The sequence below is a fragment of the Fringilla coelebs genome (assembly GCF_963513975.1).
Source record: "Fringilla coelebs genome assembly, chromosome: 8".
NCBI lineage: Eukaryota > Metazoa > Chordata > Aves > Passeriformes > Fringillidae > Fringilla > Fringilla coelebs.
In genome coordinates, this window is record NC_140066.1 from 23,961,075 (window position 1) to 24,099,767 (window position 138,693).

A 138,693-nucleotide genomic window follows, 5' to 3' on the forward strand; every position below is an offset into this window, starting at 1 on the left:
CTGCAAACTGCAGCTGTGCTGGGTGCCCTGGCTCTCAGCAGGGCCACTGCAGCCTGACTGACAGGCCCTGAAGGGAATGCACAGGAAAACTGTGGGAGAAAAAGGATTTTGAAGTATTTAACCGGGGCACCTTGCATGGAAAGAAACTCCTCTTGCAAAGACACCAGCTCCCACCACAGAGCATTTCTCATATCCCTCAGCTGCCCACGCAGTTTGTTCCAGCCTGAAAGGACCCACTTGAACATCCCAGAAAGGACACAGCATTCCCAGCACCCCGAGTCACGTGTCCTGCTTGAGTCATGTTGACAGCTTGCAGCTTTGGCACTTAAAAAGGACTGCAGGACCACTGCAAAATTACAGCCTGCCTGGACATGGGACAGCATGGCTCTGGGCCAAAGGACTGCCAGCCCAGGGGCTCAGTGAGGGCTCTGGTCCCTTTGCCAGCTGGGTTAATCAGCAGAGCTGCACTATGGGGACAACCTGTACTTGAGTCTTTTCAGTAAACAAGCACTCATACAGGGTCTGCAGGGCCACCAGGCACCAGGTGTAGGTCCCTGCAGAGCCAGCTCCCAATCCCATCCATTTGAGCCATGCTCAGCATTCAGCATCAATACAAACTTGTTCACCTGCCCAGCTCCCCTCCCAGATCCTGGAGGATGCCAGATGGGGCACTGTGTGTTTGACCAGATGAAAAATACCCACCAACAGCTTTTGGTGGCTGTCAGCAGTTGACTTCTGCATGGAGACATTGCTGCTTGACTGCAACACCTAAGAAGATGTCCCCAGCCAGAGAGGAGTTAGCAGGGGATTGCATCTGCTCTCCTCATGGAAGGAGGTCCCACTGCCTCCTAATGCCATGGGTGGTTTGCTATGGGCAGCCATCAGCTGGGCCCTTAAATATGGCCAACCATCCCCATGGGGGCACAGGTGGTTTCACAGACACATCACAGTGCTCTCTGCTGGCTTAGCACCCCAAACTCTCTTCTGTCGTTTTTCCAATTGCCCCAAGTTTAGCTCTCTGCTGAAACAACCCATTCCTGTGTCCCTGGCTGGCCTTGTCCCTGCTCTTGCCTGCAAGTCTCCCTTCCAAGGAGCTGATCCAAGGCTCTTTAGACTCCCAATGCTGACCTGCCCCATCCACCCCTAAGGCTGGACCAGATAAGGTCTCTGCCCAGCACCGGGCCAGCACAGGGGTCTCCAGCCCGTAAGGATAGAACTCCTCTCTGGCAGCAGGGTTGTTACTCCCAAGCCTCAGACCAAGCAGGGAGCTGCCCAGCTCCCACCACAGCTAATCTGCTTACACCCCATTCCTAAGGAAGACCTTCAAAGAGAGCTCCTGGCCTTCATCCACTATGGGCTTTGCTGACTCAGCCCCAAAGACCTCCAGTTTGCAGCTGGCCCAGGGTGGAACAGTGGATCTGTGAACCTCCAGAGACTCATGGGGACTCTGAGTGACTGGGAGATGTCCTGGGCAGAGCGCCACATGCCTGGGATCGGTCACAGCCAGAAGGCTGGTGGGGAAGGGTAACACCACCACCACAGTCTGGAAAGAGAAGGAAACCTAGCCTGAATCTTCTCAGTATCCACCAGAAAATGCAATTGCAAAACTGCTAAAGCCTTCTAAGTTCATATCCAAGGACTTCCCGTTTGCACCTAGAGGTGCTGGGTGCATGAGGGAGAGAACGATGCTCTGCTTGAATGGAGCTATTTCTGCCAGGGAGGGAGGAGGAGAGAGCAAAGCACCACTACCCCCCACCCCCCAGCCCTTCCAAATAAACAGATCTGGGAAATAATAGTCAATGTGAAAGGAATTAAAAAGGCTTCAGCGTGTGTGCGTGTGTGCGAGTCCTGCCAGGTTAATACTGCTGCCTATTCGCCTGACAGCTCCAAGATTGATTACCTGCCTCAGCGCTCTTTATAACTTGATCAGTCGAATTAATCTCTGGCTGCGGGCCCATCTGATGCCAGGCATCACAAATTTAATTTGGAGGTGTACGGGATCTTTTATTCCTCCCTCCCTCCTTCCCCCGCCCCAATCCCTGTCCATGTCCCTTTCTTCTCAGCTCATCAGCACACATGATGTTCCTGCTGATGTAAGGATGACCTAGGCTGTCAAAGCTTCCTCAGGGCTGCAGGGAATAGCATCAGCAAGTAAACCCATGCTAATCATAGGAAAAAAAAACCCTTAAAAAAAAGAGAAACAAACAATCAAAAAAGGCAAAAAACAAAAAAAACCCCAACAAAACAAAACAAAAACCCCACACCCCAAAACAAACTAAAAAACCCCAAAAGCAACCACAAAACCAGAGGCTAAAGTAGACACTAAGTAAGACATATTAATGTACTAAAGACTTAATGAAGTTGGGGGATGTGTGGAGGGGAAAGTGCTTACTTTATTAGTTTATGGCCGATTAATGGGAACGGTCATTACAATGATGGAGATGGATTACTCCCATCAAAGCACCAGCAGCCCCTTTCGGAAGGTAGAAGGGTGCCGGTGGTAGTGCCTTGCTGCTCAGCCAGGGTTTGGCAGGTGGGGTGGTGGGCTCAGGGAGGGCAGGGTGCTGCAGAGGTGCCAGGGAGGTTTTGGAAGATGCCATGAGTGAGCTGGAGACTGAATGGATGAGGGGTTCAGGTGGTGGGACTGAGGGGTCAGTGCTTTGGAGAAGAAAACCTGCAGAAGAAAGGAAAGGGCCAAGTGAAGAGGCTAAGGAGCCCCCATGCCAATGAGCTGACTGGGGGTGATTTCAGGTCCCCAAAGCTTGGTTCACCTTCTAGGCTGAGAAGAGCACAGCATCTCAGATGCATTAATACCCAGCCCCCAGCCAAAGAGGGCATAGGATGGACAGACAGACTGGCCAGAGGCATGGGAGGTCAGCTCCATGGATGATTAGCAGCTTTTGCCCCTTTCTCCTCCAGCTGAGACCCCAAGTGTGTCTGCAGGACCAGGATGTGAGAACCAGTTTGGTTCACCCAGAACTTGGTTAAATACCTGCTCACAGCCCAGGTGTGCCAGAGGTCCCCAGATACCTCATGACAATCAGAATTACTAAATATCTCTCCAGTCACTAATTGGTAGTTACTCTTTAGTTCCCCGGGACAGGGCAGTAACTCCCATCCCCGCGAGCCATGGTTCAAGGACCATCTACTCTCACTGGGGATTAAAGGCTCCAGGAAAACACCCACACTTGCATTCACTCAACAGCCTTGGACTCCTCCATATTTTCAGCCCTTTCATTCACACCACACCAAAATTCACACCAGCTATGGAGGATAATTTACTTTTTTTGCCTTAAATGGCCAGAATATTCAAACTGATAACAGCTGTTGGGAATTGAAAGGGAAGATCTTTGCTATTTGTGCAAACTTTGCTGTTTGTCTGGAAAGCAAAGGTATTGAACTTCACATATGGGGGAAGAAACAGAGGGAAATACATGTCTTATCTTCTTCTTGGGTGCCAGGGTCCCAGAGCAGAGCCATGACCAGCTCTGGTAGCCTCCTGCCCTGTCTACCCAGGCACCACTGGCAGAGGTGTAAGTGCACCTGCCAGACCCTTGGAAGAAGCAAACGTGCACTCAAAGCAGATGCCTTCCCTGTGCAGCCTCACCAGTGGCTTTCCAGGTGGTGCTGTACCTGAGCCTGGAGGGATGGCCATTCCTTCACACACTCCCACAGCTCTGCTCTCACACACCATGGCCTTTCTCCAGCCTGGGTTGGGACCATCCTGTTAAACCCTCTGTTTTGTGGGCTCCCGGAGCACTGGGAGATGGGTCTGGTGGAGCACAGCAGGGCCACAAGTTTCCATCACTTCAGATCCTCCCCCGGCTCAGCTGCTCCTTGTCTGCATGCAACAACCTGTGCTTGAGCCAGTTTCCCACATGACTGCTGGACAAGCCTGAGATGACTTGATCCCCTGAGCCTGGTGTAGCAAGCCTGTCTTGCCATTTGTTGTGAAGGGATTGAGACCCCCCAGCAGCTCCCTTGCCATCCCCAGGCACAGTCAGGCTCAGCAGCAAGGAAGGAGCTCGTGGTCACACATCGAGCAGCGCTGCCTCTCTCAGCATCCACATGGACTCGCAGCCTTGCATGATTCCCGAGTGATGAATAACCACCCTAATGAATGGAGGGAAATTGGATTAGTGCTGAACACCCATGTGCTTGAGCTGAGCCTGATTAAACCCCCATCTGTGCAGGGAAAGGCCGAGACTTCCCGCTTCTCAAAAGCCAGGGAGCTGGCAGCACTTGGGCGCGGTCTCATCTGCAGCCTGTTGGGACATTTCAGGGGCTCAGGAGCATTTTCCCCCCCACCACTGGCAAACTAGGCCCTGAAGGCTGAGCTGGAAAACTCTGGGACTGGTTTTCTTCACTGTGCTGACCTGCTCCCAATGGATGCTTTTGCAGCTGGAAGAGGAAAGACTTACAAGACTCCTGAGGTGTCTCTGGGCTTGCTACCAGGTCCTTCCCTCAGCCAGGAAAGTCAGTCTCACCCTCCTCACCTCAGTTTCTTCATTTCCAACTGATACAAACATCTTCCTACATGCAAATGCTGTGTTTTCTTTACAGTAGAGTAGGAATTTGGCCCAAATGGCAGAAGCCACCTCTGTCTTTCTTGATGGCTTTGCATAGACCCCTTAGAAACAGTCTGGGGACACTGATGAGGCTGACGGTTTCTAAGACATGGGTGCCAGGACTCAGAGTAGGCAATCTGCCAGGACCAAGGCTGCAACCAGAAAATTCAAGGCTGGAAAAGATGCCAGGATCCTCTATAGTTGTCTCAGAAATGCTCAGGATGCATAATATCAACCTGTCTACAAACACTGACAGCTTAACTTGGGTTAACAAAGAATCCCTGTGACAAAAACACATGGCAAAGGACCCCAGTTTGCTCTGCAGATCCCAAGAACTGGCTAAACCACCTCTAACCTCAGTGGAAAGGCTTATTTCATCCCCTTTCACTGCTAAAACAAGTGAAAAAAAAAATGGATCTTATTTTTAAGTGGTTTTCTCTTCATTTGGGTCCCATTGACCCTCCAACCTAGCAGGCTCAAGTCCTTGGATGGCTGCACCTTTGCAGACCCTGGGAACAGTAGTGGGACCTGATACCAGGTTCCCACTGCTCCCAGTCCTGGAACAGCTTGGGAGTGTTTCTGGGGAGAAACAGCAGCTGCAACCCATCTCATGGGCGAATAGGACATGCCAGTGCTATCCCAAAGACACATCCCAAGGAGTTCTTTCAGGTCTCCTCCCCACACACAGGACCTTGCACGTCCAGGACATGGCAGAACACTGTACAACTGCACTTCCCACACCAGGATCTGGACCTATACCCAGCTGCCAGCTCTGGTCAGTGCTCTGCCCTCCTTCCCCAGCCTCTGCACATCCACATGAAGGACCAGGAGTTTAATACACCATCAGCCTGACCATGAACCACTTTGGATCAACACAAGTTGAGGTCTGACTGCCAAGTGCTTTTGGCCCTAATTTTTTCCTTGCTCTTGTGTAAGGTGAGGGTGCAACATCTGCTGAACAGGTACCAGCATGTTATGAAACAGTCACTGCTCCAACTGACAGCACAGCAATCCTGCAGAAGAACCAAGCCAGACACCAACCCATGGATGCTTTTCCTGATTTCCATGAAGGGTTAGGCTGTTTTTGTCCATGGGCTCCATTGGGTTTACAAGAACAACGGTTGTCTTTGAATCTCAGGGAGCTTGGGCACTGATGCTGCTTTAATTGCAGGGCCCCTTTGCTACCAGGCCTATTCAGGCCGGGGGGGGCTGACATTTGTCAGCTGTGCAGTGTCACTGCTGTCCCAGCATTGCCAGGAGGTGGCTGTGAGGCCACTTGACCCCAAGAATGCCAGGACAGGCACAAACACCCATGGCAGGAGGCTGCAGGGACCAGGGGGACATTCAGCACCAAGACGGCATTATGGTCCAAGGGGCTCCAAAAACCCCCAGCCCCTCTCCCCACCTCATGCCCCCATCAAGGAAACTTTCAGGTGTGGGACAAGGTTGACACCAGTGGTCTGTCACACTCTCCATAACGCCTGGGGTCCTGCCCTAGATGTCTGGCACCTCCTGGAGCTCACCTTGGGGCTGGAATGATACACCAGCTCTGCTTCTGCACACGTGTATTGCACCCACACAAAAAACATCTTCAACTTCCAAATCCAACACGCACCTTGTGCCCACCCCAAGGACTGAGCCATGGAAACCCCTGCTCAGCCTGCAAACCCCTCAAATGAGTTTTGCCCTCCAGCTTTGCCAGCAAGGGTCGTGGGGAGCCCTCACTAATGCACCCATAAAGAAGGGCTGCAGGTGCCAGCAGCTCTTCAACCATAATGAAAGTCTCAGGTATCCCAGCCCGGCCAAATCACCTCCTACAGACGCAGAACGGCGCTGGAGCAGCAATAAAAGTGTCAGGGATGTCTCCTCGTGCATCACCAGACTGCAGCATTTTGGGAATGGCCTGCACAGAGGTTAATTATTGCTTCCCTCTCTTCCCCTCTCGCTCCCAGTTTAAGATGGATCTGACTGTCAGGAGGGGTGACAGATGAAGACAAAGCACAGGTACGGCTCCCGTGAACTCTGCGCCTGCCTGTATCCTCCTAGAGCAGCCGGGAGCACCTGGGGCGGAGCTGCGGGGAGGGAGAGGAGGGGGCGAGGAGGAGGGAGAGTCGAGAAAGCAGCAGCCATACCAGTGCTGGAATGGATTTGCAGTGAGGGACGTGGGATTGCTGGACTGGGAGAAGGGAAATTACAGCTCCTTCTACCCCACTCTTGTGGAAGGAATTTATTTTCCTCCTCTCCTCTTCATACAGCTTCAAAATTTCACTCCAGTTTGGCAGAGACCTTTCCCCAAATATCACGGAAAGCATGAGAAAGAGCGCATGGTCAGCCGCCTTCTGCTCCACAGAGCTCCCATCACCGCAAACACAAACATGTATTTGAGCATCTCCCCTTTGAAAGTTAATTTAAGAAAATCTGGGATCAGGGTCCCAGCTCTGCCACAATCATGAGTCTCTGAAGTCCTGCTCCCTAAAGCAGCCCCTGGCTGGAACAACACTCAAGTCTTTTGGGTGGAAGAAGCATTGCAGATGCTGTTACAAGCAGTCCTCAGCAGACAGATATCTCTGAGCATCCCTTCTACATGTGCAACAAGAGGTGACTCGTCCTTCACTTTCCTTCCTGGTCAGTGGCTGTAGTGCTAGCACAGTCATTACCATTTAAACCTTGTTTTGGCCTCTGGAGGTTAAAGAAATGACCATGACCTTTCTGTTTCCCAGGACATGTGCCTCTTCCTCTCTACAGAGCAGCTGGCCTGTTTTGATCACCTCTGTCCTCCCAGTGACCAGACATGCTGCCCAGGGGGTACCAAGCCCTGCTGCCCCCAGCAGGGACAGGGCACAGCTGCTTTCAAAGTAGCTTCTTTCCAGCCAGCTGGGGAAAATCAGTTCCTATGCAGCAGACAGGAGAACATTGGTCTTTCCCAAGAAAAGCCAGCTGCTTTGCCTCCCAGTCAGTTTGGGGGTTTTTTGTTTGTTTGTTTGTTTTTGTTTTGGTTTTTGTAGTTAAGGGATGCTGTGACAGTGTAGGACATGCCCCACTGTTGCTGTTTTTCCCCTCTGCCCCCACACAGAAAATCCCCAGGCACTGGGAGCAGTGGCCTTCCTCTTCCACTCCAAGAGAGTTTGAAGGTATTCATCAGAAAGATGGATTCATGCCCCTTCCCCTTCTACTCCCTGCAATCTAGTTTAGCTCTCACCTGTGTTCTGGGGCTGCCAAAGCATCTTCAGGGAGGCTGCAGGTTGGAAACAGCAAGCCTGGGAGATGCACTGGCTCCTCAGGGCAGAGCAGCGCCCACATCTCCATCTTCTGCCTTCCTCTTGCTCAGGGGCACAGACACTGCAGCCACTTGAGAAGGATGGAGCCACCCCAGGCACCCAGGATGAGAAATTTTCCTGTTCCCAAAAGGATTTGGATTTTATCCCATGCTAGGAGCTGAGGGATGAGAAATGCCAGCATTGGCAGTTTTTATCCCTATGGGAAGGCCTTCAAGGCTGACTGTAATGGGAAGGTCTGCCACAAGCCATTCCCAAACAGTGCCTTCCCTTTCCAGGCTTTCCAGCCATTTCAGCCTGGCTTGATACCATTTAGCTGCAGATGCTGAAGGAAACATCACTTCAAATTAAACCAAAGGGGAGCACTTCGGCTGGACAGCTTTGAAGTAGGAGGCTTTGATAAAAGAATGTATTTCCTCCCCCTCTTGATCTTTCTTTCTTCCCCCTCTCCTCTCCAAATGGTGAGTTTTGGCATGGCTGCTCCTGCACAGCCACGGGAAAGGCTGTGACTCCCCCTCCAGGGGCATCTTCCATCACTCAGCCAAACAGCCTCTCCTCCAGGATGATGGACTCAGTACCAGCAGCTGAACCCAAGTTCAGTCTCTCCATATCACCCAGCAGATTTAAAGCAAAACCACCCAGAGCTCTGTCCTTCCTCCATGTGCACCCTGAACAGGCCAGTTCCCTGCTGCTGGGAGGGTGCAGAGCCCAGAAGATATTTCCAAGGACTTCAGTTCCTAGAGGAAAGGTGCAGCGCAACTATCCTAACCCACTGCCAGCCTGTCCCATGACTTGTACCCTGAGATTGTCACATTGAAACCACCGTAGGATGCCTCTTCAGAGCCAGAAGTGTTCTGTCATGGGAATAAGCAAGGAGATACTTTTAAGCTGTCATTTAGTTACCCTGTGTCTTCCAGGCAGCTCCCAGGGCCCCAGGAGGCTCCCATCTCTCCAGGCACTTTCCCGAGCCCTTTTGAACCCCAGTGCTCAGCCCTGAGTGGGCTGGGCTGTCAGAGCACCAAGCCAGCCCCCAGCGCTGACCTTGGATGAAGGCTCATCTCCCATGTACTCCTCACCAGCCCTCCTGGAGGGCAGCAGGAGCAGCCAGGATGCAGGCAGCACGTGTGCCTGCCGGGGAGGTTGGACAGTGAAGGCTGAAGGGCTCAGAGCACATCCCTCCCTGTGCGACAGCTAAACGAGCCGAGACAATTAAATGTGCCGTTTGATGGCTGCCTGGCAGAGCCACAGCCTCTCTCTCTTTTAATAAAAGGGCTCTTCCCCAGAATTGCTCAGGCTGCAGTGAGGGCTGCAGCTTGTGAAGTGTGAGAGCTCTTCACATTTAATTAAACAGCCCGTCCAAGCCTGCCTCGTGTCGGCAGAGCTCACAGGCTGCCAGAGATGCCCTGGCACCTTGCTCCCACTGGGTGAAACACCCCTGCCTCCTTCCATCTTCACCCCCAGCACGGACAGAACAGTGTCCCAGCTTGCCTGGACTGCCTGAGCCACCCCAAACTGCTGTGCCCCCAGACAGCAGTGCCCAGAGGGTATTTAACCCTTGCAGAGCTGATGACCCCCTTGATGCAAGCCAGGCCCTCCAGGGGGGCTGAGACCCAGCGGCTCACTGAGTGCGTGCTGCAGAAGTGGGGTGCTGCTGGAGTACCCAGGGTGTGAGATAGCCAGGGATAGGGAATCTGCCAATGGATCCAGTCCCATGGTGGACCACAGCACCCCTGCACATCTCTGCCCTGCAGCCACACAAGCCATCCCACAGCTGGGACACCACGGCCATGGCCTCCCCTGAGCCCTGCGCTCTCAGCCAGCTTCCGCCTGTCGCCAGCTCTGCTCCTCATCAGCCGAGCAGGGGAAATGCCCTGCTCTTGCCCAGGGCAGATAAGAGAGATGGATAAGGGTGGGGGCAGAGGGGAGGCCAGCATTTGGGTAGCCTGGCTGACTTTTCAGAGAGCACTTGTTTTGCTGAGCCCTGTGGCTTAACCCTTCCTTCCCCAAAGCCAGGGCAAGCTGGCAGTGGGAGAGACCTGGAGCTTTGGTCAACTCCTGATAAAACCATCCTCATGGGCTCAGTGCTGTTGGATCTTCTCCATGTTTAAAGCTCCCTGTTGAGCTGGCATCACTCATTTCTGGCTCCTCCATCCTTGGGCAGGGAAGGCAGCATCCTCCCTCCCAAAATGCTTGCAAGGGAACTGCCCCTCCCATCCTGCAACACAGCAGCCTGGTGGCTGATGGTTTGTTATCTACTGGCATGGAGGCCTTCAATCCATTGTCTGCAGCTGTACTTGCAGGACATGCCAGACCAGGTTCCCCTGGAAATTCTTGGTCCCCCTGACACCAGCTAAGTTGCAAACACAGTTTTTCTGCTTTATTCTTCCCATCTGAACTCTTCTGTGAGGGAAGGACGGCTCCAGCAGGTGTCCTGGAGAAACACCGAATAGCCGCCCCAGCCCTTCATCCACATGGGGCTGCAAAGTGGGAAAGGTGGATGGGGGGAATGGGATGTGCAAGTTGCAGCTTCTGCCTCTCCCCACAGCCATAACTGGGAGAGGGAGGTTATTAAAGGGGAGGGCTCAGGCTGTGCTTTCAATGTGGACATCCAGCCAGGTGAATATTTGGGGTTTTTACAAGTAGCCCAAAGTTGCTGTCCCCTGCTCCCCTCCCACATTCTCAAACCGGCAGAGCAGCTGGGGAAAGCTGCTGATGGGTATGAGCCCTTCCCAAGCTGCCAGAGCTCAGGGGCTGCTCTGCAGAGACCCCATCACTCACACTTTCAGGCCTGCCAAGCCAAAGGCACAGTAATTGCAAGCCAGATACCCCCCCCACTTCCGAAGCAGTGTGCTCTGGCAGGGACCAGGCACAGAGGCTCCCATTTCCGCCTGCCTCCAGCTGTTACGGAGCAGAGAAGTGACAGAGAGCAGCCCCGGGGCAGAAAGGGCTGCGAGGAGAGACAGCAACCAGCGCTGCGATAAGGCACCTCCCTGCTGAGCGCCGCCTCGCCTTTGAGATAACGCACCCCTGAGGGATACCTGTGCTCCCTGCAGGTTGTGCCCTCACATGGATTATTGCCTGCTCCAGCTCATCCCCCTCTCTCCGTGGAGTCAGACCCCAGTCCCAGATTCCATGGAGAGGGGAAAGCTCAGAGCATAGGGAGCAAACCCAGACATCAGATGAGCACCCAAGAGGAGATACAAACAGGACCGTCGCCACACACTACTAAGGATAGGTCTTCCCCCCACCTGATCACAGATGAAGGCCAAAAAGTCACCTGTGATGCAAGGAGAGTGTGGGGACTCTCCAGCCCCCCCGGGCTGGTGCTGCTCCTGTTGAATCTGCAGAGGGATCATCACCTCAAAGGGGCAGGCAAGACACTCTGTCCCTTCACTGGATCCAGATTCAACATCCCACTCAGCCTCAGTAATGGTCATGGATACGGTCACATCAGCAGCTCTTGGGCTTTTCAAGCCAGAGGAAGTGAAGCTTTCAACAGACACAGCTGAGGAAAAAAAAAGCAGTCTCAAGTTAAAACCTTTTACAGGCTCCAGCAGGCACCGGTGCTGGCAGAAGCAGAGGGTGTTACCCTGCCTCAATCCCAGCATAAAACCTCTGCTGTCAACACCAGCTAAAGAGTCCACAAAAGCTGCCCCATGCACAGCCCTGCCAGCACTTCAGCCAGGCTGGAGGACAGAGGCTGCTTCCATGGCTTTCATGGAAAGCCCTCCTTAAGATAGGAGGCTGCTTGCTCTGCTGGAAGGAGCTGCAGGAGCTTGGAGCTGGTTCAGCCCCAGAGAGTCATTTGGCTAGGCTGGGACAAAGCTCCCCATCTCCCACAGCCTTGATAGAGAAGGGACTATCTGTTGTCTGATATAACACAAGCAAAGCTTGGGTCAGGGGAACTGCTCCTCCTTGAGACCACTCCTCAAACCAGAGCACAGGGCAGTATACAAACCCCATTTTCATGGGGAAACAGTATCTCCCATCTCTTCCACCTGCCATGCTGTTCTCTGGAGGAGTGGGTACTGGGGTTGGCAGGATTATTCCCAAACAGAAAGGGCACAGCTAGGATGCAAGACCAAGAAGAGGAGGCAAAAAAAGCCGTAGGGGAGAAGTGCCAGCATTCAAGTGTCCAGGTAGGCCTACAGCAAGGACAGGGAGAAAGCAGCATCTGAATCCTGCTAAGTGATGAATATGGGATGGTGCAACACCCTTCAGCCCTCACCTGTACACAGAGGTGCCTCCAGACATAGCTGGACCTGTCGAGCCACCTCAGCTGAGCCACCTCCCTGACAAGCTCTTACTTTTCACCAGCCCTTAAACAAATCCATGTCTGGAGGGGCCACCCATGCAGCCCAGTGGACAGCACGCATACTTGCTGCAGCACCAGGCACCAGCTGCTCCCCGTGCCTCACATCATCTCACCTTGCACAGCCTCTCTGTCTCCAGGAGACGCAGCTTTCCCCTCTACCTCCTCTTGAAGGCAGCCCAGGGGTGGTAAGGGTGGAGCAGGTGGAGCTGACTTAGGAAGGGATGTGGGTGAGAAAGTTTTGCAGAGAGGGATTGAACCCAAGGCTTTAGTCTGACCTTGCAAGCAAGCTGTGATGCCGGGGCAGAGCTCTTCCCTGGATGGCTGGACAGCCGTACAGGGTGCAGCATTTCGCACCTTACCCCTGTCCTTGCAATAATCCCCATTTCCCCCAGTCTGGCTCACATCTCCATGCACTGCCCAGGATTCCTGCAGCGCCAGATTGAGGGGCACACAGCAAAGCAGACCCAGCTCTGCGTGTCCCTGCAGCCAGCTCGCCCAGCCTCCCCCCACAGCCAGCACCCCGCCACTTGCTGTGACTGATACAGGGAACCTGGTGCTTTTATTAAACTCTTTGCTTCCTGTTTTAAGCTTAATAATAAATTGCATGTCACATTACGGCTGTGTTTATTAAAACCCATTGGCGTGGGCTCTGCTCTGCAACAGCATTTGAATTATTGAAAGCAACCCCCCATGGAGACCTATTTGCTGCAAACGCAGGAGGATTTATTTCCATTTTGTTTATCGGGCAGTATAAGTGCTGGGTGGAGGCAGGGAAGCCGTCTTGCTGTTTTATTTTCTCTCTGAGCCACTACAGCAGGGGGAAGAGGTGCCATGCAGAAGACAGGGGAAAAATGCCACTTCCAACAGGGGTGGGGACAGGTTGGAGACAGAAACCCTGGGGGTAGCTCGTCACCCTGCCATGAAGGTCTCTCTGGCTCTGGTTGAGTTCTCCATGCATAGTTGCTTTGTGCCTCAGTTTACCTATTTGCAGAGCCAGGTTACAGTGCTGCTTCCATCCAGGCATGACCGGTGATCAGCTCAGGCTCAATGAGCCTCTGCCAAAGCCACTGATCTCCCACGGGAGATGGCCATGGCGTGTGGGGGTTGTCAGGGTGGCCATGAGGGGTTTCACCCTGTTGCAGCCCTAGCTCAGCGCAGACACCCAAAGATTGCAGCTGAACATCTCCAGGCTCTGCCTCGTCCCAGCTCTGCCTGCGGCAGCCACCCAAAGCCAGTGACAAGAGGATGCTCTGGCTCTGGGACCATCCGGAGGGACAATTCACCCCTCCCGGCAAGGCAGAGGTTCTGCCGCGGAGCAGGCATGGATGGGTTTGAGGGTCGGGGTGCTCCGGGGGTGCCCGGGGCGCGGCGCAGGCGGCGGGCGCGGCGGCCGGGCCGGCCCGGTGGCGGTGCCGGGAGGTGGCACTGTTCAGCGGCTGATCGCCGCCCTGGCCGGCCCGCACCGGGGGGAGGCGCGGGCGCACCGCGAGAAGCACGGCCCGCAGGTTGAGGGAGGTGATTCTGTCCCTCTACTCTGCTTTTGTGGGACCCTACCTGAGTGCCGTGTCCAGCTCTGGGGCTCCCAGCATTAGGAGGATGTGGACCTGCTGGAGCAAGTCCCGAGGAGGGCCGCGAAGATGCTCAGAGGGCTGAGAGAGTTGAGTCTGAGGAAGAGTAGGCTGAAGAAGAGAAGGCTCCAGGAGCACCTTAAAGCACGTTCCAGAACCTAAAGGGTCTATAGGAGAGCTGGAGAAGGACTTTTGACAAGGACATGTAGTGATAGAAAAAGGGTGAATGGCTTCAAACTGAAAGAGAGTAAGTTTAGGTCAGATATTAGAAAGAAATTCTTTTTGTGAGGATGGTGAGGAACCAGCATGGGTTGCCCAGAGAAGTTGTGGACTCCCCAGCCCTGGAAGTGTTCAAGACCAGGCTGGGTGGGGCCCTGAGCCACCTGGCCTAGTGGAAGGTGTCCCTGCCCATGGCAGGGGTGTTGAAACTGAATGACCTCTGAGGTCCCTTTTAATTGAAACAACTCTATGATTCCATGTGCCTCCTGCCCAGACCTAGACAGGGGCAGGTCCCAGCAAGGACAGGGAAGAACAGGGGTAGCATGTGTGTGTTACAGGAGTGTATTTACTTGCCAGACTTGGTGGGTTTTCCCTGCAGACTTCAAAACCCCGTGGCTGGCAGCTACTCAGAGGGTGCATCTCCAGGGTCTTTCAGGTCCTGGCAGGACAAGCCACCTCTCCTTTGTACCCAGGCTCACAGTGACCTCTGGTGCCCTGGGAAGTACCCACACCCTGCTCCTCCCAGGTGGCCAGGAGGTGTGGGTGCTGTGCCTGGCCATGCCAACAATTCCCAGTCCAGCTCTCCTGGTCCCTGACATCAGCCTGACCTCTGGGCTCACCTGATCATGTGCTCTGAGTGCAGCCAGCTGGGCTGGCAGGAGCTGTTCAGCTCCCTCTGTCCCAAGAAAGCAACTGTGCCAAATTTCAGCCAGCAAAGGAATTTGGTGCTGCATGCATTGCACACCCTCTGAACCCACAGGGGCACCAGGTTTGGTCAGGTCCCCGGGAGCCTCTTGGGTGCCTGGAGCTGAGAACTGGATCTGCAGAGCCTGGGGTGCCCCCTCCTTGGCTGGGGCTGCAGGAAACATCTGAGCAGCCAGCAACAGAGGTGACCAAATGTTTTGAGAGCCAACAAATAACCTCAATTAAGCTCTGTGGCAGTGACCGATTCCAGCTGTGCAGCAATATTGGCTTCTTTAATTTTTAAGTGACTGGAAATGGCAAGACTGGGAGCTGGGATGAGGAGACACCAGCCCTCTCTGTGCCCCTGGAGTCACCCTGCTGCCCTTCACCTCGGGGGGAGTGGAGATCAGCTACTGGCTGAGCTCCATCCTGCCACTCAGACAGTGGATCTGAGGAGTCTGGGACACACAGCCCTTGGTTTTGTTAATTTTAGCCAAGAGCTTTTGCTCAAATTCCCCCCTCTCTCAGTCACCACATCCCCACTGCTCTCCCTGCCAGGCAGGAGCCACCAGCATGCCCTGCCAGCTCCCTTCAGGGTATGAAGGCACTGGGTGTGAAGCAGAGGGGGGCAAGGGCTGAGACCCAATGCAGTTGCATTGGGACATTGTCCTGCAGAGCACAAGGAGAGCCAGGGATGGAGCGTGTGACGCATCCAACTCTCTCCAGCCAGACCAAAGCTGCACCCACACCGGCAGGACCTGGGTTTGTGCCAACACAGGCAGGGCACGCCTGGCCCTGAGGAGGGTTGGCATGGCAGCCCTGGCTGGGGGCCAGCCCCAGGCACCGGCAGGGAGCCCAGCCAGCAGCTCTTGCCTGCTGGAGCTCCAGGACGCTCTCGGATTTCCCCGTGGCAGCCTCAGCCTGAGTGTGGCCCAGTTCCACCAGCTCATTTGTGTGCAAAACAGGAAGGGGATGTGGATGGATAAAAAAGGGCCAGCTTCTCTGAAAGAATGTTTTGCACCCAAAAAAAGCAAAATAAAAGCCAATGGCACACTTCTGTCCCTGGTCCCTCCTGAACACCCATCGACTCTGATGGAGCAGCCCAGGAGGATTCTGTTATGCTCTTAGATGGAAGGAGACACTGAGGCATCAGTGGCTTTTGCATTTCCCTGGCTGAGAAGGGGTTTTCTGCCAGAAAGGGTAGGCACCCCAGCAGGCAGGGCAGCAGTGCCCCATCAAGCTGTGGTGCAGGGGGCCAGAACTGGCCCAGCCTCACCGTCTGCAGGAATTTTGCTCTGCTGCCAGTTCCAGACAAATCCCTTTTATTTGCTTGTTCAGGTTTCAGTGCCATAATTGTGTCATCTGAGCCAGCTCTCAAGAGAGAAAGGAAGAAAAGAAAAGAAAAGAAAAGAAAAGAAAAGAAAAGAAAAGAAAAGAAAAGAAAAGAAAAGAAAAGAAAAGAAAAGAAAAGAAAAGAAAAGAAAAGAAAAGAAAAGAAAAGAAAAGAAAAGAAAAGAAAAGAAAAGAAAAGAAAAGAAAAGAAAAGAAAAGAAAAGAAAAGAAAAGAAAAGAAAAGAAAAGAAAAGAAAAGAAAAGAAAAGAAAAGAAAAGAAAAGAAAAGACATGTGAAGGAGAGTAGCACGGGACCCGAGCCGCCAGCCTTATTGCATCCTACCTGCTCCTGCCTGGGGTCTGGCCAACTCCTTTCTCACGGGGTCTGGCTCTCTGCCGCAGCTCTGGACCTCCTCAGAGCTGGGACTCTGGGAGGGGTTTGGTCCTTATGGAGCTTTTGAGCACCAGAAGTCCTGTGAATGCTGCTGCTTTGGGGAATAAAGCACCCCTTGAATGTGAGCTCAGCCCAGAATGCCCAGAGGAAGGGTCCTGACAGCCCTCTCTGGGCAGTGAGCAGCACAGTGCAGTTCTGAGCTTCCTTCCTGTGCTCCCCCAAATGAAAGTTTGCTCTAAATCACCAGCTCTGGGAGGTAGGTGGGATTTTTTTTTTTTTTTAAATACAGTGTTTCCAGTGGAAACTGGGGCACCCCTTTACTTCACCAGCTAGTCACAGAGCTGCTTCACACTTGACAGAGCTGTGGTCACCTGGGTGGAGATCCCAGTATCACAGAATTTGGGACCCCAAGATGAAAATGGGCAGCAGTGGGATGGGATCCAAACACATGGGAGTAGAGTGATTGGAGCTGATGCATCACCACTGCACAGGAGATTGTCTGCTGGGCACCCCCATCCCCAGGTGGGGTGGGAAGGGCAGGACCCACACCAGGACCAGCTGTGAGCACTGAGATGGGCAGGAGAGCTCCTCAACTCAATGTACAAGGTAGCATCCACATCCCCATAATCATCCTTGTGGATGCAGGACAGTCAGCCAGCTTTGGCTTTGACCTACATGTATATTTAAATAACATCAACTGAAATGACAAAGGAAAGCATGAAGTCAGTCAAAGGCATGGAAGGGAAAAATTAAGTTAGTCAAAAAAAGGCCAAAGTGTTTCTGACCACAAGGGTGGTTCAGCTGGAGAAAAGACAACTCTGAAAGCCACAAGTGCCTGGTTTCCTCAAATCACTACTTTTCTGGAAAAAGACAAAACGTAAGAGACGGGTGTTTTGGCAGCAGGTTCCTCAGGTTCTGGGGAGAAGCTGGGATGCCTCTGTGCTTGGGGGATACAGAGCAGATGGAGGGGGCAGGGGGGTGTGACATGCTGGTTATCACAGTCAGGTCCCAGCTCTCTGCTCCAGCTTCCCAAAAAATTATTCATACAGGACATAATGCCCCTGCCCTGGCCTCCCTCTCCCAAAGGGGCTGTCTCCAGCACCAAGTCCTCATCACACACAGCACAGCTGTCCCCACCGTGTCCTATCTGCCATTGTGTCTCCACTCAGTGCCAGAGGACAGATCCACCCTGCTCCAGGCAGAGTTGTCCCTGGTCCCAGTCCTTGCCAACCAGCCAGTATCCCATCCCCCAGCACCTCAAAAGGTTGCGTCACCCTGTTCCCCACCCCCCAAAACAGGCTGTTGTGCCAGGATTGTTCAGAAAAGGAGTTTTGGGCTGGAGGATGCTTGTTCCAGAGATGTCCCCAAGCCCCAGGGAAGGGTTGCTGTGGGCAAGGCGATCTCTGCAGCTGAACATGCCATCTCTGGGCTAGTAGTAGTCCTCCTCACTCTCCCTGTAGTCCTCGGGTGTCGTGCGGGGCTTCAGCAGGGAGAAGTCTGTCAGGTTGAGTTGGTCTGAAATGGCAGCACGGGGACAGTGTGACATTGCCACCCTGCTGTGCCTGTCCCCTTCCCCAGCAGGACCAAAGCCAAACCATGCACAGCAGCTTTCAGGGGCATCCCCAGCACAGCCCCACGCTCCAGCAGCTCCTGCCATACTGGTGCACTGTGCCCAAACATCTCTCCCCACGTCCCCGTGAGAGCAGGGGGATAAGGACGTGGCTCACCCGGTGTGAAGACGGTCAGGCTGGCCAGTGCCACCACCTCCCCCAGCCTGTTCCTGGCGAAGCAGCGGTACGTGCCCTCATCCGTCACCCGCACGCCCTGGATCTGGAGCCAGCCTGTCACCTCGTATTTCTGGGGGCCACCTCTGAACTGCAAGAAGGGAGGATTTCTGTCAGCACTTGTGGTAGAAGCAAGAGGGAGTCTGTGCCACAGAGCCCCAGGTCCCCTCTCAGCACGCACAGAGGTCCCAGGATTGCTCTGGCAGCAGCCATGCTATTTTCTGTTTATCCCCAGGAATAAATAAGCTTTTCCTGACCCAGCTGGGCTGCAGCTGTGTTTGCAGGCTGCTATTATGCTGTGGTGGCCAGGGGTGGAGGACAGTAGAGCTTCCTCCAGCCAGGCAGGGTAGTCCTGCTTGGGGTGAAGATCCTCAGTCAGACCCTGTGACAAGCTGTGGGGAGGCTTGAAGGACAGAAAGATGGAAGAGGGCCATAGTGCAGGTTCCACCTGCTCCTCTGGCTCCCTCCATCCATCCCACCACAGTTTCTTCCTCATTGGTGCCTGGCTGAGATGCACGGCCCCTTTGCCTCTGCCCACACCCTCTAATAGCTAGGTACACCCAGCTGGGTGCTATATTTGGGGCTGGCCACAGGCAGGATGCTGACCCCTGGGCCTGCCAGCTCTAGGAGGGAAGCCCTGCCAATGGGAAAAAAGGGCAGGAACTGCCTGAGTGTGCTGGTAGGATCAGAGGACAACCCAGGCTGTAAGGCTCTAGGGAAGTCTTCTTTCCCTCTCTCTTTCCAGCCCTGCCAGCAAGACTGCAAGTGAAGCCAGCACGCACAGCACACTGAAGGCAGGCAAGTGGGAAACTCCCTGCTGCAAACTCTAAATAAGTTCAAAAATTACTAGAGGAAATCACAGAAGAGAGCTATGCTGATGGATCCTACCACTGAGACACCAGCCCTGGCTCAGTCAGTCCTCATGTTAGACAGCTTCCAGTCACTCCTTCTCATCCCCAGGCAGCCAGGCTTGGCCATTCCGAGTATGACCACTCTCTGGTCTGGTTGTCCAGGAGCCATGAGAAGCACTGGGTCACTCTGGGGTTGTCTTCAATGCCCTGGGCACACCCCTCACCTGGACAGAGATGTGGGGGTCATCTCCAGGCAGCAGCATCTCTGTGCCATCCTTCCTCCACTCAATGGATGCCATGGGGTAGGCGAAGACCTCGCAGCCAAAGATGACATCCTGCCCGGTGATGTTCCATGTGTCATAGGGAGGAGAGGTGATCTGAGGCTCTGGAAGGGGGGTAGAGGAGAGCAGGGCGGGCTCAGAAGAGGTCCCAGCCTTGGCAGATCCCACCGACTCTCTTGGGCTGGTCTCTGGAGCAGCAGCATTTGGTTCACATAGAGATGCTGGCACCCTTCCCATGTCTGTCTCCTCTCCCTCCCATGGCAGACCCCCACCTTTCCCAAGGACATGGTCCCTCCTCACAGCTGGGACTGGGAGCTCCCTCCCCTACCTCCCCCCCAGTCCATGGAGGGTTGCCATCCCTGCTGACCTCTGTTTCCCTGCCTGTGCAGTGATGCTCAAGCAACACACGCAGCAGGAAGAGTGCAATGACAGCAGTATTACAAAACAAAGCTCTCCTGAGCCATTGGAGCACGCTCCTCCTGCGGGAGAAAGGCCAAGGGGCACTCATCCAGCTTGAGGCTGGTGAGGATGGATGAGGTAGTTGAGCTTCCAGCCAAGTGAGGCCTCTGCTCTGACACAGGGCTCGTGCCAGCAATGAAGGGAGTCAGCAGGTCCCCATGTCCTGGATGGAGCCAGCAGCTCCAGGTTCCACATCCCTTCCCTGGAGGGACAGAGTGAGGACTGTCCTCCTCACACACACCTGCTCTATGATCTGGCCCATAGCATGAGCCAGAGTTCCAGGGAAGGTTTCCACCTCTAAATATACCTGGGAAAACAGATGATGATCTACAGAAAATAAGGTCAACCTTGACACCCCTCAGGCTGCAGTGACATCACTGCAGTGACACGCCTGTGCCAGGCTGGGCAGGATGGGGCATGGCCTTCCTGCTAGACTGTCCCCTCTCAACCCCCACCTGAGTTTTAAATGGGAGATGGAAATCCCACAGCCAAGCCAAACCAACCCTAGTTTCTATTTGCAGGAGGCAGGCACATTTCTCGGGAGCAACAGGCCAGTGTGAACCCAGCCCTGCCGCCAAGAATTCGCTAACAATTCCCTGGAACTTCCCCATCTGCTCCAGCAGGATTTGTTGCTTCCATAAACTCCACTCCCTCTTGGCAAAGCTGCTCCCATATTTCTCCAAGCACTGGATCTGCAAGGGGCTCCCCCAGAGCAGCAGGGTAGGGGCACTAGTGGGAACCTGGCACTGCAGAGAGCAGCCCCCAGCACAGTCCTGTCCCTGGTTTTGCTGCCAGGAGAAACAGTTAAACCAGACCCCCTTGCCTGGCTCTTCCCATAGTTCCAGGGCCACTACCTGACTCGCAGGGACCTTCATGGGCCACGGTGAGGTTGGCATCGGGGTGAGCATGGGCAGCCTCCAGGAACCTGCAGATCTGGGCGTAGGTTTTGCCGTCAGAGCCGCAGAGGGCCAGGTGGGAGAGACAGGCACACTGGGGCTCGGGCACCTCTCCGTGACGCAGGTCCCCGGCATCCAGCCGGCACTCCAGGTGCTCCCCACACTTGCCATAGAAGTGGTTGGTGTTGTCCAGGTCACAGATCTGTCCCTCCAGGTTGGCACATTCCCAGCAACAGTCACAGGCATCCCGCACCGTGCCTGCCAGGCACCCGCGTGGCGTCGGGCACTCCTCTGGCTGGCACTCAGTGCAGCCCTCCCCTTCCTCCAGCAGCCGCTGCCAGCCCCGCTGGAGGTAGTCAGAGGTGCTGGGAAAAGCCTGGCCCAGCTGGAGCAAAGCCCAGTGCAAGGAGAGCAAGGAAAGCATGAGGCAAAAGATGCTGAGGGACTTGGCTTCGGACATCGTCACGGCAGCTCCTCTATCCCAGTCCCACTGTCACTTGGATGGGGATTTCTGGCACCGCTCTGGTCTCCCTGTCTAGATCTGAGGAGCCATCCTGGCCTGTGAGGAGGGAGAAAGTGTGTTACTGGTGCAGGAAGTGTCTCCCACTCCTTTGTCTCCTGGCTGGCTTGCTCTGAGCAGTAGCACTTCATGATGTGTAGGGGAGGGTTGGTCCCAGCCCCTCTCACACCCAGCCCTGCAGTCATGGCCTTTGCACCCTGGAGCTCCCCAGCCAGCTCCTGCCCTGAGACACTGAGATCTTCTGGAGAGATAGTGCTGATGACCCCAGCCCACGAGGTTTCATCCTTGTTCCCTTGGCAGCCCAGCATGCAAAGTCCAGTCTCCTCTGACCCCAACATAGTGTGGGAAGCCACAGGGCTGGCAGGGCACTGGACAGGCTGTTCTACATTATGGTTCAGTTCGTTCATACCCTGCTCCTGGTCTCCTGTCAAAATGTTGCTCTCAAGTCCCTTTCCTTTCCCCACTGCTTTGCAAGAGTCACAAACCCTTTTTTCCTCCCTCACCATCTATACCAGCACAATGGAGTGACTGCAGACAAGGTACTCTTTCTGTACTGGAGGCAGCCAAGTCAGGAGGATGTTCCCAGTCATGCCTGGCTTTTGTTCTCCATCCCTCCCTGTGCTGTAACCCCTCCTTGTAGGCACCACCTACTTGAGCAGGGGAAAAAATGTCCACTCCCCAGAAGGTTTTGTGACCCCCCCAGTCATCACACAGGCAACTGAAGCTGAGCATGGAGGAGCCACAGGTGAGCAACCACCGGACTGACAGCAGACCCTGTGTGATCAGTGTGTACCAGCACAGCAGGGCCCCTGCCCTCAAACCTCAAGCCTGCATTACCTACTCAGGCAAGGAAGAAGCTGATCTACTCCGGGCTTCCCACCTCTCCCTGGGGGGTGGGGGTGGGGGGGGATGTGGTATCTCAGAGCCTGCCCCCAGAGAGGGTGACAATGAACCAAACCCCTTTATCCCTTTGCGAACATCCCTCCCTGCCCCCTGTTATACCCTGGCTGCCTTCCCTGAGGTGGGTGAATTTACGGTCCTCCGCCCGGGGCGACTCAGCGTAAGCGAGCGGGGCTGGGGAGGGGACCTAGGCATCCCCTCCCATCCCGCTGGGAACAGCACCGAAGGGCAAGCTGCAGCCCCCCCAGCTACACCCCCACTCTCTAACACAGCCCAGAGCTGGGGTGGGGAGGGCCCGGATATTGGGTTACACATATGCATCCCCCGGATAAAAAGCCGTGAAGATTTGACCCATTTACCAGACACTACCAGGCGCCCCAGGGGTGGAAAGGGGCAGAGGGTCCCAGCGCCGGAGCCCTTCCCCCGCCCACCCTACCCCAGTCTGTACGGAGTAAGGCTCCATCCCCCGATGGACGTGGGGGGCCAGAGAAAGGGTACGGGGGAATTGCAAAGTTGGTCTCTGGCTCCGCATGTCTGGGTTGCAGGCGCTGGGGGTGCTGGAAGGGGCACGACGTCCCTTGGGGTCCCCCAGGTGCCCCCCCGCCATAAGCCGCCACTTACCGGAGGCGCCGGTGCCGGGGGCCGCGGGTGCGCAGTGGCCGTGGCGGCGGGGCTGCTGGCCCCCAGGGCTGCTGGCCCCCGGCCGCTCCAGCACCGCCGTGATGTCAGCGAAACGTGAATCCCCCCGCCCCTCTCCGGGCCCGCGGCCCGTCCCTGGACCGGGACACGGGCTGGCTGGCACCCCTTCCCTGCCGGGGTCCCGCCACGCACCGCAGCCGGGCCCCGGGGCTCTGCCGCTCCGGCTCCCTGGCACCGGCACCTCCCGGCTGGAATCACCCCCAGTCGTGTGCGGCACCTGGGCTGATGCTCCGCCCCATGCATGGGGCAGGAAGGGACTGGGTTCCCTCCTTTGCAGTCCAAGCTGGCAGCAGTCCTTGGGGACAAGTGAACGGGAGAGGAGAGCACGGCTAAGGAAGTGGTCAAAAGCATCTCAGGCTGTAATTTGGTTAGGAAACATAGACTGAAAAGTTGAGCAGCTGCAGCAAGTAAATGGGGGCATAACTCCTGGGAATGTCTGCACTCGCCTCACAGCAGGAGCCACGCGTGAAGTGGGTATTGGGGTGTAAACCACGGCGCTCCCTTGGCTGGAGTGGAGCTATTGGGAGCAGTGGTGGGGCTGCTCCACACCACAGCAGTGCAAAACCCATGTGTACAGGGCTGGGGCTCCAGACCTTCCCAGTAAGCTGTCTTGCTGCTCCCTGCCTCAGTTTCCCTCTGGAACTGGCACTGAGGATTGGGGGAGCCAGCCTGCCTTTGCAGCACAAACACACACCGTGCATTTGCATCTTGCTCTGGATGCCATGCCAGGGCGGGGGATCACACAGCCTGCTCCTCTCCAGGCAAGGAATTTGTGGGATTTAGTTCCCCCATGAAGCTCAAGCAAAGCAGGACCCCTCTAAGGATCTGGTTTCCTTCACCATGCTGCAAAAATCTGCTTTTGCTTTCCAACACCCTCCTGCAAATTTGTTCTGGGTTCCAGGGCTTTTGCTCAGTCACATTGTGAGTCCAGCCATGTCTAACGAACGGAAAATGCAGCAGGCTTCAGCCCCCTTACATCTGCCTCCGCCAGCCAAAATCCCCTCCCCAGCCCCCTGCTGCAGAGGGGGGTTTCCTGCCAGCTCTGCCTTCAGCCTCACATCCCACTCCCCCTCTGTGGCCCCCAGCCCCTTGGCTCAGGGCTGCCTCCCCCCCGGCTCCCCTTGTCCAACCTATTGAGTTCCGTCCCCACATGCCACAAGTTTTCAGGTCCAGCATCCACGAGCTGCTGAGCAGCTGGGGCTGCAGCTGTTTTGGGAGCAGGGAAAAAGTCAGGAAGGGCTGAGGTTTTCCTACATGCTGGGTCAGAGCCTGAGCAGAGAGGAGACAGACTGTAGTGCTAAGCCTCAGCCCTGCCATACCACCCTTCCCGCTTTGGGATGAAGGACTGCCTGCATGTTCAGGCATTCCTGCACACCCTCACTCGCCCCTGCTCCACACAGGGGGCAAAGCAGTGAAGCGAGCCTGGCCCTGTATGCTACCTCCTGCTCTCAAAGCTCCTGGCCAGCACAGAAACAGAGCCAGCACTGAAATCTCTGGCACTGTGGAAAACCGACCATCAGTGTTTCGGGTTGTTTGTGTCTCTTGCCCTCGACAAGGGGGAACAGGCCCCATTGCTGCTGTCCTTTCCCACACATGGTTCCTTGTGCCATGGCCCAAATACTTGCTGTGTCTTATCTTCATGGGATTATCATGGCCTCTGGGTGGCTGAATTCACCTGAGCATCACAGCAGCATCAGCCACTAACTGGGGGGAACCCCTGGCCAAACATGAAATCCAAACATAGGTCTGAGCAGGAGCAGCTCCAGTTGTGGAGGAATACAACCCAGCCTCAGAAAGCCAAGGGCAGCTTAGCTCAGCTCAACAAGATGGAGCTCAAATGTGGCAGTTAATTAAACCTCCTGCTTAATGAGACTATTGAATGTGTTAATAGACAGTAGCAGCTATGAATGAGAGGTGGAAAATCTAACCTGTGCTTAACAAGGAGTTCTGTTCAATCACACCTGAAGTCAATCAACACAGCCGTGGCTGCAAATGGGGTTTGTGGCTTAGACTGCTTGACAGCTTTGTGGGGAAAAGGGTGATCACAGCCCTGCATAGCCTGGGCTTGGGTAAATTGCATTCCTGGCTCCCTACCAGTGCTGGCTGGTTATCTCTCTTTTCTCACTTTTCATGAGCCCAGTGAAGCTCCTGAAGCTGGGCTTTGAAGGCTGAGCCTAAAGTACCGAAGTCTCTTCCTCCCTTCCTGGTGGGTTGCTCCCCATCGCTGTTTTCTCATGTTGTGATGGTCCCATAGAAACCAGGAGTCCATGGGTGCTCCTGGCAGGCCCACATCCTTGGCATCCCTCCAGAGCTCTGCCATCACACCACATCCAGTCAGGGGTACCACACTACTCCTGGCTCCACTGAACCCCCCACAGCTTTGGGCTGATCCCCCAGAAACCCCATAGCAAACTGGGGTTTATGGCAGACGAAGCCAAGGGAAAAATCTACTCTGGAAAAAAAAGTCCTAGGCCAAGTGACTCAACATAAGTCATGTCAGGCAGGGCTGGCGAGCAGCATTGGGGCTGGGCTGGTGGGGTTGAGAATGTGGGTTATGTCAGAGCAGATGCACATGTCACCAGAGATACTGGGACAGAATGCTGCCAGCACACTGCCTGGGCGGGCCATGGGAGTCTCCTTCTGGTAATAAACCAAATCTCTCTCGTTTCACACCAAATACACTCTCTGCTTCCTGCTGTCTGACAGCCTGAAACAGCCCGGTTCTGGCCAGCCCAAGGCTGAGTGGTTCTCGAGGGGCCCCAGCCACATTCCAGAGTTCCACTGTGGGGACAAGGCACAGGCAGCAGGCAGGTCACCCCGCCTGCGTGCCAGGCCGGACCTGCTCTAGGAAGCAGCCAGGCTCAGGTTTCTCCAGGCTTTTCCAGACCAAATTCCTCTGAAGAACCAACCCGTCAGCAAATTCCTTGGGAAGCGGTTGCAGCTGTGCGCAGGGTCACCCGGCCCCGAGGCACGACGGCCGAGTGGTGTCCGGACTGCCCGGGGTCCCCGGCAAGAACCGCGGCTCATCTCCATCCCAGCAGGAATCCTGAGGTTTTCCCACCAGCACCATCCAAGCGCAAGTCTAATAACCCGGGGGCAGGAACCGAAAAGACGGCAGGGGCTGCATTCCCGGGATGTCCCCGCACTGGCACGGCCGTGCCAACTTTGACACTGCGGTGCCGGGTGAGAACGGGTTCCCCGGCCCCGTGACCCGCCGGCTCCTCCCACAGCCCGCCGCAAACAGGTCCTGCGTGTCCCGCAGGGTGCCCCGGCCCGGGGTGCGGGTCCGCGGCTGCGGGGACTCTGCTGCCACCTCCAGGGCACTGCTGGCCTCGTCCCCGGCCCCTTGCGGTGACGCTGACCCCGTACCTGGGGGCTGCAGAACCCGCAGTAATGCATGCGCACCTCAGCCCCACCACCCTTCTCTTCCTGCGCACTAAAAGCCCCGCTATCGGCCGAGCCCGGGAGCCCTCGCCGCGATGTAATGTCCTGAGGGGCTTGGGCACATCCTCCTGTGACAGTGGGATCCTCTGTTCAGCCTGCCCTGGTGCTCAGGGCTGCATGGCCCCCCCAGACGGGGTGGGTGCTCCCGAGGGCGCTGCCAGCCCAGTAGCACCGCGCCCGCTGTCGCCTTTGCCGCCCTCCCTTTCCCCAGCCTCCAGAAGCGCCAGCAGGGCTGGGACGCAGCCAGGGAAGGTGACCCGCTGCCAGCACCCCGGCACCCGCTGCCACTGGGGACGGCCACTGGGGAAGGGGAGCCTGCCCGCTCCCCCCTGCAAGAGGCTGCCCATTTCCAGGCGTCATTAAAGAGCAATTAGCTGGAAATTAAGCTGAGAACAAGTATTGATTAGCTCATTAAGGCTGGGGGAGCCGGCTGAGGCGGTAGGAATTGCTGCTGCTCGCCCTCATTATGGGCAAGGTTAAAGCGTGTGGTCGGGCAGCTCATTAAAAATGCCAGGGACCAATCGATGTCCCCAGCCCAGTGCCGCCCAGCACCCCCAGCACTCCTGGGGACATCCAGCTGCTCTCTTTCTGGGACTGGCCCTTGACCTCTGTGACGAGCCAGCTCAGGAAGGGACTGAGCATCCTTGCTCCCCTGCAGAGGCAGCAGTGTCCCTTTTGGGCTTGTCAACACCCCAAAACTCACTGGCGAAGTAAGATTTCTCTTTCCCACTTAGGGGAATCCCCAGTTCCCCCTAGTGCAGTGAAGTGGCTGAATCTGCACTGCTGCTGGCTCCAGCAGAGAACAGACACCGTGGCTGAGCAGCCCAGACCTGCAACGCTCCAGTACTGAGTCTGCCTAGTGGTGCCAGCATGTGCAGGTGTGAGCCAGATCAAAGGCGATCTCAGGGATGGAATGAAAACAGGTGACAGACGAAAGACACTCAGTGGCTCTGTGTGCCACACCACACTGCCCTGTATCCCAGGCTCATGGATCTTGGGGGTCTCTTGAGGTTAGCTCAGACTCAGCCTGGCAAGGCCCATGCGGCCGGGCCCAGCCACCCCAAGCATCTGTGTCTCTGGTCCCATGTCCCTCCCATTTCCATCTCTGCCTCTCGTGGCCACCGGCAGCTCAGGGCCAGAGCTCCCAGCCAGCACACGCAAGGAAGGTGTCCCTGCAAAGCCGGGTGGTGTGTGTGGGAGGAAGCAGGTGTCATCATTATTTTTGTTTTCTTTACACTGCTCTGGAAATATATTGTATTCTCAGATAATCCCGTTCAATTATACCACAATAAAACACATAATAAAAACGTAATTCATTTTTCCTGAGCGCTCCATCTCCCTGTGCCTTGGCAAGCTATTAAAAATTTGTCTTCATTTTTCTGGCAAGAGCCTTGTACCTTTTCATCTTTAATTTATGAGAGCAGAATAGCTACTGACAAGCCCTTATTGCACAGCAAGGGGCTGCATTATTTATAAGCTGCCAATGGCTGGCTCAGGGGAGATATTTGCAATATTCCAGGGCCGGGAGAAGGAGGGGGACAGATCCCTGATGTGCCTGTCCCAGTCCACTCCCTTCCCCACCCTGGGCAGATGCTGGGTGCAGGTGTTCTTCTGGCTGCCCCTTGAGGGGAGCAGCTCCAGCCTGGTCTCTGCCAGCCCCTGCTAGCTGTGGAAGCTGTGGCACAGGGTGGCTTTGGGCTGCCCAGCCCTTGTCTCGTCGCTGCTGTATCTGCCCATCTTGGCCTTTGGAGCAGTCTCACTCCATCCTTCAGCATGGGGCACTGCAGAGCACGGTTGCCTCCATCCCTCCTCTCCGTGACTGGACATTCATCGCTCCCTCCTGGCTGCCCTATCAGACAGAAAGCTGAGGGGGAGGCAGCTGCTGCCCGCAGGCTTGCCAGGGTTCTGCGACAGCAGTGATGTGCTCTGCAATGTGCTCTCTGATAGCTGTTCATAGAAAGTGGGATAAAAATAGTCCTGCAGGGAAGGCATAGGAGCAAGGCCAGAGCTGTCCTGTGAGCGGGCTGCAAGAGGGGGTGTGGGTGTGGGCAGAGCCAGGGTGACGCTCTGGCCTCTCCAAACCAGCAGCATCCAGGGCAGCAGCTTAGCAAAGCTCTCTGCGCAGCGGCGAGGTCCAAAGCCGACTGTACTAAAAAAAACCCTCCCGACAGCTGGATAAGCTTAAACACATGCCAGGCCAGCCAGAGCTGCTGCAAAGGCAGTGGGCTGGAAAGCAGAACCCAGCCCCAGGGGGTGCAGAGGCACCCCAAAAGCCAGCCTGCCCCTCTCTCCTGCTCCCATCCTCACCCCAATAGCAGACCCTTTCCACCATATACAAATTAGTGAGCAGCACACTTCTCTTTGCTGTTGGTTTTGTATAAACAATCTGCCTTTATTGTTTGGTATATATAGGTACATTATATGTATATCAAAAATATCTAGAGGAAACCACAGTGCACTTAAAGCTATTTGAGAAGGTCCACCTGAAAGCAAGCACTCCAGGAGGGGGTAGAGTAACCCCTCAGGGGAAGCCCAGCCCTGAATGCAGATGGCATTAAAATGAGAATAAAAACCAAGACTCTACTGAGATTAAAATGTGCCATTTGCTCTGGGGATGGAAGCAGCAGAAAGCCAGATTAAATCCCCAGAGCAGCCTGGAGGAGAGCAGAAGGTGAGCTGGGAGCACATGCCTGTGCTGGGAGAGCTCCCCACTCTGAGTTCCAGCCGCTACGTGCAATCTATCACTCACCCCCAGCTATTTTCAGTATGGGGAGTTTTCCTCTCCAAAAACTGCTCTACCATCCCCAGGCACCAGCTGCTGAACCGCTGGGCACTGTAGGGTGCCTGCAGAAGTACTCTACCTTCAATTGCTGATTCTCTGCTGCCTCCTAAAGCTGGGGAGCACCACTTTCTTCCTCATCTCACATTATTTTTCCCTCCACCACAGCTCACAAGGTCCCTGGTGTTGCTGCCCGCACCTCCCTGTGCACTGCACAGAGCCACAGGCGCACGCAGAGAGGAGTGCACCATGGTGCCAGCCAGGAGGTCCCCAGAGCAGGGCTGAGCCGGGCACGGGGACAGGGTTTGGTGTGGTGCTGCATGGCTGCAGGCACCCCGGGAAGCAGGGCTGAGCACCTGGGACCTATGGACACACAACGGCCAAGGGAAAGCGGCAGCAGCCCCAAGGGGATCCAAAGGGCAAAGCTCAGCAATGCGCTGGCCTGGCAGCTCCGTGGGACACATCTCGGCCACCCCAGGACCTGCTCAGAGCCCTTTGTTGAAGTAGACGGTCTCCAGCCATGGATCTTTCTTCCGGATCTGATCTTGGACTTCAGGCTCCAGGCTGCTCACCGGCATTGAGCTGTAGAGGACACGGATACAGAGGATGAAGGGGGATAGCCACCAGGGGCCTCAGGTTGGAAACTACCTGCTGCACCCCATGGGGAGGCTGTCCCCATGGCCCAGCACAGACCCTTGGGTCTGCACTGCTGCCTGTGCACAGAGCAGTGCGTGCACTGGTTTAAGCCCCTGACTGCTCAAAAAGCAAAATAATCTTTTCAGAGTCAGAGAGCACCCCCACCCCACACAGGAGCCACACGTGCAGGCAAAGTGCCTGTCTGTACCTTTTCTGTGGGAAGAGTGCACAGCACAACGGGGTGGCAAACACCAAACTGCGAAGGAAAGACATGGAAAGGTGAAGCTGGCTGCATAAATCACCCAAACCCACCCATCGCCTGATCCCAGCAATGAGGCAGGCCAGAGCTGTGCTGGGTGCTGAGCCGGGAAAGGGCTACAGAGATGTCCTCTCCAAGCTCCAGACTCTGCATTTGGCTCCTGAGGAGGGGCAAAGTCTGTCCCCCGATGATGTGGGGGAACAGCAATGCTGAGTAGGAGACCGTGGCAGGCTTGAGAGACACCAAGATGAAGCAAAACAACTCCTGGTGCCGGAACCTCATATCCCATCCCATCTGCCTGGGGTGCAAGTAGCCTGGCCAAGCTCTGGCATCTCCTCAGGAAACTTTGGGGCAGTTCTCTCCCCCCACTGCCAAGCAGGATTCCCAGCAGCACTGCCCCATACACCTGGGCTCAGTATCTGCCCAGGGCAGCAATGCCCATGGATGGAGGAGGACTTACCAGAGTCCCACCAGGCTGACCTGCAGGGGAGCATTCAGGTACGGGTACCGCTGCCAGGGACAGGGAGAGGATGTGTGTCAGTGCGGTGGACAGGTCAGGAAGGTGACTATTCCCCAAGAGGGTGCCAACAATGTGCCAAGCTTGGTGGGTGTCCCTACGCCCACCTGCCCATCCCAGGTTCACTGGTACCTTCAGGAAAGCTCTCTTCTCCAGCATGTTCATGATCACTGGCGGAATGGCTGAGGCAGGGAAGAAGGAGATGAGCTCCCAGTGCTCACAGTTCCCTGCCAGCAGTGGGACCCCATCCCATGCTGCCAGGGATCAGCTGCAATCTTCCAACACAGGTGGAGGAAGAGACACTCACCCATGGCCGGCGCTGCCATGCCAATGCGGGACACCACCACCTGGAAAATGGCCTTCTGGGCTGCTGCTGTGGATTCGCCCAGGCGGTTCCCATTCTCATCCGTGACAGGGATCCCCAGCTTGAGCTCTCTGCAGGGACACAGGGGGCCAGGGGGCCGCAGGGCACAATGGTGAAGGGATCAGGACAGGGACATGTCTCCAAGGGAGGCTGGCATCCTCCTGTACCCCATCCACTGGCTACACAATAAATCAGAGGGGTCTCAGCTGGAGGCACATTCACGTTTGGCAGCAGTCCTCAACAGGGCTGTACAGGGACCAATAACCCCCTAGGTTGCAACCAAGTGCTTGTACCCTCAAGCCATCCCCCCACGCTAACGATCAGCAAGGAAGTGCCTGCATTCCCCACCAGTGCCTACGAACTGGGGCAAGCCTGTCCCACCTCAGGGGCTCACCTCTGCCTCATCAGCGGGATGTTGATGCAGTTGGCAGCTGCCACGGCCGCAAAAGGCACGTACCGGCCGATGATGGCTGGCAAGTGCTGGGGGGAAAAGCAGGAGAACGTCACATAGAGGGTCTGGGGGCAGAGCTGGCTGTCCCTGAGTCTGCCTCCGTCTTCCTGCAAGACCTTGGGGTGTCCCAGCCCCACTGGAGGAAAAGAGTTCCCTCCTACCCTGCAACTCTCAGCTGGTAAAAGCTGCACAGACCAAAGGGTATGAGGGGACCCAGGTCCCCTGCCAAGCCTGGACACAGGCTGAGGGGTGAATAAAGCCTGGAAATACATCCAGAGCAAGGCTGGAGGGACAGGCCATCTCCACAGCCATCACTGCGGAGAGCAGTTGCCTTGTGTGGTCAACCTCAGCAAACCCCTTTTCTTCATTTTCTCCCCCACCCAAAAGGTGAATCCCCTCAGAGCTCAGGGAGATCCCATGGGGAGGGTCCACATCCCCCAGTTGCAATGGCCAAGGATCAGCTTACCTTGGTGAGGGATTTGAGTCCCAGGGCTGTGACAACTGCCCCCGTGGTTGCACTCACATAGGCTGTCCCCAGCTGGCTGAAAGAGCAGGAGGTGACACCAGTAATCCAGGTTGCCCCTCCAAAGGAAGGAACACCATGCCCTTCAAGAGCATCAGGACATCTGGGTTCCTCTCTCAGCTCTACCACTAACCCTGGCAGCCCCAATGGCATCTATCTCTGCCTTCACCAGGTCTCCATTGTCCCATCTTATAGTACCCTGCTATGCAAGGAACACCCTGGTGTTTTGGGGTGCCTTGAGGACCTGGTCAGAGAGACGCTTACCTGGGGGTGATGGGTGCATCTCCGCTGCGGTTGGTGTAGTTGACAATGGCATTGAAGGACTGGTTGACCCATTGCCAGAACAGCACGGCTGGTGTGGTCCTGCCAGAGAGAGGAGGGTGCTGGGGACACTGGGGGATGTTACCCATGCTCCTACAGCACAAGTACGAGTGGGGTACGGGACACGTGTCCCCTCCTCACCCCAGAGCCAGGAGGATCCTCCAGGCATCCTCTTGGTCCTGAGGTGAGGAGAGGACAGGTACCTGTAGAAGGTCAACATGCAACCAGTGATGGTCATGTTCATGGGGACCTGAGCAGACATGCGCCCCACAAGGATCATCTTCTCGCCCGTGTCAGGGTGGAAAGCCGAGTCATAGATGTACTTCGCCCGCCAAAGCTGGTCCTCTGTCAGTCCAGGGTGTACGGTGCCTGCCCTGCCAGGAAAGGGTAACACCTGTTGAAAGACCCTCTGCCAGCACACATGGCCAAACTGCTCCCCCACACCATTTGGGGCAGCTGGGAGATGCCTTAGGGACCAGCCAGGCAGTTTTGGGGGCTTTGGCCAGGGGCGCCAGCATCACTTCTATTCCCACTCCTGGGAATGGCTCCTGCCCAGGAGCAGTGCTGAGGGTACATCCACCCTCCCAGTGGGTACCTGTAGTCCTCCACCACCCGTCGGGCTTCCTCAAGTGTAGCCCCTGAGAGCAGCAGGTTGCGGGGGTCAGTCACCATGAAGAAGTGCTTGGCCCGGCCCTGAAAGGTGCTCTGGTCCCAACGGGGCTCTCGGATGTTGATGGTGGCAGGCAAGGACGGTGGCATCTTCTGTCAGGGCAGGGGATGAAAGGGTTATATGGAATGTGGTGCCTGCATGTCCCCCCCACATCCCTGCTGCAGCAGCTCTGTGCTCCCCAAGCCTGGGGGGACAAGGGGTGAACAGGAAGCCCCTTTGTAAAGGAGCTCAGCAGCGACTCCTGAGCCCTCCCGGCACTTGAAGCAGTTTGTGGGTGGTGCGACCTGTAATGGGACTGCACCTCGCAATTCGCCGAAGAGAAACCCCCGACCTCGCCCACACCAGCCACCACAAATCAGGGACCCGCACTCCAGCAGAGCACCCCGGCCACAGAGGAGGGGACAAGGACCCACCACTTGGGGCCACAGCTGCTGCCAGCACCGGGAGAGCGGAACGAGGAAGGGCACTGGAAGGAGGAATGTCCCTCCCGGCAAGGCACCGACACACCCGGCGCGGCTCTATTTCCACACCTGCCCTGCCCCGAGGGAAGCGGGGCTCTCCTCCCTTCCTTCCCGCGCCCAGCATCCCTCCCGCCACGCGTGACCCCCCCCGCACAGGGACCCGGCGCACTCCCCGCACTCACGGCTCCCGCGACAGCGCCCGCCGTGCCCGCGCCGCCGTCGCCGCCGCCACCGCCCCACTCCCGCCCCTGCACGCGCTGACGTGCGGCCTCGTCACGGGTGGGCGGCCCCGCGCCGGGCGGGCGGGGCGGGACGGGGAGGGCGGCGCGCGGGGGGCGGCGCGCGGAGGGCGGCGGGGACCACGCGTGACCGGGGCCGGCGGCGGGGGGAGCGGTACGTGCCGAGCCACACGCGGTGCCCGCGGCCCTCCCGCGCTTGTGTGGGCGTGCCCGTGGGCGTGCACGCGCCTGCCCATGACCGCGCGCTTGTGCCCGCACGTCGGCTCGGCTTCCGTTCGCTCGGGTGCTCGTGCGCGCGTGTGTTTGCACGTGGGTGTTCACGTGCGCGTTTCCGCGCGTCCCCGTGTCAGCCGCGCGCGTGTCCCCGGGGTCTCGATGCCCGCGCCACGCGCGCGCGCGTGTCCGTAGCGCCGCGCTCGCACGCGCCGCGCTGGCGGCCACGCGTGTCGCGGTTGTTGCGCCGGAGCGCGCGGGGACCGCGCCTCCGCGGGAGTGGGCGCCGGCTCGTGCGTGGGGCGGTGCGTGTTGGAACACGCGCGTGTGAGCGGGGCCACGTCCACGCGCGTGCGGCGCTCCGCGGGTGTCTGTGAGTGCGCGTAAGGGCACGGACACGCATGCCGTGGACGTGTGGGTGCATGGGGTGTGTGTGCATGTGGGTGCGTGTCCCCACGCCGGCCGTGCCCCCCCAACCCCTCACCCCAGCGTTGTCGGGGCGGCCCCCCCGCGGCGGCCCCCGCCCCCGCCGCCCGCCCGCAGCCCCCCCGCAGTCCCCGCGGCCGCCGCGCATCACCTGAAACCGCCGCGGTGTCGGGTTCGCGCTGGCGGCGTCGGGCCCCGCCGGGGGGTCACGGCCGGCCCGGGCTGGAGGCGATGCCCCCCGGGAAGGGGGACACGGGGGGATACCGGCTCGCATCACCGGAGTGAGCGAAGCGGAGGGACGCGACACCCCTCCTCCCCTGACCGTGCCTCAGTTTCCCCTGTGTGCCCCCGGGATGCTCTGCGCTAAGGGAGGAGGTCAGGGGGGACGCCACATCCCTTGCCACACGCAGCCTCGCAGGGGGTCGCGCCCCCGGACCCCCGCGCGGGGGACACCCACGGGACTGCCCCCCCCCCGCCAGCTGCAAGGCCAGCCCCGGCCGCTCTCGATTGACAGCTCCCGCGCCCGATGGCCTCTCCGGTCCCACAGGGAAAGCCAATCCCCGCGGCCGGGGGGGCAGGGGGCGGTGCTGCCCCCCGGCCTCGCCTTCCCCCCCGCGCTGCTGCCAGGTGTCTCTTTCGCAGGTGGCACCATGGGGACAGGTGAGGAGGGCACGGGGCGGGGGGGAGGGAGGGACGGCGGTAGGGGGTCCCCTGCGCCCCTTCGAGGAGGGGACACTCGCGTCTGATGCTGGCGGGGGGTAGTGGGTGGGCGCTGTGGGGGGCTGGCAGCGGCGGGGATACCGGCGTGTCTCCGCGGCCGGGGCCATCACTTATTTATTGAGGTCAGGCTGGGGCGAGCGGGGAATGAAGTGGGGGGGGCACCGTGGTGGCGTTTCACCCACGCCTGGAAAATCCCCGCGGGAACTGCCTTGGGGACTGGTGCGCCCATCTCCAGCCGCCTGACGTTGGGAATTCCGAGTGACTTCAGGGAGGATGGGAAATGGCTCTGTAGCATAAAGCTGATGTCCCCGTGCCCCCTCTCTGGAGCCTTTCCGGATTTGTGCTGTCAAGTAAAGCCCCTTTGCATCCCCTGTTCCAGATTTACGCTGCAAGGGAGAGCTCCTTTTCACCCCAGCGTCCTTACCCCAGGGCAGGGCAGCCTGTGCCCACACCCCCATGGTAGTACCCAGGAGCTATGTGACAGTTTGATCTTGGGACAGCGTAGGACGGGAAGGGATCAGGCTGGAGAGGGGATCACAAAGTTCCTTGTCCCTTCAGGCTGTGTTGCTGCGCCTGGGACCTGTCTTGCCACCGGCGAGTGCCCAGGCCAGCTGCCCCCAGCATTGCACTGCTAAAAAAGAGCGGTGCCCAAGCCCGGGCATGTGCTTCTGGACTATGCCATGTCCCCTGCTGGCTGACGGGCAGCCCTGGCCCTGTGAGGACGCAGCCAGCCCTGAGCCAGACGCCAGGACGCCGGCGTGCCCAGCGCCACCATGGCCCAGGACTGGGACGCGGTGCTGTCGCGGATGACGACAGGCAGCCGCTCACGGAGCTCCAGCAGCGAAGCCAGCCTGGCTCCCGGCTACCTCCTCAGCAAGCAGAGCCGCCTGCTCAATGGGACCCCGCGGAGCAGCCGTGCCGCCTCCCCCATGGGCCGTGTCATCCTCATCAATGCCCCCATCGAAGGTGTGTGGGGTGTCCCGGCCCCCTGCCCACCCCCATGGCCAGGAGGGCCCCAATGGCTGAATTCCCTGGGTCTAGGGGCAGGGAGGGCTGTCCTGGGCCGGGGGATGTTTCCAGGGAGAGAGACGCCCCTTGCCATTGCACACACAGCGTGTGTGACTCATCTGCTCCCCTGTCCCCACAGCCAGCAGCAATGAGAGTGATGTCATCAATGCCATCACAGTGGAGAAGAGCGTGGACGGCAAACTGGGCTTCAGCGTCCGTGGCGGCTCCGAGCATGGGTTGGGCATCTTTGTCAGCAAAGTGGAGGAGGGGAGCACTGCTGGTAAGAGGGTCAGGGTGAGGGACGTCAGGCACATGTCAGCAAGACCCTCTCAAGGAGCTCCCATTGACATGGGATCGCAGCAACAATGTCACCCTTCATGGTGGAAAGCCACCATTTGCTCCCTGCTGCCTTTGGCCATGAGATTTGCAGGCTGCCCAAAGTGAAGGGCAGGACATAGGGGTAGGCAGCCCTGTGCCAATGATTCTGAGCTCCATCCCCAAGCCACAGCAAGGTGACAAGCCACTCAGTGCAGTTGTCAGGTACCCCTGCCTCTGTTCCCAAGGGGTTCAGAGCAGGTGGAGGAGACATTGAGGGAGGGGATGTCAAACAAGGGTATCAGTACCAGGTCAGGTGCCCAGATGAGCCATGTGTCCCCTGTAGAGCAGGCCGGGCTGTGTGTTGGTGACAAGATCACAGAGGTGAACAGCGTGAGTCTGGAGAACATCACGATGAGCAGTGCTGTCAAGGTCCTCACCGGCAACAACCGCCTCCGCATGGTGGTCCGGCGGATGGGCCGTGTGCCAGGAATCAAATTCTCCAAGGAGAAGACGGCATGGTGAGCAGGGCATCTCCCATGCCAGCACCCCAAAACCCAACCCCATGGAGGGCATGCTGAGGGAGGTTGGTGACGGATTCTGGGCAACAGGGACGATCCCTAGGGGACCCCCAGGGTAGAGTGGCATCAGAAATCTCTGGCAAAGGTGGGGAGAGACCAGGGTGGGATACAGGATGGGACAGGAAGGTCTGGAGCAGGTAGGGTCGGTGCAAGTCCCATCCTAAACACTCCCCATCCCCATCACTCTCTACTGGGTGCCAGCAATAGTCCCATCCTGCTGGAGGACAAGAGCCAAATCCCTGAGACTACCTACACTGTACCCATGCTCCAGGGTGGATGTGGTGAACAGGCGCCTGGTAGTAGAGAAGAGCGGCTCAACACCATCGGAGAGTGGCTCCGAGGACGGGCTGCGGCGCATCGTCCACCTCTACACCACCTCTGATGACTATTGCCTGGGCTTCAACATCCGCGGTGGCAGAGAGTTTGGCCTCGGCATCTACGTCTCCAAGTACGGCTGCCCTGGGGCATGAAGGGGTTGTGACACCCCAATCTCTGCTGTGCCCATGCTGGGGCTCAGCCCCTCCTCTCTGGCTGAGCCCCCGCACTATCAGAACACTGTGGGCATTACCACCATGGGTGCTGAGCCACGGGGCAACCCAAGTGGAAGCATGGGGCAGGAGCAGGACTCCAGAAGAGCTTGGCCCCATCCTGCCCCCCTGCTTCCCTAGGGTGGACCCTGGAGGGCTGGCGGAGCAAAACGGCATTCGGGTGGGAGACCAAGTCCTTGCAGCCAATGGAGTCAAGTTTGAAGACATAAGCCATAGCAAGGCAGTGGAGGTGCTCAAGGGGCAGACCCACATCATGCTCACAATCAAGGTACCCACGTCCTGCCCCCTGGAGCCTCAGGTGAGGCAGGGGTTGGCATGTCCCTTCACTGGCACTGCCCCTGCTCAGCCCAGCGCCGGGGGCTGGTGCAGCTGCTGGCTGGTTGGGTTTCAGGTGGGTGGGAGGGGGGGATGCATTATTCATGGTTGGCACCAGATCAAGTTCGCCGGGGCAGCCAGCACTCACTGACCCCTTGTCCTCTCCCCCTGTGCCTAGGAGACAGGCCGGTTCCCTGCCTACAAGGAGTTGGTGGCCGAGTACTGCTGGCTCAGTCGCTGTAAGGGCGGTGCCGCGTGGGTACTGGCAGGGGCACTGGGCTGGGGCACGGTGGGGCTGGGACTCACACGTGTGTGATGTCTGACCACTGTAGGGAGGGAGAAGGTCTGCATACCATGGGGTCCCAAAGCCTTGGAGGGAGCAGGGAGCTCCCTGTGCCACTGTTAGCATACCCACAGGCCTGATAGACTTGCAAGGTCCCAGCTGTCCCCCATCCTTGGAGCAGGCATGAAGAGCCCTCTGCCATGGCCAGCAGCCTTGCAGTCCCTATGATCCCACAGCATCGTACATATCCACTTTATTGGAAAGGACATGATGATCCCTATGCAATGGCCAGTAGCAGCCCTGTGGGTTCCCCACATGTCCACTGTCTTTGGGAGGGACATGGAGCTCTAGGTGGCCCACAGTGTGTCACAGCATGTCCCTGCTCTGCCTTTGCAGTGACCAACGGGCAGCTGCAACAGCTGGCTCAGACCTCGGAAACCAGCTCCTCCATCTCCTCCTACTCCTCAGGACCAGCACCAGGGGCAGTGAATGGGCTGGGGGCAGCTGCCCCAGTGCCCCCAGCCCGCACCGTGGATGTGGCCATCTCCACAGAGGATGGGCCACGGCGGGGCTGGGTGCGGGAACGTGCTGAGCGGGCCATGCAGACCGAGCCAGCCACTGAGGGGCTGTCAGAGACACGGCGCACAGTGCGGCCCCCCGAGCTGCTGCGGGACACGGCCATCCGGGGCCAGGGCACCCGCGAGACCCCTGGCACCCACCCACGCCGCACCTTCACCCACTCACCCAAGACAGCGCTTCTGCTGGCGCTGAGCCGGCCACGGCAGCCCATTACACGCTCCCAGAGTGACCTCACTGTCGCTGGTACGCACTGGGGCACAGCCTCGCACACACAGGGACTGAACCCTGTCTGAAGTCACCTTCCAACCCTGCGCACCCAGCCCTGGGAGTCCCACAGCTCAGGCCCTGCCCCATTTGGAGAGCCTGTCTCTCCACATGACAGCATCCTATAGTCCCTGACATACATGGATACCTGCCCCCCACTCCTGGGCTTCCTATAGCAAACATCTAGGTCCCTACCCTGGCACCCTATAGCCCATATGGCCCCCTGGTCACCAGTCCTGGGTATCCTATAACCCCACATAGCGCCAACTCTGTCCCTGGGCTTTCCCAGGCACCCCAAAGCCCAGCCCCATAGCCCCTGGTGATCCACTGCACCCCACAGGACTCTTTTCCAGTCAGTGTCTCCCAGTAGCCCCTTCAATCCCCCAAAGTTCTGTGCCCCCAGACAAGATTTGGGGTAGCATCCCCTCACCTCTCCACTCCAACAGCCTCTTGTCTCTGTCCACAGAGGAGAAGCGGAAGAAGGAGAAGCCAGAGGGACAAGGGGCACGGGGGGCTGCCCCAGGATTGCACCGCTCCAAGACCCTTGTCAACCTCTTTTTCAAGGGGGGCCGTGCCACCAGCCAGAGCTGGGCCCCCCCCAGCCAGGAGGCCCCTGGCTCTGATCGCTGGGCACGCTCCAAGTCCCCAGGGCGCTCTGACGGGGACAGAGGTATCAGCCTGGGTGACAGGGCAGAGAGGGACTCGACCTGGGATTGTTCCCCTTTCTGTGGGCCTGTTGTGGCTTCCCTGGCAGGAAGGGAGCATAGGGAGGGGTTCCCCAAGCACGAAGTTTTGACAATGGGCAGTGATGCTGCTCTCTGCCCTGGGCACTCATCGCTCTCCATCTCCATTGCAGTAGGCGCTGTGCAGAAGTTTGTCATCCGGAGCCTGAGGCGGGGTAACAGGGGTGCCCGTGTGCCTGGGGGGTTGTGGAGCAGGCTCTGCATGTGCCTGGCCCTGCGCTGCTTGTGTCTGTCCTGCTCTGGTGTGGAGTGAGCTGCTGGGGTAGGGGGGGATGGGAAACTCTCTGGGCTGACTGGGGCAGTCTTTGCCCCGCTGGCCATCCCTCCTTGTTGTGCCTCCCCAGAGAAAAGCCGGCGTGCCAGCATCCTGGGCCCCATGGGCATCGCCACCCTGCAGCCCAACGGCAACGACCCTGAGGCCCGGCTCCCACGCATCCAGGACACTGCTGCACGTCTCCTCAGCCCCGATGAGGTGACAGCCGTGCTCCGCCACTGCTCCCGGGTACGCACCGAAGGCAGGGGGCAGGCAGGGCACAGGCAGGGCAACGCTGCCACCCTGGGCACATCCTGGAAAGTTCCTGCATCCCAGGGGCATGGTGAGCACTCTGTGCCCATGCTTAACTCTGGGAGGTAGACCAAGGAACACGTGAGGAGGCATCCACTGATCCCCCTCCTGTGCCCGCAGTACCTGCACGAGGGCAGCGTGGAGGATTTGGTGCGGCCACTGCTGGCCATCCTGGACCGGCCCGAGAAGGTCCTGCTGCTACGGGACGTGAGGCGAGTGCTGCTAGGAAATATCTGGGAATCCCAGTATTGCCCATCCTGAGGACCAGCACCAGGGGCGGTGAATGGGCTGGGGACAGCTGCCCCAGTGATTGAAGTGCAGCCTCACACATGCTCCTCAGCCCTGAGCACACTCCCCCCCAGAAGCTGCTACAACCTATCCCCACCTTTTTGCCTTGGCAGGAGCGTGGTGGCCCCCACAGACCTGGGCAGGTTTGATAGCATGGTGATGCCTCTGGAGCTGGAAGCCTTTGATGCCCTAAAGAGCCGCTCAGGTAGATCCCAGCCCCCCAGGGACCTTGACTGGGGGCAGGTAGTGATCAAGGGAGGGTGCAGCTCAGGAGGTGACTGGGGGTTCTCCCTGACTGCAGTGCGCTCACCTGCCCTCCGCCCAGCCCACCATGACTCCCCCCCCAAGAGACACCTCATCACACCAGTGCCTGGTAAGTGCCACCTGTAGGGTCTGCCTGGACACTGGGCTGCACAGTGGGGACAGGGTGGAGGGAGTTTGGGGGAGGAGAAAGGGGCTGGGATACCTGAGTGCAGGGGCTCCCAGTGAAGAAGGCATCTGGCATTCGTGGGTGTTGGGAAGCCTGGGAGCAGCACAATCTGTGGACCTTGGGTGCTGGCGTTCTTGGGGAGGGGACATGGAGTCCTCGCAGACAACTGGGGTGTCTAGGGGTCTCTAGATGAGGAGGGCCCTAGATGGCAAAGGACCCAGGGCTTTGGGGTACTCATGGGAGGCCAGCGTGGCAGGAGTCCCGGGGAGCAGGGCTGTGGGTCCCTGGGGAGATCCCTGAGCCCCTCTCATTGCAGACTATCGGGGCGGATTCCTGCTGAAGCCAGCAGGGACCCCAGAGCCGGAGGAAGCGGGGGAGCAGCAGGCGAGCCTAGCCCGTCCAAGAGCCTCCCCCAGCCCCCGCCGGCCTCACCCCCGCACCTACACCCCGCTCCCTGACGTGCCAGTGGATGCCTATGCCTCCACCAGCCGGCCCCTGCCCACCCTTGGCCCTCAGCCCCCGAACTGGCTGCTGGCTGAGCCCTCCCCTGGCAAGGGCCATGGGCACTCACGCAGCCCCCGGGCCACCTGGCGCAAGGAACCCCCCAGGACAGCGCCCAGCAGAGAAGCTGAAGTGCTGGGGAAGCCCCAGCGGGCACGGCCTCCTCTTGCCCCTCTCTTTGGGGGGCCAGGGGGTGAGGCAAGGGCTGGGGCAGCCAATGGCCCTGAAGATGCTGGCAGGGAGGAAGAAGAGGAGGAAGAGTATCATCTGCTCACCGTCACTCTCTCCAAGCTGAAGCACTCACTGGGTGGGTTGCACATGGGTGTGTGGCACATGGGTGGGACTCCAAGAGTGGGGTGAGGACCCTTCTGGCACCAGCATCAGTGGGATGGGTGGCACCCCCTTGGCAAGGGGCAAACACCAGAGCATTCCTCCAAAATGAGAATGGGAGGGAAGAGCCGTCCCTGCCCCAGTGCCTCACGTCTGTAGGACCTACCAAAATAGGGCAAGACAGAGGTGCAGCTCGCCAGGGAAATGTGGTGCCATGCTTGGGAGTGGGTGGGGGTCCCAGCCTACCCAGGTGTGAGGGTCTCATGGCTCCCTTGCAGGGATCAGCATCTCTGGTGGTATTGAGTCAAGGGCACAGCCAGTGGTGAAGATTGAGAAGATCTTCCCTGGTGGAGCTGCCTTCCTCAGTGGCATCCTCAAGGTATGGGGGTCGCAGCACATGTCAGGGGGTGGGCAGGTATCCAGACACTCCCATCCCCTGGTGCCACTGGGTTGCTGGCAGTCCTCTGGCAGTCCAAAAGTAGCTGCACTTCACCCTGCGGCCTTCCCTTCTGGGACCCAGGCCGGGCAGGAGCTGGTGTCGGTGGACGGGGAGAGCCTGCAGAATGTCACGCACCAGAGGGCTGTGGACATCATCCGCCAGGCCTACCGCAACAAAGCCAAGGAGCCCATGGAGCTGGTGGTGCGGGTGCCTGGACCACCGCCGGAGTGATGCTGCAGCCCCTATTCCGGGAGCCATGCTGTGTTCTAGAGGAGACAGATGGCTCATTCCTGCACTGAGCTGTGGCTGGCCTCAGTGCAGCCAGAGGGTGAGAGCCAGACCGGCCCCAAGGGCATGGAGCAGCTGCCCACTGCAGGACCCAAGGGAGGGCAGCACTGGCAACACAGGGGAAGGACAGGTGGTCCCTGACCCTGCTCTGGACATGCAGACAGAGTCCTGAAAAAAACACAGCCAGGGGCTTGTTTTTAATTGCTGTTTCTGGGTGGTACACTGATGAGCCAGGCTCTAGGAACGAGACGTGACTGAAATAAAGTACAAAAATCCCCCCCTGGAGCCAGGGGTGACCAAGCCACAGCTGGGCACATCCAGACTTTTCCTTTGGTTTGACCCCCCCGGGTGCCCAGCAGGGCCCCTCACCTCTGCCCATCCCCGGGGGTGTCCCCAGGGTGTCCCCAGCTGGCACATGGAGCACCACACCCCTCTCCCCTGGCAGGCTGGGCATCACAGAGGCATGGGCTTTTCTGGGGGGAAAACAGAGGGATGCTGGGGGGCAAGAGCATGGGAAAGGCACTGAGGGCAAGCTGCCCCGTGGCAGGGGTGAGGGGACACGGACTGGTGAAGTGTGAGCTGGAAGAGGGTGATATGTTTTGGTAGGTTCTATAAAAATAGAGTTATTTAAAATGGCACAGAAACGAATTCCCTGACAAACACACAAAGGGGCATGAGGGAGGCTGGCATGGGCAGAGACAGGGCACACGCCAAGTGACTGGATGACAGTGCCAGCAGGGATGAGAGGGAGGGGACAAGTCAGCCCTCCCTCTGCCCAAGGTGACCCTGGCTGAAGTCAGTGCTGCTAATCCCCAGGAGCTAAGAGGATCAGCAGAAACCAGTTCCGGGCGGCCCCAAGGCCAGGACTCAGCGCCCACCTGACCCCACATCTCACAGGCAGCCCTCAGTGTGGGCATCGATACATCCCCACCCCAAGACCTCAATGCTGAGGAGGGGCAGCGCCTGTGGTCTCCCTGCCCCTTCACAGTGGCTGCAGTTTGCAGAGCTGGGAGAGAGCAGGGTCCCCCCACAGCTCCCAAAATCACAGGGGCTGGAGGCCCCTTCAGCTCTCCACGCATGGGGCAAGGGCAGGCAGCATGTCAGATCTCGGTGGCTGCTATCTCCTCAAAGGGTGGGTCAGGTGGGTCACAGGGCTCGGGCAGGGGGTCCTCGCCCTGAAGCCGGAGATGCTGGAGCCGCTGCTCGAGCCGCCGGTTGCGCCGGTACATCTGGATGTAGCTGTATTGCAGCTGCTTCTGGTAGCGGATGACCCGCTCCTTCTCACCCTGCCACGTGCCGCGTTCCTGCTCGAAGGCATCTCGCTGCTCCTGCCCACGCCGCCGCTCCAGGGCCACTTCTGCCCGCAGCCGCTCCAGCTGCCGCCGCAGCCCCACACTGCCCCGGGACTCCTCGCTGGCTGGGGGGCATCCTTCCCCAGGTGGGGGGCACCCTTCACCAGTGCCTGGTGGGCATCGCCCGCGGGCAGCTTCCCGCAGCCCCACCACCTCCTGCTCGAGCCGGCCAGCTTTGGCACGGAAGAGGTCGGCCTCGCTCTTGCGGCGCTGCAGTTCATTGGCACAGACCTCCAGCTCCAGCGCCTTGAGGCGGGCGGCCTCCTGCAGCCCCTGTGCCCGCCGCTCACCCGCCTGCAGCTGCGCCCGTGCCTCCCGCAGCTGAGCTCGCAGCCCCAGCAGCTCGGCACCCCGCTGCGCCAGCTCTGCCTGCGCTTCTTTCAGCTGCTGCTTCAGCAGAGAGATCTCCCCCGACTTCTGGCACACCTGTGGGGATGATGGGGTTCAGGTGCCGGCCAGGACCTCCCAGCCACAGCCTGCGCCCCCTGACATGCCTGGTGCTGCTGGGTGACTCACCTCCCACTTGGTCTCCTCCAGCCGGGGTGCCAGCTCAGTGCGCTCCCTCTGGAAGGAGGCACAGCGACGCTCCAGCAGTTCGTGCTCCTGCAGCAGCTGGGTCAAGTCCTCCTGCAGCTGCTTCTTCTCCTGCTGCAACTGCAGCACCTGGAGCTGCAGGACCTGCTGCCCCCGATGTGCAGCGTGGGCCGCCTGCCGCGCCTGGGCCGCACAGCGCTGCCGCAGTCCCTCCAGCTCCTGCTCACACCGACGCTGCTTCTCCTCAAACACCTGGGCCAGGGGATGCACAGGTGCTGGGAGGGCAGCACAGCACTCTCCCACTTCACCTGCCATCTCCAAGATTGGCATCATAAGGAGGGGGCAGCACATCTCCCCCAAATGGAGGAAGGTTGGAGGAAGAGTGCAATGTGGCGGTACACACCTCTTTGCGCTCTCCTATCCTTCTGCATAGGCCCCCCATGTTAGCACCCCTAGAGCCTATAGGGCTTCTCCAGCTCCATCACAAGCACAGGTCCCAGGTTCATTCAAAAAAGGGCACTCCAAGATAAGGCACCCCAGTCTGTACAACTGGTCCCATGGGCCATACAAGGCTGCCCCATGGACTACATAGGACCACCCAAGAGGTGGGAAAAACCCACATACCCAAACCCACAGGAAAATGTATCCCTCTGCAAAAGTCTGTAACTGGTCCTCAAAGTGGGTCCCGACACCCAACCAGGGGTTATGTCGACACCTGTCTTCAGGGAAGGGGACAGGTACAGACCATGAGGACACCAGGGACATACCTGGCAGATGGCCACCTCGTTCTCATCCAGGCTGTCCCGCAGGAGCCGCAGCTCGGCCTCCCTCTCCCGCAGCTTGTCCTGCAGCTCCTGCACCAGCATGGCCTCCTCACCAGGCAGTGGAGAGCGCCCGCAGGAGCCACTCTCTGAGGAGGGCCGGCCCCGGCCGCTCAGCGAGCCCGTGCTCTTGCTGGAGGATGAGCGCCCGCTGTCCGAGTTGGAGGGGCGGCAGCCCCCCGGAGGGTCAAGGGGGCCATGGGGAGTGGTTGGCAGGGCACCCACCTCTGGGTGCTGGCTGCAGCCCGTGCTGTAAGTGGGCAGGCTGGAGAGAGAGTTGCGCCCCGAGTCCGAGAGTGTGCTGGCACGGCAGCTCAGAGAGCCAGGCTTCTCAGCACCCAGCAAGTGGGTGAGGCTCACCTGGCTCTCTGAGAGCCCTAGGCGTGTGCCTGGCTGGGCATTCCGAAGCTTGGATACCACTGGCTTGAAAGCCATAGGGCGGATTAGGGTCTTCTCCACATTCTGCCGGGAAAAGAGGGAAGAGTGAGGGGATGGGGAGGGCCAATTAGCCCTAAAAAGGGCTGCCTAGGAATGTTACAGTGGGTGCCCTCAGCCCTGATGCCTTCACACCCCAAAGGACACAGAGGCCAGTCACCACCCACTTCATCGCCTTTCCATGCGTGTTCAGGTGAGCTCCCCAGACACCCTTGGCACGATGGAGGGGACATTAAGAGCATAGGGATTGCCACTTTCCCAGGTACACCAGAAGTGTGGCCATATGACCCCATTTCATATATCTGAGCCAACAGTCCCAGTGTGGTACAGGGTGGAAAGTCAAGACTGCAGCACACACCCACCCACCCTGCTGCTGCTGCCCCCCCCCCACCTCTTCCAGCTTGCCAGAGACAGGAACAAGCTTGGGGGGCGGGCCCCGAAGGTGATCACTTGGTGCTTGGTCATCACGGAGATCATCTGAGTCGCTACAGGGGCTGGCAGGAGAGGAGGCATCAAGCCAGTCACCAGAGAAGCCCCCATTGGCGTAGGAGTGGGTCACACCGGGCACAGACACACGAGGCTCCTCAGGAGTGGCTCGCAGTAGCCCCTCCTGCTTGCAGAAGGAGGCGGTGGAGGGGTCCCCATCACTTGCACAGTCGTGGCGAGGCCGGACGGGCAGGAGACTGCCCACACTGCCCATGGCAGCAGTGGGTGAGCGGGTGGTGGCACAGAGCTGTGCGGCCCCCTCAGACACGGCCTCAAGGGGCACTGGCAGCGTCTGCACGATGGCCATGGCGGGGGGGCCCCTGGCAGGCAGGGGCACATGGGCAGCCTGCAGGCAAGGGAGACAGGACATCAGAGCCATGGACACTGACAACAGTGCCCTACCACCCTCCCAGGTGGGCACGGGGGCATCCCCAGGTCCCCAGTCACCATCCCCAATCTTACAAATGAAGGTTGGCCCAAGGGCAGGAGATACCAAGTGAATTAGAACAAAACCAGGATTAGCTGGGGGGAGTGGTACTAGGAACCCCCAAGTCAGCCTCAGCACCCAATGGAGCAGCCTGGGGCTGCCAGGGGCTCTGGGGTGCTGGTGACACAGTAGGGCAGTGGCAATGCAGTCCTGCCTCGTGCCGTGCCCTGGCGTGACCCTGCCACGGGAAGTGTGCCAGGATTGGAGGCGAATCCCGAGAGGCCTGCAGAAAGCTGGCTCACAGGCAGCCTGCCTGCCTGTCTGCCCCATGGGCATCATGGAGGGCAGGAGACAGCCCCACACACCAGGGTCATCCACTTCCTCTGCCTCACAGCCCCCACCTCTCATCAGCGACCCCACAGAGCCTGCTTTCCACCTCCAACCATCCACAGTGGGGCACAGGGTTCCTTGAGGAGAGCCACCAAGGGGGAAGCTGCCAGGTAGGCACCAGGCCCTTTCCCAGCCCCAACACACAGAGGCTTGTTCCCACCCCTCCAGCTGAGGGGGCTCTGCTGGTCTCTGCTGTGAGTCCCCCTACCCCAACCCACGCCATACGCCCGCGTGACGGGAGCCGGCCGACGGGCCGGATCCATCCCCTGCTGCCTCATCGCATCTCGCACATGGCTGCGGCTGGCACAGGGCGCGGGCGGGGGCGGGGGGGCGCTGCCCGCACGGTCTCGCCCGCCGAGCTGTCACCTGAAATCAATCCGCCTGCCAGCGCCCGGGGAGGGGCGAGCAGGGCAGAGATGCCGGCGAGCCAACCCCCCCGCCATCATCACCCCCACCGGCACGTGCCATCCCCAGGCACCGTGACCTCGCACCATGCTCGTGATACCCTCGGGTGGGCAGGTGGGTGACCCCCCCTCAACAGCTCCGCTCACCTCGCCAGCCGCTGCCCATCCGTCCGATCCTCTCGGGCCCCCGCACCGTGAACACGGCCCCGCCGGCCCCTGAAGCGGGGAGGAGGAAGAGGAGGGGGTCAGGGGACTGAACGGCAGCAGGGTCCCTAGTGCTCCCCGCTGCCCCCTCCCCCCGAAATGCCCCGGCCGGCAGGGCCAAGGCAGCTGGTGCCAGCGTGGCACTGAGGGTGGCACGGCAGCCCGGCGGCGGGTGCGCTGCTCCTGGCACCCAGGGTGGGCTGCGGTCAACCCGGGAAGTGTGGTGAGGACAAGAGCCCGCCACGGGGGACCTGCTGCTGCCAGAGGAACAAGAATCAGGGACCACGAACACCAAAGGGACATCTAATGGCACCCCAGCCAAGCCAGCGAAGGCACAGTACCCCACGCCAGTGAAACTCCCCCAGGATATGCAGGTCAAGGGGACGGACAGCCCTGGGGACAGGACAGCGGGTCCCTGCACTGCCTGGAGGGTACACGGTCACTTCTGGGGCCCCGCCAGGCAGGCGGTGGGAACAGACTTTACCTTCTCCCTCCCTCCAGCCCCCCGGCCTGCCGAGAGGGTCCCACCGCCGCCCGCGGAGGGAGGGAGTGCCCAGCCCGGCCTCCAACCACCCAGTAAAACCAGTCACCAACTGGGGGGGCGTCACCTCCAGCCCCTCCGGCCGGAGCACAGCGTTGCCGGATCCCACCGTTCCGACCCCTAAATGGCAAGGGAACAGTCAGTCCCTGCTCTGCCAGACCCCCACCCTGACCTGCTGTGGGGATTCGGGGCCCCCGGGGACCCCCGTGCCTCGACGACATCTCAGGGCCATCCCCGAGCAGGAGGAAAAAGGGTCAGCCCCCGTACCCCCCCCACATAGCCAGCACATGTGGGACGGACACCATCCATGCCCGGCTGTGCCCCTCTCCAGGTCCCGGCATCCTGAGGTTCCCTCAATGATGCTGCCCCCCTTGCCCGCCCAACGCCCCCCCTCCGCCCTCCCACCCACCTTCCACTGCCCCACTGAGCCCCAGAGCGCCGCGCCTGACCCGCGGTGCTTCCACCCATCCCAACCCCACAGCACCCTGAAATGCCCCATAGTGCCCGTGGGCCCCACTGCACTACAGCTCCTCCACACTGCCCTAAACCATCCCCAAAGTTCCCCGTGACACCCCTAAAATGCTTCACGGCCTTCCTGGGCCTCTGCTGCTCCACACCGCCCCTAAAGTGCTCCTAACCACCCCCAAAGTGCTCCAAAACACCCCCAAAGTGCCCAACGCCGCGCCTAGGCCTGCACTGCCCAACAGCTCGCCCCTGAAGCACCCCAAAAGTGCCCCGCGACCCCCTCAACTACCCCACCGAGCCCCTTGGCCTCTGCATTCGCAGGACCGTCCCGAAGTGACCCGAAACATCCCCAAAGCACCGCACGGAACTCCAGGGCCGCCGCTGCCCCCCCAGCCCCCGGACCCCCCCCAAATCGGCCCCAGGGGGCCCGGCCCCACAACACCCCACGGGCCGGTAGCACCCCCGAAGCACCCCGCCAGCCAACTCCCCGGAGCGCCCCCGCGTCCCGCCGGCCCCACGGGACCCCCGGGCGCCCCCGGCCCGGCCCCCGCACTCACCGCGGCCCCGCCGCCGCCTCCCGCTCCGCGCCGCGCCCCGGCCCCGCCCCGAGTAGGCCACGCCCCCGACCACGCCCCTAAGTCTCCGCCCCAGCGCGAGGCCACGCCCCCGCGGCAGGGGCCGGGGCACGGGGGCACCGGGGGGTGCGCGGGCACCCCCGCCCGGGACATTCCCGGTCACGTCCGTTCCGGGGGATTCCCGGCGCTCATCCCCTTCTCTCCCCCAGCCAAGGCCTCGTCTCAGGGTTCTGTGCCCCCAAAATATCCCCGGGTCTCTGGGCTGATTATGCCCCCTCTCTGGATTGCGCCCCCTCCGCAATTATTTGGTGAGCCCAGCACTCCGCTAAGGGACTTGAGGGCCTTTGCCTTGCTTGACATCACACTGTGCTTCCCCATGAGTTGTTACAGCTATTGCCACCCTCTAGCCTTTCGTGGAAACCCAAACTGGGGGCAAAAAGAGAATAAAATAAACCCTCAAGAAACCACCTGCCCCCCAGGGTTTGGGATCAGCCAACTTCACCCCACAGGCTCAGCTTCTTCACCCCCTCTAGGGCCCACAGAGGGATCGGTAGGAGATGGGGCACTGGGCTATCCCACTGCCTTACTTCCACTCTAGTGCCCCATGGCAGCACCTCACGCGAACTAGACTGGATCAAATGGAAGCCAGCAAGATGGAGAGAACCCTTGGGCTGAGAGGGGAAACCCACAGCCCCCACCCACACCGCCATGTGAACCCTGACCCAGCTCCACTCCCCCCAGCCTTACCTCTGCTTCCCCAGGACCTTCCTCTGCTACCACCCCTGTCCTGCCTGTGGATGCTCACACCAGCACTGACAGCACCCAAGGGTGCTCTCCAGGTGAGCTGGTGCATCCCGGAAACCGAGGGCTGGGTGTGTACCACCCGCCGGCTCTGGGCCCTCATTATGGCTCAGGTTAAAACTATTCCCAGCATGGAGGTTGGTAATAATCCCGTGAGCCAGGACTGGGGACGGATGCTCAGCACAGGGACATCATCGGGGGGCACCTCCTCCCTGGCCAGGGTACCCTCCCCAGACCAAGGGTACTCCAGTCACAGAGACAAAAGTACACTCATATTTCTGCTTTAATAAAACTAGAAAGAGGAAAAAAAATCAAAGGGATTAGACCAAGATCCAGCCATGGACACTCCCTACCACGGCAAGGACTAGTCAGGTCACAGTATTTGCTGCCTGCAGCCCCGAGGACAGGGGGGATGGCAGCCCCCCCAAACCCAGCAGAGCAAGGCAGGACTGTTCCCCACATGGTTTTATTGCTGGTGATGTACCCCCAGAGAAAGGGGCTTGGGAGACCCTGAGCAAAGGAGGCCAGGTCAGGCACCAGCCCAGCAGGTAGAAACAGTAACACGTGCTCCCACCCCGGAGCATGAGCCACCCACAATCTCCCACACTTTCCTTCATCATCTTTCCCGTGCTGGCTCCATCCCATGCAGGATTGAGCCCACAGACCCCATCTGTGACAGGGAGATTTCTACTACGTGTCCCTCTGCATAGTTGCCCCCCACAATCCCTCCCACTTCAGTGACAGCTCAGGATTTCAGCTCCACTTTAGACACAATTTAACGACCTGCCCCAGGTCCAGAGATACCCAAGTCCTGGACCTGCAGATCATCCCCACCATGATCCAGCTTACTCTGCCTCCACTCCCACCATGCTCCCAGCACTCAGCACCAATGTGAGGCAGCCAAGTTTTGTCAAAAGCACCTTCCGCATCCACTCTTCGCTAGGATGGGACCATTCCTCCTCTCATGGTGGTCCCCCATCTCAGAGACACTGTGCTGGTGGTCAAGAGGTTTGTTCATGCAGGAGAAAGGGCCACAGAGCCCCATGGCAGAGGCTCCCAGGGAAGAGAAGCTGGCATATTCCAGCCTCAGGCTGCCAGAACTAGGATCTGTTCCTCCAGATGAACTGAGGAAGAGACCTGCTGGGCTCATGGCTTCTTGGAGGCTCCTGAGCCTCCCTCCACGATTTTGTTGGCTAAAATCTCCTTCTCCTCCTTCATCTTCTTCAGCCTGACCTTGCTTTTGGAAGATGAGAAGGAGAGCGAGGCCTTGCTGAACTCCAGAGGGAAGATACCCACGTCCCCGTCGAAGCGATTCTTGGACACCTGCAGGTAGCGCTTCCCTGGCCCTGTTACCAGCTTACGGTCTTGCAGGATGAGGACGTTGTCGGCCTCCTGGCTGGCCTGGGGAGAGGAAAACATCTCCAGGAGGGTGCAAGGAATGCTGCCAGAGTGACAGGCCTCAGAGATGCTCACGAACGCTTGCCCAGCTCCTTTAAACCCTTTTACAGGGCACCCCATGCCACAGCCAACTCCAGCATTTTCCCAACACCAACCCCTTGTGTTCCCCAGAAACATCCAGTGACCCACCAAGCACGTCCTGTGCCACAGCCCACCCTGGGGGAATGGGATCACTGGAGGGTTGTGCACAGAGAGCACCTCCTGCCCACTACTGCAAGGCTGGTCAGCATCACGGAAGAGACTGAAATACTCAGAGCCCGTCCCCACACCCTCCCTGCCTCCCTCTTTAATTATCTCCTACTACATTCCACCCACAGTCAGTATTAATTAACTGCACCTAAAGCCCCAACAGAGCTTTAGCTGACAATGGGTTTGCTCTCTGCCTGCATCAGGACTCTGGGAGACATCCCACACCTTTCAAGTCCCCAGCAATGATCCAGGGCACCGATGGCAGCTGAGGACAACTGCCCAACATACCCTAGCCCATTCCTGGGAATACACTGCACCCAAGGGACAGGAAGGGCCACCCCAGCCCAGCTCACCTTGGCAGAGCCAAAGATGGAGGCTGTCTGCAGCTCCTTCTCATCATCCTCCTTGCGAGGATGGATGATCAGGGTGATGTGGCACGTGTTGTCTGTGGCAAACTTGCGGAAGGCACCAACGATGAAGTCCTGCGCAGCGAGCCTGCCACAGCAGCAAGAATGGGGTCAGGGGCTGCCATTGCTCCGTGGCAGGAGGCAGCGAGGTGCTGATCCCCACAGCAGAAAACCACCCGGGAACGTGAGGCAAACAAGCCCACACAGGAAGAGGGACGTGGTATGCCAGGGATGGCTGATGACCTGTTCACCCCTTCCCACCTCTTCCTCCCTAGGGCACTGGTTGCCCTTTAATGAAACAGGGTGGCCAGAGAGGAGCAAAGGTGACACCCTGTGCAGAACCCCAGGCCCTGGCGTGACACCTGACAGGGACAGCTCCAGCAGTGAGGGTGGCAGAGGAAGGAAGGGTCCAACTGAAGAAGGACTACCTGTCCACAGAGAGGTGCTCGTGTCCCATCATGAACTGGAGATTGTCAACAACCACGTGAGTGATGTCGTACATGTAGACTGCGTGCTGCATGGTGTCAATCACTGTCCTGAGCAGGGGAGACCAGGATCAGCCCCATGGATTAGTGGAGGTAGGGATGGGAATGCTGAGCCAGGCAAAGGGATACAGAGAAAGAGCAGGAAGGTACCAGGCTGGGTCCTGATGGGACCTGGGCACATCCCATCTCTGCACCTCCCCCACTGTATAGCAGGTGCAGCCCCATTCCCCAGGGAAAGCTAGTTGGGATCAGAAGGACCCAGCGCTGCCCACACAGTCCCTCCTACTGCCCTGCAATGCCCCCAGCTCACAGGAATCCTCAGGGCACATAGGGATGCATGCAGGCGCACAGTGCCTGATGAATAAAAGGGGTTTGAGATGCCTGTCCTCTCTCTTCAGCAAACAACAGCACTGCAGGTAAGCAGGGTGTGAGGGGACATGTCCTGCCATGGGCACAGGCTGGCTTCAGAGCAGCACAGGGTCCAGTCCCCTCCTTCACCCCCACCCCAGAGGGAGTCTATGAGAGTCCCTGTGACAGAAGGAACACAGGTGGTTGGCCACACAGTCCCCAAACACCAACCCTGGGACTTGAACAGTCCCAATGTGACTCCTGCCAGCCCCAAATCTGTGACTCACTGCGGGGGAAGAGCCCCAGCTCCCCAAGGCCCTGCAGCACATGCCGTGAGGGGTAAATGCCACTGGGAATGGAGGTGCAGGACCATACTTGATGTTCTGCTGGCCATGGAAGGTCATGAAGTAGAGCGGGAGCTCCTCGAAGCGATCAGCCCACTCATCATACAGTTCTAGCTGGTCCTCCAGGCGCCGGCCAGCAAACTGCGTCAGCATGATTTTGGCCAGACGGACGTTGTTGATCTCAAAGCTGCCCCACAGCGTGTACACGCCCTGCATGCACAAGTCTAGTGCATACTCACTGATAAACGTGGTCTTCCCACTGCCTGTTGGGCCTGGTACAAGGACAATGACAGGAGAATTAGCTGGGGGAGATGATCTGACCCATCCTGACCCTGTTGGGGGGTTGTTTAGAGGTGGAAGCACCAGGGACTGGGGTAAGAGAAGCCCATCTGCAGCACTCAGACCATAAACAAACTTCTCATGCCACACTACACATCTGGGTGCTTGGGCACGGCCTCCCACAGCTTATGGGTCCCCACAGGTTTGTGTGAAGGGCTGGAAAGCCAGTGGGGTAAGCACAGGGAGGGCTCAGAGTGGCAGGTGGGAGCAGGGGTAAGGGACAGCCCAGGACTTCCTACACTGCCCCAGGCAGGAAAGCCCTTTGCCACATTGCCATGCAAGGTCCCATTGGCATGCAAGGTCCCACCGAACTGAGGAATGCACCCCAGCCTCTCACACAACCGCAAGACAGGCTCAGCAAATACCTTGAGCAGAAAGAGACCTGGAAGACTCATAAAGCACCACCCCCACGAGGGTGAAGCCAGCAAACACCCCTCTGCTCGCCCTGCTCACCAGTCCTTGTGCCTGTTACCTGTGAAGATGGTGAGCTCCCCTCTGCGGTGCCCTTTGAGGAGCTTGTTGAGCTCGGGGAAACGTGCCCACTTGACACCAGACACCTGCTCAGTGTTCACCAGCTCCCCGAACACCTCCTCGCGCAGCTGCCGGAAGGAGATGATGGATTTGTGGCTAGCAAGCAGGGCAGAACGCAGGATTTTGGTGACGTTCAGGCCCTGGTTCAGAGCCTCCAAGGGCCGGGGCTGCAGGTTGCCAGGGCGCACCAGAGAGCAGCGCTTGAGGCTCAGCTTGCGAGCAAAGAGCTTGGCAGCTTCCCAGGAGCGCAAGTCCTCGCCGAGCCACAGCGTGATGCGCTTGAACTGCTCCAGGTAGGGAAGAAGGGTGGGAGGCAGGGAGCTGGCCCCCCGTGGCAGGGCCAGGCTGGCCACTCCTGCAGCTTGGTGCAGGGCCAGGGCATCCAGCTCCCAGCCAGTTAAGACTAGCTCTGTGTCTCGGCGGCCAATCAGGGGCAGCCCAAAAAGATTGCGATAGGAATCGAAGCGGGGTAAAGTCTCTTCGACGTAAGTTTTTGTGCCCCCCTTTTTCTCCACCCTCAGGAGCTTCAGGCCCTTCAGGGTCGCATCTTGAGGACTGAACCAGGGGAAGACGAGAGACCTAGCAGTCCTCAGATAACGCACACCGAAGCGTTTCAAAGTGGCATCTGTCACCTGGGAGATACCAAACAAAGCCTTGGTCTCCTTGGTCTCCTTCTCATCCAGAAGCTCCCAGAGCGGCAGAGCCCGTTCCCAGATGCAGCGGGCATCCTCGCGAGCCTGTCTCATTTCCTCCTCCGTCTCCTCCGAGCTGGCAGGGGGAATGGGGGTAATGCCGTGGTGCCGCATTTCCACGTTAGCCTGGAAGTCCTGCCAGGTGCCCTCGGCCAGGGTGGCCGTGCACAGGAAGCTGCCCGTGGTCTTGTCAATGAAAAGCGTGAACGGGGCATTGGCGGACAGCGGCTGGTCCCCGCGATCGCCGGTGAAGAGGCTGGGGGTGTGCAGGCAGCTGTACCCATCGTGGAAGGGGATGTCCTGCGCCCGCAGGTACTGGCGAATCTCGGTGATGGAGACGGAGGGCGCGGGCCCGTCGGGGGAGGGCAGAACGCCCTTCTTGTAGCGCCGCTGGCCGAGGCGGCCCGGCGCCCCGGGGCTCAGCGAGGCTCCCTTGCTCCGGGCCCCCCCGCACAGCAGCGGCAGCAGGCGGCTGGCGGCTCTTCCGGGCCGCAGGGGTACCAGCGCCATCCTGACCGCCCCGGCACCCGCCCGCGCCGCCGCCGCTCCGCATGGGCGGCTGCCCCGCGGCCCCCGGCCCCGAAGAGCCGCTCAGGCCGCAGCCCCCACGTGGGTCCGCACGGACACCGCCATTGCCGCTCCCGCTCCCGGCGCGTCACTTCCCGGCGGGGTCGGGGGTGCCGCGTCCCGCCCCTCCCGCCGGTTCCGGCTCCGGGTGAGCGCGGAGCCATGACGGGCCGCGGGTCGCCCAGCCGGTTCCTGACCGCCGTGCTGCACAACGGCGTGGGCCGGTACGTGCGGCAGCTCCAGCGCCTGCAGCTCCTCTTCAGCCCCACCGCGGCCGACGCCCGCGGCGCCAGGTACCGCCGGAGGCACCACCCGCCTGCCGGGGAGGGGGCGGGGGGAGCCTGGTGACCCCTTAAGTGGCAGGACGGGTCTTCCCCTGGGCCTGTCAGCGTGGGGAAGGGACGGAGCTGCTGCCGCTGATCACACGGCAGCGGCGGGGTGGGACCCCCAATCTCCTGCGAGACGGGGCAGGAGCTGGAAGGCGGCACCTCAAATTCTGCACTGTGAGCCCTCCCGTGGGCCCGGCGCGGGCGGACGGTGACCCATGTGTGGCGGCTATGGCGATTCGTCCCTTCTCTGGCCCGGCTGGGGCTGAGGGTCCCCTCTGGCCCCCAGACAGTTCGTGGAGGAGGCGGCACAGGACTTCGCCCGGCAGCACCCCGATGTCGTCCTCTACGTGAGCCCCCACTCGGGCCCGGGCCCGGCCCCAGTGCTGCGGGCCGAGTACTGTGAGTGCTGGGGGGTTTGGGGAGGGGAGCGGGACGGGGGTCTCCCTGCCCTGGCCCGGCTCCGTACCACCTCTGCACGGCACAGATGGTGCTGGGGCAGCTGCTGTGGGATGGGGGAGAAGCAGCTGCCCCCCGGAGGCTGTGGAGTGGGGGGATCGCGGCCTGACCCTCTCACTCTGCTGCAGTGAACGGCACGGTGCGGGACGAGCTCATTGCCAGCAAGACGAGTGAGGAGATCGTGCAGCTGGCCACCAAGTTGGCCAACCAGTCTGGCCTGGACATCATCCGCATCCGCAAGCCCTTCCACACTGACAACCCCAGCATCCAGGGCCAGTGGCACCCCCTCACCAACAAACCCTCCATCCTCACAGTCCAGGGCCCCCGCCTGCAGCCCCAATAAAGCTTCCTCCACCCCCACGTCTCTGCATCCATTTTTCCTGCCTTTAGAGGGACACTGCTACACCACGTCCAGACAGAGCCATTTTTATTGCTGGGGGGAATGTGGAGCTGTGCATGAGTGCCAGACACAGAGTGATGCTCCTCCTTGGGAGGTTGGGGGTCATCCTTGGGGTAGTCCTTGGGGGTGGCTCACGCCCCCTTCTTGCAGCAAAAACAAGGGCTGGGGCAGGGTGGCAAAGTGTGCAACTCTTGCCTTTTCCTGCTGAGCCTCACTCTCCTGGAAGTGAACTGCAGCTCTTGAGAGACCCTGGAGGTTGTCACCCGTCTCCTGTTTCCCCTGCAGGGCTGGGCCCTTGGCAATGTCCTGATCATGGAGGTACGAGCAAGGAACATGGGGGAGGACGTGGACCTCCACAGAAATGTCTCCCTCCCCAGCTTCTCCAGTGTCACCACACTGTCCCTGGAGCATGAGATGCTTTTGTCACCCCCATCTCTCAGTCTCCAGGAGGTGGCAGTTGCAGAAACAGTTGGGAGGATTTAGGGACTGTGGCTGTTCCTAGAAAGTGCCGTGAAGAGAAGGCTCCAGAAGGAGGCAGGCCCTTGTCCAAGATTCTTCTTCCTCACTGTGTGAGGACATTTCCCTGCCCACACATTTTCCCGTGGTAGCAGGGCTGTGCCTGAACTCCAGTTCACCAGCGGCACTGCACAGGAGGGCAGGAACACCTTGTGCTTGGAGCCACAGGGGCACTGCAGACATCAGGGGCATGTGGATGATGTGCTGGTCCCTTGTCATGCTGTAGGGCACAGTGGTGGCTGCCAGTCCTGCTGCTAGTGCATCTGCTGCCTGCTGCTTCATCCAGTGCCCTGGGGAAAGGGAGCAGAGCCCAGTCAGGGTTGGAGGCCCTGGGGGTGCCACTCCCCAGTGCATCCAGCCCCATATTTCACCTGTGGCCCCTTTGCAGTGGGGACATGCCTCTTCACCAGCTGCTCCAGGGTATTCAGGACATCAGCTCCTCACCCTATCTCTTGTGCCTCGCCAAACCATCCTCTCCCAGAGAGGAAACCCTGAGGGGGCAGATGCAGAACAAGCGGGTAGGGGCTGGAAGCTGACAAGACCACCCCTCACAATGTGAGATGTGTCCAGGGCCCCTCTCCTGCCTGAGGGCTGGCAGCTGGCGAAAACCTGCCAGCCCTACATCAGCAAGGGATCCTGTGCCCTGTGAGAGGCCCAGGCACAGTATGTCAGCCCTCAGCCCACCTCTGTGCTCTTCACCCACCTCTCAGCAGCTATCCAGCTCCTGTGTGCCAAGGGACACCCAGCAGGGCTGGCCAAGTCCACACATCCACAACAGCGTCTCTCTCACGCCTGGGTGAACAGACAAAAACTCTCCCTCCCCATGGTGTCCACCTTCAGCCAGGTGCCAGGTCCTGTCTCCAGCTTGTGGCCACCGTCAGTGAGTTTTTAATACATAAATAGAGCTCCAAATTTAAATAGATACTTTTTCCTTTTTTTCTGTACAAGTCTTAAAAGTGAGTGAAAAGTCAAAGTAATGGCCGAGCCTGGGCCCGGCCCAGCTCTGCCATCAAGGAGGTAGTTTTGCCTGAGTTTTGTAACACTGCTGGCAAAGGGTGGGAGAAGGGGCTGGAGGGGAGGAGGGCCCCACTGGCAGGACCCCCCTCCCCAGCCCCTACACGGAGCTCTCGTCCAGCTTTTCCACCAGTTGCGTGTGTTTTCGCTTCTCCAGGATTTTGCTGAGCTCCTCGGTGAAGGACGCACTGTAGAGTGGGGAGGCCAGTGGCTCCTCCTGCTGCTGCAGCAACATGTAGCTGTTGCCGTTCATCTTGCGCAGGACATTGGGCAGAGCCCCCACGCCGTTGGTGAGCTCGGCTGGCAGCGGGGGTGGCAGTGGGGGCACGGCAGCTGGCAGCTCCTTGACTGGGGAGGTGGCAGCTGTGGGCGCCTCGCCGGGGATGATACGCAGGCAGCCATCGGGGTAGGTGAGCTCTTCCTCCTCCTCCTCCCGGTGGCCCTTGCGCAGGCAGTTAGCCGAGACGGTCTGCAGCTCCACGCTGGCTGGCCGTGGCTCCCCTAGCACATACTTGCCCTTGCGCTTCTCCAGGCAGGACATGTACAAAAGGATGATGCTGAGCACGGTGCAGAGCACCACCAAGGTGACGATGGCAGAAATGTAAGCCACCTTCATGTCGTTGGTCGCCTGGCTGGCAGCATGGGGTGATGGGGCAGCTGTAGGACTGCGGGGCAGCTCGGGCAGCACGGAGAGGCTGTAGATAGCCAACAGTGTCCGGAGACCCTGCTCCTCGCCGTAGCAGCGGTACTCACCGCTGAGCTGGGGCAGCGTGTCCGTCACCAGCAGCCCGTCCACCCCCACGCGCAGCCGGTCCTGCCCTGTGCCCAGCACTTCGCTGCCATTCAGCAGCCACACGGCTCGGGCCAGGTTGGAGCGCTGGTCACAGGGCAGCAGCACATCGTCCCCCTGCAGCACCGTCCGGTTCTTCCACAGCAGGGAGCCTGTGGGGACACGCACTGCCTTGCACCTCTCCCAGCTGTTCTGAGGGATGCTGGACACCAGCATGCCCTTGGTCCCAAAGGGAAGGAGACTCACCCCGTCCAGAGCTGCTCCGGCATCCCTTGTTGCCATTTTGAATGTCCTGCACCATCCCTGTGCTGTAAGGCATAGGGGGCTCAGCCATACAGCCTCAGCTGAGCCCACCCTTATGGGGGTCACGGCCACCAGGGGACCCACTGTCAGATGCCAGACCTTTGGGGTTGGCTCTGGGGTGATGTGAAACAGCATAGGATGGGGCAAGTGGAAGGCTCATGGGGACGCATCTGCGGACGGGCAGCCCACCCCTACCTGTCTGTGGTGGTGATGGTGCGGCATGCCCTGCCATCCCAGGCACAGTAGGGGTCCCGGGCGAGGATGCAGTCATAGCAGGAGGCGTACTTGGCGCAGGAGGCCAGGGGCACCTGCACGATCCCACTGGCTGCCCCCACATACAGGCTCCTCTGAGGGGGAAAGGGCTGGCTCAGTGGATCTGGCATGGTGCTGCTGGGCTGTGGAGCGCCCCAGGGTGTCCAGAGATCCCCCCTAGCCCCACAGCACAGCTCTCCCTTAATGGGTGTGCATGAGAAGGGCCCCCAGCTCCCAGTCAGTGCTCTGGTTCTTTTCCCCAAGCTACCCTCCTGGGCTCCAGCACATATCCCAAGCTGGGGTGACCCAGGAGTCATGTCCCCCAGTGCCCCAAACAGCGCAATGGCAGCTTCACAGCACAAGCATGCCCCATGTGTGGTCTCCCCCTACTTGTTCTACCCCTCACCTGGATGGGGGAGATCACCAGGCTCTCCACAGGCTGCAGGTCCCTGAACACCTGCACCTCCTCCACAATGTGGATGCCAGAGTTCACCACCACAGCCTTGTGGATCCAGCCATCCCCTGGAAAGCAGAACAAGGGATTCAGGAGGGAATGTGAGGTGTGGCCTTTGCCCAGCAGAGGCCCATCAAACTCATCTCACACTCACCTGTCCCCATGAAGAGCACATCGTAGGAGTGGCCATCCATGGCCTGCACCCTGTCTACAGCCAGCTGGCTGTACACCACGTTCTTCTTCACCAGAAGTGGCTCCTCGCCAGCTGGCTTCACTTCCTCAAACATGAGTGGGTGCAGCTTGACAAAGTCCAGGACACTGTTGGGCAGGTCCTGTGAGGAGTTGTAGCCCTTCCTGCGGGAGTGGTCCGTGATGCACTGCCCAGGGGAAACAGGGGTCAGAGAGGAAGGCAACTGCCCCATGCCCCCCCTGCTCTGCACTCCTAGGCACTCACGGAGCCGGGCCGGGGCTCGGGCACTGCACCGTCATAGCGGGACCATTTGCGAGCCCAGTCCTGGTACTCCATGTAGGGGCCCTCGAAGGCACGCTGCACCGCCGAGATGTCGTAGCGGCACACGGCCGAGGCCTCCATGGTCCTCCTGAGGAGCAGAACCTCACCTAAGCCTGGGCAGATACGTGGGTGCTCCCAACCAATGCACCCCCAAGGTGCTCAGTACCTGCCTGCACATCCCCTCGCACATCTCTAGCTCCCCTGGTGCTGCAGACTTTTAGCCCCAATCCTTTTGGCCGCTGCCCCACTCACCACTGTGCTGAGAGTGTGAAGGCGGCATAGAAGACAGTGCTGGCCCAGCCGCCCCCATCCAGGCTGCAGACACTGCGCAGCACCTCGTAGTAGGGGATGTAGCAGACCAGGCGTGCCTTCATGAAGGACGTCCACTTGCGCTGCAGAATCTTCTTCCCCCCCACATCGCTCTGGGAGGGTGCAGAGAGCATTTCTGCACAGGCTGGACAGTTGTTCTTTCCCCTCTGCCTGTGCCTCAGTCTTGCCACAGGTGGAGGCATGCTGCCCCTGCACCAACAGGAGCAGTGCTTGGTTTCCTGTGGCTGGGAGCATGCCTACCTTGCAGACGCGGGCCACCCGGGCCACTCGGGCCACCTGACTCTTGTCAAAGAAGGATGTGGTCTCCTCTCCTGCCCGCTCCATAAAGAAGTAGTAGATTTTGTCATCATCACCCACAGGGCTGTCCCTGCTCTCCCGGACCAGCACAGAGGTCACAAACTCAGCATCTGGGGACACGGAGCAAGAGGTGGTGATTGGAGACCAACACAGAATGGGGAATCCCTCCCTGCCTCAATTCCTTTTCATAGCAAACCACACAGGACTCCAGAGCCATCCCCCACACCTGCTCCACACTCTCCAGTGCAATGCATAGTGTCCCACAGCCCGCGAGATGGGAGGGACGAGGACATCTCACCATTCAGCCAGTGCAGTGGGGACTCCTCCGTTTTCAGTGGCCGCTGGTGCAGGTTCCTCCGAATGTCAGGGAGGCTCCGAAACTCATAGCGTGTTGCTGTATACAAGCCTCCATCTGTGCAGGGCAGGTGCCCATCAGCATGGCCCTGCAGCCTGAGGACAGGCCCACAGGCCACCAGCATCCCCACACCCCAGGCAAATGAGTGGGGGGAGGACCACTGGCACCTGCTGGAGAGGTGTTGGGGATGGGGCCGTGGTCAATGGCATCCTGCATGTCCCCGCCAGCCCCAGAAAGGCACTGCTTACCCACAATGAGGCCAGTGTAGCCACGGGCAGGGTCATATGGACACTTCTCCTTGCCTTCTTCAAAGTGAGATGGCAACATGAACCTGTTGGCATCCTTGAGGAAGACAGGAAATCAGTTTAGACAGGAGGGGACAGACCCACCTCACCTGCCAGCCTCAGACTCTCTGCAGAGGCTTGTAGCAGGTAAAAAGTGATGCCCGCAGCCATGCCCATGTCCAAGTAAGACAAACCCTCCTAGCACCCTCCAGCTGGTCAGAAACCACACAGCCAGCCACAGCCAAGAGTGGGTAGAGGGCTCTGGGAGGAAGAGGAGCCCCAGCTGGGCTTTGCATGGGCACTGGGCAGGAGCCAGCCAGTGCAGCCAATATTCCCAGACAGTGCCTGTTTGGCAGATGTTGCTCAGCCAGCCTGGAGTCCCCCCAGGTGCTGTCCATGTCATAGTAGGAGTTACTTTCTTTGGGGTTTGCAGTTCAAAGCATGTTAAATAATGACGGGGCCCTTCCAGCTTGGCAGCTCCTCCACCCAATTTCCAGTGTGTGAGAGGGCCAAACAGGACCAACAGCACAGCCATGGGAACAGGCACAGCCTCTCCAGGGCTCCCTGGCCATACTGCAGACATGGTCAAGGGGTTCGTTTGCCCCCCAGCTCAGGAAGGGAGGTGGGCAAATGGCAACTGAGTCTCCATTGACTCAAGGAGCTACTGAAAGGAGGCCAAAGTCCCACTTTATTGGTCAAAGGCCAATAAAGCAAGGCTGCTCTTGGACACTGCCATGAGTCACAGCCATGTAGGGACTCTCAAACTAGCACAGGAAATCCCTGGGGAGGGGCTGCTGAGTCAGTTCTGCCCCTGTCACCTTTCCCTGGGCATGCATACCACCTGCCATCAGCCACTCTGCAGCCCCTCCTCTGGGAGAGTATTCTGCAACAGCAGGCAGTGGAGAGCAGGTCCAGGGCTGGTGAATCCCATCCTGCTGAGCCCACACGCGTCCCCCATGGCACTGATCCATCCCCAGCCCTCTCACCTGGGGTCAGAGTCCAACCCAGGGTGGGGACTTATGGCATCTGCATTATGGTGGCCACATCCTCAAACCTACTCACCCCAGCCTGGGAGTCACTCACTCCCAGTGTGAGCCAGGCAGGGGCAGGGACAGTGGTAGAAACGGAGCGGGGCTATGGGTTGAGATGGTGGGAGAGGACAGGGGCTGCAGCCCTCCAGGGTGACATAGTGGCAGGGGACAGGTGGCAGCTGTGGGTGAGCCGTACTCACGATGGCGGCGCAGAGCGGGTGGAAGGCGTAGGTCCCGCAGGCATAGAGGTGGGTGCTGTTCAGCCGCTGCAGGAACCGCACGTGGTTGAAGCACTCGGTCTGCAGAGGGGGAGCGCCGGCGTTACAAGCCAGGAAAAGCGGGGGCAGCCCCTCCCTGGCACCCACCCAGCAGCTCTACCTTGTTGTTTTTGCCCTTCTGCAGGCAGTCCATCCGCTTCTCCGGGGAGGCTTCCCAGTGGATCTGCAAGGGGAAGAGACACTGCTACTGCATGACCCCTATCACTGCATGGTCGCCTTGTCGCTGGAACCTCCAGCTTTCATCAGAGCCATCAGAGATGATAAAATCCTTATTTATTTGATTAGGGAGGGATGGTTGCTCAGACCACAAGATGGCACCCTGCACACATCCCACCAGCCTGGGGCAAGAGCGGTCCCACACCCCAGTCAGTGGGCAGACATCCCAGAGCACTGCAGGAGCCTGGAGGATTTGGGGATATCCTTCCTTGGGGAAGCAAAGAGTGTGATTCCCTCCCTGCACTTCATTCTGCTGGGGTGTCCCTGAAACAGGCAGCTCTGGGCTTGGGGATCTCCCCCACCACTGTCCCCATGGTGCCTGGCTGGGGAGAAGGACCAGATGTCCACAGGGGACCTGGGGACAGACTTGGAGACATCACCTCCAGCAGGACCTGAGATGATGAGGGGGAGGTTGAGCAGGGATAGAGTGGCCATGATGTGGACAGGGATTGGGCAGCACGGCAGAGGCTGGGCTCACCGTGTGGTGGGAGCCATCGGCCACGTCGCTGGAGTTGAGGGCGAAGATGGCTCCCCTGGCGCCCACGTAGAGGATGCCCCGCTTGTCCTCCAGCAGCAGCGTGCTGTAGTTGAGGGTGTGCGCGGTGAAGCGCCGGACTCCCGACAGCTCTGCAAAGGGAACAGAGGGCTGAGGGGGACCCCGGGGCAGGCACAGCGCGAGCCACTGGGAAAAGACAAGAGAATGGAGCTGGAAGTGGGTAGGATGGCACTTACTGAGGTTATCAGGCAGGCAGTGCTGGGTGACAGCAGTTACAGCAGGAGGAAAGGAAGGGAGAAGGTTTGGTAAAAGGCAAAAGGCACTAATTGGGTTCAGGCTCACAGAGGAAATTTCTCTCCGCTAATTAAAGCACAGCTCAGGGGTGGGAGTTGCAATGTCTGTGCTGGGCACAGACCTGCCATGTTGTTTGGGAAACTGCTGAAGAAAGCAGAAACATGCTGGCAGTGACTCTGGCTCTGAACTGAGCCCAGCCAGCCCAGGGAAGGATAAAAAAAACCTGAACCAAAACTGTCATACAAGGGGAGTGATTCTGCTGTGAGGCTGATTGCTCTGTCCACCAAGCCAATGAAGCCATCCAATTTGAGCTGCTGAGAAGTGTGAGGTAGGACTCAGCCCTGGCCAGAGGGACCAGCAGGAAGTGAAAATTCTATGAGGCTTGGGACCCTGTAGGCAGCTGGAAAAGGAATGATTCCCCATCTTTCCCAGAAGAGAGACATTGCCTGGAGAGAAAAGGGCACCCCAGCTACTAATGAAAATCTTCCACCATCGATTGCTGAGTTGAGCCTCACTAATGAGGTCAACGATGCCATGTGGATCCCCAAGGGACAATGACACTGCTGGGCTCACTGACACCACAGAGGCTAGAGGTCAAGAGCTCAGTGGCAATTAAAGAAAATCATGGAAGAAAGTTTCCTGCTGACTATTTGGGCCATGAGATCCCAGCCCAGGTATGATGCCCAGCTCAGGACACCCTCCAAGGGCTGCTGGGCAGGGCCAGGGGTAGGTCAAGGCTGGCTCCCTGTACATCCTTGTCCCTCTCTGGCTTCTGGGGAGATGATTTTGCCATGCTCATTTCTTTGGGGCACACAGTACCAGATAGCCACATGGGCTCTGATTTCTGGAGCCCAGGGGATCAGAGGCCCCCATGTAGCCACCCTCCCATGCTGAGCCCCCTGCTCCAGGTGGGTGGCAAAGCTTAGATGCAGTCACAATGCACTAAGGCCAGTGCCAGCAAAATCCCAAACCTCACTGCCACCACGGGACCTACACCCCCTTACCATCAAAGGTGACTGTTGTCCTGGGGGTGGCATCCAGGTCGGTGGCAGAGTGCCGTGACGGGTAGCCCATGGCTGCCGCTGCCATGAAGAGAGCTGTCAGGAGATGTGCCGGCCCTGCGCTCATCTTCCCGCTCTCTCGGCAAGGGCAGCCGCCTCAGCCGCCGGGCCGGCACCGCCGCTCCTCAGCACGGGCTCTCCAGCTCTCTGGGACAGGGCTGGCCACCAAACCCTCCTGAAACACAGAGCGCTGGCTCAGACACTCCTGCGGTCCCAGCACCTCGCAAGCAAGCAGGCTTGGGAAGCAGCCAGCTGCATACACGCATGGATGCTTGACCCAGCACAGCCTCAGACCAGCGATGGCTTCAGGGAAAAACAAACCCTCGTTTGCTCAAGGGGAAACCAAGGCATAGCACAAGGCACGGAGCCTGCAGCCATCACGGAGCCTGGAAGGGAGTTTGAGCACAGTGACCTTCTGCAGCATCTCCCTGGGTCAGCAACCATTCTGTCACAGCAGGGAGTTACTTGCTGAGCACTTGGGTCAGCTGCTTGGAGGTACATTTTCCCCCAAGTCTTCCCTGGGTTCATCCCTCATTCACCCCCAGCCTTGTGCTCCTGCAGATCCCCCTGACTGAAGGATATGTTTCAGCAGAGGCAGCTGATCCCCCATTGCATATCACACCCAAAAAGCAAAAACATTTCTCCCTCAAAAGCAGAGAAAGGGGCTCAGGACCCTCTGTGGGTCTCTTGGCACACTGGGGTACCCCAAGACCCACTGCACCCCCAGAGTGGCTGCAGCAGGAATGGCAAAAGGGAGGGTCCTGGGGAGCCCAAGGTCTCCTCCCCTTCCCAAAAGCCCAGCTGACCATGTCCTGCTGTGCAAGGACATGGTCCTTGGCCCCAGTTCTGCCCCGCCATGAAGTGATGAGACTCCAGAGGACTGAGGCATTGGAAAGGATGCTTCAGGCATGCAGGGATGTAAGGTGAAGGAAAACCCATAGAGGAACTGCAGAAACAATTTTTCCCCCCTGTGTTTTTCCACAAGATTTCAGGTTCTCTTTCATCCCAAGCTGCCTTGAAGCTCCACATCTACTTCAGCTCTCACTTTCATGCATTCGATCCCTCACACATAACCCCCACCTCTCCCAGCTGCACCGAGCAAAGCCACTAGCTCATCTTGCAGGCACTAAGGAGGAAAACGATGACTGGGTATCTCTGAGCTGGAGAGCTCCCAGTAAGCAACCAGAACCTAAGTATTTGCTTAGAGGTTTATAAATATATATATACACCCACATATATATATATATATAAAAACCAAATACCTGACCCTGTAGAGAAGCTGCCTATACACGCTCACTGCAAACAATTTCCCTGAAGCAAATACTTTGCTGAGTCCCAAGAAGAAGGGAGGTAAAACCAAGGTGAAGAGGGCTTTGGGGCTGAAAAGCAGAAGTGAGGGGCCGGATGTGGATTCAGCCATAGCTCTGGAGCTTGCATCAAAGTGCTGGTTCCTTCAAGGGGTTTCAGACACAAATGTCACACCTGCACTGGCAGCTGCTCCAGAGCATTCTGGGAATGAGGCAGATGGGAAATATTTCTCCCTGCTGCTCCACTGTCCCCCCAGACCAGCACAGAGCACCCAAAAGAATCCAACCCTGGGTTTAGGCAGGGTGCTGCATGCAAGGCTGAGCTCCTTGGGGAGCTTATGGCAGGCTCACTCCAGGTTACTCTTGTTTCCAGGACAAGCTCTGTACGGACAGAGGGTCTGCCCATGAATAACAGTACAGCAATGCAAGGTAGGTGAGTGCAGATGGACATCAAGAAGAAACAATTTGCTTTGGTGGCACCATGTCTAGCACGAGCCAAACCCACCAAGCTTTGGGCAAAGCCAGTGGTGGGGTCACACCTGGAGCACCAAAGCACCCCGGCCAGCCCCACGCTGACAGATCTCCATCCCACCAGTGGGAGCGGGGCCACTCTGGAAGTTACAGGGACCCTTCCCCAAGCGCCCACATGGGGACACGAGTCTGGAATCATGCACAAGCCACAAGGGCTGCTGCACCTGGGATGGGAAAGCAGAGTGGAGGAGAAAACTCCTTACGACAAGGCAAACAATCATCTCTCATAAATGAGTAACAGCCCTGCATGCTGCTGGGCGTCCTCACCTTATCTCCCCCTGCACAAACAAGCCCTGAACTTTGCCTGCTGCTTGGCTCCCGACGTGCCAGGGAGTGGAGCTGGGAGTGTGGCCGGCCAGGGTGGCAGGGATGGTGTTTATCACAGGGCCGGAGTGGTGCTGCAAGCCAGCCCCAGCTAACATTAACCATCATACACACCGAGCCAGTACAGGGGGAAAACAAAAATATATTAAACTGGGAGGTTGTGCAGGGTTCCTAGCTGGGCAGGGGGGAGCAGCCTCCCATGCTGTCAGGGCTGGGCTCTTCTGCTTTTCCCAGTGAAGCAGCTACACCCATTTCCAAAGGCTCCTTTGACCGAGATCAGATGTAACTTTGTCCTAAAGAACATTTAATCAGTTACGTTGTAAGAGCCAGTTAATATTTTACTCAAAGAGAAGGGCTGTTCCAAGATTCCCTATTTTTTTTTTATTTTACTGTTCTTATTTTTCATACCTAGCGTGGGGGAGAAAAAGCAAGAAAGAACTGAAACAATCCTTGGCTCCCCTCAGGTCAATACCCTGGTCTGCAGCCACACCAAGCACCCTCAAACCCATCACTTCCCCCTTGTCAGGGTGCAAGTTCTAAGCTCAGGGTGAACCCGAGGGCTCAGGCAGGAAGTAGAGGAGGTCTTGATATGTGGGACTCACCACTAGGGCTGGGGGCAGATGGATTACACAAGTCCAGCACTTCAACGAGAAATGAAAAAAGCTGGGAATGGAAACGCCACAGTTTTCTCTGGGGAAGGGAAACAAAAAGGGGAGATGAAGAGGCTAAAAAGCAGCAGCAGCAGCTCCAAAAAAGCTAGGAGTTTAAGAGAAAAACTGCCCAGAAAAGCCCACCCCATTCCCCAGTAATGAGCTCCCAAGTCCCTTGGCACCTCACCTACTTCCCAGCACAGAGGGACCGACATAGGACCTGACGGTCCAGCCTCAGCTCCCACTGAGGCTCCCGTCGCTGGCTGGCAACGCTGAAGAAGCAGGACGGTGGATGCAGGACCCAGGCACAGGACTGACGGACACCCCGAGAGGGGCGAAGCCAGGAACCAGCCGCTCTACTCACAATGTGCAACATCCACAGAGGCGAAAGCCCACCCTCCTACCACTGGCTGTCAGTGCTCCTATGGGCTTCAGCCACAGTTTGCAGCACGGAGCCGGAGCCAGGTACCGTCTCTCACCAGTGGGATGTGTTTGCTGGTCCCTGGGGAAGGCAGGAAAGCAGTGGGGTGGCAGAGGCGTGCAGGCGTGGGTGAGCGCGCAGGGGAGCAAGCGAGCGAGCCCCGGTCAGGTCTGACTGGGTTTACTGGGTCACCACGGAAGCTGTGTGAGCATGACTGTGCTGGCCTCAGCCTCCCACCGGCAGCCAGGCGGCACAGCACACCCAAACGGGCTGGCCCAGTCGGCACCTCCTTAAAATCCCCATGATCAGCGTCTCTGGAGGAGCAAAAAGCTTTTGATGAGTGAATTTCACGCTCTCACCAACCCGGATCTGGCCAAAGAAACTAGCCAAAGCTGCCACACACCTCAACAGCCACTGCAGCAGGACATTCTGTGGGCATAGGAGCCCCTTCCCACTGCCCCACGGTCCTCAAAGTCACAAGGCAGCAAAACCTGGGAGCACAAGTGTTTGCAAGCTGCACTGCAGGGAAGCTGTGGTGTCTGTGGGGCTGCCAAACATGTAGAGATCACAGACAGGGTCTTACAGAATCCTCATACATGTTTCCTCATCAGCACAGCTAAAAATTTTGCCAGCTTTTTAATTTCAAAGGAACTCAGGGGGAAGAATGGAAGTGGTGCATGGGAACAGCACTTCTCCAGCTTACCCTCAGCATCCATTCTGGATGGCAGGACAGATTTGCGGAGTGGAATAAGACATTTCTCCATCCCACCCCTCCCTAGACAGCTTGTGGTTGTTCCACCAAGATCTAGTAAAGCTCAAGCAGGCTCCCAGAGCGGCTGCTGGACATTCCTCCTCTCTCATGGGCTGTTCTCCTTGGCATCACAGACTACTACGAGCAAGCACTGCTGGTTTCCCAGTGGGAGACAGGGATTTCCAGTGGTCTTCTCTGGGTTATGGAGCTGCAAAACAGCCTTAAAAAAAATCCCCATCATGCACCACGCCAGAAGACACCAATTGCACTTTGCTTTTTTATGACAGCCCAGCCTGGGCACTCCAAACCCCACGCAGCCAATTCCACTCTACTCACTGGGGCCAAGCCTGGCATATCCCCTTGCAGCCACTCGCATTCCCACTGTCACTGAAGTGCTCCACCCTCCAGGAGACCCGCTCAAGGGGTTCAGCTGAAACAGCCCGACCCGTTCCTGGTGCAGGCTGGGGGAAAGGCACCTGCCCCAGGGGATGATGAGGTGGGGAGAGCTCCGGGCTGCCAGGCGTGGGAACAGCCACTAAGTTATGGGAAGGGAGACAAGCCTGGCCCCAGCCTGGATGTGAGCGCAGTGCATTTTGGGCCCCCCTTCCCTGGAGGCGGCAGACCTTGGGTGGGAAATCCTGCGAGATGTGGGAAGAGGAGCCGGGATGGAGGTTGCCAGGCAACTTTAATTCAGCCCTTGACGAACTTCCAGCACTTTGCTTCTGCTGCAGAGCCCAAGCAGCAAATGATAAAACATCAGATCCACCCCGAGCCCGTAGCGTCCATCCATTTGTTCAAGGAGTTTGCTCCTGGCCTCGTGCCCAGATTGCCCTGCAAGGACATGGGTCCCCCGTGGCAGCACCCCCAAAGGCCAGCCCAAAACAAGCCACTGTTCCCGGCACAGATTTGCAGGGGCAGGATTTGACCCGTGGGACTGGGCTGGCGCTGCTGCACAGATATTTCTCAACCAGACAGGATTTTTGTCAACAACACAAGAAAAAAAATGCAAACTTTCCAAATGCCCTCCAGGAAGAGGGGACCCATGCTGGGTCAGGGAGAGAAGGAGCACAGTGACCTCCTGGGAGCCCCTCCCTGGGTTTATTTTTGCTTTCTTTAAACAAAACCATGCGCGACCCTGAGGTGCTTCAGCAGACACACACTAGAGCTTCCGCCATTCAGGAAGCAGATGTACTTCTCCTTTACCCAAATTTGGGATTTGGGCACAGAGAAGGGGAGGAAGAGCTGCAACATCAGCTCCTCTCACAGAGTATCTTGCCCTGCTCCTGACGCAAAGCCCCCACGCAGAGCACAGCCACCACGGAGCCAGGGAGGCGGGTGGGAGGCTCCTGCAGGCCATGGGAACAGGCTCTGAATTCCCACAGCAGTCCCCACCAGCCACCAGCAGAGGCGAGCACCCAGCTCTGATCCCAGAAATGTCACGGCAGGGAGGAAACATGTGAAGTAGCAAAGTGATGGATGGGAGAGAGAGTAGGGAGAGTCGGAGATGTGGGACAGTTTAAGGGGCCCCAGTGCTGGAGGGAGCCAAACATCCCTGGAAAGCCAAGCTGAGCAGTCAGCAATAAAACTAACAACAGCCCAGTTTCCGACAGATTTTCCCCCACCCCCTGCCCCCAGCACCACGCCTGTATCGCCACCCCCCTGCTGCATTCCTGTGGGGAACGCTGCCCACCCCACAAGGAGCAGGGATACATGGTGTCCTCCCTGCAGGGTTGCAGGGATCAGGGTGTGTTAGCTTCTCCCAAGCTCCCTGTTTTCACTAATCTCACAAGAACTTGTTCCTCTCCTCCATCAGGTCAGGTCTGATGTGAAGCAGGAGATTCAAAGGGGCTGCCAGGCAGCAACAGAGCTCAGTGCCAAGTCTCCATGAGAGCTCTCCAGCCATTCCCATCAAAACCCACCCAAAAAAGTCTGGCTGAGAAAATAAGGAAAGCGGCTCTGCCCTGTGCCATGACTGCCAGGCACAGGGACAGCTCTGCTCCAGCTGCTCATGACATGACACAAGCAGACAGCAAGAGCACAGTGCCCAGGACAGCAGAACACATCACTCCTCCACTGCCCACCCAAATGGAAAACCCACCAACACCGTCTGTTAGCCGAAACAGTTCCTTGCCTGGATCCAGAGGCCTTGCCAGGAGATGGCCTGGAAGGGTGCAAGGAGGGGAGGCTGAAGGGCAAACCCTTGCTGCTCAGTGGTTGGACCAAGAGCACCAAGGGATGCCACAGCCAGCCCAGACCCAGAACCCCTGGACAGAGCAGCAAAACTCTCCTCACAGGAACAATTCCTCACATGCTGGAGGCCATCAGCTCTTGCAGGACAGCCGTGAGGACACAGTCTCTATGGCTTTTCCCTCTCACACAGCACATCTCCCCCCTTTGTGGTGGAAACACCACAGCAGCAGCCCTGGGTTGACCCCACAGCCTGGGAGCACCTGAGAGAACAGCAGGGAGTCTTGCAACAACCGGGAAGTGAAACCGGATGGTGCCGAGACTTTGTGGCCTCTCTCTGACTTCACTCTCACGCCTCCAATCCGGGACACGGCGGAGGCAGAGTGCAGCCATTGAGCCCTGAGATACGGGATGCTGATCCCTGGGGCTCCCACCTCCTCCATCATTAAGCAAGCTTGGTGCTAGCAACATCACCTCCAAACCCCAACATGCTCCATCCTTTTTTCATTTGCAGCATGACAAGCTTCACCGCTGGCCGGCAGTCCCTCGGCAGCCTGGACAAACGAACAGACAGACAGCCCTCCACATCACAGCAAATTCTCCCAGCAAGGGGGCGTCTGCATCCAAGTGGCTCAGCACTGGATGTGATCTGCAATTCAGCCTTCAAAGGCTTTGTGGCTGAAGCACATTGTCTCCTCAGCAGAAGCAGCAAAATAATTGTAGAATTAAATTCCCAGGAACAATTAGAAAGAAAACAAGAAAAAAATCCCAACCCTAAATGTAAAAGGACATCTCAAAGCCAGCTGATTTCAGGGCTTTTAAAAGCATCTGAATCCATTTGCCCATCCCTGTGGCTGCACTGTGTTTCATTTCACTGGGCTCATACAATGCAAGACACGGAATTAACTTGGGTGTTTGTTTAGAGCCGGTTTGTCTTCCAGTTATTTTCCAAAGCCAGGTTTGAGTTTCAAAGATGTTTCTTGGCAATGCCTGGGGTTCCCGCCGTCGGGACCGTGCAGGGCTTTCCCAAGGGGAAACAGAGGCTCAGAAATCCCACACAACCTGGGGTCCCCTTGGAAGCAGGGGCAATAGGTGGAGCACAACCCAGCTTGTCTGCAGCGAACATGGGGCTTCCTGCTGCAAGCCTGTTCCTCTCCCTTTTATTTATTCCAAAGATAAACTGTTTTCTTTTCCAAAGTCCAGCAAAACCAGATGACGGGAGCAGTTTTAGGGCTTCCAGTTTCAACAGCATCTTCTTGTTTCCTTTGCTTTCCCTCCAACAAAGCTTCAATTCGGGGTCAAACCCAATTTTGATATTCCACTTTGCATTCACAACTGCACAGCACAAAGCAGTAACATCTGGCCTTTCCCACAGTTGTTTGCATACCACCAGCTTTGCTGCCCCAAAATCAGATCCCCACATTATTTACATGGGCTGGGCTTTGCAACAGGCAAACAGTCGCCCTCTGTCAGGTAACGGAGGTGGGATTATACCTGGAGGGATCTTTTAAGCAACAAGAAAAGCAGAACCCAGAGCACACCCTGAATCACAAAGCTGCATCCTGGCCCTCACACAGGTCACCTGGTGCCTGGGCCTCCGTGGTCTCTGAACAGCAGAGCTCAGGCCCCAGGAGGAAGGAGGGGGTGGATTTGGTGATGACCTTGCTGTGGCAGAGCCCTCATGCTTGTAAATCACGAGGAGCTGGTGGCACAGCCAGCCAGGAGTGGAGGAATGGAGATGGCAGTGTTTCCTCCTGAGCACCAGCCAGGCAGGGAGCTCTCATCTTTGAGCAGGAACAGGCGCCCACCCAGCACCACTGTCAGGGGGGGCACATAAAAGTCTGGGAGGCATCACCTCTCCCCTCTGAGAGGCAGCAGGTCCCCGGGACGGGCCCCCTCTCACAAAACCACCCATCACATGAGGTGCTTCCCAACAAGTCTCATCAAGATGCCAAGCAGAGCCGGCGGGCAAGTGCAAGGAAATTCCCCACACGCGGCCAGGCGAGGCTGGCACCACATCTCCCCTTCACGGGGCCGGCACAGGCCCCCTCACCAGCCTTGCTAAGCACACCTGCCTGCTTTTTCCCGGCACATGACCTGCCAGATTCGCTGAATAAACCTCCCAGCACCAGCAAACCCGCCGCATTCCTGGTGGGTAAAGTGGTGAAATGTTCAAATAGATGCTGGAAAAGGCAGGGGGGGAGAACAAAGCCTCATCTGCAGGAGCTTAAAGGGTGGTTTGGATTTGTTGGGTTTTTTTTTTTCCCCCTCAGGTTGCAACACAAAAACAAAGTCCTGATATGGATCTCTCCTGCTGGGGGGCAGCTCCCTGCCCCTCATCCCTCCGGGCAGAGCAAGCCTGGCCAAACCAAGATGAAGCACAGACCTGTCCTGCAGGGCACACACGCAGCATCTTCGGCTGCCAGGGTCACCCTGCCCAGGTTTGGGGTTCAGGTGGGGGGGCCCAACCAGCGCCTGCCGCAGAGGGAAGCAAAGCAGCCAGAGCCCGCAGTGGCAGCCCAGCTAGCACCAAAAATGCCGCTGTTGTTATTAATAATTTCCCTGCATCTGAGCAGAACTGCACTCCTCATCCATTTTGGGAAGCCTCTTCGTCTGAAGAGACTGGGGTTTTGGCACTCGAAGAACCTTTTCATGGTTCCCCCTCCCACTTCACGCTCTTGGATTAAAGGCCAGGCACAAGTCACTGACCCACCTGGGCACTGATGGAGAGAGCAAAGAGAGCCCCAAATTCCAGTGCTGCAGGTACTTTCTACCTTTGGATTGGCACGAAGATGCAGAGAAGCCCCCAGCACAGGCTAGTCTGCTTTGCCTGGGGGCCATCTGCAGCCCCCAGAGCAATGCATCCCGAGTCAAGGCTCAGACAAGCCACATTCCATGACCACCCCCTGATTTCCAAAGGGAAGGAGAGGGGGCAGGGATTGCACTGCAACACCTGCATCGGTTTAGTACCTCATTCCAGCCATCTGAAACACCAGCTGACCCCAGGTAATGCTCAGCCTTCCCAAGCACCCCCAGCAGTTCTCATCCCTACAGACCCCTGATCCCCCCAGCCTGCTGGGGAAGGAAAGAGCAGTATCCAGCCCTCCCTGCCCAGACCTGGTGCCCTGTCTGTCTGCAGCTCCCAGCATTGTGTTCCCCCACACCCCCAGCATGCTCCCCTGTCACTCCCAGGTTCCCAGACCCACCTCACTCAAACCTGTCCCCAAAGAAAGCTCCTGCACTGCCACTATATCCAGCATATCCCACCACCCCTCCTGCTCATGACCCCCAAATCCTCACCTGCATCAGACCTACCCTGAATCTCTTTCCCTGTCGCTTCCGAGGTTCTGCCCTCGTTTCCCCAAAAACATTATTCCCTGGATTTCAACCACAGCAGGTCAGAGCCCTGCTCCTCTTTCTCTGGACCCTTCCTGTGAGCAGCACCCACACCCAGTGCCCCAGAAACTGCCTGTGGACTCAGCACCCGGATCCAGCACCTGAACAGACAGAACCAGCATTCCAAACCCCGCTTGTGGACCCCAACCGAGACCCAGCACTGCAGATCCAACAACCCAACCCTGCCTGCGGACTCAGCAGCTGGGATCCAGCACCCCAAACCCTACCTCCAGACTTAGACCCGACCCTGAGCCAGCACCCCAGGACCCACCAAGCGATTCAACACCAGCACTCCAGATCCTGCCCGTGGGCTGATCACCCGGCCCCAGCCGTGTGCACGCAGTACCCGCGCCCAGCCGCACGACCCAGCTTCCCGGATCCTGCCCGCGGACGCGGCGCCCGAACCCGGCACCCCCCTGGCCTGCGGACCCGCGCCCGCCCGGCCGGCGCTGCTCGCGTCCCCTCGGTACTTGCCTGGCGCGGTGGCGGAGCAGGTGCGGGCGGCACGGCAGGCAAGGGCAGGGTACGGCTCGGCTCGGCTCGGCTCGGCTCGCAGCGCAGCCCGGCTGTGCGCGGCCCCGCCGTGCGGACCGAGCCGCGCCGGGCCCCGCACCGCCCCCTGCCGGCAGCGCCGAGCGCGGGGCCGCCAGCCCGGCCCGCAGCGTGGGGCCGCGAGGAGGAGGAGGAGGAGGAAGAGGAGGAGGGGAGCGGAGCGGAGCAGGGCCGCCCCTGCCTGCGTTGCGTGGAAGCAGGTGGCAGCATGTCCCCCGGCAGAGCCGCGGCAGGCAGGGACGGGATGCTACCGTGCAGCCCCCGGTCGGCCCCCTGCATGTAGAGTGGGCCGGGGGCTCGCGCAGCGCAGGTGGTTTGGGTGATGCAGCCCCCAAAAGCCCGTGTGAATTCCCTTTGCGAAGTCAGACAGGCAAAGGGCTGATATTGTGGATACAGTGCTATGAAAAAGCATGACTGAACACGGATAAGTGCCATCCTACTCTGCCAGCACAGCAAGCACATGCTACCTGTACCACCACACCAACGCCCCCAGTCAGAGGCACCAGTGTCAGCACAGCACAGCCCCTCGCCAGTGCCATGGTGCTCACTAAGGTGCCTTGCTCCTCAAAGTCAGCCCAGCATCCTGCACTGCTCGCCTGAGTCAGGCACCGTGCCCCATCTTCTCCCTGCTCACAGCACGCCTCGCCATTCACGCATGGCGGAAGGTTGTTTGGAAACACAGGCAGGTAATGGTTTCTCTGGGGCCCTGCGTGGAGCCTTTTTATCCTGGGTGGCTTCTGCAGCTCCTCCCCGTGTGGAGGAGCTGCCAGGTCCAGGCCTGTGTTTGCTTTCCTTTCGTAAGCTTCCAGCACCTGGCCAACCCTCCCTCCTCAACCCTCACAGGAGCAGCAGGCCTCCCAAAACCAAACTCTGAGCCAACATTGTGTGTAATCAGCAGGTTGGATCTAGGGCAGCTGGAAATCAGCTGGAGCAGGAGGTGGGGAAATGCTGTACCTGTGTGTGCTGAATTACAGCTCTCTTGGAGCTGGCAGGGTGGCCAGGTGATGCCAGCCTGTAGTTACAAAGCCATGTGGTGCCCAGTCCCAGCACCATCACCTCTGGATGCCAGTTCATTCCCTCCACTCCACACCAGCCTGTCCCAGAGGTGAGGTCTCCAGGAAGGGGACAAAGACCACCCCAACCCCACACCCTGCAGACCTGGAGCCAGACCCATAGCTGGGCATAGGGCTGAGCAGGTCGTGCTCTAGTTGCTGAGCATTGTTTGGGGATGAGGGTCAGCCCTAGCTGAGATTCCACCACCTTAAGGGTCGGTAAAGATGGCAGGGCCAGGGTGTTCCTGTGGGGAGCCTCACTAACGTGCCATTCTCAGGGCCTCTGACTGCCAGGATCCTACCTCCTACAAACACTGTAGGTGGGAGGGAGGGTAACAGAGGTTTGAATCCCCCCAGCCCTCACCACCAATGGGTCTCAGCTGGGGAGGGACTCATCCTAGTGCTCTTGATGACAGGTGGTTCTGTCACCCCTGCACATACTCCCCAAGCAACCACCACGCACTCTCGCAGCATGATATCCCAAGGCCCATTCCTTGTCCCCACTCTCAGAGCAGACACTACCCACCTCCTGGAGCACTCCCTGCCTTCCCACCCTCGCCTCCTCTGTGCTCCAGAGGCTAATTACCATTTCCTCCTGTCCTTGGGCAAAACCCCAGCGTCTCCTCCACGCCTCACCTTGCCTCGCCCCTCTGCCCACCCTGCGGAAGGGGGAGGCCCACGCACCGGGAGCCAGGCAGGGATGTTCTTGGCCAGCCTGTCTTACCTAGGCATGGGATGTTCAGGTGCTGCAAGGTAGCTGGTCCTCCACATCCTCTCCAAACCCCATTCCCTACCTTAGCAGAGGCACAGCTGGAATCTGTGGGGCCAGTTATGGGGAGACCTGGTCCATGAGGGCTGGGGAAGGGGGTGCCAGAGCTGGGACAGCACTGCCCGAAGCTCCCCCTTAGCCAGGGCACTGTACCCGTCCCATCCTGCAACAGCACTCCCTGCCTCCCACATGGCTGGAAGCCGAACCCAGCACAAATTGGAGCTTCGTTAGCTGCTGGCCTTGCAGTAGGATAATTAGTGCGTGAGTGCAGAGCAAGCCGAGCCTGGCGCGACCAGTACTGGGCTTTTACAGGCCTGAGCTTGCGAGGCTTTAATTAATTAACACGAGTCATTGGCAGCTGGAAACAGATCTATTTTCAGAGCTTTGCCTGCTCTGCTGCCCCCATGAGATTAACTGAAGGAATTTAGGGCTCCAAGAGGTTGAAGGCCAGGACCTTCCTCTTCTTTGCATGGCTTTCCCAAGACTCAGAGACGCACTTTTCCAGGCAGTAGGAGCCCAAACAGACCCAACCCTCTCCTGTACTTTTATCTCATATCCATGGATTGGTTCTGCCAAGCAGGGAGGTCTGGCTCCTGCTTCAACCCTAGTCCAGAGCCAGGAAGGTGCTGGAAGGGGAATTTCCTATTGGGGCAGCTCTAGAATCTTAGAACCATTAAGGTTGGAAGTGATCTCCAAGATCATTGAGTCCAACCTTTGACCAAACAAAACCTGGTCAACAAAACCACAGCACTAAGTGCCATGTCCAGTCGATTCTTGAACATCTTCGGGGATGGTGACCCCGCCACTTCCCTGTGCAGTCCATTCCAATTCTTAACAACACTTACAGACAATAAATTCTTCATGATGTCCAACTTGAACCTCCACTGGTGCATCTTAAGGCCATTTCCTCTTGTCCTATCACTTGTAACTTGGAAGAAAATACTGACCCTCACCTTGCTACAACCTTCTTTCAGGCAATTGTAGAGAGTGACATGGTCTCTCCAGAACATCCTTTTCTCCAGTTTAAACAACCCCAGCTCCATCATCTGCTCCTCATAGGATTTATAGCCCTACTACCCCTAACCCAGCCCAGGGGCCAGCCCAAAGCAGGGGACCCGTTCAGTCACGACATGGAGCCTTGGGAGACCCCGCCTCCACAAAACCACGCCAGATTTTGTTTGTAGTGCTTTCTCCCTGTTACTCCAAACAGCCTTTAGGAAAAGGAAATGTTTTCGTGCCCTCATCACCAGCCCAGAGACTGGTTACTGTTTAATTTCCTCTTGTTGTCACTTAAACACTGCGTCCCACAGAGAGAGGACCGAGTAGAGCAGGCTCTGCCCTGCCACAGCCCCACCCGTGCATGGGCCAGCTGCCCAGCACAGCACAGCCCCACCACTGCGGCACACGGCAAAACCAGGCAGATGCCAAGAGCCGGCATTTCTGAGTTCCCCTCTTTCTGCCACACAACTCTACCTGTGGCAGCCAGTAGAAAAGCTCACAGACAGCCCCTTTCACCCCCCAGATGCCCAGGGAGGCAGGGCAAAGCCATGGCAGCTCTCACGTTTCACTTGGCACCACCCCCCCCTCCCAGCCGGCATCCCAAATGATGCGAGGAATTATAACAGGGCCACGACACCGTGAAATATTGATGGGATTAGCGCGGATCAGCTCTCCCAGCACGCAGGCTGCGCTCGCCCCGAGCTGGGAGACGGCGACCTGCCCGCACTCAGGTTGCAGCTCAGCGCCCGGGGCAGCAGCTGCTCCCTGCCAGAGACACTTCCCCAGCCACCACCGGCCTTCAGCCTTCCTGGAGGGACATGCAGACCCCTCAGAGCACACAAAGACATGATTCAGGGCACTTAATGCATGACACTGCTCTGCCTCAGGTGCCTCAAGGTCTGCTGGGGATGAACCATTGTCTGGCTTGGTTGTAGCTCGGCACCAACAGTCACCCTGGGCCCCAAGGGACCCTCACCCTGCCTGCAGTCCCAAAACGTGCCAGCCCCCAGCCCTCTTGCCCCCTCTCAGGCTTATCCAGCACAACCAAAACCTTAGTGGATGTCCCACGCACAGGGGCATCCAGGGTGACTGTCAGAAGATCCCCACACTCCCCACTGCTCTGTGTCCCCTCTCCCACTACTGGAAACCAGGTTTGGTCAGACAGAGGGTTTCATTATGGATCAGAGAGGTGTAAAGACAAACAACTCAACAGGATCAAATAGCAGCCAGGATTAAATTAGAATACACTGGCAGGGTGCACACCGTGGGACCAGCAGGTCACAAAGGGTTCTGTTTTGGGATTGCAGCACTAGCAGGGCATCGGTACTTATCAAACCCATGGGGTTGACCAGGATCTCCAGCCTTTTGTAGGAAACTGCTTCCTAAGGCAGGCCTGGCTTCTGCTCAGCAGTACCTGCAGCTTGTCTTTCCCTTGCCCCAGGTAAGAAAACTGAGATAAAACTCCAGATCTGGGATTTGGTTTGCCAGCCTCTGTAGTCCGAGAGGCAGCAGGCATCCAACCATTTCAAGCTCCTCTCCAGACTGGTTTAAAAGCCAGCTGGGAGTTACAAAATCACGGTGTTCCAGCCGCTGGGGCTTTATGAAACCCACAAAGGAGTTGTGAAACTCAGGCTAAGGCCATGCCAGCCCACACCGCAGCGAGAGGCTTGTTATAAAGGCAAAACCACCAGCGGAAAAACGGGTACTTTCCCCTTCTGACATGAGAAAGGATGTTTTGCTTGTTACTTTCTCCAGGCCCCTCCATCCTTCAGCTACACTGTGAGACCTGCACTGCTGCTTTACCTGCCTCTATGGAAAAAAAGCCCCACGGGGAGCACACCAGCCCCACACCACAGGGGAGTCTTGCTGCTCCAGCACCCACCACCTCATCAGTCTCCTTTGTCCACCACAAGAGCGGCCACCCAGATTCCAGGCCGGCAGATCTGTGTGGAGCACAGGAACAGAAAATACCACATGGTGTTGCCTGGACTCTGACAGCAGCACTTGGGGCTTCCCAGCAGCTGAGTGCACACTCACCAGGCTTGGCTTTGTTTCTTGAGAGCGTCACATACTCATCAAGCCAAGTGTGATGCTCCACAGATTAGCTCCGGGAAAAAATATTCCAATGGGTACAGAGCATGAAAGGCTTGGGAGCCTCTTCCCTTCAAGTCATTGAGCAAACTTTCCAAACCACTGTTTCTTCAGGCTGAGAGCCAGCAGGGAAAATTACAATTGCAGAAGAATTTGTCTGAGAAAGTTATAAGGAGATGGAAAAAGGCAGGGGCAGACCAGAAGAGCCAGCCTGTGCTGCAGCCCCTCCAGCCCAAGGCTCAGCTTCAGGGAGGGATGGGACTTTTCCCCCCAGCTCAGTACAGCGCAGAGTTGCTGCCTCCACTTCCTGCAGAATCACATGCTGCATTTCTCCTCCCATAAATGCTTGGCAGTGGAAACTGGGATGTTCTGCCCAAGGCCATTTGTTGATGAAGGCTGCCAGGTGCCGGCAGCCCCAGCCGCAGAGCCAAGCCCCGTGCCAGGGCAGATTTTCTCAAGGGAGAAGCAGCTGAGTCACAGCAGCCTCCGATCCGTTCCCACAAGCCCGGCTGCAAGAGACGCACGGGAGTTCACGGAGGACAGGCGCTCACACAGCGAGCTGGCAGGTTTGGTTTGGTTTGCTTGTCTGCAAACCTCTCTAAGGCAGCGGAAAGCATCTCCCTGGCTCCGGATCTGTCGGCAGCGTGCCCTCAGGGAAGGGATGGTGAGACTGCGAGAGGGCAGGGTCCTGACCTGCCTTTCAACCAGGCAGAGCTGCTTTGGGATGCTCCTGCAGCATGGGGGGAAACGCCAGCAGATGCTGGGAGTTCCCTTAGAAAAAGGAGTTTTGAAGCTCATTGTGGGGTCTTGTCCCAGCTCTGGCGCAGGAGCAGGATAAAGGTGTCTGCAGACAGGGAAGAGACAAAGGCATAGCTCCAGGAGAAGTGATTTGCTGGGCTGGACAACCCCTCTGCCCATCATCCCAGCTGCTCCCAGCAAAAACAGGCAGGTTCCAACCTGGCCAGGGAGCACAGGGGTGTCTCTCTCTCTTTCTGCAGTGAGGCACAGACCCTGCGTTTCCTCTGCAGAGCAGGTCAGGTCCCTGCCACACACTGCCGAGAGCACTAATGCAAATACCTGGGGCTGCATGAGGGATGGGATAAGACTGGTGGCTATGAAAAGCTGCCCTTTTGGGTGAGCCAACCTGCACCCCCCAGAGCTGAGGCCAGGAAGGTGTTACGGCCCCCAGCATCCACCCTTTGGGCCAAGCTGCCAGACAGGATCCATGTCCCCATGGCTTCACCTTTTTCCTCTCTGTGTCACTGTGCCCAAGCAACCTCTCTCCCAGCCCTGCCTCCTCCAGCCCAATGCTGGAGGAGCCCCCGTGGGCATCCTACCCCTCCTTCCCAGGCACTGAACCCCTACACTGCTGTCTCTGCCACCAAAGAAGAAACAACCCCAGCAGTGCAGTAAATAACCCCCCCACACAGCAGAGCACTGGCAAGCAGGGCTGGGCACATCCATCACTCTTGCAGTTTTTCTTCAGCTCTGACACTTTGATAGGGGCGAGGGGGTGGGGAAGGAAAGTAGCTTCCAAAATTTATGAGGTAGGATTTAAAAATACAGTCTCCTAGAAGCACTGCAAAAGCCAGAGATGGTGAAGGCGAGGGGCTTAGAAGCTGCCTTTAGAAACGAATGCAAAAGCTGTGCCTGCCTTGGAAAGAGGGACTCGAGAGACCTGCATGGCTGATGTCACAAACCATGGCCCCAGTGGGATCATTTTGCAAGTCACAGCTCTCCGTGCTGTGCATTACAAGTAAAGTGCAAGGTAGAGGTAACAAATGATGGGCTAAAATCCCTCCAGCCCAGAGGGTAATGTCACCCTCAGTGCAGGCAGGATTTGGACTGTCACCTTCAATCTCCCAGAGTTTCTCCTCTACATCCCTGACCTTCCACTGGTATATGCATAGCCAGCCTTCCAGCCCTTTTGGAAACAGATCCCCCTTTATGCAAAGAAAAGAGCTTGTAGCTGTAAATTTAGCTGAAAACATCTCTGCCACAGGGAATCACGTATCAAATAATAAAGCCAAATGAATGTCAGGAAGAGCAACCACAATATTGGAGTCCTTGGTCTTTACAGATGGACTGTCCCTCAGCAGGGTGCTGCAGAATGAACAGCTGAAAAACGTTACCCAGTCATTAAAAACATCTAAAAGTAATTTAGGCTGAGTGACAATGATGCTCAAAGCAAGTTGTTTGTCTGCGGAGATAAAATGAGCTATTTCAAGCTTGCCTTTTGTTGTAGTTTTCTGTTGAAGTCGGAAAGGACTGAAAAACGCTGAGCTGACAGCCTTGCCAGCAGAGCCCTGGTGCTGTGGCAGTGCTGTAGGGACCATCACCATGAGCTGCTCTGATCCCCCCTGCCATCACTCTCCCATATTCCCTGGAAGGATGCTCAGAATGGTCCGGGAAGGTGGTCCCCAGGGCCACCACAGCATCTCTGCTGCATTACAGTGCCATTTATGATGATGGTTTTGCTATGGAAACATCTCCCTCCTAACAACAGATCTGTCAGCACATGTCCCAAAAGCAGACCAGCATTCATTACATGGTAATTTTTGCTTCCCTGTGATGGAGGAGAGCGACTTATCCTTCTCATGCTTTTCTTAAAAAAAAAAAAAAAACAACAAGAAAAATGAAAACCAAAAATTAAAAAAAAAAAAAAACCAACAAAAACCCAACAAAACCAAATATGAATATCTGGGTTCACCCATCAACAACTTGGCATGAGCCCAGGGTTCCTCTAAAATCTTCTCGTAAGCATATTTTTGGTGGGCTCTTTGGACACACAGAGCACTTCAAAATGCCCAGTGTTAAATATTTCAGGTGAAACATAACTCTTCTAAGTGCAGCCAGCCTTACACTGAAGCTTCATTTCAGTGAAATTTCCCAGCAGCCTTCAGGAATTGATTTGCTACTTGCTGGTACCTTCTCTCTGTGCTGTTCAACTGAGTTAATGTATTCTAAAACCTGATTTTTTTTTCCTCCCCCTACATAATCAGATTTTTGGAGGTTGCAGTGAGGTGCCTTACAAGCAGTTTTTGTCCTTAGGTGTTTTCTGAGCAGGCTGCATCCATCACGTCCTGGTGCTTTAGCACATCTCTGTACGAACGGTTCGTTCGAGAGTCAGCTGAATTCCTTTGATTCATGTTCCTGCATATCCATATAGCTAATTTACCTTTATTAAAAGAAAAAAAAAAAAAGGAAAGAAGAGGAGCTATTAAGAAGGACAGTGTCAAGGCCAGCAGAGCAAGTGCCGGAGGGCTAGGTTAATGAGCTGCGTGGTTGCTGCTGTCCAAGTGCCCAGGCTGGCTGGAGCCAGGAGCTGCTGCCCCAGCAAGGCTGACTCAGTCCCTCACTGGACAGACACAGGCTGCAAGGCACCCCCCTTTGGAGCAGTCCTTATGCTTTGGGGTCCATGGTTAACCTCACTTGCTCCAGCCTCCTCCCTGGTATTTTCCAGAGGAGGGGCTCTACGTGTGTTCAGCTTGGGCCAAGCCCCATGTCCAGCCCAAGCTGCATCCCTGTGCTTTGGGGAGAAGGTGAAACATGACTATGGATAAATGGATTTGCCCTCACATCTCACAGGAAGATCACTCTGTTCAGTCCCGTGGGCCAGACAAGGATGCTGCCCCTCTGCTGCCTGTGCTAGCAAGGTCACTGAGCTGTGCCCTGGCAAGGACACTTCCAAGGAGAGGGAGCAGGGATTTGCAAGACGCTGTCACAATCATTTATTCTTGTCATTCCTGACCCTCAGGGTAGGAAGAACATCAGAGCACTGCAGGCACAAAACAACAAGCTTTGTAGGTCATATCAGCGTGTAAAGTACCATTAGGAACCACAGCACGAAGCATGAGTTATACTTCCTTTATTCCATCATATACCTCAACGCCCTTTAAATAAATGCAAATGGTTTTTTGTGGACGAGGTTTGTACGAGACGCCTGCTCAGGGACTCGGGGCTGAAATGGAGCTGGAGCAGTAATTTTGCTCTCCCCCCGAGAAGTCAGAGTGTCCTCAGCACTATCTGATAGGCTTAGTGACAGTCCAAGCCAACCCAGGCAAAAGAGCCAGGAGAACACTGTAAATCTTCCTCGCAGAGATTTATGCTCTACCCATTAAACCAGAACCACAAAACACATGTCCTTCCACACCACCCTCCTCTCTCTGAAGGACACCAAGGCAGGAAAAAACTTTGAAGGACTCCAAGCCTGGAAAGGGACCTTCAAGAGCCAATCACATCGTTTCTGAAAAGCCACCGACAATCAGCCTCGACGGCTTAAATCCTTAAATCCTTTCAGCAAATTATGACCTCGATTACTAAAAATGATCAGATAACGCCAAGACAGAGAGATGCGCAGTGAGTCATCGCCCCCAAGCACTTGAACTCCCTTTGGTCTCAGCCGGAGTGGGGTGAGGTTGCCCCCAAGAGGCAAATCTGACACAGCAAGTAGAGAGGGAAAATGCTGAATTGTGCTCTAGAGGTACCACATAGGAAGGATTTTTTTTAAAAAAAATCTCCTCATCTGCTCTTATTTGTACTTCTTCCTAGCTGCAAACATCTGTGGGGTGGGAGGGGAGAGGAAGGAGGTCAACTCTGGCATGTGGCTGGCTGCGTTCTGCTGGAGCTCCTGAACCACACAACTCGTTTTCCTAGTCTCACTCACAGGGTCATTAGAAAGATCAAAAAATGTCACTGAGTTTTCCTCAGCCAAATGAAACATCTGACCCCATATACCTCACTAGGCTCCTTCAGAGCAAGGGCTGGCACCACCTTCAACAGCAACTTCTGTCTCAGGAGTGGATGGAGAGACAGAATGGTGGACACGATGGACTGTTTGGAAAGTGAGAGATGACATGAAATCCCTCAGCTGTTCACATAAAGCATGCAGGCATTAACACCACACTGGACCAAATCCTAGCACCTTGCAGGGGGTGAAGGAATGGGACAAACATCTGGGATATCTCCCCAGCACATGCTCCACCCTCCAGGAATCAGCAGCCTGAAGCTTTCTCAGCCAGGAAGAACAGCTTTCATTTCACATGACAGACCCCTGCTGCATTTTTCTGCCATAAAATGCTCTTTGAACCTCTAAGCTTTTAGCATCCACAACATCCTGAGGCAAGCAGATCCCCAGCTCCTGTCTCCTTTTGTTTGCTTTGAGCTTTCCTGCTAATAAAAGAACTATGGAGTCTGAAGCCGTATGACAGAGCGCCATTGAATGGCTTCTCCTTATTTGCCCTTTTTCAGGCCATTTGATTGTTGAGCTCTCCATTTTACTTTCCAACATTACAACTATTTCAGAGAGATGCAGCCAACCTAGGGCCACTACAATTTATTCCTGTCCTTTACACGCACACACAGACACCCTCACAAAGGGCTAAACCTGTGACATAACCACCGATTTAACCATTCCTGCAGCTGCTTTTCAAGAGGACACAGTTTAAACACCCAAGCACCCGGGGTACTCACTGCTCCTGCAGCAGGCTCCTTGTGGGTCCCCCTGTCCTGCTCAGCCGGAGAACATTCCCGCATCCCCAGCACGAGCCCCTGCAGCAGCACCTCAGCTCCCTGTCAGCTCCAAACTGGAAGCGTCATCTCCAAAATTACTGTTGCGCTGCCTCCTGCCAGACTCTTAATTAGAGGAAGGCTGACACAGTTTCTCAGCAAACGGCGTTCGCACACTGCGGGAAAAACAGAATGAGGGCAAGAGGAAAAATGGGCTAATCAGAGAAAATCAACTGGAGGGAAAAACACCTTGTGCTGTGCAAACCTTACCATAACAATGCTGGAGCACAAAATACTGGGGGGGGGGGGGAAAATGGGTTAGTACACGGGGGAGGCAGGCAGCGCTTCACAAAGGTGAAGGAGAGCTGATGGGCAGTGCAGCAGCTCAGCATCCTCACCTGGCAGGCCTCTCCCCACAGCCTGGTCAGGGCAGAGGGGACACGCTCAGTTTCCAGCATGCAGATCAATGTGTCTGAGAGCCTGAGCGATGCTGTCTGCAGAGCCCACGGCTGCTCTGCATGATTTACACTGCTTTTATAAAAGCCTGCAGTGTGAATAAAGCATGAAACTAGATGCCTTGCCCCCTCTCCCCACCACTGCCCCTGGCAGCTTGAAGCTATTGTTTTTATTTCAGCTGCAGCCTGGCGCTTAGTCCAGAAGGAAAGGGGACCCTCTGCTCCTGCATATGCTCTGAGAGCCAGGAGTTCCAGCAAGGCTCGGGAGAGCCTGAAACCCAGAGGCAAAGCCCCGGAGCCTGCGTGCCCAGCCCCAGCTCACTGCTCCGGTGAAGGACTCCCCGCAGCACAAAAGCAGCACAAATCCATTTACCCTTTCTGCTCCTCTCTGCGAGAGGGAAGGAGCATCGCTCGCCCGGCTTCAGGCAGCTTCAGCCACAAACGCAAACCCAAAGGGAAACACTGGGACAAGGGTGTGTGAAAATGGCCCCTTTATCCACCCCTACACACCATGCGGGCCAAACCTGCCTTGAAAAGCTTTAGGTTTCCCCCCAGGCTGATGGCAAAGGCGCTTTGATGACAATGAAGGGAACAATTCCAGCGGAGTTTCCATCCCCTCCCCTGTGACCTCCCTACAGGGAACTGGGAGGTGGCAGGGAAGCTAAAGGAGGTGAAACATCAGCAGCATCTCACCACGCAGAGACAAGGGAGGCATTCAAAAAAGTGCAACATATCCAAACGCCACTTAAAAGCAGCCTTAAAGCATAGGACTGACTTTCTCCAAACAGATCAAAATATCAAGATGGAAGATGCAAATGCTTTTCTTCGCTCACCACTCAGCCTTGCTCTTGCTACCAGATAAAATACTCCCTTTCAAATTCCTGACTGCAAAGGCGAGGAAGCGCTGGCTGAAAAAAGCATCAGCCAGGCAAAACTAAAAGCCTCTCTGCAAAGAGAAGCCCTTCAAGGAATTCACTTTTCCTAGGATCCTTCCCACCAGCAGCCCACACCATTCCCCAGCACTGAAAGCCCTTTTCAACACGTGATAAGAAGGGGCCCTGCCAGTAAAGCTGGCAAAATATCCACAAGGCAAAACATGAAGGTATTTTACAGCCGGGGGGGAATATGGGGAAAAGGGCAATTAAAGGAATTCTGATAAGTTAAACCACAAGGAATAAGCTAAATCCACAAATGACTGTCTGACCTCTCTAGGCAGCTCCTTTGGAGCTCCTCAGCAGCTGCTTAGGCTCCCACAAGCTCATCAAACCCCTTCCCTGCTCAAAGACAGCCGGTGCCAAGAGCCTTTTCTCTCCTTCTGGATGCAAAAAGAAGCACTAATATGCCAGCTGCCCCTCGAGCAGAGGGTGGTGTTTCCCACTGGTGAACTTTAGGCATGAAGCAGTTTTCCAAAAGCTCATAAACCCAAGGAATAGGACCCCAGAAAAATTAGGAGGGTAATTTCCAGCAGAAACCTTTCTGATTGGTCCCTCTCAGTAAAACAAAAAGTCACAACCACCACAAACCAGTGGAAGACAAACCAACAAAACACCAAAACAGAAACCCCAAGCCAGGGATACTATGCTATATATGCTGTTCTCCTGGGAAAGAAAACAAACAGAAGACCATTATTAGTACTGAGCTCCAGTATTCCTGCTAGTGATGGGATGAGCAGAGGAACCCAGCTACCTGGAAGTGCTTTCCTGAATCTCCACAGCAGCACAGACTGCTGCAGCCCCTGTACCCAAATGTTGGCCCCCAGGACTGGTGCTGGACAGTGCTGAGCACAGACACCTCCCATGGAGACAGACCTGGCTTTCTGAGCTCAGAAAATCAGCACAGCAATTTTATTGTGAAACACTTGCCAGTTTCCCATATGTGAATCAACTTTCAGTATTAAGTATTTTTCCACACTGAAATCCTACCTCTAAAACGCCTTTGCAGCAATCTAACCAGATCCTCCACCAATAACAACAACACACTTCAGATATTCCAGTCACCTGCTTTTCCCAAAGACATTCTCAACTAAATCATTATCTCGGAGACTTCAGAGTTCCTGTAGCTGCTGCATCAATGAAATGTCCTACTGACCTTCAGCCAGACCTACCTGCACATCATTAATCACTTCTGAAATCCCCATCCATTACCAAGTCCCATAACAGGAACAGTGAAAATATGAGATGCACAAATAGCTTCACTGCCAGGTTTCTTCAACTTTAAAACCAGAAGTGTTTGGGTTATTTTAAGCCATAGAGAGGCTTGTCAGAAAATTTTAAAAAAAAAAGGCAAGGAGCTACAAACATATATTTTAGAACCAGACTTTAATTTTTTTCTGTTATTGCAGCAATAAAGTGCACCTACTTCCACATGAAATGTGATAATTGGGCTCTTAATATAGCCAACACAGTATCAAAAGATAGACCTCAAGTGCAAAATGCTTCTCTGAAGACTTCCAAAGCAGTTAAGACCTTTGGTGTGCAACCTTTTGCAGGACAAGGAAACAGCCTTTTCCAGTGCATGTAAGTCCTGGCTGGGGGACAGAAACGAGTTGGCAGAACACAAGGGCAGCAGGTTTGCTATTTCACTGCCAGGACCCTCTTGTAAGGACCCTGTAGTGATGCTTGGGAATTATCTCTGTAAGGATTCTGATGAGCACCAATTTAACCCACACCTAGACTTCAGCTCTTGAGGAATTACTCCTCAGCTACAGAACAGATGGAAGAGAAGTCCAGAGCAAGCAGGAGTGGGGGAAGAGGGAAAGTGCTGGAACAGGCATTGAGCATGAAAACACAGGACTGGCTGAGCTGAGAATGATTTCAAGACTGTTTCCATCTACAGTGAGCTAATCAGCTGTGAAACCAAGAATTGTAACATGTGCCATAAGAATAAAATAGGACCTGTGGCCATTTGTTTTTTTGTGAAATAGAGCCCACTTTCTCCGGGGACATTTAACTAGAAATGAGTGTCTGGTTTTATTTTTTCCTTGTTCTGTTAAATGAAAGTAAATATCAAAGTGGCTATTTTGTGTGGAAAAACCCTCAGCAGTTTCAACATGCTTTGAACTGCAGTACAAAAGCTGTTCATCTAAACTCCTCCCCTTTTCTTCTTCAAAATATACAGGCCAGCAATGTCAACTTTACACAGTAAGAAAATATATACACATTAAATACAGTAAACATTCCACAGTTTTTTACCTTTATACAGTATTAGTGAAAAAAATAAAAACATTAATAAAATTACATACAATATATTCAACAGAATAAGCAACTGTTAGAAGAGGGAAGGCAGATGAGCTATCAAAGAGCAAAGGATGACATCGACATAACAGTGTAACACTTGAAAAAAAACCCATTTAGTATGAATTTGCAAATCTAATAGATTTCCTCTAAGATGTGTCCATTCTATAGCAGTTCTTTTATTTGTAATACACATAATTAAATTTGAAGGTTTTGTAGTTGGCAGGGTTTTTTTTAAGCCTTATTTTACATTCTTATCATAGAGAATTCCATACAAGACAGGGTAATCTACAAGAATTAAAACAGTATTATAAAACACACATGTTGATGTTATTAAAAATCTCTTATATTAAGGGAATCCCCATTGGTGTTTCTACCCAATGACTGAACTTTTTCTTCCTATTACATCCATTCTACAGACAAACCACAGTGTAAGATTTAAGTGATAGCATTTGTACAGAGAACACAAAAGGAGATCACGCCTTCCTCTGATTATTCCATAAACAGCTCCTGGAGCTTTGAGCACATATTGTCTGTGCAGCAGGACTTCACACCAAGGAATTCAGTCATCATATGGCTTTCACAGTCTTTACAAAGGTAAGCCAAATGCTGTTCTCTAATCTCCACTGAGATGATATTTTAGTCTCCATTTAAAGAAGGTGCAACTGCTGTATTTTGTATTTTTAAGAGACACTGGACGTTCATACCAATTCTGCTTGGCAGATTACCATGACTCAGCCCACATCTGAACCACTTCCTCACCTGCTCACAACAGGGGAGGTCTAACACTCCTCCTGAACTCATATTTCATGTCACAGGGCAGTTCTTTTCCAGACAACCTAAAACACTGCTGGCAGGTATGTGCTGGCAAGGAAATAAATACTTACTGTTATCAAATAGGTCTTGTGATTAACAAGGGAAATAAGAAAACTTCTCTCAGCTTTCAATACAGTAAAATATTTCTAGCCAGTTCTGATAGGGCTATAGGAACAGCTGGGGTTTTTTCAGTGGATCCACTTCAATTTTTCAGAAGTAGAGCACTTGTAGTAAAAAACAGTGTTAGTCAAATCAGATTCTCATGTGTCTAGAGCTTGTCTGAATCAAGCTCAAGTTCTGTCTCAGGTGACTGATTTCTTCTGTTCCAAATAAAGTGAAGCTCCATTCATTCTACATCCTCCTTGATTTCAGTTTCTGCTATTTTCCCTTAACTAGGCAAGATTTCATGAATCTGGCTCCCAGAAGTCATGCAGTTTTCCCTAAAGAGTAAAAACAAATTAGTATACAAGTCAGAAATCCAGTGTCAGAAGAAATTAGGAGAGTAGGCAAGTGCTTAGCTTGGGAGCATCACAATGTGCTGGAAAAAGTCCCTGGAATTTTATTCTGAAACACTTGCCAGTTTCCCATATGTGAATCAACACCAAACACCTCCAAAAAAACAATACTGAAAGAGGCACCTCGTTACCAACTTTCATTAATTGCTAAGCAGATTCTGTAGCCATGTGCTACATGTGTCACTCCTTGCTCTAGAACATGAAATATCACACACACTAAACACAACTTTTTTTTTTGCACATTGTTGGGAGGAATGAATAGTTTCTACAAATGGTTAATTACAGTTTTTAACTGGAATCAATACTAGGCATAATGAATAATTTAAATTTTATGTAAATGATACTCTGCATTACTGGAAAGCTAAGCTTTTCCAAGAGAGATAGCTTTATGTTCCAAGACAGGACTCACACAGGTGGTCTGATCACATTACAACAGAAACCTCACAAGCCAAGGCTGGAAGAAAGAGCTCTGAACTTTGTGTAGCAACAGAAATTATCCACCTATTCTACCAAGGCCAGCTAGGTGTCACAAAGGCAAATATTTCTGAGACTTATCAAGGCATTATTTACTACTGCATACTTTTACAAACATGAGAGGCTTTGCCTAATCATGGCATGAAATTTGACACATTCAAAGGGGGAGGAGTTGTTGAGAGCCCTTAAACATATGTGAACTCAAGAAGTCTCAAAGCCACACAGTGCCAGACCACAGCAGGATGTGCCTCACTGCATTCCTGCCCCAATTTCCTTTTGGAAGCATCTGCTAATAGCTGTAATCAGAGACAGGCCCTGTGACTCGACTGGGGACTGGGATTTCAGTGTATTACACACACCTTTACAAAAACAGAGCTTTTAACAATGGAGAGGAGATCCTGCTTTTATTGAAAAAGTAAGAATTTTAATTAAAATCCATTCTAATATATCTAAGTGTATTCCACAGTCATGCCATTTATAAAGAAAAAGAAAATCTCTTGAAAAGATTTGCCATTTTCAAGTGCTAAAAACTGAGTTAAATGCACCCTGCAATGAGGGAAGAGAAGTTTCATTACAGTACCTGAGTAAGCCGAGTGGTTTGTATCACATCCTGCCATTTCCCATATATCCTAGCAGCCAAGCCTTTTACCTGCAAATTCACACTGATTAATTTAGCCATTTCTGTTAAAAAAAAAGACAATCATACCCTGTGTTCCCCCTCACAGCTTCAAACTCAAAAATAAACAGATAACCCAACATACAAGGTTTACTGGAGAAGAACAATTTTATTGTCAGGAAGTATCATCACCTCAACTTCAGATCCCTGTAACTCATGACTCTGAACTGAAAGTCACGCACTCCACAAACATTAGAGGCACATGACTCCTCAGGTTGAATGTTTGGAATCACCATGCAAACCTCTGCCCTCCAAACACCACCTCATCCCTGGGAAATGAGGTTTGTCACAAGTCTGAATGTACCTAGAACAGGTACAACTGCAGCCACAAAAGCCAACAATGCAGCACTGGCTGTTCTGAAACAATTCCTTGTACATACAACTGTGCTTTTTCATAACCAATCACAACAGGTGTTTGATCCAAGCCATTCACACTGAGATTTGCTTCATCTGCTGTGTTAAAACCCAGCACAGTGGCATCCTCTAGAAGTTACTGCAGTATTACACAAATGAAGCAATGGAGAAACCAGAGTAAGATTTTCCCCTCAGTGCAAAGACAAATAGAAACAGAAGTGAAAGCAACCAGAGATACAACACTCCAAGGCAAGAGCAATTAACTTGTTAAAAGGAGCCACGCTCCACTAATCTGTCTGAGTAAGAAAAGAAGAATGTTTTTGAGAGGTAAGGAAGCACACAACTGCAAATGTCTGATTTAAAGCTGAAGAAGCCAAGGCTTTTCAAAGCTGGGGCTGGTGACTTTTTCACTGAGCTGACTTGGTCTGTAGCATGCAAAGCATGAAGGTCACAAAATTAGGACTACCAGATGTAAGGCTCACAGACAAAGCAAACAAAAGGCAGCTGTCCAAGCTTGATGCTACATCACATACAGCTGGCTTAAATCCAAAGCACTTTTAATTAATTCATTCATTTGAAAAATGAAATGGAGACCCGTGCAAGACAGGCAGCTTTCTCAGTCCTCTGCACCCTGCCCTGCAGGTAGGCTCTGCTCTTAAACTGGAGTCAGCTACCAGTGACTGCCACAAAGAGAAACAGAGCAACTCTGTGGGCCTAAATGTGGAGATGCCTGGCTAAAGGGATGATCAGTCACATTTCAGAGCTGCTAAGAGTGCCATTGTTAGCATAAGGAGTATTTTCAGTGAATTCAAAGGGGCATGTATTTATTGCCGTGCAAAGACATGATGCGGATAGAAAAACAGGAAAAAATCCCCAAGCCCATGAGGAACTCCTAGAATATCCAGGGCTGAGATGAGGGAACAACAGGCATCACAAACCACCTCAAAACCAAAACAAAACAGAAAATCAAGTTCTGCATCTTACCTTAGACCGATAAAACATTCTTGCATCTTCCCTAATATCACCTTTCACGTGCTTATCTAAGGCACGACAAAGCTTCAGTAAGTGTTGCTAAATAAAGACAAAAGTGTACAGCTATTAAATCCTCCATGTCAAAACAACAGGCTTTATTCAAATATTATATCAATTTAAAAATTACATGCTTCAGTTTGAATTTTTCTCAGAAATACACAGTTAAGAAAGGGAAAAGAAAGAAAACAAGATCACATCACAAGATCCTCTATCTGTTGCTGGCATGCTCCTGGTAAAGCAGGTCTAAGAGTTTTTAAAAGCAGCTTCTAAGTATAGCAGAGCTGTGCAACACAAATTCTAAAGTTCCTACTAACTAATTTGCAAATCCTTTCTGCCCCCAAAATAGCAAACAGTGCAATGCCATTCACATCTTTTATCAGCAAAAAAAATCTAAAGTTACAATAGCTGAAAATAACCTTTTCAGTAATGATGACTCAGGTAATTTCTTTTGTAGGAATTGGCTGAGCAGGTAAAATATATCCAGGGTTTTATGCGCTGATCTTTTATTTTCTCTAAATTTCTGATTACTTCAATAAAGCAGTTTTGCACTTCAGGATCTCCTGATAATGACTCCCAAGGTCTTTCATATTCTGTTAATTTCTTCATAAAATTCCTGCTTTCAATCTTTCACTGAACAGCTGCCAAGAGGCTCCATTCTGCAGAACAGGTGAGACATGCTGAAATTCTATTTATAAACATTTGCTGGTGTCTCAAGGCCAGCACAGTTTATCCCCTCTAACTGGAAGAGGGGCAGAAATGAAATAGTTAAGATTGATTTTGCACAAGTCTAGCCTTCACAATATTCAGCCACGCCTCTCTTGCCACTTGATGGCTAACAGGTCAGTGAATAATAAAGTCTTTCTTCCTTAAGAAATTGAGGCATTAAAAAAACAATTGAAAATATCAAGTTCTCCACAAATCTAATATACTGAGACACCTAAGCATCCAAATGTAGCCAAACTTTACTGGTTTATGTGTCTCAAACAGTTCCTGTGACAGATTTCTTAAAAGCCAAGTGTGATTCTACAGGGCAGAAGGTTTACACAGACACCTTGCAGTAAGCAACTCCCAGCAAATGATCACAGAAATCTGAACAGAAATACTGAAAACCTAAGCAGACAGAATTATTTAGAAGATGTTCACATCACATGGCAAAAAGGAATTACCACTACAGAGAGCTACAGTCCTGCTTTCACTTGCTGCACTCCAGTACAGGAAACAAACATGCTTGAAAATATTTTAGTGGATATATTTGAAGCGGTTTTCTCCTAGACTGAAAATTTTCAAACTGACTTCCAAAGTTGATAGAATCATTTGACTTAGAATTTCTGTGTTAAGTTTATCTCCAGATACTTTCTGAGAAAGATTAACACAACAAATGCCCGCTCTCTCACAGCCTTATGTCTGGAGGTAGCTCCATTCACAGAAACACAGAAGAGTTTTCTCTGCAGTAAACACTCAAGTTCTTGCCTTTACCTTGCCCAGAACAAAAGCTTCCCCCAGTGCTCTTATGCACTGGTGATCTTCCATCACATGATAGCTCTTACCAAAACAGACTAAATGTGCATGATAAACAACATTTTAAAATCTAAAGGTCTAGCCACTAAAATTACTTACCCTTTGACTAGAATTTACAACATCAAGGAAACTGGCTTCACTGACTAGATGAAGGAGGACATAGATTAGGTAGTATACCTGGAGAGAAATCAAAAGAGCTTTAGCAGTGAAAGCACCATTATTTTAACTCTTCACATCTAGACATGGAACCATCTCTGCCTTCTGGAATGAATCCTCTAACAGCCAGGCCAATGGGCAAGTACATCAACATATATGCCTAAATAACTAATTTGAAACAGTATATTCACATATTAGAAACATTTTAAACCAATATTATACTGGTTTAAATAACCTAAGTAATCCATAAAAATGTGGTTTTACTAACTGAAAATTAAATCTTCCTTATCTACCCCCAGATCAAAACACTTGCTGAGAGATTCCATGATAACCATTTAAAAAACCAAACCAATAATCAATTTTTGGATGGATGGAAATCCTAAATCTTTTGAACACTTGTTTGAGAGAAGATATTAATAAAAGATTCACAAATCTTTTTCTGAAACTTGAAGGTAAAGTTTTGGCTCAGCACTGAACAGTTTTCACTGATTACATCAGAAGGGAGGGAAGATTGTCCTCTGATTACAGAAGCAGAGACTCAAGATTTCTCTGTGACTTCAGAAAATCTGACCATTTCCCTGTTTGTAAAACAACTCAACAGAGGTTCCTCCACCACCTTCCTTCCCCCTTTCCTTTCCTTCCCTACTTCCTTTCCCCTACTCCTTTCCTTCCCCCACGACTATAACCAAAATTAGTAATATTTTAAAGATGAACAGTAACAAAACAGTGTATTTACAGTTCCACATACAGAACTGTTAAAAAGTAAAAGAAATATTCCCCAAATTTTATTGTAATATATAATATTGCATATAAAATAGAAAAGAGATGCATAAAAAATAAAAACAAGCACTTGGCTATATACCTCATGTTCTAGTTCTGCATGAACTTCATCGTCTTTATGCTCCTTCTGCCCTTTTCTCATCTCTCTCCTCTTCTTCAGTTGATAAGAAGGTTTCATACACACCAGAAACTGATGCAGAAGAAACATCTACAGATACAAGAATTAACAAATTGGACTGATTTACTAACAACAGAAAATTGGAAACTGAGTGCCCCTACAATATTACTTATCCACTGGAACAAGAACAGAAAAGGGATTTTTAATTAAAAAGGAAGTTTTCATGCTTTGAGTAATTTTTGGCTATTCACAGACTTCAGTGTTTGTACACTTTCTCAATAAGAGATCAAACCTATGAAAACAGTGTCTCTCCACATGATTTCAAAAGGGCCAAGAAATGTAGACCTCTTTCCAATGTCTAAAACTAATCTTTAGGCATATAAACAAGCACAAGCTGCAGAACATGCAGATAACACACATGTGCAAATACATTTTTAACACTAATCTGAACAGAAAATTATTAATTGCTGATTTGGCAACGTTCTTGAAAACAGGTTTACAATATTAAAACACAAGCATACAATATTAATGTTTTCTGAACTTTCAAATTCCACAAAGACAATACATGTAAGCAGTACCTGCTTGTCACTGTCATCAGGTATTTCTATATGCTTCTTATGAAGGAATTTTGCAATTATTATTAGGCTAAGGCGCCTTTTTACTTCCCTGAAAAACAATTTAAAAATTACTTCCCTTAGAATTTTTGAAACCCACAGTTTCTACAAAGTATGTGAGGCTATGCATGTCTTCCTTAGACATAAACTTGCTTGCAACTATTAAACTAGATTTTCTGAATATAGGTGTTATATAAACCAGTAAGTAAGCTAGTAAAACAGAAGTATCCTTAATCTCATTGCAGCTCAGCTTCTGCACAAGTAAACAATGCTAGATACTTGTCTCCAAGCCTGAAGGTAATGACATAACTAATTCTGCTCACTCAGTTACATTATGGTTTACTAATTTCAAAGATACAGAACTCAGAATAATGCTTAGAAGCAGACATGAACCACCCAAAGAAAATTTAAATTTTGGCCACTCAGACAAGAATTAGAGTGATGGATGTCAGAACCTGAAGCTAAGGCTTCCTTTGCTACCGTGTACCAAGAACTCACAGCCCAGAAACTACACAAAAGATTTAACAAGCCTTTTTCACCGCAGGGGTGATCAGGAAGCTATACATGCACACCAAGAGTTGCACATACATCTGTAACATATGAGAAAACAAATCCCTTTTTTTTTTAAGTGTCATTTTTCAGGCTTTGAGCTTGCACAAATGAGCCAGCTGTTCCTGATCGATGCATTTCTGACACGACAGCGTCATTACCGTCCGCGCGCGGTGCAGCTGGGCACCAGCTGAACGAGCCACAGGAGGTTGTGGGGATTACTGGAGAGCTCACTCACTGACAGGCACAGCTCAGGCATCTTCAAAAGAACAACAAAACATCCTGAAACTGAAGAAGGGCTGTTTGCTTTATTTGCAAAGGAGCACACAGCTACTCCCTAGAAACACAGGCAGCATAACTGATAAACGGAACTGATCTAACGAGAGATGACGTACATAAAAAATGTCTGTGCTGGACCAGGAGGTGAGTCTGCTAAATACAATTTAAAGTAGGGTAGCTGAGATCAGAATATTTTTAATGACAGCTTACCAGCACAGTGCAATAATTTCTTCATTCTTTCAGATTGCCATTTTAAACATACAGCTATTTTAGCACACTTAAGCACTTAAGATAAACAAACTTGTAGGAGAGGACAGGCAACTCAATGTCATGCAACAAAAACCCACCCACTTCCTAAATCTCACACAAACAAAAAACTTTGAATTTTTCATATTGTTATATGTACTATTCTTGAAAATTCTGTGTTACATTTTCAGCCAGTACTTTTCTGATATGTCAAAAAAGAAAAAATAAAGAAAACTTCAAAACAGAAGTTGCAGTTTCACAAATTCACGAATCTAGTACAATAAATGTATGAAGTTACCGTTGTCTCCCAGTCTTTTATATTCACCAGAAGCTTGAAAAAAAGGCACTGAAAGTCTATCAGAAAAGGTTTTAACTGTTTCTCCAAGCTTATTTTAAATAGCAATATAAGCAGCAGCCATATTTCTTGGTCAGTATATCCATTGTGAAGTACTGATGTACAGAAAACTAGAAACTGTAAAAGAAACACAAAGCATTAAAACATAGAATTATTTTAGCTTATTTAGAAGCATGATGAGAACTTAAGTTTTCCACACTCACAGTAAAATGTACCTCAAATGATGTACTGTTTTGGCAACACTTGTCTACTAAGATGTCCCCATCTCCCAGTAACACCACCCTTTTATTTTAATACCTGCTGAAGACTCACTTTTTTGAGCAATGGCAATGTTGCCCAGACACTACTGGAGCAGGAAAGAGCTTTCTTTACTACATAGATAAGCCTCCTTTAATTGAGGGAAAGGCCAAAAGATTTTCTAAATACTCCAGTAACACTGAAATCAGTGGGCAGTTTCTTCTATGTGAGGGAGCCAAGATATTCTATTAAGTGCCACAGCTGTGAAAGGGAGGCAGAAAACCTCTGCAGTTGTGAATGAAGCCAATGGAAGACAAGAAACTGAAGCTTGAAAAATGCCTGCAATAAACTCTGCTGAATGTGAAGCTGAAGTCTCAGGATAGCAGCTACTCAAACACATGCTCAGGACTAGATTGCAAACCCTGTCCTCCCTCCCAAAAAAAAACACACACAAAAGAAGAAACCTGGCCCACAAAAAACTTGGGAGTTTTCTCACCTTAATTACATTAATTAAATTGTTTTCAAGTAGACTGGGGAACACTGGACTGGCAGTGGCTGCATCTCCCCTTGGCCCTTGTTGACACACTGTTGCTTGCACCTGATTTCTAATAGAAGAAACACAGTCTGAGCAAAAAATGAACAATTCAAAAGCCCACAAAGGCTTATTGACATCAAACTGAAGAAAAAACAACCTGCATGTATCAAAATGCCTTCAAATCAAAATAACCCTCAGTTCCAGAGCATCTAACACACACATCTAACTCAGCTTGTAGCCAATTACTTTGCCCAGCTATTTAGCCAGTACTCCTGCAAACCTTCATTAGGAAGATGCAGGACAAAGGACAAGGCTCTGGTTTACTGAATCCTTACCTAGAAGGCATTGTTTGAATTCCAGGGTTATTTATTCTTACTAAGACCCGAGCCAAAAACTTATAGAGTATGGGAAAGGAAATAAAGAAGAAACTTCTGATTCTACATTCTAGGCAAAAAACTTGCTTTCACAGGATCTAGGCAAAAAAAAAAAAAAAAAAACAAACCAAAAAAAACCCACCAAAACCCACTTACAAAATATCACGCTCGTTGAAGGGAGGTTGAAGATGTTGCAATGGAAAGAGAGATCTGAACCCAACACCCATATTGACAAAAACAGTTGATATATCAGCTATTGAAGGAATCCATGGTTTAAGCTGCTCATCACTGATGGAAGCTACAAATAAAAACATGGAATGGATTAGCTTAAATTTAGTTCTTAGCATTAGTTCCTTTTAAGGGAAACAAATAAGCTTAGCAGTTTGCATCAATTCTACCAGCTCTCATCTCAGAGGAGTCAGTACATTAAACAGTAAGCTTATTTTCAGAACAAGGAGGGAGGAAAAAAGTCTAATACAGTATTTTACACTAGGGAAACATCTTGCCTACATAACAGGTCAATTACTTTCAAGTTCCACCCATTTTCTGCCATTGTTCTCTTTCATCACAAACAGCAGAACAAGCAACAAGGCAATATTTTTGTCTAAGAGAACACATAAATCACTGCCTGTGTAGGCAAAGATAAGAGAGTGTTATCACAGTGGGACTAGAAGAGAAGGTAAGTAAGATTTGAAAACAGGCAAGGTTTCTGGAACAGAAGTGGTAAACAAGGAACTCCCAGCCTTAATTGTTTGAACGCTCATTCATTATCTTGAACTGTTCATTCAGAATCAAGCCTAATGCCAGCAAGGCATAAAATAAAGGAGGCTACATTCCCTCTGATATCAGCTCTGATTTCAAACAAGAATTAAAATACAGGATACAATTTGGACAGGCCTGAGCAAATACTTCAAGAGAACCACATTACTTTAACAATGTTAACTGGTAGTCTTCAATGAGTGCCACTTTTGATGGATCTGAATGAAGACATGGGGAACATACAAAGGAACTTGTAGTGGAGAAATATTTGAGTACAGACAAAGGAAGAAGACAAAACAGAAGACATTAGAAGCACTGTGGGCTGAAGCAGATCCTTCAAAGTGTTTCTGTGCAGGTGTATGATTCACTTCATTTTTGTCACTTATCTGGAAAATAAATCATGAAGTGCTACATACTGGGAATGACAATGTGAAAAACATCTTGTAATCCTTAAGCTACAAATGTCCGCATCATCCAAAGTAAAAGATGGAAAGGAGGGCAAACTTTTGAGGAGACTGAGTTTTTCTTCAGGTCAATTCTATTTGTGAAACACCAGGAGTGAATTTAAAAGGCTCTGTACTGGATGCACTACTTTGGAGGTATGTGCCAGGACCATATACTGTGATACAGGTTGCACGCACTCAGTGAAGGTCAGCCCCCAGCATTTCTGCTTTACATTAGTAAAAATAGAGCCTAAATTCAAGCCAAAATCATCCAACAGAACTAGTGTCTTTTACTTCCTCACTAACACTTTTCTAAGCTGAAGAGAGGAGAAGTGCTTTCACTCAGGTTGTCAGTTTTCCATCCTTCCAATGCTTACTGTTTTTTAGTGATAACTCCATCAATCTGTCTAAGATCTTGGTGGAAACACAATGGTCAGGATGAATAGACATCATCTGTGAACAGAGAAGAAGCTATGCATCAAAAACCAAGCTGCATGATGGCATCAGTTTTCTTTTAATTAGGAAAAAAAAAACCCACATCAAACAAGAACAAAAACAACACCAAACTTCCCAGCAGAGTAAAATGAGTAACAGATTAAAAAACAAACAAACAAAAAAACCTAACCCCAAAGCCTCTAAAGCAAGATACACTAATGAGAACAGAATGCTGTGAACATTGATTATTTCAAGCAGTGCAAAGATGATATGAATACTGTAAAATTAATTATTTGCAGTATCAGAATGCTGTAACCCCACGTTGGTTTATAAACAAGTTGTGAGGGTTTAGAGAATAGAAAGCATCACAAACCCCTTTGGAGCCCATTTGTATCTGTGATCAAATAGAGCTCCCTGAGCAGGAGTGTTAACTACACCCTTTTCCACTCACAGACAAGTTGGACGTATGCAATACTAAACCCAAACAATGAATTCTTAGTTTTTCACGTAACTCTTAACTACAAAAACATGACTGTGAAGTACAGTTCAGATTTCTTGGAGCACTTCACTAGCCCAACAAAAACTTCTTTTTCTCCCCCAGGTGCTGAACAATTTCCTGCTCTGTAAGTGATCTCAATTGGCTCACACTTCCTCCTTATTAGTGGAACACCAGAGCTCACAGAAAGGAGGAAAGCAATTTTTTAAGTGGCTGGAGGGAAGGACACAGAAGAGCAAAATGTTTTGCTTTTGGCAAATGTAGAAAGCCAGTCAACAGAATGAAACTGCAATTTCCCAGGTGGTCCAGATTTCCTTTTTGTTTCAGGTGCAGTTAGAATGTGGCAATTAATAACAGAATGGAGACTGGAGGGAGGCATTTTTGTGAGTAACTGTGTGAATTCCTGATGATTCAGAGACTGACACAGATATCTTGAAAGGAGAGAGTCACCACACTTTGAGAATGACTCCAGGCTTCTTCCTGAGCCATAAGGTACCTTTTCCAAATGAAAATTATCTGATAATGCTGGCATCACTGATGATTTAGAAGATTATATATGTAGAAAATGGTACTTTTGCACTTTTACGTACTGCAACATGCATTGTTTTTCTAAGAGTGAAAGGAAATAAGATTAGCATTTGCTCATGATTTGGCCCACAGCACCTCTCCTCACTCACTGTGTCCTTTTTAATGCAGTAGCATACATGGACATGCAGCTTTGCATTCACTCAGAATGTGGAGAAAAGGCTCTCAGTTGTTTTACCCCTAGTGACAATCAAAGTATTTCAGATGGGAGAACAAATCAGAACCTGGGAGAAAAAATACCTGATTTAAAAGTTGTTAATGGAACATATTCATAAACGTCTTCAACTGGCTTCCAGGAAAAATATTACACATGCATAGTTATGATAACTGCTTCACTAGCACAGACTTACCTGGAACAGCCACTTCAGAATTGGTATGGGACAAGGTGTATCATGGTAAGCAGAACTTAGAATGCCATTAACAACTAAAAAAAGCTGCTGTGTTATACTAGAACTGTAACAGAAGAATGAGGGCAAGGAAAGAGGATAAAAATTGATTAGTGGTTGCATCATCACTTTCACAAAAACATAAGAACTTCCTCACCCCTCAGATCATCATCAACAGGAAAGAAAGATCTGAATATGCAAAACAGGTGTTATTCTTATGTTATTACTTATATAAAATGTCATAGTAATCAAGCCTTGATTTTTAATAGCAATCAACTTTCTAAATGTCCTTTAGAACAACTATCTTTCTCTCTATAAAGCCATACTATACAGAAACATCTGCATTATTAGGGAATAATAGTTTCAAACAAACATTGATTGACACTATTGTACTATGAACCACTATGCCTGACTACATAGACAGCCTGCTATGCTCAATGAGACTATTAAATAAGTTTTTTAACTGTCCAATGACCTTTACCAACAATTTCAGAATAAGAGAGAAAAAAATATTGTTTTCAAAATTTTTAAAATTCCCTTTTAAATAAGGGGTCTGGAGGGCAAACTAATGCAATTAAAATCCCACAGCCTAATCTCACTGTGCAAATTTGTGGACTGCAAACAGTAGCTGTTGGGATAACAGAAAGTGTGCCATTGCTATTACTGAATTGTTGGAGCCTTAGTCACCAGGATGAGTTCAGCTGGTCAGAGGAGGGTGCTGGTAACACCAACTTTCATTGGTTCAAATCCCATTTGGACCAATCCTTGTGAGCCCTTCCAACTCAGGATATTCTATTATTCTTCTTTAGAAAGTTAGGGATGTCATAAGCAGCTGAATTAAAGATATCCAGTTTCCCCCACACCCTTTTTTAATCTCCTCTATTCTCTCTGTCTACTAAATCAGGTAACTCTGTCGAGAGATCTGTGTCCTAACTCCTACATATACCCTCTACCTGCCTGACTGGTAAGACCTCCATGTGCCAACTGGGCAGCCAGTCCGTGCCAGCTGTGCCAACTGGGCAGAATGCATAAGCAATTAAATCATAATTGCCTTCTGCAAGGGATGATCAGTTTAATCCTCATTCCTCTAGTCACTGATTTACAAGATGCTTTTGAAGCTCATAGCCTTGTGATCTTCAAAACATTAATAGAAAGGCCTGAAGCCAAAGGAGTGTATCACAAACACCACTTCCTCAAGAGATGAGAAATCACTCTCCACCTCTTCACACCCACAACCACACATACACACGTACAAAAAATCCTTTAAGAGTAACTGAACTCTCTCAGTTCCTCCAATGCATGTTTGGAATAAAATACCAAATGAAATAACCAGAAATGTTCAGGATTTACACTTGTGGCATTAGGCAAGTATTTGTCCAGCTATTTGTAGTGTGACAGCCCCATAAACACAGAGTGGAAATGCCTGTGGGTTACAGAGCAGTTGTTTATGTACACACAGACACGCCGGTGGCTCAGCCACTGAACTGATGTCAGAGATCCTGACCCTCTGCAATCCCCATCAGAGGAGCCCCAAGAGACAGGCCCATCCAGGATGGAAGCACCAAAAGTTTTTCAGCAGACATAATGTAACACTCGAAGGTCACCAATAGGTAACCACAAAGGTCTTTCAGTCTGCACATGGTTAAGCTTGTGTTCATTATAACATTTCACTTCTGCTTTTGTCTCCCACAAACTGGTATGGTTATCAACGACAGCCCAGTGGGGTAGAAATATGGAAGAGGCCACAACAGCTGGTTTTCCTCATGTCTCATTTAAGAGATTTTTCAAGAATTCCATAGGAGGAAAGAAGGAAGCTTCAAATTACAATTTACTGTTCTGTAAAGCTAACCCAGAAAGGAAAATTCCAAGGAAAGGGAACCTGTCTTGCCTATTTAGTAAGACAGAGCTCATTTGCATGCAAAGATTAAACAGTACCTTAGAACTGCTAAAAATAACAAGAAAATTGTACAAGTAAACACAGCAAAGTGAAGAGCATATTCTTACTTCAGAAGCAGATATTCTATATGATTTTGAGGGACAAAGTGAAAATTCCTCAAGTCAAGGTTGTGTTGAGTGAAGATTTTCCCAGCAGCTGATAAATCAAATAAATCTTCTCCAGGGTGTTTGTCAGGTATGACATAAGTTGCTACTGAAAATCTCTTTATAAACGCCCTGTAAAATTCAAAATTGCTTTTATCAATTCAAACACTGAGAAGCTATTTGCTGCTTGAGAAAGTCATTTGCAGGTCATGAATGCATCAGTCTTACGTGAAAGCTGAATTGTTAGAATACAGTTGCACCCAAGGAAATCCACCCAACCCCAAAAGATTTTAATATAGTTCTCATTAAACATATTACAATTGTTGGAAACAGAGAGAGGTTAGGGGATAAAAAGGCTGAGATCAAGATTTCATTGGTTTTGGAGTTGCAAGGACCTGTGTTCTTCCAAGAGATCATCTCCACTGGCATTGTCCTCTTTCTCTCCATCCGAAGCATTGTCCTCTCTTTCTATGTCTTCCTGTAACTGTTTCACTAGTTCCTCTAACCTGAAATAACAGCAGCAGCACAGCATATCATCACCATTTTATACTTACAACACAATCAACAAAACCCAAGCTCTGAATGTGAACCCTGGAGTCAGGAGCCATTTACACACAGCAAAACCATGTGAGACATTGCATCTGTGAAAAACCCAAGCATCTTACTATTCCAAGACACAAAGTATTTTTTCCCAAAACCAAATGAATTTCCAACAGCACAATCAATCACTGGCTTGCCAGACACAAATACTCAACCAACCTCTGATAAAGCTTTTGTAATTACACAAAACTTTTGATCTTGTGGCTGAGTGTTTACTTTTTTCTAAGCACCAAACAAGTATTTTATTTGTTAAACAGTATTAGTCACAGGAGTATCTGCTATTCCACGAGCAGTCAGCCCACAGTTACCAGGGTCAAATTCTTTAATCATACAGTTAATCACATAAGCAGTTAAGCACATATACTCATCACCACCACTTGCCATTAACACATAAACCACATTTCACTTCCTACCCAAAAGATCTCTTGTAAGAATACTCATCAGTTCTGTTCACTGACCTGTGTAACTACTCAGACACCCATAGCCTGCAAAATTTGGCAACCAATACTGAGCTGCAAATGCCTTTGAAAAAACTAGTACAGTCAGTCCACATAAATATTTCTATTTCATGCCTGACCAGCAGCTGCTAGCTGGCTCAGTGACCTAAAACGAAGGCATCAGTAAATTTAGCCTGGCTCTTCAGGGGTAAACAGATGTATCACAAATCATTCCTTGTTGCTTGGAAGGAGCCTGTCATTCAGCTTTTACTATTTAAGCAACACTTGTAGGTCCTGTCAGTTCAGTTGTATGTTGGTGGCACTGGGAGGCAAAGCTTAGCTTGCTGCTAATCAAACTCCATCAGTTCTGGGGAGACAAGGCAAATCCAAGCTTCTACAACACCATCCCACATTTTTCAAACAAGCTTTAAGAAACCAACCTTCTAGATTCTTCTTTCTCCTTCAAGAGATGATCTAAGCTGTTCACATAGGACACCTTGCTTATAACAGGAGTCTTAGAAAGCTGTAAATGAAATAGCAAGACATTTAGAAATGCTATAAGCCATCAATTAATTATAAAACAATAATCAAAATAGAAACCTCTTCCAATTTTAATGATATTTTACATGCAGATACAAACCTAAAGGAGACCCTGCAAAACAGGATGATTATCAGTTTAGGTTTCTCAATCCCTTGACAAGTTTACATAATGGTCAAATTTCTCTCAATGACTAATTTAGAAAAAAACTGCTTCACAGTGGATCTGAACAGTGAAGCAAGTCTCTGCATGTCTGGGGCTGACCTTCAGCTAGCAATCACGAAAAGCATTACCATCAGAAGCCTTTTACCTCACAACTCTACCATTATTATCATCCACTGAGACCCTGGGAATCCCCATTCTTGTGCATGAGACAAGAACCTCCAAAAATTACTCAGTTCTTTTACTTTCAAAGTCCCTAGAGGGCAGAATTCCAGTGTTTGCTAAATGACCTCTATATAAATAAAACAAAACAAAACTTCCAATCAAAACCCCAGTATAAAACCAAATTAAGGCACTAATAAACAGAACAACACACTAAAAGTTTTAACAAATTTTGCTAGTGGCTTGTTTTTCAGTAGCCAGTCTTTTATTCAGCTTGCAGCAGACAACAAATTTGAAAACTTTTATGGCCATGATTCCATTCTTTGGACAAGCACAGCTCTTTTGACACCACTCTGGTATTCAGTCATCTCTTAAATATAACAAGCATGCAAGGTGTCTTTGTGTGGGAAATCTGCAAGACTTCTTAGCTTATTTTGTATTTGGTCAATATCTGCCAAGTCACTGTTGAAAAAACAGGGAATCAAAACTTTATTCCAATGTACACATACATCCTTTCTTACAAGAGAAGAATATGGATATACGCACAAATCACGGTCATGGAAATGTTGGGACTGTTCTTAACTGTTTTGTCCTACTTGGCCATTAATTATATCAGCAACAGGCCAGCCAAATGTTGTGGTCACACACATGTCCCACAAGCATTTGCTGCATGTGTTTATCAGGCTTAACCATTAATCAGGTAGTCATGTTGGCTGAGATTGCGAAATACATATGAAACCACACAAGTCTGATCTATAACACTCTTGATTACAGAATCATAAGAAACAGATTAAATAATTATGGCTGCTCAACATCTGCCCATGGAGACAGTAACTCAGTCAACAAATAAACCCTATCAGAGATTGAAAGGAATGAGGAGGGGGGAAGGCAGAAGAGAGAATTTATACAGGTATTCTGCTGTTTCTTTTCCACTCTAGAAACTAATGATGGGCTGACCCCAGCCAGCAGCTAAGCACCACACAGCTTGGCCATTTCCCCAGCCAGTGGTGCAGGGCAGTGAAAAGAAAAGCAAGAAAAGCAAAGACAAGAGAATTCATGGGTTAAGATAACAACAGTTTAGTAAGGTAAAAGGCATAAGCAAGAAAAGAAAAAGCTATACAAGCAGTCACTCAGCACCTCTGACGAGCAGAAGGATGCCCAGCTACACTCTGAGCAGTGGCTACATGCCAAACCAAATTCTCTCACTTGGTTTTTTGACTGCTGAGCATGACATTATGTGGCATGGAATACATCCCTTTGGTCATCCAGGGTCTGTTTTCCAGGCTCTGTTCCCTCCCAGCTTTTTATCTGCTCTATGGGAGCAGCATGGGAAGAAGACAAAGCCCTGATGCTGTGCAAGTAGTGCTCCACAATAGGTAGAAGATTGGTCTATTATCAACACTAGTTTTGTCTGAAACACACAGCACCATACAGCTGTTACAGATATAGATATAATATATCTATATATATAATGTTATAGAGAACATTAATTCCAACCCAGCCAGGCTCAGTACAAAACCTCTTTGTTTAAATATAGCCATTCCCAACCTATACCAACTGTCAGGAATGCCACACTAAGACCCACTGCAGAACCTTCCCTATTCAAACATCATTTTACAATAAAATTTCAAAATCACTACCTGTTTGACAAGCTCTTATTGAACAAATGAGCTGATTTTAAAAACACCAATTCATCACCACAATATCCTGTACACAGGGATTCAAAGATGTCATCTGTCCTTTGCGATCAGAATTCATTCAGCTTTTTGAAATGCTAAAATACCTCAAATTTCCATGAAATACAACCTCAAAGAAAACACCACACTTACTCATACTCAGATCTCTGACAATCACAGACTGTGGCAAGGATATATGACTGGAGTCTAGTACACAGATCTCTAAATGTCCACATCACTTTCCTCCAGTTAACTTCAGCTGATCAAAATCTTACCTGACTAGGAAAACAAAAACATTAGACTGCACACATTTTCTAAATGTAGCCTCCTAACTTTGGGGGCTGGGGGGAAGCAAAAACAGAACTCCTAAAAACAACCAGAAGGGATAGAGATAAATCAGTCTGGCTGCACAAACCATCTTTCAGCCATTCCCAGGACAAGCACAGTAACAAGCACATCCCTGCACCAGCTACACTCTAACTGCACAGCAGCACAGTAAGCCAAGTAAGCCCCTTTGCAGACAAATAATTCTGAATTATCATGCATTAACACATGAATAAGGGAGAAAATCATATAAAAACACAACATAAAGCTGATTATCTGCTGTCTTATTATACTCTGCTATAGCTTTAATGGCATAATGAGAATCAGCAAGAGGTGGCTGAGCGTTGGTACATTTTTGACTAAAATTAATGTAAAGTAACTATCACCAAGCAGTCACACACATCCTGACTGAACAGGTACTAGGAGACTACTGGACATCTTAGCTGCTCAAGCAGCTTGTCATTTGTTTAGAAAACTGAGCTAAATAGCAGAATTTAGTTCTGTGGCACACCTGAACAAGCTGCTGTCTGTATGTGCAAGATGGAACAGGTGAGGTTGGAGGCAATTTTATTTTTGAGTATGAGATGTCTCCATTCACCTGGGCCTCTGTGTTTTGGTGGTATATACCTGCAATATAAAATTTAATTCTCCTAGAATTTGAAATATGGGGTAATAACTTAGCACCCACTGGGCCCTGCACTGTGCTAAAATCTCTATTCTTTTTCTTGCAAATAACATCTGTAAAAGAATACTTGAAAGAATGTGTTTTTCTGGTCTTTAGCCAACTTACATGAAGCTTCAGCAATGGAGTTACAGTGTCCTGAGAAACACTGTCAAAGGAGTCTTCCAGGGTTCTTGCCTGTGGTTTGAGACTTGAATTAAGCATTTTCTGCAGTGGCATTAATGCTTCTTCTTCATCATCATCATCATCTAGAATGGATTCCAAAACGTCATCTTCACTCTCAGAGCTGCTTTGCCATTTTCTGCTCAGCTTGGACGTGCGCGTAAAGTTCCTTTTAACTTCCAGCTCTCCTAAGGACTGTGAAGACTCGTGGCTGCTGTGCACAAAAGACTCTTCCAAAGGCAATGAAGGGGGAACACTTTTGCCAGTCTCTGGGGACAGTCCAAGTTCCCCAGAGATTTCCATTCTACAGGAATCAGGAGTATTTTCAGAAATCTCAGGGACTGCATTTGAAAAACTGTTGCTAGGTTGAATACCGTATCCTTTATTCCGTTCATGTCTTTCTGGTCTTTTATCTTGCTCTTTCCTAACATCCAATACCTGAGATAAGCCAGCAACCTGGAGAGGGGATTTCATGCCTTTTGTTTGTGTTAAGTGGGGGGGAGAAGGCAACACAGTACTTTTTTCCTGAGAAAAGGGAAGCGACTTTTCCAAGAAAATGCATGAGTTAGCCAGCTGCAATTGATTCTCTTTGGTATCCACAACAGAAATGTGGTTATTTTTAGGAGGACTGTGTGCAGAATATGAAGATGACAAACCTACAGTAGAGTAATTATTTTTCTCCTTTTCATTGCTGGAGTTGAGGAATTCCTCTGAAAGAGTCAAATCATGTCCAGACAGAGCAGCAGGCTCCTTGAGTTGCAGAACATCATCATGAGGAGACTTTAAAAATATATTTTTTACAAAACCACACCTCCAATTTTTACATTTTGGTGATCTACTAAAAGCAGGGTCGTTCACTTGAGATTGATCCGAACCATCTACATCCACACTCATGGCAGAGTGTTTTCTCTTCCCAGGAGTGTCTCTTGGTCTGGATAACCCGAAGGACACCTTAAGGAAGTGTGAAGGAAGAGCTGGGCTCTTTGGTGCACCAGAGGCCATCTCAGATGATGTTCTAAATGCATGTGGAGAAGATGCCCCATGTTCTAAAACCTGTGTTAGCCTTGGTTGAGATGGGTCATCTATGAAATGTGGGAGAAAAAGATGAAACATCATAATCACGTATTAAAAAAAAAAAAAAAATCAAAATAGTAACATTAATTGTCTTAAAAAACAAACATGTAACAGCTTTCCATTTTAAAAACTAACTTCTGGTTTTAAGTCAACTAGAACTAGAGCAGCAAAGAGTCTAATGAGTTTCCACCCCCCTTTTTTTCATATTTTTAAAGTTTATCTTCCTACTAACCTACCTCAAGCTTTTTAGATTCCATTCTACCACCCATAGAATAAAATTATGTGATTAAAAAGGTTAAAAAAAAAAAAAGCCAACTTTAGTGCTTGGTTCAACAAGAATATTTTTTCTGGATTAAGCTAAAAGGCACAATTTATTAACCACCAAAGAAAATGTGGACTATCCAAAACACAAGGGAAACCATTAAAAAAACTGGGATCAAGGTTTTAAGATAATGAAATATCAAAAATTCTAATTAAGTCACAATCAATATGTTTTACACTAAAATTCTAAATTACTTTAAAAACTCTTCAGACTTGCCATATATTAGAAATAATATTGACTATTCAATTATTGTTTTAGTAAAAGAAAATAGAAAACATAATTTCAAAGGAAAAAAGCCATTAAAAATAGACATGAAGTGATGAATTCAACTAATTAATTCTATATTAACAGCAATGTTCATACCTGAGGCAATCTCCCTTGAACCAAAGGGCATTTTTCTTACAGGACATCCCTTTCCCTAAAATTAAAGACACAGGGAGAAAAAAGTTAATTGTATACTTTTAAAAACCAATGTTGAACCTAGCACAGACATGGTTCCACACACCCCCAGAAATATGTTAATGGACCTAATTTCAAGACAAATTTTAAATACAGCTGCAAAGATCTCTCCAGAACCCAAATTATATATTTTTTCCTTCAGATTAAAAGTGACCTGTAATTAAATACTACATTTGTAAGAGGACCACACCCAAATCTATCTAAATACTGTGGCTTAAATGCATAAATCTCAACTGCTGTTAACTTCAACTTCTAAATAGCAGAAATTTGCCAGTCTGCTCCCTAAGCCACATTGTAAGAAAACACCAGAAAAGGCATTTAAGATAACGGCACCTTTTTTTACAAAATACAATTTCTATTGCATTTCCATGCTTACATCTAGCCCAGAATATTTCCCCTGCTTTTAAAACAGAGTTTTCACTGATTGTAAAATTATTAAGAACCAGCTTACCCAAGCACAACCTAGAACTTAAAAAGGAATAGGAAAAGAACATAAACTTGTGTTACATTTGAAAATGGCAGCATCAAGAATCTGATCTTGCCATGTAAAACTATAAAAACCTAAAAATTTAAAAATTCATATGCACAATGGTTCAGTGATTTCCACCTTTAATAACTCCTTTAAAAACACCTGATACAAAACATTTGTTCCTTAGAATGGTTTTACAGGATATGGCTTAGATTGTTCCAATTTCTGCTTCTCCCATTCCCTTTCTCTGCAGAGAGCTTCCAGTGACAACCTAAATGCAGGATCAGTAGGAGAGCAGGGCAGTGGGGAAATCTGGCTTGAGCACAGAGATGTGGTGCTCACAGTGCCATTTTTCCAGCCCAGGCTTTTCAAATATCAGCTTCTGCAGGTGAAACCCATTTGTCGGAGTCTGAGCTGGAGTCTGTGAGATCCATACAGTCATTCTTCTCTGCCCAACTATTTCCATAAGACAATGGTGCTCTCCTTACACCCAGACACTTCTCATTTCTTCCCTGTTCTGGCTAGGCAGTCTTTTCCCTTTTGGTCAAGGAATAGCCTGCAGTAATGAGGAGTTTCTCAATCACAACTTTTGGCTACAACAAACCCAGGGCCCGGCACACTCTGCCATTCTCTGACATGTTTGCACTGTCCTTTTCAGCAATTCTTTTCCAAAAGACACCTACCACAGGACTCATTTGGAGTTTGGTCTGGCATCTTTTTCTTCTGACCTTCTCTGGAGAAGATGAATTCCTATCAAAACTTTCAGTGCGTAAGACTGACAGTCCTATTCCTTCATCTTTTACATTTCCTTTGTCTGGTGAGGACAGCACAGTTCTGTCTTTATGGACATGGTGCAGGAGAAAAAAGACCAATTATTCACAAAAATTATATTGGGGAAAAAAAACCAAACCAAAAACAAAACAACAAACCTTATTATAGTGTATTACTTCTCTCTCACATGTAATCCAAAATTAACTTAATCATCCAGTTTTGCTACTGCCATGCAAAGAAGCACATGACCTATGATGCAGCTCCAGTTGTTATAAACAATCTGGCTTAAGCATGAGACAGAACTTGAAATAATAATTACATAACTATTTAAAGAAATTAATTTAAACAGGAAACTGATATTTTCAGCTGCATTATTAGAAAAATTTAAATGTGCTCATTTTGACATATTTGGTAAACTATACTCATTATGTTGCTGCTCCACTACAGAATGAGATTGGATTATCATTCTGCATGCTTACATAATTAAAATTCATATAAATATCTTCTACTTAGAAAAAACCATATTTACCTGGACTTAAAACTGGCTTGAAGAACTCTGTAATCAACTGGTTTCTGAAGAGAAAACATAATTTTATCTTTATAAAAGAACAATAAATAAATGCCCATTCACTGAATGTTACATAATTCAAAAAACCTGTAAATTACTTCTACAGGTGTTCTTTAATGACAGCAGCTCTTATTTCTGATAAATCAGAAAAAGCATCATCATTGTCTTTACCTTCTAGCCTTCACTCTGCTTGGCTAAAGAAGTTAAACCTGTCAGTTTCCTCACTCAAACTGTTTTTTTTAATAATCCTGGTAAATCTTAACCACCCTTCCACCTTCAACTAAACTGTCCTGAATGGGACTGACCTCACCTGCACCCAGGATCCTAGGTGAGACCTCAGCAGCACATTACATGGTGACATGATGTCATTTAACAACCTCCCCATGTCCACCATCACTCCGAGCTGCTAACCCAAGCCAGCATCCATCTCAGCCAGCTCCCAACAGAGAGCAGCCAACAGTCACCTAGAGGCAATCACTAGCTTTAAATCAGAGGTCTTATCTCTGCCAAGAGCAAGTGGGACATGAGAACACCAGGGCATTCTCCACTGAAGAATATCGCTTCTAAAAATGGGCAGATTGGCTGAACAACAGAAGACATCAGAATCTGTGAACTCGGTGTGTATCTCTTCCTCCACACAGCTTGCTAATGACTCTAAGGCTGTGCTGAGCGCCTGCTCTGCAAGTGTCTCCACGTTCAAACAAAGTATTGATGTGAGCACGATTGTTGCAAGAACAGCAGGGGTTGGTTCCAGGTTTTGTTGTCTTTCTGCACCTTCCAAGGCAAAGATACATTGTAATTGCCTGAGTAACAGTGATAACAAAGGCAAAATCTACTTACTCCAGAAACTAAGCTAACATATGCAAGTATCCATACACGACTGTGTCCCCAAAGATTCAGTAACCACATTGGAAGTTTAGGGCAGAAGAACCCACTGTGGTTGTTTTTATCAGGACTGTGGGCAGAATATGAAGATGCCAAACTTCAAAAAATGAAATTAATTTGGATCTAATTTTGAATCTTTCTTTAAGCTTGTAATCATCACTTTTGCATTTTGTGACACAGCTTTTGCATTGTTAGCACCTACAGAAATACAAAGACCTGTTTATAAAGCACTGATACTTCTTAAATCACGATACTGGCAAGCACTGATATTTGAAGATACTGTAACTCAGTGAAAAGTAACCTGTAATCAGAATCTGTGGGCGCACAAAACTGGGTTTGGCTTACCAAAGAAAGCAGAGAAGCTACTTGTCAAAGACTGGCTGCCTCCAGCTTGTCCCAGCTCAGTTTGACATAGGGAAAAAATAAGTGTGTTCTTCCCACACACTACAGCAACAGTGTTAAATTTTGGATACTAGGCTCTCAACTCCATTAGACAGGTTTACTGGCACACATCAGTTGCCTGGTGGTAGCTTAAGCTGGTGCCTCAAAAAAAGGGACCACAAACAGAAATCCCTGGGCAACCTAAACTACCCACCAGTCCAGACCAACAGCGATTTTAGGGTCGGGGCTCTTGTCAGTCTTCCCTGGTTCACTGTTTGTGCTCTGTGGTCATATTCACACCCTCTCAGTTTCAGGGGGAGTTTCAGTTGGTTCTGTGTTCCATGTTGTAAATGAGGTTGTTACTGTTCATGTACCACTATTTATGGGCTGTCCACTCCAGCTATTAATTATAAAGTAATATTTAAGCCATTAACATTGTCTAGTCTAACTGTAAATGTTCAGGTTGTTAGCCCCAGGTTTTTCTATAATCCATCTCTGATTACTCAGCAGAGCCTTGTAGTTCAAGTAAAGTTCAGCTTGAGACCTAACAACTCTTGCTGCTTCTATCACTCAGCTACTTTCAAATAAGAGAAAAATTGCAGCACACAGGATCCCCATATTTCAGTTCAGCAGAAGAGCCAAAGACTCAAACGCAGGTTTATTCACTGTTATTGCTGCTGACCAATTTGTTTTTCTGCCCTAGACCTCCTTGCACTCCTCACTGGCCTCACCTGCTCACAGCAAAGCCCTCTCCACCTCGCATTCCTCAGGACACACCCAGTGCTTGCTTGGGTTGCTCTCAAGCTGCGAAACCATCCAGTGCCCAGAGCTTTCCACACTGCCTATCCTTCCAAATCCTTCCTCTTTCCCTGACTGAGCAACTGTACTTCTTTCTTCCCCATTAAAGCCCCAGCTGCACATGAAGCACTGCTGGCAGGCAACATCTCATCTTCAGTTACCACCCAGATCCCTCTCTGCACCTACACCTTGAAGACAAGCTGGGCAGGACAGAAATGTTAAAGGTCATTGACTCAAACAAGCAATACTGCTGAGGCCCAGGTTTGCACCCCCAATGGAAGGGGAGAGAAGAGGGGTTTTGTGTGTGGAGTTGACATCTCTGATGGGCCTAAGATGGGAGAGGGTGTACCCCCACATCCAGAGCATGACCACAAGCTGGGGCTTGAGCCAGACAAGGGACAAGGAAGATAAGGCACAGACAATGCAGAGGTGGGAAAATGCTTTTTATCACACCAATGTCCTCCCTTACACAACTGACTCAGGTGTAAAACAGCAGCCCCCACCCAGGGGGAGGCATTGGCATATTCACACTCAGGCTGAAGGTATTTATCCCTTCTGATAAGGCATAATGGGAGAAAACATGATGCGAGAAGCACCGGCCTAAGATGGGGTCATAAACCATCAAAGACGCCCAAAGTGCCCCCAGACTCATTTCTGGAGCCTTGTAACAGACAGTGCTAAATTCACCCTCTCCAAGGGAGGCACCTGGGCATTCCCACCTGAACATCCATTAACCCACTGAGCTCTACGTTTTGGGGCCTTCCCACATCCCTGACTGATCCAGACTGCAAGTTCCACTTTGGCCAGCAGACATCGGAATTGCAACAATCAAATCTCATCACTGGATCCATGGTGGTGATATCTCTGCAATCTACTCCTATCCTTGCCTTTTCTTTCTTTTCCTTATTTATTTCATTAAGTGGTATCTTTTTATATTGTCCTATTACTAGAGATAATAACCAAAATGGCTACATTTCCATTGCAACCTCATTTCCATTGCAATCCTAAAATAAACCCTATGTGTGCATATATATAAACACCAGGTATTCAGTGTTCTTTCTCCCTAATCTGCCCCAAGGGACCGATTAACAAGAACCTCAGTTACTCTGGCCTCCAGGGCAGCTTGTAACAAAACCAAAACCAAAAACCAAGGCCTTTGCCATCTCTGTCCTTGTTTCCACAGCCACTGATTCCAAATGGCTGCTTATGTCCTTCCCATATTGCTCTTTTTGCTGTCTTTTATTATAAATCCAAGAGCTTTGTAAGAGTCTCTGTTTATTCCATAATTATACAAAACAACAGGGAATGAAGGCACTTCCCCTCTCCCTCAAGTGTAATTTGAATGAAGATATGGTGAGTGATTTGTCTTAGGCAGCTTGTTTGGAAGTGCTTATCCACCAATATTTTCTCCTTTGCATTTGTAACTCTGCTTTTCGGAGTGCAAGGGCTAGGAACTGTCCAGCCAAGGTTCTGTATTGCGTCTCAGACAAGGAAGTGTACTAGAAACTTCAGACAAAAGCAAAGGGTGGGGAAAAGAAAAAAAGAAAGAATTCAATACAGTACAAGGAAGGACGTGAAAAAGAACTGGGCTGTCCAACTTGCCTTTCACATACATGTGAAATACAAAGAGAAATGTGATTTTCTATGTGAATGGGGCCATAACTGTTCACAAATAGTTCACAGGAGAATCTCAACCCTTTAGTAGAAGGTTACTGTGTTTCACTCTTTTGCTAACATGAAAATCACAGTTGTTTAATGTATCTTTCTGAACCCCTATACAGCTCTGGTTAACACTTTTCAGCAATATATATAAATTCAGCAAGATCTTTTATCCCAAATAAAAACTATCACACCATATTTTGTGAAATCTCAGCTCGGATGAGACACCAAGGAGACCACTAAAAATCCAAAAGAAAATGCAAAACCCATAAATACATTATCTGACCCAACAACAGAAAAAAGCTGCACAACCAGGAGATGAACCTAACAGACCTTTCAGGCCTTTCAAAAATAAGGACACAGCCTGCATGGAAGAGGGAAGGAGGAAATACTTTCACTTGTCTTGAAAAACAAGCCCCTAAGCATTTCATAAAAGCTGTTACTGTTTACAGCCATATTCGTGGTTATCTCTGGCTGGATAAAAACTATCCTTTTAAAAAGCTGTGTTGGAAACACTAGCAATAGCTCCAAGATAGCACATTCTCATAACATATGAGTAAACTACAAAAAGCTACTACATCTTTGATAACAGAGCATCTTGAAAAGCTCTGTAAAAATAACCAAAAAAAAGCAAACAAACAAAAACAAAGAAAGAAAAAAACAAAAACAAACAAACAAAAAAACCCCAGCCAAAACAGAAACTCAGATAGAAAAACTCAGTCTTTTAGACAACTGCAACAAAACCGAAATTACAGTTTCGATTCACTTTCTTGGGCAAAAAGTAAGATTGAAAAAGTGAACTTTTACCCTGTGCCCTTCTTTTTAAATGACAGTGCCATCAAAACAGAGGATCTGAACAAAGTAAGGTGCTACTCACAGCATAAGAAAAGTATGACTTGTCTCATTCTGCAAGAAACAACAAAGCAGCCTCTGAAAAGCCTCAAATCCTTGGCAGAATTTGAGTTTCTAGTTAGCAGACAAGTTTGTCGAGTCTATGAGCACTGTCACCGGCAGCCCGTGTTTTCCCTGGGCACGGTCCCCCAGCACCGTTAGGCGCAGCTCCCGGCCGGAGCAGGTTCGGGAGCTGAACCGACGCCCCCAGTTCTCGGTTAGACCGAACCGCTGCCGCCGCCCAGCTCCGCAGAGGGCTGGGTAACGCCAGGGCAGGGCGGGGAGGGCACCCGGGGACGGCCCCGGCATCCTGAAGGATGCGCTGGAAATGCCAGCCTGAACTTCGCCGGGCACTCCCTTCAGACTCCGGGACGCTGCCAGACGCCTCGGCCAACGAACAGCGGCACCACGAGCCGGTTCCGATGAGGAGGCCCCGGCCGGGCCCCTCGGCGGCTGGAACACCGGGGCCGGCTCCCGGCGATGCTCCCGGGGAGGCCCCGGTAACTCTCGCCGAGCCGACCCCCGCCACCCGCCCTGGGCGGCGCGGCGCACGCCGGCAGCCGGGGCGCCCCCCTAGGCGGGCTCGGTGCCCGGCGACGACCGCGACCGCTCCTCTCCCGCGCCCCGCCCGTACCTGCAGTCCTGAGCCGCCTCTCTGCCCGCGGCCGCCGGCGTAACATGGCGGCGGGACATGGCGAAGGGAGGGCCCGGAGACGGCAGGCCCTCGCCGAGCGGCCGGGTCATGGCACGGGCGGCACGGCGGGGCCCGAGCGGTGGAGGGGAGCGGCCGCCGCCGGCAGCATCGCCAGGAGCGCGGCTCGAACGCCCCACACGGCCGGAACGCCCAGCGCGGCCGCAGGTCACGGGCAGGAGCTAACGGGCTCCGCTCTTCCTTTTTTTTCTTTTTCAATGGGCTCAGACGCTGATTGGCTGAGAGGCTGCAGCAGCTGCGTGTCCCATTGGTTTCTTTCCACTGGGGGCGGGACGGGAAGCCGGATCGTGGCTGTGATTGGCTGCCGGGGAGCGCAGAGCGGGAGCGCCGTTCCGGGAGGAAGGGTTGTTTGGCGCCTTGGTCTCGTGCTTGTCCCCCGCCCGCGCTGCCGCTCTCTGATTGGTGCGCTCGGGGCGGGCCCCGCCCCCGCCGCTCCCGGGCGCTCCCGGTGTTCTCCCGGTGTTCTCCCGGTGTTCTCCCGGTGTTCTCCCGGTGTCCCGGGCGGGGACACTCCCGGGTTTCGGCCACGAGCAGAAGCGTCCTGCGAGCAAAGCGCCACGGACCGCCACCGAGCTGCAGGCCGTGCGGCTTGCGCTGAGTCTGAAAGGAGATCCAGGCTGCGCATTCTTCTCCAGAGCCGCGAGACAAGGTGGGAAGGCAAAAAAGTTGGAATGGGAGTAACTTTTCCAAAATCACCACTAAAGCCTGTGCCTGCCCGTCCTCAGCCTGCTATGCAAGATTCCCTCTGTGCCTGGACTTCGCCCAGAAAAGGCATCCTGAGTGGAATCCCGTGTCCTGCACCACCACCTGGCAAACATTTTGGACAAAATCTTGGACTAGGTAACTGAAGAAACAGAGCTGCCAGCTTAGAGAACGCAGTACGGCTATCTGTAATATTCTGTGTAAATTCACATATTTACACAGTCTGTAAAAACCAGCAGTATCAAAAAGTTGCTTTAGCAGTTCAAACCAGGCACTGCACACATAGGAGATATTCTTTATACATATGTATTGGGCTTTTTGTTGGAGGTTTTGTTTAGCACTTTTCCCAAGAGTGGATATGACCAAAGCCACTGTTTTCTTGGTGTTTTCCTTGGATTCAGAAGCACCAGGAGACAGCTGACTCAAATGAAAAGGAGTGACCCACCCCACGTCCCTTCTCACACACTACTTTAGGCTGGCCTAGGGAAAGGCTGCAAAGCAGAAGTAACAGTAACACAGAAAGGGAAGCACAGGACAACATAAGCAAATGTTTTTTGAACACCCGAATAGCTGAGTCTGCCCTGTGCTATGCACCCCACCCCCTTTCACCATGCCCATCCCTCAGTCTCTGTTTTTCAAAAGCTTTGAGCCGTGTAATTTCTGCTCTCTTAAACTCAGCCTCAAAAGCATAAAACACTAGCTGCCATCACAACATGCACCTTGCTTCTTCCTTGCTTGGGCCCCTCCTAACACAAATCCTGCCCTCAGCTGCAAGCTCTCTGCCCAGGGACCACCTATGACTATGATGTTTTCTGGAGTGGATCCCACTGTTAGACAACACACTTCTAGACCCACTATGCACAACACTACAATAAATCCATGTTCGTGCTGTGTGTAACTTCCTTGAGCAACAAATGAAGAACAGCTTGACTTGCTGTCATATAGATTTGTTTGAAAAGACAGTAGTGTATATCTGAAGTACCATTAATAAAGTATTAAAGTTTCATGCCCAGTGTTATGCAGGAATTCCAGAAATATTTTTAACACATTGAAAGAGCAGATGAAATTGAAGTCCTATAAACATTTGCTTTCTCATTCAAGTTTAATATTTTAACCATGGAAAATGGCAATAAACATAGAAGCATTTCTACAGTTAAGTCACCTTAAAGAGTTTCTAAAAGACAACCAAGGAGTTGGATCAGAGCAGCTTTGACAGAACATCCAATTCCAGCACTGGTGATGGCAAGGTGAAGCTGTTTATCATGGGAAGTAAAGATGCATTTCTGAAGTGGCAGAGGATGGTGAAACTCTCCTATAACCTAGAATAAAAGCAAACACAAGCAGTGAGGCTGCAAAAGGAAGATTTTGCTAGGGAACCACAGGGAGTGGCAGGTAAGAGCACAGACTGGTATTGTCATAAGTTACCCCAGTGAAGTACAAAGCTGTGTTTCGTGTCAGGTACATACAGCCAACGTGTGTATTTGTGATTGCAATATGTGTGGAAACAGACCATGGGACAGTTATAGAGACAAATTCTAATAATAACTGAGGAAAGTAACCTTTGAACCTATCCTTTGTTTGCAACTAACCTTTCTAAGTCTTAAGTTGATTTAGGAGCATTTGAATTAAAGCTTTAAGGATGTTGCTTTTTGACAGGAACTTTCTGCTTGAAGCTAAGCCTTAAAGAGTTTTGCAATAATAACCATTTGAAGTATAATTTTATAATATTGCTTGTAGTAAGGATCTTTGAAACTATAGCTTTAGAATATATAAAAAGGAAATATGCTTATCTCACGCATTAACAAAACAGGGAAAAGCAGCTTGAGAAAGGAAGATGAACACCAACTCAATGATTAATAGTTTCAACCAAGGGAAGCTGAACATCACTGTTATGAGATTTATAGTTCTTGCAATCAAAAGGTGGACCCACATCTGGAAGCTGGACCTCAACAGATGGGAGACTTCTTTCTTCTTTCAGAAGCTGGACCCCCTACATCTGGGGATACATCCTGAGAAAAACTAAGTCACAATAACGTATAGAATTGTGATGTAAAAACTGGGGATAGAAACTGCTGAGAAAGCTTATGAGTTCCCCTATAAATACCTGTAAGCCCCAACTATCAGTGTGGGGTTGGAGGGAAAACTTCCCCCACTGTACCCAGCACTGCCCATACTTTACCATATTAGTTAATAAATTGATTGCTGCTTGAATATTGGCCTAGTCAAGCTTCTCATTTATAACACCCCCTTGAGATTAAGTGTTTTAAATTGCTTTTTCCCCATACAGGACCCAGTCTGTGTGGAAACAGATCAACCAATGTTTATTAGCATACCTTTTATTAAATTGTTGTAGTCTACTTATTAATAGCAGCTCATTATCCAGACAGTAAATTCAGTTATTCTGTCAGGAGTCACACACATGCCATCACTCATAGTTACCCAGTAGGGATGGAAAAGCTGATCATTGTGGTTTTCTCAGATACACACAGATGTGCCACTGGTTTCAGGGTCAATGCTCAGAAAGAAAAAGGAAATGTTTAAAGATTTTCATTGTTTTTCCTGGGAGAACACAGATACTGAAAAAAGTTGTGGAACTGATGGAAGGGATAAAGCCCAGTGCCATGTGGAAGTGCTCTGATATAGGCAGCCATTACTCTTTGTGCTGCACATGTAGAGGAGACTGCTGAGCACTATGCAGGCTGGGGGTTTCTATGTAGAAAAACACTTATTTTGAAACCAGAATAATAATGTTTTCTTTAGGCTTAGGCTGGTTTCCTCTGACTGAATCGTAGACCTGAGCACAAAGCCAGGAGCATGGCAGCACCTCCCATGAACATGTCTGAGCCAAGCCTGTGTAAACTCATCAGGGTGATGTACTCTTCCAGGCACTTCCACACTCAGCCTCCTGCCTGGGGTTGCCTCAGCTGCTCTTTGTTCCTTCATCACCAATTTGCTGTGTGGTTTTGGCACAGCCACAAATTACAGCAGAGTTCAGATACAGACATTTATTGCTTGGCATTCCTGGTTTCCTTTCCTTCCACCTTTCTGGAGAAAAGATTCCCTTTCTCACTAATTCCCAGCTGTTATCCAATCAGATACTCCCTGCTGTGCATTGCAGGAACCAATTTACACCTCCTTTACCAAGCAGACACTGATACCTTGACATGCAGCTCATGGAGCAGAAGACTAAACTTGGCTTTAGGTATACATCTGGAGAGAATATTTATGGTACCACTTTCAATTGCAATAACAGTTTAATCAGTGGAGAGGGTTTGTATCTCAAGGTTGTGAAGTATATGTGTTTTTCAGAGCCTACTTCACCCGTGGAATTGTAATATGGAACTCAACTGGCACACCAGTTCCTTCTTTTGACTGGACAAAAAGCTGGCAGCACTACACTGATATGTCAAGAGGAGAGAGTGTGTAGAAAATCTGTCTGAACATAGTAATTCTACTACATTAATATACATTTACTATCAGTACATAGTTTGCTCACTTTAACTAACACTAATGGTTCTCCTGACACACATACCTATTCCCACAACCATTTTCAAATCAGTCTTGGTCAGTTAAATTTCATCTATTCTATTTCTGACCTTTTATTTGTTCATGTATTTCGAAGTTGTGAGTTCCAGGTCTCTCAATACTTAAAGTTTCATTGGCAATAACCATGCAACCACACACACAAAATTCCTTGGTCATGACTACAAGGAAAAGTCTGGTTTATAGCTTAAGCAAATCAAAAATGGAAATGGCCTTCACCGGTGGCCTTTTCAGCAGACATCCATGATGTTAGCATTCACCAAAGCTAATTCCTGTCCTTGATGCTCCCTTTCCATGGAGGCTGTCTCTGGGTAAGCTTCTGTTAATCACTGATTCTTTCTGTAAAGATTAATTGTTCTTGACACAAAGGTCAAACACAAAAAGAAAAGATGAGGGACAATCCACTGCTAGCAGGCAGTGAAAAGGGCTTTCCTTCAGCAGCTTATTATTGTTTCTCTGGCCTCTTTTCCAGAACTTGAACATGTTGCTCTCTGCTTAAAAAGCAACTAAAATTTTAGTTGGTGGGTTCAGTTAGCTAACCAAGTTGCCAAACCCCTCTTGTCTTCTCCCACTTACACGTTATGCTGTGACGAAGCTCTCAAAGATATTACTTTTGCAAAGATTGAGGGAATTCCTGAATCAGCCTTACATATTAGAATCCTTTCACAATCAGAGTTCTGATGAAGCTAGGGACTGCTCAGCTTTCAGAATAATTAACAGGGAGATGCCTGCTGGGACAGGGGAAAAAGAGTCCCAGCCTCCATCAGAGGTAAGCAGACAGGACATGTGACGTCTGGCCAAAATGAGCAAACCCTGTTATATTTCAAAAGCTAGACATGCAATCACTCAGTAAACCCCCTTACACTGGCTTTTAATCTAAGTTCCATGTCTGTGAGTGAACAAATGGAAGGCTATATTTCAAAAGTGGCACACACTAGCAAATCTTCTTTAAAGGGCCTTTTATTTAGTAACCAGATAAGTCTGCAGGACCAGCCAGTTCACCTAGAAGCCAGGGAGCCTCACAGCTGTTACTTCAGTGAGGAAAAGGCATCATCACAGCTTGGTGAGAGGGGAAGATGTTTTGCAAAAGCAGAAGAGAGTTAGATGTTAAGAGGAAAAGTTGTTGCCACCTTGCCTAAGACCTACAGAGGAAGAAGCAAGATTCTTAGGGAGACAAATTCACTGCAATAAGTTGGACTTCTTAAGTAAATTACATGCTAAAAATTGGTTCAAACCAGCTCAAAAACTAGATCTAGCATCATCAAGAGGAACCCAAAATATGGAACAAGGATTTGAAAGCCAGCATCACATCCTTAGTGCGAGCAGTCCTCATGCGTTTTGACACGTCTTGGAGTCCACAAGCATGACGGTGTGAAAATGTGAGTTAAACACGTGATAGTGAGTGAGGAAATTAAGTTCTCTTTAAACTAACTTCCCTTTTCATTAAGAAACACACTGAATCTTGTTACATTAATTTTTTTACAGGTATGGGCCAGCAAGTGTAGCACACATCTCATCTTCCCAGAGCCTTGTATGCTTTAGAAGACCCTCCCAGTCTAGCACTCCGGCCAGCTCCCCCATCCTGGCCCATATCAGATGGCAGGGATGAGTCCTAGCCTCTTCCTTGGATGTCTAAAGCCAAATCACTGCTAGAAATACACAAAACTGGACACCACAGTTCTGGGGCTGGCCAGAACCATTTCCACTTAAAAAAGATCCAGTATTGCTACAGCACACCACTAATTGCTGTCCTCTTAATTCCCTCGAGAAATTCAGTTTTCCCAAAGAACAAAGTGCAAACCCTTTCACCACAGGAGCCCCACTACAGCAGAAATATCTGTCCCCATACCCACAGGACAAACTTCTGTTCACACAGGAAGAAGAGGGGTTCCCCCTTACATACAGTTCAGATTGGATGTGACCTGCAGATCATTTCTGGCAGAGCTGTTGCTGAACAGCCACTCTCCATCTGAGAGTCTTGCAGTGCATTGTGTTAACTCACTGCAATTCTTTGTGCCATGCATCAGTGCATTCCTGAGACCATTCCTCAAGATAACTTTTAACCCTGACTGTTTTCCAGGGCTCACTATCCCTCTCAAATTCACAGCAGTTTAACAAACATACTCCACATAGTTTCAGGCCACTGTGTGGACTCTTGATGAAACATATGAATGCCCTTGAACACTGGACAGGCTCCTGGAAAAAATTAGGCAATAAATCCTGCTCTTCTGGCAACATGCCCTCAGTAACTCACCTTAAGCAGGAGTGAGCACAGGGGAGGTAGAGATGGCCAGGAACTGGTGCAATTGAGGTGCACAAACTGGTGCAAAAAAATCTCACATCAATTTTGCAGGCTACAAGTCAAGACAGACAGGCACCTAAATGCACATGGCACATGCACAAATAGGCAAATATACCTAGCCAAATTCTGCTCCAGAGGGCCACACTGTTGGGGATTTCTGAGCTTGTAGCTTCAAAGTGGTTTCAGGTGTACTTATGTTAGCTGGAGTTGCACTTCATGGTGATTATGTGTAAATACACTGTAGTGACCAAGTCCCAGGGTAATCAGGCAGCAAAATGCAGCACAGCATTTGAAGAAATAAACCTGCTTTTTGCAAATGTTGGATTAGCAGGGCATAGTGACAACTAAGTTAAAGTGATAAGTCAAATAGTAGAAGAACATAAGCACACTTAAATCTCAAGTGACACCTGTCAGAGAGAAAATTGAGGCAACACTTGTTATGCCAATTATTCTCCCACTATTGAATATTATCACTAGATGTACACACATTCAGTAGCTGCAGCTTGGCTAAAAAGGAGAGATGGTTCCCCCCATGCTCTACTTCATGTTTTCATCATTCTGAGCATTGCTAAAACAGGGTCTCTCCACCACAGCTTCCTGCTTCCAACCAAACCTTCCAGAGGGACACTGCAGAACAACCTTGGGACACCCTTAGGCCTTTTTATCAGTGTCATCCTTTTCACTTAATGATGAACTGTTGACTCTGGCATCTACATAAACACCCTGTGATGATCCAGAGGTCAAACCCTGAGCTAAGACAAACTGGCACACTTTTAAAATAAGCGTTGGGAAATATGAGTGACCTTCCAAAACATGCATTGGCATTTTAATCCTTAGAAACTTCATTTGTAGGTACAAGGTCAGTATTTGCAAAAGGCTGGCTGAGTCTGATTATCTGAATATCATCTCTGATAAAGAAATGGTTTGGAGCTCAGCTATGCCTTTAATTTTATATTGTGCAACAGCCACAGTTTATAATTAACTTGTAATTATTAACATTTACTTATCTTGTTTATTAAAAAAATCCCCAGACTCTTTAAAAATCTGTTTTCTTGTAATAGCCTAGAGGAAATTGAGGCTTTTTTAAAATACACAAAACATGATGCAGCATAAACTCTCTTAGAAAGCATTTCTTCTGTTAAAACTTTGAGATGGTAGAGTTGAGTCACACAAAGCAGGAATCACTTACACAAAAATGTAAAGGTTATAACTTGGCAGGTATCCCTACATTTCCCTCAACTGTGCCAAAGGGATTTCCTTTAATTCCTTCTCAGGGAAGAATTTAACTTTTAACAAGAAGAATAAAATCAATCCAATCGATTAGTTTCATCCATGTTCCTTATCAGCCACAGCAAGACAGCTCATTGCTCTCTGCCTCTGCTAAAGATTGCCACTTCCTCAGCTCTCCTTCCTGGTACTGTAAGCACACCTTCCCCATTTCCATCAAAGTCGTTTTCCCTGGTTTATTCAATAGATCCTTTTGCTAATCCAGATTGTTTTGACTGAAATGAGCATGTGTGTATAGAAACAAAATCTTCCTGCATTTTCCCACCAAAAGCTCCAGCTCATATGGGCTTTCAATTAACTGAGTTTCTGTAAGTTAATTCACCTTTGCCTTAGCTGGGTTGATCCTGCTAGAAACATTTATCTCAAATGGTCTGTCCATGTTCCCTCTCCCTGTCAGCAAACCCTCCAAGAGGATCATTTGCAGTACATGCTTGCTCTTCCTATATTTCTGCCCCCAGAGTGAGCAGCTGTGGCTTTTCAAAGGGAAGGAAGCAAAGCCATCTTCTTGACAGGAAAGGAAAGCATTTTTCACTTTCATACACTCAAAAAAGCTGGATTGCTTCATTATCCTCTGTAACTGTTCTAGTTTTGTTTCTTAGGCAGCTCTGCACACCAGGCTGGCTGTGCTTGGCACTGGTCAGACACAGTGGCCTTTTGCTTTTACCTTGGGGACTGGAAAAGCGTCCCTGAACAAAAGTCTTTGGTGGTAGTTTGGTCCCTGGAAGTGGGCTCTGCTGCAAAATCCCACCTGGAACTTTCCAGCCTCCTCTTCACCATCTAAAGAGGCCCATGTGGGCTTAGCACCACACAGATGTCTTTACAGCCCTGTGGTGAACAGACTGAAAACTCCAAATAACCCCAAGGCAACAAGAAGTTTCTATATTTCAACAGAACCAGTTCCCTGCCCTGCTGCATTACAGGGTGTGAGGCAGAAGGCACAAACCAGCTAAGAGAGAAGGATGGGATTTGCTTTTTCCCCAGCAGCAATAGCACTAAACCCCAGCCTTCTGCAAAGCCAAGACAAATTGAAGAAATTTAATTACCATATGCCACATTCCAAAAAGAAAGCAGGTACTGTTCTAGAAGGCATTTTGATTTATTCCTGATATCTATAACACAAACTAATGTTTAGCATCAGAAACCAGACAGACTGAAATGAAAAATAAGAAACAGGAAAAGAGTGGCAGTGGTTAACAAGTAGAACAAATTATCAGGGGAAATGTTGGTTTTCTCATTTCCCAATGTCTTCAGATCTGTCTTTTTTGGAAAAAATATGTACTTTAGTTCAGCATAAATCAGTGGGCTGATGTCAAGAGAAACAGGAAGAAATTGCAAGGCCTGTGAAAGATGGGAGGTCACTCAATGGGGTCTAATGGTCTCTGCCTGTTCTGCAGAGCTGAACTCCAGAACAGGAAATAAAGGATTTCTTTTGCATCCACAGCACACACGTCCTGCACCCGCAGGGCTCCTGCAGGCAGCTGGTGTTTGGTCCCACACGGGTGTTCCCCTGCTGACAGTGCACCCACACTGCTGCTTGTTCAGAGCCACAAGCCAGCTCATGCCACATGCAATTCCCAGCCCTTCTGGTTTTCCCATTCCAGGGCATGAGACAAATTCAGGTCCTTTTCCCTTCTGCTCCACTCAAGCAAGTGTCCTAGACAAAACAGATCCTGGGTGTCCTACACACATTATCTCTCTTTACTATCCCATTATCCCTTTTAGGACAATACAAGTTTTGTGCAGTTTCTTCTATACTTTGGCAGTCAGATTAGACAAGGAACCCACAAGTACCTGTCACTTTTTGGGGCCCCACTTAGATCACCATACTATGAATGTTTCATTCAGCAGAAAAATAGTCTATGCCTCTTGTTTCCCACTAGAATCAGCGAGGTGCTTTTACAAAGCAAATCCTGAATTGTAACTCCCACACCCCTCCAGCTCTTCTCTGATCATTCAGCTCCTGGCACGAGGTAACCAACAGGCAGCACAGCACACACAAGCAACTTGGGAAAGGCCTGAACAGCCTTGTGACAACCCTGTGTTTTGTTTTCTGAATGCCAGTGTGCCTAACATCCACGTTCCTCTACAGACCCACAGCAATCTTTCCAGCTCTGGTTAAGGTTCCATTATATTTGACCATTATCAGGCTCTGTGGGACCACAGTATTTTTCAAGATGTCTTAGCAAAACACTCTCATCACAAAAATTGTTAGAACTTCATCCACTTCAATTATTGCATACAAATTTAGGCAACAAATCTGAGTTTTTACCTGGAGAAATCAGATGCTTTCTGTACTAAATGACAATTGTGTCTCATATCGCTCCCATTACCTTTATATCTGCTAGCCCATCTCCCAGAAAGCTTGCAATTGGGAAGGGATTTGTGTTAGCAGAATCTCTGCTCACCTTCTGCCCACCAACACCAGCATTGCTGAATAAGTATGGTCACCATGTCATAGGAAAACAGAGGTCAAGTACTTCTATAAAGCCACATCACAATTCATCTATCAAGCAGTAAAAAAATACCAGTCTTAAATATCTCCCACCTGACCCTGCTACATTCTCTCTCGACTCTCCCAGCAGGGGCAACTGGTACAGCTTGATTTTTACCTCATGTCCCAAGCAAGTGCTGGCTTTTTCCTTCCTTATCTTTACACTTTATCAGTGCCCTGAGCAATACCTGCAGACATTCCCTCATCCCCACATATTCCTGCAGTTCTTCCTTCACACTCCATTTATATGAGACTTCTGAGGACAAAACCAGTCGTATTTTCCTTTCCCTCCCACCTTGGTGGTTATTACAAGGCAGGATGAGGCAGGACTCAGCCTGATGAGCTCATATGGAGACCATCTCTGACAAATGCCTTCCTTCCACACGATTTTCACCTTTGAGGACAGAGGTTTTACTTTATCCACCTCTGTCAGTGTACAGACACCTGCAGAGTGCATCACTTCATGCTGTCCTGCTATATATTTCAGGATAGCCCCTGCCTCTCATGAGGGACCTGACTATTTATCCTCGTGCTATTTACAAAACACATAAATTACACATATTTCTTTTCCAGATTAAGTATAGATAGCCCATTCACTTTAGTCAAAACCAGTGGTTTATGCCTCAAATTCATGTTACAGGTGTCACACCATGCTTAAGAGCCCCTTAGCATCCCTACATACCACCAGCCCCTAATGGAAACTGCTTGTGATGGCCAATGCACCTGGGGCATTTAACACAACAGCGGGCAGGACATCTCTGGCTAACCCACAACTGATAATATATTTCAAGTTTTAAGTATAAAGCGTTACAGTAAAAATATTAAATAGAAGCAAGATGTTACAGCGCTATGCAACTTGGTAGCAACTGCATGTGCTCACTCTCTCAAAGATCCTGTGAGGTACAGGCAGCTTTACAACAACTCCTCCATACACTTCCAGAGTGGGATTTCAATTCCCCTTCTGCATGCAATTCAATGGCAGCAACATTTCCTATTCCAGGTCCCTCCTCTTCTTTTGCACTGGGCTCTTATATAATACCTTTTTTTGCCACTTATCTGTTTCATGTTTTTTGATGGAATATACTCCCCAATCAACTTGTGTAAGTTTTTTCTCCCCTCATACTGCTCATCCAAATTTTCCTCCTTGGTCCAGTATTGCCAACACGCCCCTTGTGCAGATCTTTATTTGGGGTGGGAGGCAGTGATCTGCTCAATATTCCTGACAATGGGTGGGCCAGTTTTTTGTGTTGTTCTAGGCTGATTTGAATTTTGAATCCTTTTCTGCACCCCTCACAAATCCATCCCTCAGCAGGAATCCTTTCTGAATCTCTTTGTGCCATGGGACATGTCAGGAAACACTGTCAATGTTTCACCTTTATCTTTCCACATTTGGCACACAAACACAAACTTTCTCTTCCCATGCTAACTCCTGAGATGTTCAGTCAGTCGCAGGATCCATCCTCTCTGGTTCCCACAACGTGGACATGATGGATTCTTCTCCAGGACCTTTACCACCAGTGTGTCCTCCAGAGGGAGGTCAGTGGTGTCACACAGGTAGGTGGCACAGGCAGTGAAGGAATGAGCACCATGGCCCCCAGAGCCTCTTGCCATCACTTCCTCTCTCTCTTCCAGGCTCACACCGATGCCCCTGATATCTCTGGAGTTTGGTATCTGGTACACCTGTGGGTACCTGGCCAAACTTTTCCCCCAGGGAGAAGCATGGTAACCATCTCTGTCTACCACCATGAGGGGCGGAGGGGGCCATAGCTGGCCCCAAAGCAGCAGGGATTTCCTGCAGGCCAACAAAACAGCCAGAAACAGGTAAGAAAAACAAAGCAGTGGACATAAGTGGTCACAAAAACACTGCTCCAAAATTACTTTAGATGACTCAGAGTAAGAGTACCTTCATTTTACACCTTTCCAGTGCTGCCAGGTTCCCTAGAAATCCATGTTAGGAGGGAACCCAGCGCATCACCCAGACCTGAGGCAGGATCAGCCATACGTGCACCATCCCCAGCCACTCCTTACCTACACTAAACAACCCGAGGACCCCACTGCTTCTGCAAAGGACACAGCTTTCCTGGGAATAAGGGCTCTGCTGGGGAATCTTTCAGGGGCTAAGGGAACTGGACAAGCTCATCACACACCTCCCAGCATCAAGCCCGTGCACTACTTCTTTTCACCTTGCAAGTTTGCCCTGGCAGCAGCAGAGCTTGGGGAAAGCACAACTGAAACGAAGAAAAATCACTGCCTTGGCCATGTAGTGGCAAACTGCCATTCTTCAAAGTTATTTTCATCTCTCCCGGGTCACTGAGTCTGTCAGAAGTTAATCACCATTTCCAGAGCAGGCTGTGCAGTGTGAGAGAGACACCTCTGGAGCAAGGACGGGAGCGTGCAGCCCTCTAGTGCCCGCTGCCAGCCGCGGTACTGCCACAGTGGCCGTGTCCCTGCAGAGCTGCACAGCTCTCCACCTCTGCCGTGAGGACCTGTCACTCCTGAATCTGCTCCTGACAGGCAGCAGCTCACAGGCTTTGCACCCTGATGAGACCCAGGGCACATCAAAAGAAAAATAAAAAATCCCAACATTTTGGCTTTCAGCTGCCTTCAAGTACAGGGTCAGTCCAGAAGCTCTCTTCTCCTGTACCTTCTGCTGTTCCAGCTCCTTCCAGCCACAATCCTTCCCTCAGCATGCAGGGCTGGCACATCTGCATTTCTACTAAAGGGTAACATTCCCATCAGGACACATTTTTTTCTGATCCCCCTAACTTAGCAATGAGTGCAGAACATTTCCCCTTGGACTGGGGCACCAGCTCTGACTTGGGATGCAAACCCACACTTCCTTGGGATCTCTGCTACAGTGTCACAGCTACTGCACTTGAACACCTTGCACAGCTGCCCTGTCCCCTCTGGCACTAGCTCCTCCCTCACCCCAAAGGGGCCCAAAGCTGGGCTGGCAGCCAAGGTGGCATCAGGGCTGCAGCCCCTGTGCCAGGCCAGCCCTTCTCCACCCACACAGCAGCTATCTCCACCCCTCCTTAGAGTTCCTGCTGGCTTTTAGGGGTCTTCTCCCCTTGTACCCCTGCTTACCTCCACCTTCTGTGCCTGGCAACTGTCTGAAGACCCCAGAGTGCACCTCTAGGAGACACCCAGCTACTCCCCAGAGCCACACCAAGCTGCCATGTTTGCCTTCCTTGACCTTTATTTGCTGACAGCTCCCCTCAGTCTGCTCTTACCATCTCCCAGTGCTGGGTCCTAATGATGTCACGACCACCCCAAATGCTCTCCAGGCACTCATTGAAGCCACCTTCCCTTTCTGCTGCAGACCTGAGGCCACAGCCCTGGGCAGCTTGGCTTAAAGGCCACATTTGTGGGACAGTGGTTGCTCTGGCTGCCACAGCTGGAAGGTAACGCAGCTCTTGGCAAACACAAAGACCTTTCCTCACCTCACTGATTTCACATAGGAGTAACATTTTTGTGTGTGTGATGCTGAGGGCTTGCTTTAGCTACCTGAGCATCTGCCCAGCGGCAGAGGACACCTGAGACAGCCCAGGGGGTTGGCAGAGATGTCAGAGGACCCCAGCTGGCCTGTGTCCTTCTGCAAGCCAGGTGGAGCACCCCAGGCCATCTCCAAGGGCTCTTTGTTCAGGCAGATGTAGTAACCCCATCCTTGCTATAGCAAACCCATTTCCAGATCAATGCCTTCCTGCTTTCACATCTAGAGAAAAGCATTTGTTGTCAAGTGCCACCTCTTCCCCACCAGCCAGGAAATCTCTCTGGAAAACTCACTCTGGAGCCCCTTTGGGCTGGCCCGTGGGGCACAGAGCACAGCTGCTGCCAGCTGCGATGGGTTTAGCCACCCATATTTAAGGGGCTGGGAAAGAAAGAGGGGCCTGTCCCAGGATATGGATCCCTCCAGAGCCAGCCCTAGCAGCTATTCCCAGGACACCGGGCCTGCTCCCAGTCAGGTGCTCTCCCAGCAGCTCCCACTTGCCCGGAAAGCTTCAAAAGGCCCAGGTTTGTTGTGTTTTCCTTCCCCGCACGGGTGATTCACGGCACTCTTCTCTGTAAACAGTGGGTGGATCCCGGCTGGATTTCCGGGAGTAGCACAGCGACAATTCCGGGCCCAGGGAGCAGCAGCTCCGCGCCTCCTTCTGCACATCCTCTCTGTCCACAAGTGCAGGAGCAAACCTGTGGTTCACGCACGCCTGCAGAACGCTTATGGAGCGTGGAGGGAAGAGGGGAAAGCGGGTCCTGAGCCGGGTCACAGGCTGCAGGCGAGCTGCCGGGCACTGGGCACCCCTCGCTGCCGGGCACCCCTCGCCTCTGCAGACTCCTTTCCCCCCTCCCCGAGCAGGAGCGCAGCCCCCGGGCAGTCTCATCCTCGCCTGGGGCTGGCTGAGGAAACCTCGATGCCAAGAGTGAGCTGCTCTCGCCTCCCACTGTGCCCTACTTACAGGGAGAGACCGGCGTTTGCAAAGAGAAGTGCTGGCAAAGCTCAAAATATTTTTTTTTTCAAGGGACTAATTGCAAGGCTAGCTGAAAGGAATTACTTAGGGAAGAGCCGACATTTCCCTTGGTGTTCCTCATTGCGCATTTGTGAGCATGGAGCAGTGTCGGAATCAGTAGGATGCTTGAAAGCTTCCCTTTACGTGTAACACCGCCCCTAATCCAAAAAAACCCTGCAAAACTCCATCTCCTCTCAGATGAGACCTGGGGCAGGCAGGAGCATCCCTGTCAGGAAGGCTGGTAGGGGCTGGGGCCACCTACCCATTGTCCCAGCACAGGGGCAGTGCCCTTACTCCCCGTGCCCCAGCGCCGGGTGCTGCCGGGGGCTCTGGGAGCCCCGGGAAATCCGGGATTTTAGCCACTAGAGGGAGGAAAGGGAGGCTGGACATCACCGAGACGGTGCACAGAGCTCCAGCACTGTGCAATGAATCTCAGATCCGGACACAGACACTGAGATCGCACCCTGAGGTACCTCCCTGAGCTGGGACCCATCCCAGGACCCATCCTGCTCTAGTCACACACAGCACCTGACTCTGGCAAAGGTCTTTCCAAGAAGGAACATGACTTTGCACATCAAGGAAATTTAAACCTTGAGAAAGTATCAACCTGAGTGCAGAGCATAGGAAGAAGCTCCCCCAAGATGATTCTGAAGGGAAATAAACACCAAGTTCTTAGACACTGTTTTGTGGCACTTTCATGCCCAGAGAAGCTTTTTGCACCCTTTGACCTTCTGGGTGAATCCTCTGCCCCTGCCAGTTCCCACCACCAGTAGGTAACTACAGCCCTGAAACCTTTCCCCCAGCCCCTCTTTCACCCCTGCCAAAAACTCAAGCCTCTGCAGGTGCTGGGTCAGCATTTGGGATGCTCCCAATCCTCCATCCTTCTTGCATGCTGCTGCTCTCCTAGTCTAAATCCCTGGAGCTTCTCTCATCCCAAATCCTGCCCATTTGCTAATGGAAAGCTCGGATGGGGGACCAGCCCCAGTGTGACTCTTTCAGGAGATGCTGAAAGGCAACACCCCACTTTGCCATTTCTGGGAAGAGGCTCAGCTTCCTTGCAGCCTCACTTGCCTTCACTCTTGCTTCTGCTCACCAGCAGAGCTTTCCCCCCCGGGGAAGCCTGCCTGCCTTCTGATGGAAACCTGCCAAAGTCGGCAGTGGATGCTCCCTGGCTTTGGCAGAGTGTGACCGGCCGGGGAGGCTCTGTCCTGGGGAAAAGGATGTGGCCATTCCTGTAAGCCACCCCTGACACCCCACACAGAGGTGGTGGGAAGGGGGTTTGGCTGGAATTTGTCCAGATGCAAATACCTTCCAAGGAGTGACTCAGCCCTGTGGTTTTCCTCCCTTCCTTGCCAGCAGATTTGATTCCCAAATTGCTTCAGGGCTGCTGGAAGGCAGGGCTGCTGTGCCAGCAACGGGTCAAGGGGGCACCTCTGCCTCCCCATGCCCTCGACTCCTCAGCCTTCCTCCATCTCCCAGACTTCTTCAGCCCCAGCTACTCGTTTTGCTCCCTCTGCAAAGATATATGGAAAAGGGGAAGGCTGCCAGCATCCATGGATGTGGGTTGTAGGGGAAACAGGAACCTTGAGGGAAAAACATCCCAAGAAAGTCCTTTCCCCCTGACCATGCTTCCGCTGGGTCTGCCACACTGAGGGGACTGGTTTATGCTGGCAGATCACACTTAGCAGGGAGCTGCACGGGGTATGTGCTGCTTTCAGCATCTTTTTGGAGGAAGAAGGAGTTGCTCCAGAGAGCTAAATGCCATCTCTGGTGGTCACACCATCTGAACTTCTGTGCATTTCCCATTCATGAAATCTCACCAGATTTCTATCCAGGTGGCCAGACAGCAGGAGGTCTCAAAGGATGCAAAAAAATGGCATAGGCTAAAAACAGACAGGCAGGTGGAGGGGGAGCCCAAGCTCAGAGCTACACAGAATGAGCAGAACCCTGGCTGCATACAAAAAGCCCTGAGGGGAGAGAGGCAGAACAAGACCCCTTGGCAGGATAATACCCACTGCTGGCCAGGCCTTTGCAGGGGGAGGTTTCTTGCAGACCGTCATTGATGATAACGCTGCCTGAGCTCCTCTGCAGCTGTGCAAATGCTCAGTGCAGGGCCTGGAGGCAGGAGTCCACACCAGCATCCCCCAGGCTCTGAGGTCTGAGTGTACCTGCAAGCCCTGTAGGAGCAGCCCCATCCCACAGGACACTTGGTGTGATGGAGGAACCTTGGCTCCTCCAGGCTCTCCGTGTGCAATCGGGGCTGGCAACACAAACAAAGGGGCTGAGAACAGGCTGAGCGCCTGTCCAAGCTGCCACCCCAGCTCTGAGGTCACTGGTGTGTTCTCTCAAACCTGAGATCAGGCTCTGTGGACAAACCAAGGCTGCTCAGCTCTTTCAGCAAGGGCATCTCTGTCGCCATGCTGTCAGGAGAAAAAGCACCTGCTGAGCCCAAGCTGTCCCTTAACACCACATCCTTCTTCCCAAGGGCAAGGCTGGAAGATGCAGTTTCCCTCATGTATGACATTTCTCACAGGAGGAACAGGGGCTTGCAGGCAGTTTGCTGGCTTAGAGGAGAGGGAAAAGGAAACACACACAAGGGCCACTAAACCTCACAAAGCCTGATGTGTGTAAGTCTGGAGATGGACTGTAAGGCTGAAGTGTGGAATTAGCTCTGTGTTAGACATCTGTGAGTCTACATCTGAGAGAAACTGCCTGGGGAGGGGCAGCAGGTGCTGGCTGGGCATGACCCTGGATCTTGGCACTACTGTGGGCTTCTCTACTAAAGGCCAAAACAGTGGCTGTTGCTTCCAGCACCTCCAGCCACAGTTCTCTCGCTGTGCACAGCCTGGGGCTGCAGCCTAGAGCAGCCTCCCGGCAGGAGACTCAATCTCCCAGGACGAGACCACCTCAGATAGCCATGAAAGCCCTTGTCCCACTCCAGCCCCAGAGGCAGTGGCTGCCACTGGGACACTCCTGGAGGCTGCAGACATTTCACTGATCCTCTTTCCAGTGTCCTGCCCCAGGCAAGGAGCAGTTGCATCAGCTATTCATCCTAAACCCCACAGGGCTGTGGGGCTCAGGCACTCAGAAAGCACACATCAGCCCTTCCCTAGGGCTACATTCTGCTTTCAGCAGTAACACTGAGGTGTTCTAATTGCTGGCTTATTTCTGAGCCCTAAACCACACCCTGGTCCTGCTGCATGGCTTTCTCTGCAGTCACAGAAGATCAAAGGCGGAGGATTTCAACCTAATTTCTTTGCATGGGTAGAAAAGGCCAGCTGCTCTTTTCCTTTGCCACTTCCCCAGAGCTAGAAGGTGGATTTTCTCCCCCCAGGGTGAAGTCCCAGTGTTGCAGGGGCAGTTTCCCAGCCTCCTCTCCCACAGGACCCCCCCAACAAGGGCAAACCCCTTGTGTCTAGCCATGCTCCCAGCACAGTGAGGCTGCAGGAAGCTCCCACTTCTCCCCAGTAAATGCCAAGCCATTGTCCTTCCACAGGGGGCTGGGCCACGCTGCTCCTCACTCACACCTATTGCCTTTGGCTGAAGGAGATCAGGGGAATCTGGAGAAATGGGGACTAGGAACAGCATCAGGTCTCAGCTGTGCCAATGTCATGGGGAAGGGATGGGTCCCGCATGTTAGAGTGTGACCCCAGAGACTGCTTCTGCTCGCTCACCTCTGCCAACCAGACCTACAAAAACTGGGATTCAGACAGTCACTCCAACTCCAAGCACACACTCCTCTTCCTTCCACAACCTGCATCGTGGGAGCTGGCAAAGTTGTTCTCCAGCAAAGCTGTGCATTCCCTTGCTGCCACCCGTGCAGGGTCTGAGCTGCCTTGATGCCCATCCCCTTGGCACCAGGCCTGCAGTGACTTCCCTGTTTGCCCTACTTGTGTCTCTCTCTTGCCTGCTTCTTTGCTTCTTCCCCTGTTCCCCAGTGGTTTTCCAACTCAGGAGCTCATCAGACCCTTCCCAGCAGGCAGACACATACGGAGCAAGTAGGGGATCCATGTGCCAAGGAGAAGGGTGCAAAGAAGTGGCCAAGCCAGCCATGGTACTGAGAAGGAGGATAATCCTTCTGGGGGCAAGATTTGTCTTGCAGAAGGTACCAGGAGCAGTAGCCAGAGGGATATCCAAGGTCTGACCTCAGCGAGGACAAGCAATGCAGCTTGGGAGGGATTAGGGCCAGGCCCCACCCCCAATGGGGACATCAGTGACACAGCCATGATGCTGCACTGCTGAGCAGGCAGCAAGGAAGGAGCAGGGAGATCTCCAGACCTCCAGTGTGGCACTTAGAGCTGCCAAAACTGATAGCTGTGAGGAGGGAGTGCTGGGTGCTGTAAGCTGTGTCATGTTTGGGTGGGACTGCAGCAGGTGAGCAGGAGGGCAGCCCTGCCTTGAGAAATCAGAGATATTTCAGGTGACGGATGCATGTGCCAAAGTTCCTGTCCAGCCCCTTGATGGAGCTAAGTGGCAGAGAGTGGCAGTCATGCAAAGTTGTGGTGTGCAGCCAAATCACGCCTGACCACCTGAAAATACACTGTGAGGCTGAATTGCTGATGTTGCCTGTTTTGGGGGCTTGAATTGATAAAACTGTGGCTCCAGCTTGGTCACCTCCATGACAGAGCCTTCCAGGTGCTTCCCACTCCAGAAACACCATGGCAGCTCCCAAAAGACAAAACCACTCTGTAAATTTTATCTGAACCTGTGGGGCAGCTGTCAAGCCTGGGCATGTGAGGCACCTCACCCTCCCCCATCAATTGATTTGCCAGTTTATTTCTAGGCTTGTTCACCATGGCACAGAAGGAGCAGTGGTGCTCACCCCACCATCAGCTCAGTGCCACAGCCAGTGCTGGGGCCCCAGATTTTCATTTCCAGACTGCTGGCAGAGGGAAACCCCAGCGGACCTGACGTCACTTCTGAGCAAAAACAATGGTTGTGAGTTTGGTGGCACTGACAGAATGCTGGAGAATGGAACTTTAAGAAAAAGGAATCCCACCAGATACATGTGCTAACCCACCAGAGCTGGCAGTAGCTAGTGGGGGCTTTATGTCCCAGGGAACATCATCCATCAGTGTCTCCAGAGAGGGCAACCAGCTCCACGTGGTGCCAATGGGCATGCTACTGGATGAAACACTGGCTGCAGAATAGAATGCTGGCTGGCACATTCCCAGGCCCTTGGCAGCACCTGCTACTGGCAGGGCTCTGTGGGCTGAGGATGGACACAGCTCATCACAGGCATCAGTGATGTGTATGTGATCCCCAACTCTGGCACTGTCCCCACTTGCAGAGGCACTGCGTTAAAGGAGGAACTGAATGGGCTTTGGTGGGGTGAGGTCAAGGTATGTCTGAGTCCTGGGGTGATTTTCACCCCCAAAGGAGGAGGCTGAGCTGGTCAGGCAGCCACCCTTGAGCTTGTGCCAGGGAGGCAGCACTCAGGTGCCCCCTCCACTCGGCTGGGGAGGAAAATCTGCCTAACCCACGAGGGTCGGGGAGTGCTGGGCCACGGGCACAAGGCACTCCCAGCCACGCTGCAATTTCCCGGGAAAGAGGCCCCCTCGGGCATCCGCCCCTTCCCGGGAAGGAGAGGCTGCTGGGGGCCGTGGCCCTGGCACGGGGATGCCGGTTGCTCCCTCCCACGGCTTCCCCTTTTCTCAGAAAGCCTGGAAACCAAAGGTGAAAGAAGTGGGTGGAAACTGCGCTGCCGTCCAGGAAGAGAAGTGAGTGAGTAAGTCGGCTGCAATATTTAACAGTGCCTCCGGCCCCGCCGCCCGCAGACCCGCCTCGACGGGAGCCGGAGCTGTCGGGTGAGTGCCGGGGTCACGGGAGGGTCTGTGCCGGAGCTGTGGCTGGAACGAGGGGATTTCTTGGCTGTGCTCTCCCCAAGGAGCCGCAGCCCGGGCGCTGCAGAGGGCGGCTCTGCCCGCGCCGAGCAGCGGGGACGCGGTGACGTCTCTCGGTTGATGGCAGCGCACCCGCCCGCGGCTGCGGGAAGCGGGACAGGAGGTGTCGGACACCGTGTGTGTGCACGAGCATCTTCACTTCTATCCGCGGCTTTTTTGGTAACCTGCAAAACCGGACTTATGCTTCTCATACTTTAAACGGCGGGGGGCATGTTCCCGGGAAGACAAAGTGAAACTCCCTGGAATAATGCTGCAGCCACCATGTCAGCACGGTGCCGGTGGCTGTGCAGCACCCACAGGACCCCGCTGCTTGGGCCTGGGCACGTCCTAGCTAATCAGTAACTCCAGGGATAATTAGCTGGAAATGCCAAAAGGAGGGCGCTGCTGTTTTTTTTGGTTTTTTTTTTTTTTTTTTTTAAGACATAAAGCAATAAATCATTAACCTCTGAGGACTGGAGCTGCCTGGGAGTCACGTCCGCTCTGGAACAGTGGCTTGTGCTTTGTCTCCCCCAGGAGCAAGGGA

General features: G+C 52.5%; 8 protein-coding genes and 1 long non-coding RNA gene across 14 annotated transcripts; 2 read left to right on the forward strand and 7 right to left on the reverse strand.

Annotated features, from left to right (window-relative positions):
• Positions 1-17,784: 17,784 nt before the first annotated feature.
• On the reverse strand, positions 17,785-21,086 carry KAZALD1 (Kazal type serine peptidase inhibitor domain 1; the record flags this gene model as incomplete). The annotated part of the gene is made up of 4 exons (XM_084210386.1): positions 17,785-17,870; positions 18,083-18,230; positions 19,215-19,375; positions 20,585-21,086. 4 exons carry the CDS (start codon positions 21,084-21,086, stop codon positions 17,785-17,787), a joined length of 897 nt encoding a protein of 298 aa, XP_084066512.1.
• A 7,475-nt stretch (positions 21,087-28,561) lies between these two features.
• SFXN3 (sideroflexin 3) lies at positions 28,562-33,457 on the reverse strand. Of its 2 annotated transcripts, XM_084210189.1 has the most exons (11): positions 33,353-33,457; positions 32,635-32,801; positions 32,243-32,413; positions 31,983-32,081; positions 31,662-31,737; positions 31,139-31,224; positions 30,688-30,815; positions 30,513-30,562; positions 30,324-30,373; positions 29,813-29,860; positions 28,562-29,550 (listed from the first exon to the last, which is right to left on the reverse strand). In XM_084210189.1, the coding sequence occupies exons 2-11, from the start codon at positions 32,796-32,798 to the stop codon at positions 29,454-29,456; spliced, it is 969 nt and encodes a 322-aa protein (XP_084066315.1). In that variant the 5' UTR covers positions 32,799-32,801; positions 33,353-33,457; the 3' UTR covers positions 28,562-29,453. The 2 variants fall into 2 exon arrangements, with proteins under 2 accessions (XP_084066315.1, XP_084066316.1); XM_084210190.1 differs by lacking the exon at positions 30,324-30,373.
• Positions 33,458-34,531: 1,074 nt separating this feature from the next.
• PDZD7 (PDZ domain containing 7) lies at positions 34,532-42,551 on the forward strand. Of its 2 annotated transcripts, XM_084209986.1 has the most exons (17): positions 34,532-34,708; positions 35,327-35,734; positions 35,916-36,056; positions 36,438-36,612; positions 36,944-37,120; positions 37,341-37,488; positions 37,714-37,774; positions 38,215-38,640; positions 39,128-39,331; positions 39,518-39,559; positions 39,749-39,906; positions 40,090-40,181; positions 40,371-40,462; positions 40,559-40,630; positions 41,004-41,495; positions 41,797-41,897; positions 42,039-42,551. In XM_084209986.1, the coding sequence occupies exons 2-17, from the start codon at positions 35,542-35,544 to the stop codon at positions 42,186-42,188; spliced, it is 2,724 nt and encodes a 907-aa protein (XP_084066112.1). In that variant the 5' UTR covers positions 34,532-34,708; positions 35,327-35,541; the 3' UTR covers positions 42,189-42,551. The 2 variants fall into 2 exon arrangements, with proteins under 2 accessions (XP_084066112.1, XP_084066113.1); XM_084209987.1 differs by lacking the exon at positions 39,518-39,559.
• A 116-nt stretch (positions 42,552-42,667) lies between these two features.
• LZTS2 (leucine zipper tumor suppressor 2) lies at positions 42,668-48,898 on the reverse strand. 3 transcript variants are annotated; one of them, XM_084209990.1, is made up of 6 exons: positions 47,907-47,954; positions 47,242-47,310; positions 45,779-46,219; positions 44,899-45,414; positions 44,114-44,383; positions 42,668-44,023 (listed from the first exon to the last, which is right to left on the reverse strand). In XM_084209990.1, exons 3-6 carry the CDS (start codon positions 46,178-46,180, stop codon positions 43,346-43,348), a joined length of 1,866 nt encoding a protein of 621 aa, XP_084066116.1. In that variant the 5' UTR covers positions 46,181-46,219; positions 47,242-47,310; positions 47,907-47,954; the 3' UTR covers positions 42,668-43,345. The 3 variants fall into 3 exon arrangements, with proteins under 3 accessions (XP_084066116.1, XP_084066115.1, XP_084066114.1); XM_084209989.1 differs by lacking the exons at positions 47,242-47,310; positions 47,907-47,954 and adding an exon at positions 48,862-48,898; XM_084209988.1 differs by having other exon boundaries at positions 47,242-47,948.
• A 1,534-nt stretch (positions 48,899-50,432) lies between these two features.
• TWNK (twinkle mtDNA helicase) lies at positions 50,433-55,026 on the reverse strand (the record flags this gene model as incomplete). The annotated part of the gene is given in 6 exon segments (XM_084210573.1): positions 50,433-51,081; positions 51,681-51,822; positions 52,163-52,270; positions 52,943-53,183; positions 53,723-54,987; positions 54,989-55,026. Coding segments are annotated over 6 exon segments (2,049 nt in total). The 3' UTR covers positions 50,433-50,826.
• A 150-nt stretch (positions 55,027-55,176) lies between these two features.
• MRPL43 (mitochondrial ribosomal protein L43) lies at positions 55,177-56,177 on the forward strand. The gene is made up of 3 exons (XM_084210529.1): positions 55,177-55,333; positions 55,656-55,768; positions 55,954-56,177. Exons 1-3 carry the CDS (start codon positions 55,203-55,205, stop codon positions 56,166-56,168), a joined length of 459 nt encoding a protein of 152 aa, XP_084066655.1. The 5' UTR covers positions 55,177-55,202; the 3' UTR covers positions 56,169-56,177.
• Positions 56,178-56,703: 526 nt separating this feature from the next.
• On the reverse strand, positions 56,704-57,783 carry LOC311156174. Its single transcript, XR_014616332.1, has 3 exons — positions 57,445-57,783; positions 57,113-57,232; positions 56,704-57,031 (listed from the first exon to the last, which is right to left on the reverse strand). It is a non-coding gene; the product is annotated as an uncharacterized lncRNA (long non-coding RNA).
• Positions 57,784-57,791: 8 nt separating this feature from the next.
• On the reverse strand, positions 57,792-64,774 carry SEMA4G (semaphorin 4G; the record flags this gene model as incomplete). Its single annotated transcript, XM_084209921.1, has 14 exons — positions 57,792-58,697; positions 58,792-58,853; positions 59,044-59,195; positions 59,507-59,622; positions 59,709-59,931; positions 60,009-60,153; positions 60,318-60,487; positions 60,636-60,802; positions 60,991-61,104; positions 61,296-61,389; positions 62,563-62,661; positions 62,741-62,803; positions 63,335-63,483; positions 64,651-64,774. 14 exons carry the CDS (start codon positions 64,772-64,774, stop codon positions 57,856-57,858), a joined length of 2,520 nt encoding a protein of 839 aa, XP_084066047.1. The 3' UTR covers positions 57,792-57,855.
• Positions 64,775-82,804: 18,030 nt separating this feature from the next.
• On the reverse strand, positions 82,805-117,621 carry SLF2 (SMC5-SMC6 complex localization factor 2). 2 transcript variants are annotated; one of them, XM_084210631.1, is made up of 20 exons: positions 117,360-117,621; positions 112,073-112,116; positions 111,456-111,610; positions 110,208-110,262; positions 108,395-109,530; positions 105,183-105,265; positions 104,101-104,211; positions 103,670-103,837; positions 101,630-101,732; positions 100,141-100,216; positions 98,718-98,859; positions 98,149-98,257; positions 97,359-97,532; positions 96,697-96,794; positions 95,951-96,038; positions 95,337-95,462; positions 94,418-94,495; positions 92,753-92,839; positions 91,319-91,387; positions 88,036-90,189 (listed from the first exon to the last, which is right to left on the reverse strand). In XM_084210631.1, the coding sequence occupies exons 1-20, from the start codon at positions 117,467-117,469 to the stop codon at positions 90,154-90,156; spliced, it is 3,048 nt and encodes a 1,015-aa protein (XP_084066757.1). In that variant the 5' UTR covers positions 117,470-117,621; the 3' UTR covers positions 88,036-90,153. The 2 variants fall into 2 exon arrangements, with proteins under 2 accessions (XP_084066758.1, XP_084066757.1); XM_084210632.1 differs by lacking the exons at positions 88,036-90,189; positions 91,319-91,387 and adding an exon at positions 82,805-82,915.
• Positions 117,622-138,693: the final 21,072 nt, after the last annotated feature.

Coding starts and splice junctions, on each gene's coding strand:
- SFXN3 (XM_084210189.1), bottom strand. CDS start 32,798: ATGCCACCGTCCTTGCCTGCCACCATCAACATCCGAGAGCCCCGTTGG. Junction 29,861..30,323: donor GTCAGCCTGGTGGGACTCTG/GTAAGTCCTCCT, acceptor TTTCCTTCGCAG/TTTGGTGTTTGCCACCCCGT. Junction 29,551..29,812: donor GCACTCTTCCCACAGAAAAG/GTACAGACAGGC, acceptor TGTCCTCTACAG/CTCAATGCCGGTGAGCAGCC.
- PDZD7 (XM_084209986.1), top strand. CDS start 35,542: ATGGCCCAGGACTGGGACGCGGTGCTGTCGCGGATGACGACAGGCAGC. Junction 39,560..39,748: donor CATCCGGAGCCTGAGGCGGG/GTAACAGGGGTG, acceptor GTGCCTCCCCAG/AGAAAAGCCGGCGTGCCAGC. Junction 41,898..42,038: donor TCCTCAGTGGCATCCTCAAG/GTATGGGGGTCG, acceptor TCTGGGACCCAG/GCCGGGCAGGAGCTGGTGTC.
- LZTS2 (XM_084209988.1), bottom strand. CDS start 47,601: ATGTCCCTTTGGTGTTCGTGGTCCCTGATTCTTGTTCCTCTGGCAGCA. Junction 44,384..44,898: donor ACGAGGTGGCCATCTGCCAG/GTATGTCCCTGG, acceptor CCCCTGGCCCAG/GTGTTTGAGGAGAAGCAGCG. Junction 44,024..44,113: donor TGGAGGAGACCAAGTGGGAG/GTGAGTCACCCA, acceptor TCATCCCCACAG/GTGTGCCAGAAGTCGGGGGA.
- MRPL43 (XM_084210529.1), top strand. CDS start 55,203: ATGACGGGCCGCGGGTCGCCCAGCCGGTTCCTGACCGCCGTGCTGCAC. Junction 55,334..55,655: donor GCCGACGCCCGCGGCGCCAG/GTACCGCCGGAG, acceptor TCTGGCCCCCAG/ACAGTTCGTGGAGGAGGCGG. Junction 55,769..55,953: donor AGTGCTGCGGGCCGAGTACT/GTGAGTGCTGGG, acceptor ACTCTGCTGCAG/TGAACGGCACGGTGCGGGAC.
- SLF2 (XM_084210631.1), bottom strand. CDS start 117,469: ATGACCCGGCCGCTCGGCGAGGGCCTGCCGTCTCCGGGCCCTCCCTTC. Junction 98,258..98,717: donor TTCAACGAGCGTGATATTTT/GTAAGTGGGTTT, acceptor TTCTTCTATTAG/AAATCAGGTGCAAGCAACAG. Junction 96,795..97,358: donor TAAAAGACTGGGAGACAACG/GTAACTTCATAC, acceptor GTTCTTTTGAAG/ATGCCTGAGCTGTGCCTGTC.